The following is a 105,513-nucleotide window of genomic DNA, read 5'->3' as shown; positions in this document are numbered from 1 at the left end:
TTTTATTCCTTGACCTCATTCCTTTCTGGATTTCGGTTTCTATTCTTGTTTGCTTGGTTTGGGGGGATTGATGTTTTTGTTTGTTTGGTTGATTTTTTGCATTTGTTTGGGGTTTGGGAGGTTGTTTGGGGTTGTTTGTTTTTGTGGGGTTTTTGTGTTTTTGTTTGTTTGGGGGTTTTGGGGTTTTTTTTTGTGGTGGTGGTGGTGGTAAGGGGAGTGGGCTGGGGAGAGTAGCTTTGGCTACAAGAATACAGTTTCTTGCCAATGCTGAGCTATTTTGTATGTTGAGGGAGGAAAGATCAACAAATAGACCTTGTGTATTTATTTCCAAGAGAACTGAGAGGAAACAAGTAGTTCAAAACATATTCTTCCTGAATCTCTTTGCAAAGGGGGAGGTGATAAGGTCTGCCTTTAAAATATAATAACTGTTTTAAAAAATGGCAATTTAAGAACATAAAGTACTGAAACTGATATCTGATGCAGACAATATTTCATTAATATATTTTTACTGCTAGAAATACGCCAGAATGTTATATGATTCACAGCTACTGTATGAGCAGCTAGACTATATGAACTAGACTGCTAGATGAGAATGTAATGCAGTTCCTTCTTCCAGCATCTACAGTAAAAAGGGTCTTTCCATCTTGGATTTCAGATTTTTTATCTTCTTCCCATGCTTCTGCTAGAAATTAAGCCAAACAGCTGATATTTTCTTAGACTTTTGGTTATGAGAGAGCGCCAAGCTATATTTGACTCATCTGTTTGCTGAACTAATCAGTTACTAGCCAATACAAAACATTTTCAAAGTCTACCTTAAGAAAGAAGTGCTTTATTTCTGAGATTAATTTTTCAGCCTATGAAATCACATTCCAGTTAACCTACTTTCAAAGTAAATTGTTTTCAAAACATAAGGTGAAATTCTTTCAGGTCTTACAACTGCATCTGACCTGTTTCTACTAGGCTTTAGTGCTGTATTTTCATCTTTTGGTCATTCTCATATATTAAAAGCCCCTTCAAAGAGAAGAGAATTCAACTACAGTCTTTATTGTGTAGCTGAAATGGCAAGGGTTCAAGAAACAGAACAGTTACTAGGAGATCTGAGAAACTGTAATTCACCATAGCCCTAAAGCCTTTCTAGAGTCTGCCTCTGCCAACCCTAGCTGGTTCCAAATGAAAAACCTCAGAGCCACTGTTTTCTACTGTTTCCTGTTACCCCATGCTGGTTGATCTGGCCAAGAAAACTATTGTCCTTATTTTTTAATTGTCTTGGGCATTACTAGTGTGCATCACCTTGGTAAATGTGTGATTGGTGATTTGCCCTATTTAAGACCAAAGTAAGAGCAGAAGTAAAAATATTTTTGTTCTAATGCAAGTGGAAGCATAACATTCAAACCCAAGGAAACTGATAGTGACAATACCACTGCCTTAAGTGGTACTGTTGTACTTAACTGTTTTAAATGTAGCTGAAATTTACAGTTCAGCAGTAGAATGTAGAGGATTGTGAGACAGGTCTTCCATTAAGGACAACAGAGTTCATTACCACCACATTTTTAATAGAAATTACCTTGTTAATATCTTTATTTTCTTTGTGCTGAACAAGATAGTCTAAATGCGAGCAATAAGGTGGTTAGCACCTTCTTAATCACACAAAAGGAAGGTGCTATATCCCCCAGGGAGGCAGGGACTAAAAAACATTATAATTGTCACTAATATACTCAGGTTATAACTGACATTGCAATCTCTCTGTCTTAACCCCCACAAAAATACTTTAATCACAGTGCCTTCTCCTCTCAAAGACAGTTAAATAACTCATGTAGTAGATTTATGTAATAAAATATTAACCACTTATAAATTAACAATTCAGTGTACAGCTGATAACCTCTTTGTTTGCCAAAAGCATATCCCACTCTTATAAGGTGTATGATTTGAAGTAACAGTGCAATTACACTAGTATGTCTGGTCTCCTACCAGCATTAGATAAACAGTGGCTCTTCTGTTTTTTGGTGAAAATATCACAAAATTGCTCACAGATTAACTGGTTTGTGTAGGAGTAGGAGAATTGCTTGTCAGCAGCCTGCTTTATCCTTATTGCTAATAAATACGTGATTTTAATAATTTCAAATACTCCTTTAAAAGAGTAAACACCTCCATTTGTGTTTATTGAATGATTAATAGTCAGTGCTTTGACCTCACTGAACTGTTATTCCAACAGAGTTTGTTTAGATGTTTGTTTAAGATCAGACCTGATAAGAAATTTCAACAAAGGATAGAGAGAGTAGCATTTCAGGCAAAAAAAGATAGGGGTTATAGTGCATTTCTTGTTCTGACATGCTCTCTCTTGTGGAGCATTATACTTTTTGTGGATTTTAGTACATTTTCAGATTTTAGGGGAAGCATAAAAAAATAAAAGTTCTTCTGGGCTAAATTACTAGAAACGGAATGTCTATTATGTCTCTGATTTCATAACCAGAATCTATTGCTTACACAGGTAGTTCATAACTTTCAGCAATCCATGGTAAATTCCTGGCCCTGCGAAATTCAGTTTGAAAGTAATCTTCAAGTCATATTACTAGGTTTAGGGCATTGCCAAATGGAAGCTGAAAAATTCTGACAAAGATACAGAGATTAATCTTAGGTTTTAAATAAAAAGAGTTCATCATCATGATTTAAAACAGTGCTTTCAGAAATTGAACAGGACTAAAAGACAAAACAGAACATAATTATAACATCTGTTTGGCCATAAAAATACCATACCATGCCTTGCCATAAAAAGACTACAGGATTGAAGCCCTAGTGGTACACAATTAAGTGTAAAGCTAAATATACTGTCACTTAGGTTTGCAGAAAGTTTATAATAAGTATATGGTGTATTTCTAAATTGTATTTCAAAGCAATCGAAATCTTAAATGTGTTTTGAGTAATCAAGAGGAAAGCTGTGTAAAGTTGAACTAATTTTCCTGATCTTTGCCACCTATTAGAAATTACTTTAACAGACATAAGACAGTTATATGTAGCTTTTTAAATGTTTTTTTAAGGAAAATTGTGTCATGGCCTTGAACACATCAGCAGGTTCTAATTGCCATGAAAAGCCTGTTACCCTCTTTCTCTGTATGGCCCTTGTGTAAACTCTTCCCCTCACTGAGTGGTTGACTGCTTTTATTTAAGGCCGAATCACTTTTTCCTTGCTGCTCCTCGTATGGCATATGAGAATGCAACTCTTGCTGCTTGCTGACATGTGTTTTTGCCATTTATTACTCCAAATGTCTATAATTAGTCCCTCAAGAATGTATCTCAACTTTTAAATAAAAATAAATGTAATTTCCCAACATTTCACAGTCATGTTAACCCAAATAAATTGAATTAATTTTCTTAAGTATATATATTTAGCCATGTGCCTTGATGTGAAATTGACAAGATTTTTTTCTTTTATGTTGTTCACCTGTGTGTTCATATAGGCTCTGTTGAATTCTTTCACTGTTTGGATTAAATGCTCTTTGAGTTCCAAGACACAGAAGCTTTCTTTGAATCATAGGATCACAAGAAAGTTTATGTTGGAAAGAGCTGCTGGAGGTAATTTTGTCAAACCACCTGTTCAAAGAGGCTTACCTTCAGCATTAGGTAAGGTTGCACAGAGCCCTGTTCTACTGAATTTAGAAAAAATCAGAAGATAGATACTTTGTAATCACAAAACCTGCTCCAGTTCCTGTATCGTCTGTGTTTTTCTTTTTATTTACATGCAGTGAAAATTCATAACTTGTAACTTCTGCCTATTGTTCTTCTGATGTGCATCTCTAAGGAAAGTTTGGTTCCATCTTCTCTGCAATCCCCCTGCGGGTAGGTGAAGGATTTTCTTCTAATCTCCAGTCTAAACAAAAACTGCAGTCCTAGCTCTTCCTTCTCAGATGCTCCAGCCTCCTCAGTTTCTCATGCTTCTGCTCAGCCTTGTTCCAGCATATGTTGGAAAGCCCCAAACTTTACACTGTTACTTAATACTGCTGTGTCATGGATGGATTCATGCACTGCGCTTGTAACAGAGTTGTAGCAACGTATATCTTGGTCTAAACCAGTGATTTAACAAAGTTTCATAGTAAATGTGACAGTGGTTTAATCAGATTGGATGGCAAGGAGCTCTTAAGTGTTCAATGCATAAAGAACAGGGTCAGGCAGAGCTGTTGGAGACCTGGCTGTTGAAGTTCAGAAAGGACACTGTTGCTTTCTAAACTTCTTTCATGAGGGGAGCTCACATGCAGCTGCAACCAGACCAAGTCCCAGATTTAGTCAATGGGTCTTGTCTGAATGATGACATGGGCACAATCAATCCTTTTGTCTTGGTTTCAAAAACAGGTATCTGCTAGGGAGGGGTGCAGCCCATTGGAATGGGGAATTCCAATCCCCTCCCTCCAAGTTGTTATAATTTAGAAGATTAAAGAGGCCTTTTAGTCAGAGCTATGGGGAAAGGAATAACAGTTATTTACTAGTAAGTATAACAAGGCAAACAAACAACAACTACAGCATTAATAATAAACAGAACCAAGAGCCTTGAGAGGATTTGTTTCACAAAGCCCGGGACAGTCTGATCCCTTGGGACCCCGAGAGCACCAAGCTGGAACGGTGGAAATTCCTGGGCTGGTGGCTGGAACGGCAGGTTGTCCCTGGCAGGCAGGGGTGGAATGTCCCAGCAGGAAAGGGGAGTGTCCCGGCAAAGTGAGCAGTGCTGAAGGAGCTGCGATGGCTGGAAAGAGCTGGCCCAGCTCCAGCAGGGCAGGTGAAGGAGGTTCCAAATTCCTGGGCACAGGAGCAAATGATGGTAGAATTCCCAGGACCAGACTTTCTGTTGACAGTGGACTCCTCCTGCAGCAAGCAGCAGCTTGACTGTCCTCTCCTGTAGTGGTGTGGGATTTGTTTTGGTTTTATTGTATCTGCTGTTAATTTATTGAATAGTCCCTCCTATGTACCCCTGTTTGTTCGCCCCAATGGTCTTTCCCGGTTTTTCTCCCCTCCAACAGTTAATACATCAATCCCCCACTCCCCCCTCCTCCGGGCCCTGCCTGTCATCTCGGGGCCTTTCCCTGGAGCTAGAAAGTTCTTCCAAGGGCGCCAAGTGATAGGTCAGGTCCAGAGAGGGTCCCTCCCCATCAGTTATGTATGGTTTATGAAAATACCATTCACCAGGGTGACCCCTCCCTGCTCACCCCCTGCCTCTTCTCCTTGTTCCACCCCCACATAAAAGCTGCTGGCAAGCAGCCTGGGGGACTCTGCCTGGGGCAGTCACCTGGAGGTCAGGAGGTCCCATTGTGAAAAACGCCAATCACTTGTTTTTAAAATTTTGAAAGTTTAATAGTAAATAAGATGGTTATAAAAATAGAATTAGAGTAAAAAAAATGAAAAATTAGGGTTAGGACAATACGAGGCAATAAAAACAAAGTTACAGATGTCTGGGTGCCTCCCCAAGCAAAAAAGCTCCGAAGAAGGACCCCCTTTAACAAAGGATTATCTCTTAAAAGCAATAGCCTGTTGAATATTCATACATTTCATTGTAGAAATAGCTTCCTCCTGCTGCTGAGGACTCCAGGACGGTGTAGATGAATGTAGACGAGAGATCTCTGAAGTTAGGTTTTAGAAGATGAGGTTTATTGTAAGGGATGTGGGGGCCTTGCTCGGAGCTGCCAGGCTGCAGCTCGTGGCAAGGCCTAGGAAAGTGGGGGAAGGGAGAAGTAGGGAGAGGAAATTCCAAGAGAGGAAAGTCCTCAGGGAAGGGTGCAAGCAGAAAGAGAGCAAAGAGCAAAGAGACCGTCCAGCCCCCTTGGGACCCCTTATCAGGGGTCTTCAAGGTGGGCTGGAACAAGCCTTGGGCCAATGGGGTTACAGATACCTGATACTTCAGGGGAGGGGTACAGGTGTGGGATGAACCATACATTGAGGGGTGAGACAGAACATTCCATTTGACCTCTGGGTCTGGCTGCAGGTAACTTTCAGATGGTCACATAACTGTTTTCCCAGAGATCCAGTATCTAATACATCTCAAACATCAAAACTTACTTTCAATTCTATCTCACTTACAGGTTTCTCATTCTCAGAATCTAAGCAATCATATTTATAGGGCTTTCTGGCTTCATCCTCCCCAACATTTCATACATGATGCATAAATTCCATTCAAACAAAGAATTGTCTCTGGTTAGTGTCACTTTTTTCCCTTAATCTCTATGGCGTCTTCAGGGCTGAACAAGGCAGGAGGAGCTGGTCTCTTCTGATAAGGAAGTAGTAAAATTTTTTTTCTCTGAAAGATTTATGTTTTCCTGTGGTTGGTATATAAAAACTACATTTTAACTACAAAACTACATTTACCATACTATCAAAATATCGATACAACATTAACAATCAATACAACATAATACATATAGTAAATATCTTGCGTGAAGCCATATAATATGCATTTCTCACACCGTGCTGGGGCTCCAATAAAATCTTGTGACCTGCTCGGCAGCGTCTGCCTTTCTATCTCCGCCGTTGTTGCCTTGCACCACCTGTGCCTGCTGCCGAGGTCGTGTGGGAGCCAAGACCCCACAGGATCGGATTAGCTGGCGCTGCCAGCTGTCCGTACCTTTCCACACCGCCGTGCCTGAGCTAGCCCGGGTGAGCGTGAAGAAGACCACGCTTTAAGCACTGCGACACACTCCAATGCCGAGAGCAAGAAGAACGCTCAGCTCCACCAGCCCTGTCATTTTCTCTCCCTCAAACTTATGTGATCTTCCCCCTCCCTCGGCCATATCTTTTGTGGGGGTCAAGCACCCTCTAAGCATCAGTACTTAGCCTCTTAGCAGCTTATGGGGGGAAAATTGTATAGGGAAAAAACCAAAACAAACAAACCAAACCAAACAAACAAAAAACCCAAAAACAAACAAACAAAAAAAACCCACACACCACCACCACCACAACAAAAAACCCCCTACACCTAACCCTCAACACCTTTATATCACTTAGGTAGGATTTCAAAGTTAAGGATCCTATTGATCACTTACCAAGGATCTGTTACGACAAGGAATCTCTCAGTCTTGAGGAGTAACCCTGAGAGGTGTATCTGGCTGCAGCCTGTTGTCCCATGGGAGGGCTCAATGAGCCCTGGGATGTCCTTTGTTTGTGGAGGAGGGTTTACTTACACCAGCAGTATTTGGGGTTGGCACGTGCTCAACTAGCCCTTGCCTGCTGAGCAAAAATGATGGCCCTTGGCTGCCAAGCAAGAGTTATGGCCCTGGACTAATGTATCTATCAGTCAGATGCACCACAAACATCACTGGTGGCCATTGCTCGAGCAGAAACTGGGGGAAGTGGGGTCACAGTATCACTTGCAAACATAGCCTTGAAAATGCCAAATAGAGGGCAAAAGTTTTCTTTCCTTGACCTGCTAGTCTGCACCCTTTAGTCATTCCAGACACAGGAGATCTAGGCTCTGTGTAATATGGAAATTAATATCGAGGTCTGTAAAAAGTAATATTTTTTTTTGTTTTCAGCTAATGAGAACTTTTCATAGCTTGCTGGTGTAATGGAGTGTGGATAGCTATTTACAATAGACCACGAGATGGTGCTAGAGATGGACAAAGTCAAGGAGTTTTACAATGGCAGTCACTGTCTTGTTTCTGGGCACCAGTTAGCCCATGTAACTGGCCAGAAGCAATGAAGAGAGGGGCTGGTAGAGAATCTTCTCTGCAGTCTGTTTGTATAAACAGGGAATATGAGGAGTTGCATTTAAAGAACACAAGCTACAGTGTCTTTGGTTAGACAAATTATGGACAAGCAGAATCAAAACCAAACTCGCACTAAAATAATGTCTGTTTATATAATTCTTTAAAATTCATACCATGTATATGTAAAGGTAGCAACACTCAAAGCAAAGTACTCTTCTGTTTAAATCAGCTGGGAATTGCAAGACACACGTGTATTGTATTTACTGTGATAGCACCCTGACCACATGATCCTATCTAAGAAAAAAGAACACTTGACATCAGAATTTGAGTGCCAGGTGGGAATTTAACATGAGGGAAGAGGCATAAATGAGTCCTTCTACTGAGATGTTGTGTTACTGAAGATCCTCAATGGAAACTGCATAATTTGGATTGCTTACAAGTTTTAGCAGTATTGCAATTGCACCAACACGAGATTGTAATAATTTGTTAAGACTGTAGCAACATTCAGTGTCTACTGAATGTTGAACAAGAATTATGGCCCTTGGCTGCTAAGCAAGAGTTATGGCCCTGAACTATTGTATCTATCAGTCAGATGCACCACAAACATCACTGATGGCCATTGCTCGAGCAGAAATGGGAGAAGTGGGGTCCACTATCACGTGCAAACATAGCCTTGAAAATGCCGAAGAGAGGCAAGAAAAATTACAATTTCTAGTTCAAATTTCTAGTTCAAATTTCTAGTTCTTTTGGCTCCCTATAATGAAGGAAGTGCATGTAACACGGAGAAGGATCACCTACTTTACAATTACTGTGGTTCTTCTCACAGGTTTTATTGTAGAAAGTCACAAATATGGTCAAAATACTAGAAGTTATATATGAAGAATTCTTGCTTTACATTGGTGTAAGCAAACAAAATGCAATACTTTCTTTAAGGCACAGCTTTAGAACAGCAGAAATACAAGAGCAAAATGTCTATATTACTATTTTAATAATTAACATATCTGTTAAATGAAAGTTAAAGAATATTGTTGGTTTTGACACAAAATACTAGTATTTCATATTCAGGTGTTAGACACATTGGATTTTTTTATTGTGGAGTATTAGAAACTATATTTTTCTAAAATACTTACTGGCTTTCATTTTCTATTTTAAAATAATATTTCTATATGATTTCCACCTCACATAATAAAAACTTATCTGCCACTTCCAAGACACTAAGATGGGAATTAGAAAATGTCAGTTTGAAGGGATTTTATGATCAAAGTAAGAATCCAGCAAAGATTAGGATAGAGATTTTTTTCTACTTGCCTTACTATGTATATTTAGAGTTACTAAGTTGTCCGATTTTACTGTCTTTTATGAGAAAAGAATTCAAACAGCATTACTATCTTAGATATGAAATCTCATATTTTAAAAAAAATTACCATTGCTGTTTTCTGGAAGGGCTTATTTTCCCTTGAATTAAAAAAAAAAAAAAAAAAAAAAAAAAAAAAAAAAAAAAAAAAAGCAGATGGTAAAAGTACAAAGTTCTGCATATAACCATAATTCAAATTTTAGCTATAAAACATATTCAAATTTAACTGAAGTAAATGGTACTTTTGTGGTGATATCAGCAATGCTGATTTAATTAATACGCTTTGTAAAAGCTTTATGGTGCCTTGTCATCTTTTCATCAACATGCCAACTAGCTCATATTGTAATTTAATGAGGTGATTACACTACCAATAATAAATGTATGACTATGAAGTGTTAGTGTACCAGATAGTGAAACTAATGTACTTATTATGTGACTGAATCTATTTCTTGTGCAACATCTTAAGCAGTGCTGAAATAACTTGATTCTAGTAATAAATGCTGAAATTAATACTTAGAGTTGGGGGATTTTTTCTTCACACTAACTTTATTGAACTCTTGGCAGGTCCGGAAGTTGTAGGTATTATTTAAAAATACTTAAAAGCTCTCTTAATGAGCATTATAACCAGCATAAAGATTTTTGCTATTTGAAGAATACAAAATCAAGCTATGAAATCTTTTAAGGTCTCACAGAACTTTGAAGTTTCGTTTACAGAGGAAAATTGCCTTATTTCAATGTGCATTGGTGTGATCAACTGACTGACATTCGGATTCCCATTTCAGGTGTGCATTGTTTATTATATTTACACAGGACTATTCTTGCAAGTGTTGTGTTATCTTGTAGGCTCTTTTGTTGTAACTAGGCAGCAGTCTCTTGGCATAGGTGCATTATGTTTATCATTTATACATATACAGTCTCAAATTACTTGCACCGCAGAAAATTGCCACTAAATCAGAGTGGAATTGTATGTACAGCAATGAAGAATCCCATCTTTAACACCTAGTGATCCTGATAACGTTCGGATTGTTTTCTCATGTATTTCAAATATGTTATGCTTTGCAGGGTATGGTCAATGGACATTTAAGTGTCCACATCTTCCATTTGACACTGACTACCTTGCGCAAAGGCTGGGTACTCTTATTTCTTCTCCAGTGTAACCCACAAAAGCACCTAGTGTTTATTTTATTCAGTAATTTTGAACATTATTTTTCTGATGTTGTTCTTCACTCTGCTTTGGAATTGAACATGTGGTTGCATTTCCCTCTAAGACTCGGAAGTGGAAGCCAATATGTCAGAGCAATTTTCTGCTTTGTTTTCAGGCATCTGTTATCACCCATCAGGGAGTATATGTCTCCCTCCCTCTGCCTTCACATTGTGCACCTGATGCTCTGTGTGCATTTTCTTAGAGAGCTGCCATGCTGAAGAGATGATGAAATTGTATGGACTACATGGACTGACTTGGAGCTACAGGTGCAGAGACATATTCTAACTTCCAGCATCTTCCCTTATTCTCAGACAGATTCAAGACACCTTTTCTTCCTCTTTGTCCAAATCAATCAGTCAGGATATGCACATGTGCATTTAACAACTTTTAGAAGTTTTCTTGTCACATTCAGGTGAGCTTATAAGAGACAGTTTTTAAAAAATAATGTTTACCACATGGAGAACTAATGGCACATATTATGTTCATATTCATATATGTTCCTTATTGTTGGCATCTTTGAAATATCCCTTGTATATTTTCCCACACTAGAATAATTTGCTTCCTTAAAAACATAATTGTGTAGGTAGGACACAGAAACTCACATACTAACTGACTGAATTAGTATGTTTTTCAACTTGGCCTTCCTCTTGGCTATTGAATGTACAGAAATCAAGGACGTTGGTGACTTAGAAATTATGAAAATGTTAAAATTTAGCTCAAACAGAAATAAGTTGATCTCAAACTTCCTCATCTTCTTAGGAGCTGTATGGGCACTTAGGCCACTGAAAGGCAGGCAAGTTACTTTTCCTGTAAATATGACACCCTGAAGTAAAAATTTTTGTCCTCGTTGGGCTCTTTGTTTTCCAGCTTGCGAATATCAAGTGAGTCATCGTTCACACAGAGGTAATAACTTCTGTCTTCATAGCATTGGAACTGCACTGAATCTCCTTGGTAATGCATGATGAAAAAGTTATTATCTTCACTCAGCTATGGAAATACACAAAGTAAAAAACACATTATATTTCTAATGCCATTCTATAATGTTACATGTGACCAAAAAATCACTTATGTTGTTGGTTTGTTATATTTTATGCCTGTTATGCTTTTCTCCAGTGACTCATATTTAGGAATTTTAAAATAAACCTTAGGCAACAACTAATCATTTCAGGATAGATTCTGTGATAACTATGAATAAAATAATACCCATCTCCCTCAAAGGACTGAATAATCCCAGACGAATGCCATTATTTTCCTTCACATAAACACCAGCACAATTTCCCCAGTGTCATTATGATAACTTAGGTCTTTCATCTGGTTATTTTCTCACCTTACGCCCACCCTGTCAACTGCCACTAGCAATAAAATGTCCATCCACAGTTTTTCTTGCCTCTTTTGAAGTAAAATTAGAATATTACAGTAGAAATTACTCTTAAACAACTGTTCTATTGTTGGAATCCTAGAAACTTTCTGTTACCTATGGCTTTTCTGTATATCTCTAGTTTGCAATGCACTTTTTAAAAAAGATCAATCTCTGGAGCAATAGCTATTGTCTAAAGAGCTTCTCTCTCTCTCTCTCTCTCTCTCTCTCTGTGTGTGTGTGTGTGTGTGTGTGTGTGTGTGTGTGTGTGTGTGTGTGTGATTGGGCTCACTAGGCACCTCAGGGTGGGAATGGAGAAATAGTTTGAAAAAAAATCTCTTCCAGAGAGACAAAGAGTATGTGCTGAAATCTGCAGAAGCTGGTAAGCTCGGGGCACCAAAGGGCTGCTTGACCGCCCATGGCCTCCAGCACTCCTCCAGCACCTACCACAGATCGTGTAATCCACATCACATCCAAGAGGCCAGCAGCTGCTATAGCTGGACAAAGATTACAGGGCAGTGTGTGTGAACACAGCTGCTGAAACCAGGACCCCTGACTGTGCACAGCTGCTTGAAACCTGCTGGGGAATGGGTATGTGTGGGAGATTAGGGACAGGCGATCGGAAGATACCGCGTTGTACGGCTAGACAGAACCCCTCCCTCAACACTTAGTTGTTTAGTGTCCTTGATTAGCTAAGCAACACGTAGTTTGTAACGTAAGCAGACGGAAGTGATGTAGCAAACAGAAGTTTTATAAACTGATGTAACCAGTTATTAAACGCCATTTGCTGTCCACCACATTGGTGTCTGTGAGCTAATGGACCGAGCAGCCTGGCTGTGGCTGCCCTGTTGTTCCTGGAACCAGGTCGCTACGCCTCAGCGGAGGCAGCAAGTGGTGTCGAAACCCCAGGACATCGCCTGGGAGAACGGGAATCGCCTGGATGGGTGAACGACGGCCGAGTGGCCAGACCAGCTCGGCGAGGGGGATGCCCCAGGACCCGCAGGAGGAGGATGGAAGCTCTCGTGAAGGTCGTTTCTCAGATTTGTAAGCAATGGGGGATTGATTGTAAAGCAAAAGATTTTACCCTTTGCAGCTTGGGGTCATTGATCGACTGGTGGACATTCTCCACCCAGATATATGGGATCAATGTACGAAAGCTCTGGCCAAGGAGACAATGTCTTCTGGCTCAGGGAAAAATCTTAAATTATGGGCAAAAGTTGTGCAGGCTTTGCAAAAGGCTCTGCAAGAGCAGGAGACCTGGTCAGCTGCCCAAAATTGTTTAAAAGTTACCCTGCAATTGGGTGTTGGGGCTGCGACGCAAACTTTTACAGAGAATTGCCGGAGCATAAAAGAATGCGATCTGAAGGTCAGCGACAGTGTTCAAGCTGTAAATAAGGTTGGCTCTGCCGAGTGCACAGACTCGGAGGAGCAAAGGCTCTCTCCAAAGCCCTCAAGCCCAGGGTCACCTGCTGAGGGAAAAAGGCACAATCATTTTGGGATGGTTTAGCTGAAGAAGCTAGAAATGCTGAATTACTGTTAGAAAAAGCTGGAGAGGAACCCCCACTCTATGCAGCACAAGATTGTGCTGAATCCCTGGGGGAGAGCAGGAATGCCTTTGGACTGAACAAGGAATGTTTGTTAGATAACGGGAATGTAGCTGCAGAAAACAAAGAAGGTCTTTTAGACAGCGTGGCTGTTGCCAGTGAAAACAAAGAAAGTTTGTTTGATAACGTGGACATACGCGAGTGGGAGAAAGGGGGGGAACTCGAAGGGGGAATTAAAGCTAATCAGAATGTCTGCCAAAAAGCACATTTTTCTAAGGGAAGAAGCTCCCACAGCAGGAGGCGGGGGGAGCCCAGAGGGAAAGAGCAGCCCAGCCCTGAGAGAAAGGGGCAGGGGCCCAGAGGGAAGGGGCAGCCCGTCCCTGAGAGAAAGGGGCAGGGTCGGAGCCCAACCAAAAGGCTCCGGAGCCTGGAAGCAGCTTGTCAGTCGACTTCTGGCTCTGAACCGGACTCCAGCTCAGAGGACTGGGACAGCCGGTCGTCTGCAGCTGACTCTGGCTCTGGCTCCAACAAAGAAGTAACAGTATATAAAATCAGTAACAACAATGTTTCTACTTGGGTTGAGGGGAAGTCACAAAAAGAAGGAACTCCTGTCACAGACTGGAGGAAAATAAAAATGGCATGCGCCGATTGGGGTCCATCGGCCACTCTGGCATTCCCAGTCCGAGTAGGGGGGCAGGTGGAAACCAGAGAACGTACTCACCGGTAAATCCTAAGGATGTACAAGCAATTGTTAAAGCAATCACTGACAGAGGGATCAATTCAGCAATGGTTTCTACTCTCATTGATAGTGTTTTTGGAGGGGATGACATGCTCCCATTTGACATAAAGCAAACCTGCAGACTGATTTTTGATGGGGCGGGGATGATAGTTTTTAAACAAGAGTGGGAGGACAATTGTGCAAAGCAGCTAGCTCTGGTAACTGGTGCAGATCATGCGCTACACGGCTCCAGCCCGCAGCGGCTCATGGGCACAGATCCTACCATGATCACCCCCCATGCGCAAGCCGAGGGCCTACGGGCCCACGAGGTCATGATGTTATAATGCAGAACTTCCTTTTTATGAGGGCATTGCCCTTGGTGTTCCTTTTGAATATTCTGCAGCAGATAATCCCCACAACTGTAGGTGGGACACCCCCCCGAGGGAAATTACCCTGAGTCAAGTCACAGGCCGAGGCAAGTGCTTTGGCAGTGTAACCTTAGCAAGGCAAATGGGCAATATCTGTGCTGAGTTCATCCAACCTAGTCGAAAGAATGATAAGTGGGCAGTCCCGTTCGTACCAGGAATGTGGGTTTGTCAACAATCTGGAATAACCCCCTGTGTGTACCTTGGTAAATTCAATAACCTTGCTGAGTTTTGTATCCAAGTTCTAATTGTTCCTAGAGTCCTGTACCACCAAGAAGAAGAAATGTATCGCTTTTTAGAAGAAACCATCCAGCTCCACAAAAGAGAAGTAATGACAGGTATAACCATTGCAATGCTCCTTGGCCTAGGAGCTGCTGGTACAGCCACAGGTGTTTCAGCTCTCGTGACCCAACACCAAGGACTTTCTCAGCTGCAAATGACAATTGACGAAGACTTGTTAAGAGCTGAAAAATTCATCTCCTCTCTGGAAGAATCTATCTCCTTGCTTTCAGAAGATGTTCTGCAGAACAGGTGAGGACTGGACCTCTTGCTCATGCAGCAAGGAGGCCTGTGTGCCGCCTTGAGAGAAGAATGCTGTTTTTATGCAGACCATACGAGACTCCATGGCCGAACTGAGAGAAAGACTGGCCCAGAGAAAGAGAGAGAGAGAAGCCCAACAAGGATGGTTCGAGTCATGGTTCAATCAGTCCCCATGGCTAGCCACCCTTGTTTCCACCTTAATAGGCCCTCTCACCATGATACTCCTGACATTGATTTTTGGGCCTTGCATTTTAAACAAGTTAGTGTCATTTGTTAGTAGCCATTTAGAGAAATTCAACACCTTATTTGTCAAACGCCTGCAATTACCGCGAAGTGCACTTATTACTAACGTGTTATATCACTTTTTGTATCCTATTATAGTAACTTTAACAGCTTTTGCATTTTTTTATAACATTTATACTTTTATAGGTTTTTTACTTAATCATGGGCGGGGGGAAATATGGGAGATTAGGGACAGGCGGTCGGAAGATATCGCGTTGTACGGGTAAACAGAACCCCTCCCTCAACACTTAGTTGTTTAGTGTCCTTGATTAGCTAAGCAACACGTAGTTTGTAACGTAAGCAGACGGAAGTGACGTAGCGAACAGAAGTTTTATAACCCCATGTAACCAGTTAATAAACGCCATTTGCCGTCCACCACATTGGTGTCTGTGAGCTGATGGACCGAGCAGCCTGGGTGTGGCTGCCGTGCCGTTCCTGAACCAGGTCGCTACACCTCAGCAAAGGCAGCAGGTATGAGCCCCTGCTCCTGCCTGTGTGCACTGAGTGAAGGAGTAACTGAGAATACTGTGTGAATAGTTATCAGATGCTAATAGTAAGACATTAGTTAACAGAAGGTTGAGATTCATGTTTCCCCCAATTCGACCTTCTACCGGAGAGCAGGGAATTTATAGTATCTTTTGGGGAAGACTGAACATATCATAATCAAATTATTTAAACTTTCATTTTGAGTGACCTCAATGAACATTCTTATTCAGCCCATGAGACAGTTCTATAACTCTGACAAATCTGGTGTATTATCATTGCTTAAGGAGACATCTAAAAGGAAACCGAATGCTTGAGGAAAAGCAAGAGCACTTTTAAGGGAACCAGCTTGCTGGAGATTATAGTACTGGCAATAACCACCTTTTGACAGAAGAATCAATGTGTCCTTTTTGCCCATAGAAAAAAAAGAGATGGAAAGAAAATGTCTTGCAGTTATTGTAGAGTACCTCAAGGAAACTTGAGGATCCACCTTCTGTTATCAGCAAAGCTGTAACAGGAAGCTGCTAGAAGATTCCGTCCTGATCAAATCAATGTAACAAAAGTGTATCTGCAGCTTCAATCCAAAAAGTCTGTTTAAAAAAATACTAATAAGAAAGTTGAAGAAAATTTGTCTTTGGGAAACAAATACTTTCTAGGGATTCAGAACGGTAAAAAGTGAACATAAAAGGAATAAGAATGTTTGGTTAAAGAAAACCAGTAGAAGCAAGGAGAGAGATTCATATGCACAATCCAGAAATTCATGCTAGAGTGTGACAGCTGTAGACCAGCTATAGCTGTCACCCAGTGGGATCTTGTAAAACAAATATTACATGATTGCAAAAGCAGATTGAGATCCAGAAATTTAAAAATACCTGCTGCACCTGCATGAAATGATGGGAAAACTATAAGAGGAAAATTATTTGGAGAATGACATTATGTGACTGAGAGAAGGAAGAACTCCGAGTAGAAGCATAGTGAAACACCATTCAGACTGTGAGGTGCAGCAGGTCATTAAAGAACAAAACATTTTGCAAGAAATCATGGCAGAGGTTATTTTCTATTATGACCTGTAAAGAAGGATGATGAGAAAACCTGGAGAATGTGGTGGACTAGTGCCAGATAAAATTCCTCCCGAGGATAGTTTCTACAGTAGCAGTCAAGATAATTTGCAAGTTCTAAGAAAAAAGCTACTGATTTTTTACTGATAATTTGTTTTCCATTACGTTGAATGAAAAACTAATTTACAGCTTACATTTAACAATGGATGACAAAAATTACTCCTTTATTCATGTCCCACAGGTGGTTCACAATGCACTTGAAATAGAATATATACATTCATGTCAGAAAAATGCAACAAATATTGTCTTCATAGGCTAAAGAAAAACATGTCAGTGATGGGAACTATAGAAAGAGGTGTGAGAGAGTAGTATACAAGTTTTAAAATAAATACACTGAAAATTATATAAAGTCAGGTTAAATAAGGCACAATGAGAATTACTCCAGTCTAGGTTTAAGTGCTGCACTCTAACCTGGGAAGAAACTAGAAGATAAAAGGAATGGATTTGAAGGCCAACTGAAATAGAATGTCTTGTGTTGTTCTGATACATTACACAGAGGTGTATACGGCACACAGCAATCTACATTTTCCCTAAGATAAAGCAGGGAAATGAGCACGTGATCAAAGAGACATGATAAGAAGAAACCAGTAAAACTGAGCTGCCACCTCAATTGCATTAGAGAATAGACCTTGGAAGGCATTACAAATTTGTTATGTGGTTTGTGGCTAAAACAGGGTTGATGACACACCAGTGAAAATTTTGGCTGTTGCACGGTGCATGAACAACATATTGATCTTCTCTTTCTTCCCATTCAGCCTCAATACGTCAGCTGGGAAGGGCAAGAGTCTGGGAGGGAACACAGCTGGGACAGCTGTCTCAGAGTAGCCAAAGGGATACTCTATGCCATGTGATGTCATTTCTAGTCATAAAGTCTGGTCTAGAGGATGGAGGTGGTGGGGTTGAGGGGATGGGTGCTTACTTCCAAGAAGACTACTGCTCAGTGACTGGCTGAGCATTGATCTGCTTTTGGGAAGATATGAGTAAGTGCTTTTGCATCACATGTGGGTTTTTTCTGACCTTAGTTGTTTTACTTTTGAGGTTTTTTTCTTAACTCAAGAGTTTTCTTACTTTTGCTCTTGCTGTTTTGTAATAAAGTGTGATGTTGGCTGTCATGAATGTTAAGTGTATGTTATAGGGTTAAAAGTTCTCTTAAGATCTGGTGTTTTTTCAAATAAGTTTTGTAATGTTGAAAGCTGATCTCCAACCATTGGGAAAGTTGAGGCAAGAACAACTGCACAGATTCCGAGAGGCGGGATGAAGGAGGAGCTGGGTCAGAAGAGTAACATGTGCACAAGCGTGGAAGGGTTGGCTTATCAGACAGTCAGCTTATCAGGGGGTTGGCTTGTCAATAGCATATACAAGGATTTTTATGGGTGTGGGCAGTGTGCCTCTGGCTGCAGCTACACCCAGCACTGTCCCTTTTTCCTTATTCAGTCCCTTTTGCGGTTCAATAAACCTTTTGAAATTTTAAGAAGTGAGGTGTCGTCTCTCATATATTCCCTCCCCTGTCCACTGGCAGGGAGTGAGTCTGCATGAATATCTGGGGCAAGGGCTTGGATGCTGGCTGGAGCAACACACCTCAGTGTATTTTTTTACCACAGCTGGTCCTGTCCTGACAAGTGGTAGGACTGTACTTCCAGCCCTGGGTCAGCCGGTTCCAGGTGTATTGAACATCCCTCCACTGAAAGTAAGCTTTGGCCTGCACACTGCTTCCACAGTGATCAATAAAAAACGCTTTGGCAATATCAGCTATAGCTTTCACTCTGCCACCTTTGATTCCATTCATACCGAAGGTGTAGTATCTCTGATACAGCAGCCCTCAATGGTGCCATGACTTTGCTCAGACCAGAACAGTCTACTTTCACCCTCCTCCATCAGACTTCCACCCCGGCCATATGTGACTACTGAAGGGTGAGTGAGGCTTGCTGATCACTCCTTGGCTTTTCAATATGTGAATCAACTTTTGGAGGGGGGAAAAAAATCCAACAACAACAACAAAACAACCACCACCACCAACAACCCCCCCCCCAAAAAAACCCAAAACAAAAAACAACAACAAAAAACCACAAACAAACAAAAAAACCCCCAAATCTCAAGATGCATGCTAGGTTCCAAAAAGGACAGTGTTCCCACCAACCTGTTGCCAAGCATAGTAAACATGGTATTGTCACTACTTACAAGGTCAAAACTTCAGAACCAAGGTATCTTGGTGGGCCTTGCCAGATTTTACCTGTTTACAGTTTATTTTGGCCTACTTAATTGAGTAAAGAGTAAGTCTCTTAATAAAGTCTTTCATGATTGCATAGCCTCTGGTATAATCTCTCTCTTACTTATCTTCATCAAACTACTCAATAAAATAGAGAGGACTGTGGAATAAAAATTGTTACAGCCCTTAATAGAACTTTTACAGCTGTAGTCCTTCAGGTCCCAGTCCACCCAGGATGGGGTACTCAAGTCAAGACTTTGTGAAATGCTGTCCAGATACAATCACCTAATAACCTTGCATTATCCAGTGAGGAGCAATAACTTGAAGAGAAGCAGCCCGATCCAGCAATTGAAATGGTTGAATTCCTTCTTTTATTATTTTTTTAAGCAAGTGTGTCAATTTGTGAGGATTTGAAACAGGGGGAACATTGGGTGCTACTAGTACTTAAGAAAAGCTGAAAGGGTAAAGAATACATCTGCAAAAGTCTGAGGTTCGTAATGGTTCAAGAATAGTAAAATATTATAGTTGAACCAGAACAGAAGTTACACTAAAGTGTAACTTCAGTGTAGTCTATCCTAGAACCTTTAGCAAAAAGTGCCTAGTAAAACTCAAAGCCAACCACTAAAATTCTACAATCAAAACTTCCAAAAGTCTAAAGCCAACTACACTCCAACAACAACAACAACAGCAACAAATTAACAGCCTATAAAATAATCCAAGCTACCTCAAAAGTAATAAGCACTAAAACACAGCTCCTCCTAGCACCCCTACTACCAGTACTAAAATAAATGTTCAAAACAAACCTTCCCTCTACCCACCGTAGCACCAATACCACACAGAATAAGTAAATTACTCTCATCAGCCAATGCACCCATATTAAAAAACTAATTCACCCTAAGATTTTAAAAGTAATTACAAATTAACCTAAAAGTAAAAACTGTAGTCTCACTAATTAAAAAACCAAAACCAAGTAACTAAAGTGAGGAAAAAAGTAATCTAAATTGAGATGCCACAGGTATGTAGTGAAGAAGATGTCTACTTCTTTGATAACCATTATATAATCACTAATTCCTCTACTTCTGGAAGAGTAAAAAGGAGAAAGAGTAAAAACGTACACATAATTAATGCAAATGGTAAAAAGAGAGCTGCCTTATCTACTGGGAGAATTATGCGCAAAGAGTGGGGGAACTGGGAAAACATTTTCAATGGAGGATCTAGAGGGAAATATTGTTCTGTAGCTCTGAGATCATTCTGTTGTGGGGTTAACTGCATTTTCTTCTATGATATTGTTAATTATGAAAAGCATGCTCTATTATAGAGTTAAAATAATTACAGTTATAGGTAAATGCTCCTGAATGGACTGCTGGGGTTGGCTTCTCCACTGCTGCTCTGGCTGGGATGTTGTCACTGTGTGAACTGTGTGAGGCCATAGTTTTGTCTACAGTGTAGTTTTCCATTCCTACCAAAACAGCATTGCAATAAATATTGGTTGTCACTTGTTTTGCCTTTCTGACTTAATCCCCAATCAGAATCAGATGTTATTGTAAACTATTACTTGCTGTAACTTTAAAAAATTATTTTATGACAACATAATTAATATTTTAATTAAATTAAGGAAAAGATGTTTCAATTATGATTTTTGTGAATGTTTTGATAGCCTTGGTTACAGAAATGAATGCTTACAACACTATATGCAACTCTTCCTGGTATAACAATAGGGTACACGGATTCTCATGTTTTTGCTAATTCTACTGGCAGTCTTCAAACAGAAAAAAGGAAAATGCCTGTCCTTAAGATTTACTATTCAAAGCTAGCAGATTAAATATCACATTGCAGCCCTGCATAGCTTTGTCATTATCCATGAGAAGTATTTCTCCATCTCAGTGCATTACTCCCACGCTTTCTCATCCTAAGGACAATGCAGGCATTATTCATCACACTAGAAATTATTTACTGATCGGTACACTCATTTTAGAAGGGTTATTAAGAATCTCATGATTCAGACTTGCCTATGACTTTGCCTCTTTGCCCGACTGGATGTGGTTCAAGTGCAGGCTTCTGATTTCTCCTCACACAAATGAGTAACATTTTTTATTCTATTTCAGAGTATCAGCAAGAAACCATGATGAGCAGATCACTACCTCTCTTGTTAGGTAATGAATGGGTTCTCAGAAAGAATTTTTCATTTTAACTATGTTTAAAAACCCGAAGTGATATATAGTTCTCTACAGGCAATTGTAGGCATCATTCCAGATGTCCTCCAAAACTTGCAGGCATAAAGACACTGTCTTTGACCTGCTCCACAGAAAAGGCACACATTTTTATGTTTTAAAAAGAGTATGAAATAAAAAAAAGTGTATTAAATACAATTTGCAGGATTTAATATGACTGTGATAGTTTACAGCATACAAGCAGAGGACTAAAAGATAAGGTAAAAATTTCCTAAGCTTTGTTGCTTTCTCCTTCTGTGTGGAGCCAAGGAATAATAGTGGCAGAGGGTAACTTAGCAGAACTTAAACTGAAGGACCCACTTAGATTTTCCATGCCCAGGATGCAGGAGAATTGTTCATTAATTATTAGTACTGTAGCTCATACCTTTTGAAAACCATTTCAGATAGATTTCAATTTATCAGAATTGGTAATTCAGTGCTTTCTGATTTAGGAGAAAAGTTGGCATTTTAGAAATTTTAGGCTGGGAATTTCAGATTTTCAGGGTTTCACGGTCCCTCTTATGAAGTTCTGGAACTACATGGGTCCACCTAGCTCTACTTTTGCCTATTGAACGGGGAAAGATTGTCTTTTCAGTTGAATAATAAACACACAGGTCTACAATCCTAACAAAAAATATTAGTTACATTTCCTTAGTTTTGCATTTTCTCTAGGTTATAATGTCTATTTCCTAAAGTTTAGCTATCCAAAAGAACAACTAATTTCCTTCATGTCCCTACTATGTTTTATCATATCTATCTAGAGACGAGCCAACAAAACCAAGCTTTTGCCACAAAAACATGTTAAGAAACCACCCAGCTATCTGTATTTCTCTCCACAATATATCACTACTGATTTATAATCATCTGATGATAAGAAATACAGTCTGAAAATATGTCAGGGTTTTATTACTTCCCAGAAGTTTATGACTGATGGATTCATCAGCTCTTAAAACATTGTAACTTTTGTAATTTGATCCTTCTAGATCTCCTAATGTACTCATTCAGATTTTCTGCATCTCACCTAAGAATTTGTACCAGATAAAATCACCTCTTTATCCCCCTCCATTCTGTACAAGCATAATAATACAGGAAACATATCCACCTTTCATGTTTTAATTGAATGTCAAGTATTGGATGATTGGAGATTGAAGGATGTAGTCATAAATACAAGTCAAGGGAAAATTTCTTATTTTTCTTTTTCTGAGAAAAATACAAAAAAATCAGCTGAAAGAAAAGTAAGCAATTTGTCATTTAATGAATAACAGGATGAGTTTAACTGCCCTTCTTACACACCCGTATGTGCATACCCAGTCTCTCACACACAGGTTTTTATTTGTTTAATTATGATTGTATACCTGTTTAAAGTCAGGATCTTCATGGTTGCATGTTTTCATATCGCATCTTGCCACTGAAGGGTAATCTGGCTCTGAACAGGATGCTTTTAAGACCTGTGTTTACAACACACAGATTTGTAAATATTGAAATCTAAATTGGTAACTTTTTCTTCATAATTTGCTTTTTAAATGTATCAAATGTGGCATTAATTCTAAAGAAAATGCTTGGGATTTTTTAAGTTAATTAATTATTACATTCAAATAATCCAAAATTAATAAATTGATAAATTCTTGAAAAACTTTCAATAATATATTTCTCCTTTTTAATTTGAAATGCAAAATGAAATGGTTGAAAGTAAATACTCGAGACAGTCCTCCTAACTGTGTAATGCCCAGGTTCTATTTAGAAATGCAGCTTGGATTGAACCATATTGTACCAGGATACCAAAACTTCTTCCAAATAAGAAGCCTTGTCCTGTTCCATACCAGAATCCCGATTGAGATTTAGGAAATTATTTGTACTGTGCTGTGAAAAGAAGGGTCCGTGGTCTTTCCAAGGTTTTCACATATTTGGTAGACACCAAGTGTGTCTTACTTCATTTTCAGATAAGAACTGTTTTCAGTTCTGTCAAGAAACATAATCTGATGTGACTTGTAATTTTAAAATAGTTCATTGGAAAGTAAAATCCATTAAGGCTCAACACTCAGTTCTTCTCCTGGTTTAGTGGAACACCCTTCAAACAATTGATTTATGAAAAGGCAACCTCTGAACCAGAAAAATCTTTTTTAAATAGTTGCTGTTTCAGGGACAGAAAGGAAAATCCCTTTCTGTGTGTAATAGGGTATAAATATAATTTATGTACCTTACAACATGCATTTCCCTGAAAAAAATTCAGGAAATAGATTTTATGGAGAGTCATTTGTGAGTTAAAAACAAATGAAAAACATCCAAGACTTTTTGAGGAAGCATTTGGTGTTTTACACCACCATGCATGGCTGACATTTGATGAAGGATTATTCTTTATCTCAACAGACGTGTGTAAACAGATTTTCTGGGACTTTTGCTCTGTTTTAGACGGTAAATTGCAACATAGCATTCCTCCTTAGAAAGAGTTTAGCAACGGTTATAATCCCTCACTGGGGAAGACTAACCTTGCTTTCTCTTCCTATCAGAAACAAACCTTCACAAGACTGGAGAAAATGGGAACGCTTAGACACCAGATGGTAAATGTTTAAAACAGGATGTTCAGCTGTGCTTTCTTTTCATCACATTCCTTATCGTGTGGGTTCATTGGAAGAAAATAATTTCTATCTTAAACTCATCTCTTTCCAAGGCAAGATTCCTGCTTTTTTACTCCCCTCTTATTCTCTTGCATGTTTTCTGGCTAAGAAGCTCCCTCTTCCTACACAGAGACTGGACCCCAACATCCCTGACTGTCTTCTAGTGGCAGTAGTCAACTACCCAACCCAAAATTTTTTGTAATAACCTTCTCTGAGTATTTCCCAAGAAAGAATAAGGGGACATACTCAGAAACTATGAAGTGAGGAATGTGGTAAGTAAAGAGAATTTGAAAAGGTCTGTGGGGGAAATTGTCTTATAGTAAGAGAGAGCACCCACAAGTTATAAAGAAAATACACAGCTTCTTACCTTCAGAGAGAGATGTTTCTTACCCTTGCACAACAGGACAAATTCATTAAGCTTTGATCTCTGTGTGAGGATCACCAAATTTTTACAATCTGTTTTACACAGAGGAGAATATTGTAATAATATGAGTATCACTTTATAAAATGAAGAAGAGCTGAATATGCTCTACAAAGAGAAAAGTTTATTTATAGGCATAGGAATAGAAATAAATACAATCACTCTTGATGCCATTCTCTTGTCTAAAGTGTCTAAAATCTGTGACTTTGTGTGACTTTAAATTTGCCATATAGATAGTTTATTTCTCTACTTTTATGGCCAATGTATGAAATATCAGTTATACATTGCTACATGTCATAGGAACTACAAAGGCATATATAGTAGTAGATAACATACATGCGTAATAAACATGTTTATGATATACACCTGATTATGTATATGTCAATATGGAAAATGTAATACTTTTTCCCTTTTATTTTCTGCATGTTTCTAGATCAAAATCTTTCTCCTATCATAATTGTGGATACATTGGATTAATTCCATTTTTGAGTTAATTTTTTTTTTCAGTTGCAGGAAGTAAGACAATATCAATAATATGGGACATTCTTCAGCCTCATCAACTGACAACGTTGTTACTTTCTGGTACTTCAAGGCCTAGCAAAAAATGTAAATAAATTAAGGTACCCTTTGCCAACTGATACAGCACACAAGACCACTACCTAACAAGACCCATTACATTAATGACTACTCAGTGATGTTATGCTTATCTGACTGACTTGCAAACTTACTTCAAAAAATACCACTTGTGCTTTTAGAAGTACCTCAAATGTACCATTTAAGGCAAAAAATACAAAAGAAAGTGGCAGTTGATCTATATGTTTAACACTGCAGCAACTGAATATAAATTTAAATTACATTAGATTATTATGCATTAACACTTGCATTTAAGGAGTTTGGAGGGGTTTTTATGTATTACCAAAGGCATTTTTTAGCCTCTAAAGGATATTCCGAATTAGCAGAATGTATTGATCCCACTTGACTAATTTTGGCTGCTGGTGGCCCTGATTTTATTTACCTTAACTTTTCTTAACTGTAATGCTTTTGTATTATTCTTCTGAAGCAATTTTTCTGAGACAGCAATAGCATGAAAATAGCATAAAAATCCTTGTTAAAAATTGAGAAAAACTCTCTAGCCTAAACTGAGTATGCTTTATTCAGTTTACATGAGTATTTAGATAAATATAGTAGACAGTATGTCTACAATTCTGTCATTTTTATTACTTTTCATGACATCACCTTAGATTGCCTCAGCTGCCATTGTCCAATTTCACTTGTAGCATTTGAGAAATACATGAACAGGCAAGAGACAGTTTCTTATCCAAGTCAAGAGTGTACTCTCTTGAAGGTAAGAGTGACAACTAAAGAGGTATGCAGGAGTCCATCCAGTCGACCAGGGACATCCATCAACATTATTTACATCTTAACTGTCCTTGTCTTTCTCCATCTATAGTGTTGATTGTGACTTGCTTATACATTGTTTAGTCTGAGTAAGTCCAAAGGAGCCCAACTTTCTCTATCACCTCTAAAAGATGTGACAAGTGGTCTATCAGGCAGCCAGAGAAAGGCAAGGAAAGTAAGAAACCTTTCCGTGATTGTATATCAGTGATACTTCCACTCTCTGATGGCTTTTGAATTAATTACCTGATCTCTGGTCACTAAAACCTTACCAGAATCTAAGGGCAAATTTTTAAATCCTTGTAAAGAAAAAGCTTTGAAATTAAATAAATTAGTAACTTCTCGCTTGGGGTATCCCTAAAATGCAAAGCTTTGGGATTTGGGAAGATATCGGTATTTTTATGCTGTTCCCTAGAAATCCTTATTTGTCCCGTCTTCAAGGTGCAGTACTGGACCAAATGGATATTTGTTCTCATTGGTTGCAGGAGCCCTTGTTGACTGGAATTAGAGTGCTTTTTTTTTTTTTCCACTGTAATACTTGAACTAATATATTTTTGATTTCGCAATCATTTCTTAAGTGTATAATATGAAAGTTCCAGAAGTGTGCTTCCTCTTCCTTCATATTAATTTCTTTTTGTTTTTCCTCTCCTGCTAAAGCAGGTCTTTGCTAGTTAAGACTCATATGCCAGCGATGGAACACCCACACTTTTCTACAAAACATTGTATGTTCCAGTTTGGATACAGTATATTCCCTTACATACATTTGTGTTCCGTCCAAGCCACTACTCCTAATTTACAAATTTTGTAACTTTGAAGATTTCTTCTTAAGGAACACAGAAAGGCTCTTTTATTTTTAGCCTATCCAGTGACCTGAGCTATATGAAAAATCTGATACAATATATTACTTCTAATGTCAAGTCTATGTGTAAAACACTACTACCTTCTTTTTCTACTCTCAAATGTATCTTCAAAACCAGACCCTAATAAAGAGATGATACCTTTTTTTCCCCACAAAAGACATATCAGTACCTGCTGCTTCATTCCTTGTGAACACGCTTAACCACGCAATATCTAAAATAGAAAGTATTTAACAAATATGTGGAATTAGAGAGCAACATTACTCAGCTATAAAAATAATAAAACAATTTTAAAAATTGTTTTGATACATAATCTGAGAAGGAGTGTGTCATAGCAACAGACATCTGATTTCTTTTCTTGAGGGTCTCTGAATTCATTTAACCCTGGAAGGCTCTACAGTTAGGCTTGTGAACAGATACACTGAAGTCTGAACACTGAGCCTAAGAAGTGTATTGATTGCTTAATTATCTTTTGCAACAGAGAATGCACAGGAGAAGCAAGAGTTTGGTGACAAGCTGTAAAGCTTAGTATACTACTACAGAGGAGCCTGAAGTGCTTTGGCAGTGAAAACGAGTACCCTAGTATGATATGCATAGGATTGGAAGGCAACAGATAAAAATAGGAGGTGGTTTCTGGCTTTTCTAACATCAGCCTGAATCATACAGCTGATCAGCTGGGGAAAACATCACCCACTTCAGGTAAAAATGTCACAAACATCCTGGTTACAACTGGTTCTTAATATTATGTTGTCTTAACTGCATCATGAATATAAGTCTGTAATGCTTGTGTGTACAATAATACTACACAGCTGTTTTGGTTTGGTTTGGTTTGGTTTGGTTTTTTTTGGGGGGGGAGTTGTTTTTTGGTTTTTTGGCGGTGGGTTTTTGGTTGTTTGTGTGTGTGTGTGTGTGTGTGTGTGTTTTGTGTTTGGTTTGGTTTGGTTTTGGTGTTGTGGTTTTTTTTTTTTTTTTTTTTTTTTTTTGTGTGTGTGTGTGTGTGTGTGTGTGTGTGTGTGTGTGTGTGTGTGTGTGTGTGTGTGTCTGCTAAGAGTATCCCTATCTTCTACACCAGGCTTGCCAGACTATGTATCTATTCACAATCTATACAGGTTTTAGTTCTGTTCATAAATTAACAATAATAATTGTCGGAGTGACTTCGAAATTTGATGGAGTTATCAAGGAAAAGACACTGAAAAAGATATAAAACACACTTAAGTACGCTAGCAGTGTAGCTGTCGTTATTCTCAATTTAATAGAATAAAAGTTTTGGTAATTGAATAGCTAACTTAAAGATTTCAACTTTTTCCTCTATTTTGGTTAAAAATATATTTTATTGATTTTTTTTTCCTACCTTCACATCTCTGGAAATGGTACCATTCTAAAATAATCGCATCATTCTAGAAGAATTGCATTTGATATTATTTAACTCTTCTCTACCAAAATTATATCCTCTAACAAGTCTTTGCAGAAGGATAGCTGTGATAACTTCTCTGGTGTCAAAAGCAGAAGCCCCATTTGAGATAAAAGAGTTCAATGAGAAATAAAATAACCCCACAAATTCCAAATTATGCTCTATTCTCCATTTTGCATCTGTTCTTGCATTTTACATTTGTTCTTGAGCATTACCTTTCCTTTCTCTCTTTTTAGAGCTAAATGTCTCGACTTCCTGCTAAGTAGAATGAGTGTGAACAATATAATCTTATCATTAAAATATATGACATACCTACTGTAAATCAGGATAAAAGTTTTCTTGTATCATTATCAATATTCATACAGATCAAATATATTGTTCTGTCTACAGAGAACAGTATCATAAAATCATTTAGGTTGGAAAACACCCTTATGGTCCTTGAAGACAACCAGCATCTGACACTGCCAAGAACACCATTTCCTAATCACCACACCCAAACACCTACATCCCTGCAGGGGTGGAGTCACAAACACTTCCTGGGCAGCCTGTTCCAAAACTTGGCAGCATTTATAATAGAGATTTTTTTCCTAATATTTAAACTAAAGCTCCCCTGGCACAACCCAAGGCCCTTTCCCCTCATACTGTCTCTTGTTAGCTGACAGAATATACTGATCCCTCTCCTGGATCTACCCTCCGGTCAGGCAGCTGTAGAGAGTAATAAGCCTCTGAGCCTCTTCCTACAAGCTAAACACCCCCAGCTCCCTCAGCTGCTCCTCACAGGACTTGTGCTCCAGACCTTTCCCCAGCTCCATTGCTCTTCTCTGGACATGCTCCAGCACCTCAATGTCTTTCTTGTACTGAAGGGCCCAGGGACACATGACATATTTGAAAATGTCCTGAGTACTATACATACAGTTGGTGAGATTCTGTACATAAAGAACACTACCTTCATGGGATTGTGAATCCTTGGTAGATATTTCATGACGACCATCTTCATCTATATCAAAATGCACTGTTTTTGAATCTTCGGTTAGTATATAACATTTCACTGTTTCTCGCAGGCTAAACACTAAAAAAGAAATGAGTTAGAATTATTTTACTACAACAGAGAAATTACAGCCTTCCATTAGTAAAAGATCAAGTGCAATATTTACTCTATAATCTACGAATATTTGAACTATGAGCAGTATAGCAACCATATAGTAGAAGTTACCCTGTGGGCTTAGGCAGCTGTTTTGAGGGCTTGGTGTTGGTGTGAAGGAGGGAAATATTTCTTTGCTTAGAAGGTTACGTCAGTGAGCAGAAAAGATGTATGTCAGCCTTTCAGAGTGATAACGTGTGAAAACTTGAGTTTGACAAAATGGCTTCCAACCCAAGAGCCTGAGGAACAGTGCAAGAGGGATGGAGGACAACATGCAGATAGCTGTGTTGAGAAAGATTAAAGACTAACGGGATCAGGTTGAATTTGAATTTGGAAGAGTGGGTCCACATTTGCAATTGGCTGATGAATGAGTAGACTTAGAGTAGCCAATGAAGCTCTGTGGGATGCCTGAGCCAAAGCAGGTTGTTCACAGAAGTCTTTGAATGGAGAGACATGAAAAATAATGTTTATAGACTAGTTTCCTGTATTTCATAGTTAAGTACTTGCCTGTTCCCCAATTTTGTATTTTGAATATTGGATCTGGGTATAAACAGGACTTTTTGGTTAGAGTGCTTATGGCTACCTAAAATAGCAGCATTTAATTTGAGACCAGACATCTCATACTGAAAATAAAACAAAAACAACAGGACTTTAAAAGCTTCCAGGAGGGAAATTGTTCCCTTTAATTCCTGAGCACAACTGTGTTGTTCTGGATGTCAGAAAGATGTGTGTCCAGATACTTGGGTATCAGACTCCTCCAGAATAATACCATAAGGCACAATTTTGACTATGTTCAGATGAACATTGTTTTACTGGACGAGGTTTGGTACTTTCAAATGCAGTCAAGATATTTCTGAGATCACACAGACCTCCAGGGTATACTGCAAGATAAAAAATCCTGTCTTTGCCAGAATAACTAGGCAAGCAAAACAACAGAATGCATCAGCAGTGGCATAATGTTTTAGGAATGCTTGACTTCAGTGAAAAGTTTGTTACTTATTCTGTGATGACAGACCTCCTCTGAAACATCTGTATTTAGGCAAATACAGATTCTCTCTTTTGAAAGGATTGCATTGTTTCCAAGGAACATTCTTTCCACCCTGTTTATGCTGAGAAGCAACTGCACACACAATGAAAGAGAAGGATGATGCACATTCTGACAGACCAAGCCACACCCTTCAGAAGTGGCAGGTTCCCTGCTGGACCTTTGATTACATGCATAGCTCATTTATGGTTGGACAAAGGTTTTCTCTTCAAGAGCAGCTGGGAATCAGGCTTCCAGAAAAAAAGATGGGTTGTTCTAAAAAGCAACATGACAACAACTACAATAATCAATACAGCAAACCTTTAAAAACTTTTATATTGAAGTAGCTATAGTGTAATAATTCTACTTATAACTAGAATTACAAGAACTAGTAGTCAGTACCCAAACTAAAATAGTTGGCGGGTCTGCTTTTATCATTCACTTTTCCCCAGAGAGGTGCATTTGTACATTAGGAATTACTGATCTGAACATGGTGGTGTGAGAAATGTAATGTTAGTATCTTAAGGAGTAGTTCTGTTCTGGTAATTTTAAAGTTAGCTTTTGTGGTCTATTTTTCAGCAAATATTTTTAATTTTGACAGCATTATAGAAATATGCTTAATATTTCTAATATATGCTTAATTCTGTTGCATTTTGCCTTGGATTGGAATATTATTTTCAAGATTACCAGCATACCTGGCACTCAGGTTAGAGTTACCTGGCTTTCCAGGAGGTGTTCTTATATTTGTAAGCAGAAATTGCTTCTGCTTCTGCTTCTTCTTCTTCTTCTTCTTCACAGACTTCCTTCCACGGAGAGGCATGTGATTTGGCTTTTTGCTTCCTGAGCGAAGCAGCATTACAGAGGCTCTGAAGGAATATTGATGATGATGATATCAGTTGACCTCCTTTTCGGGTCCTAAAGCGGGAGTTAGAATTTGTCACAAGACTTTGTGTTTCCTTTGATAAACAAGTTTTCAAATATAATTTTTAGAAATGACAGTCGATGGAAGTAGATAAACTCAATAAATGTTTGACTGCAATGCATGACCGAAGCCTTTGTCTTGCAAAGCAAAACCCTTGTGTTTCCAGTGATGGTAAATTAGCTAACTATCTAAACTTCCAATAAGACACACACTAGCACAGATAACACACTTTGTGTTGAAGGAACAGATTTTGAAATATTTCCCCTTAGATAAGATATAAGCAGCATTTGTGGCTTCAGTTTGTTTGTCATAGGAAGCTAGCTACATTTTGCTAACTGAATTGGAAAATCACATTCTTTTTTTTTTTTTTTTTTTTTGAATACAGTCTAAGATAATTGTCAAAGTATTCATAAGTGATTGAAAATTATGCTAACTTCAAAACAGCATTATCTGACTCTCAGAGGTATATGCAGGTGTATTGCAATCTCAAACCAAGGTTCAGAGGACTGGAATTTGTAAATTTGAGGACTACATTATAATTGTTACGGAGTATCAGTTAGGTTAGGTACCTGAAGGAGAGGTTGTCTAAGAATGTTAACTACTTTGACGGTGAAACCACTCAGGCAGCTACTAAAGTATCCTGAAGTTGCAAATTAAACCACTGCATTCCAGAAAAGCTAAGGACCTTACTTTAGTTTAAAGAAAGGGAAACTGAATTTCGACATGCTCTCCTGAAGTCACCTGTTTATGACAAGCATTTATGGGAAGCGCAGACCAGAGAAAACAATGAGCTTCAATTCTGTCTGGTATCCTGGTGAATTAAACAAATGAAGATGGGTAAGATGTTAGCCCCACGCAGCCTTGCACAGAGTAACTAAATATCTGTCAGACCAGAGAGATCATGGCTCTAACACAAGTGTAATGGCTTGTTAATTCACCCAAGGAAGGGTAGGGCAGATTTGTATTCTGGTTTGGTTCACTTCCCTGATGCAAAACTTCATATTTAATTTTTACATTAAATGAAAGACTTCTGGTCCTGGCAATTCTCTTGTTACTAGACCAAAAGGGATAACTAAGGCTCTTAGTCACTCTCTTCAACTCTAGTTATAACAACATTCAGTTAGATCACACTTATATGAGATTGCTCTTCCTTGTAAATAGGGCTCATATCATGAGTGATAACTTGCAGTCAGAGGTAGGAAAAAAAGGCTGAGTTTTCCTCATCTTGCTGAAACTGCTCTATCACTGAGCATTCTAAACAAATGAAAATGTTCTTTGGGTTTTTCCACTAGGAACCTGGTCTCTTGAAACTTCCACCTGAATTGGGCTGTGTGGTGTGTGTGGACAGTAATACCACCTTATGGATCTTGAGAGATGTAAGTCTCTAGGTGTTCATTAACAAAGCATCATAGACCTTGCTAGGTCTTGTGATGCTCAAAATCAGACAATCACTTACTCAAATTTCCTACTGAAAACAAGTGTAATTCTAGTTTGGTAGATTGTTGGCTCTCCAGAAACCAATTAATTGTTCTCCAGAACAATTAAAGCTCCCTACAATAAATGAACCAAGCTTTCACACCTTGAATTGCCTCATATATTCCTTAAGACTAAGTGCCATATAAGTACTCCCACTTCAATAAACTTTTCTTGTCATTTCATGTTCTTGTATACATGTCACCTATGCCTTCATTTTTCATTCTTTGTCATAGTTTTTTATGCTGTGTATATCTCCCTATGTTGATTTCTTTATTTTAATGTCTTTCTTCAGTTCTTTTGTCTCTTCTGTAGGGTATACATTGAGGAGAGAAAAGAAATCTTCAATAAGAAGATTTGTATGTTGTTCTTGGCTACAGACCTGTCAACCACTGTTTTGGAAACTAGGATCTGATTTGTTTCATTTTGCACCTAAATTAAATATAAAGGACTTAAATATCTTTAAAATGCTGAAACTAGCAGCAGTCTACATACTCCTAACAAACTAATGAGTGTGTTTGTGGCCAATGACAACAGTATCACACTAAAAGCAGAGGAAATATGATTTTTTTTTTTTCCTACTACATAGATTATATGAATTCATTGATATTAAGACAACAAAGAAAATCTCTTATATAGTCTCTCTTGCTCCTATTGTGATCTTGTTTTTTCTTAGCCAACCTTCTTCTTTCATTTAACCCCAAGACACATGCAATCATAAAATTAAATTAAATCAAATTCAGTACATGAAAACAACATTTAGAATTTTGGAGGTTATTCATACAATGGTATGTTCCAAATATTATCTATCTCATACTGTGTTGGTAAATTCATAACAAAATATGTCTAAGATTCTTACAGGGTCAGAACAGTTTTAGTTGAGTGTACTAGGTCACAGCTGTCAGTCCTGCTAGCAAAGATAGTAATTCCTCCAAGTTTATTCTAATTTAACAGTGGATTAAAAAGAATTTCTGGCATCCCATAGCTAATAAAAAATGAGGTTATAATCTATTTCGAATCTATCATTTAACTAGACACAGGAATTAAAAAAAAAAAAAAATCACATAAACCAGATGAAGAAAGAGATTTCTTAAGAAAACATTAAAGTCAACTAAAAATAATAATAATAATAATAATCACTATTTCATAGAATCTCAACAAACAATCAGATAATATAATCTTAAATTATTTAACCCTGCTGTAATCCATTCTTACTTACCTTATTTTGTATGGTTTTGTCTCTTCTGGGATACTTCTACTGAACAGAATGCTAGGAGCAGCTCTGTTACAGCCAATTTATTGCCTGAACAGAGGGCAGGAAGCCAAACCTCTGAATAAAACAAAAGTCTGACGTGGACCTAATCTTCTAGATCTCTACATACTCTTTTTTATATCAACATTCCAATGGTTCTAACTACTCCTAGAATTACAAGAGGGTTGAAAATTGTAGGAACAAACTTCTAAATGTCTGTTTCTGTATGACGCCATAGAAGCATTTCTGCCTAGAACTGCATGCAAATTTATAGCCACTAATTTTGTGCATTCTGTTCCTGTATTTTATGTCACTAATATTGTTCTTGTTATCTGACATTCTTCCAGGGCTGAGTCACGTGCAGATACTGGGTTTATAGTAATATAAATATATTAAAAGTAGCAATGTAGCCTCTGTTTCAGGGAGCTAAAAACAAACTTACTGCTTAAACATTTATCCAGCTATCAAATGGGCTTTGCCTGCATTGCATCAATGGGAATACTTGGACTGCTTGTCACATGAGTGGGCTGGTAAAAGTGGATGTAATACATTTTATTGCCCATGAAGTCCTGGTAATATATAGATTTTCATTATAAAATTTAGCACTTTCTGTTGGCCTTATCTATCTACTTATTTACATTTCTAACCCTTCACTCACCTATTGGTGAGTCCTCCCGATTCATATTATCTAACTTTTTAAAAATTAATTAGCCTTGCATTTTTATAGGAGTGAATCACACTTTTATTTACGTCACTGAAATGATAAAAATCCTCTAAAAGCAATTACATAGATTTTTTTTTTTTTTTTTTTGGTCCAAAGTTTTAATAAAATCAAGGAGCTACTGCTTTTATCTAGAGTTTGTTCACTGTGTAAAGAAAGCTCTATATTTTACCTGTGTTTGGTTCAGGAATTATATATTTTTTTTAGTTTTCTAAGCTCTCACCAGACACTGGTAATATATCAGGTCAACAGAAATGTTGGAGTCCAGGGCATTCCTTTGTCTGCCCTGGAGGGTCAGAGACCTGGACATGGGGGTCTGGGACCCCAGCCCAGAGCTCAGAGAGACACTGCTTTTGATCTCAGTCCATGGGAAAAACTTCCTACACTGAGAGAAGATTTACAGGCCACAAGAGTGTGAAAAATAGTAGTTTAGCTTATCACAGGGTGAAAAACCAGTAATTTTAGGTTTCTAGCATTGAAGTGAATGGGGGCAAGATGGAGAATTTGGGGCGTCATCTCCTTCTTCTTCATCCTTCTTGCCTCACTCCATTTCAGCAGTGATGTTGGCACAAAGTAGTTAGTGAGGAATGGGTCAGAGTAAAGATGACCTGTTTAGTATTAGTAATAGACATTGGTAAGAAATAGTAAATAAAGAATACGTAGCATTTAGTATAAAAGATAAGGACAGCCCCAGTTCGGGGGGAGTCATCAGAATTCCAAGCCACGGCAAACATCTTGTTGGACACTGAGAAAATTGTAAGATAAATACAATAAACGAAGTATGCGACCTTGAAAAATCTAAACTTGAATACTCCATCTCTTCCTTCGGTTTGGCACAGCTCTGTGCAGAGGGCAAAGGACTCTAAAACCACCTGAATCTCAGGGAACAAACCCAACACAGAAAGACTTGATTGAAACATATATAGTGACAAAGCAATGTGATAGTTTGAAATCTCATGTCTTTGTCTATTACTCAAACAGTCTGCAAAATGTTGGGATGTTTCTAAATGACATGTTGTAAAATGCCTTTTGGTACCCTATTGTCCTAATTTTGTGTGAGATAGAGTTAATTTTCATGCTGTGGTTTATATTTAGGATGAGAATAATGTTGATAACACACTGATGGGTGAAGTGTTAAGTGTTAAAGACAATTTTCTGTTTCTCACATCACACCACCAGTGAGGAGGGTGGGGGACATGAGTAACTGGGAAGAGACACAGGAGACAGAGTTGACAGTGTCTGACTGAAGGGATATATGGTAAAAAGCTCAGTAATATCAGCTAGATCTGGCTGGGGGCTGCTGCTTGGAAACTGGCTGTGTATCAGCTAGCAGGTGCCTAGCAGCTGCATTGTGCATTACTTGATTTGTATATTCTAATTTTTAAATTATAGTTATTTTTCTTTCTCCTCTTATTTCTGGCTTATTAAGCTGTCTTTATCTCAACAGGTGAATTATATGGGGTTTTTTTCCCCAGTTCTCTTACCCATCCTGAGGTGGTGACAGAGAAGTGAGCAAGTGGTTTGTATGGTGTTTAGCTGCCTGTTGGATTAAACCACAACAGTCCCTTTTGGCACCCAACCCAAGGGGTGTGAAGGGTTAAGATAACCACTATTCTGTCATGTTAAAACAAATTTCTTATAAGCAATTAGTTGCATTGTTTTAATAGTTGCTGGCCACAATGTGGATTTATTTAATCTCAATTTGTTACGTGTTTTCAGTATTGCATTATGTAACACTTTACATGTGTGTGTTCCCCATTGTGTCATTTCTCAGCTCCGGGTTAAGGTTGTTGTGCTTTGTAACATGGGGTTTTGATATGATAAGATGCCTGTTGGCAGGACTGAGGCAGCGTGTGCACCCAGCATCACAGCTGCATCTGCATGGCAGGAGCTACCAGTTGGGAATTACAACTAACTACACCTCCAAGGGCCCGCCCATGGGAAAGACACCTCCTCCATCCTTCCCTTCTCCTCCAGGTGAGTTACAACAGCTCTTGGAAAGTAGCCTCAGGGTGTCCACACTAGCACCTTTGCACTGCTATGATGCATTAATGTGTCTTAGGTCTTAGGTAAAGTTACGCAAATGGGTAAGAACACCACCCAGAGGTCTGCCCTAAGGCTGGATAGTTACGAGTGGCAGGGAGTGTGGGGTAGGATGGGCAAGTGGCTGGGACAGTGGGCACCTTCCAGTGTTTTGGAACTTCACCTCTGAAAAAGTGCAGAATCCAGAAAAAATTATTAAAATATTTGGAAAATATGAGCTGTCACGAGATAATTCCAGAGAAACACAAATCACTGCAATGTGCTGGGGCTGGTCTGGGATGACTGAACTCTGTTCAACAGAGCTCAGTACCTGCTGCAGGGAGGGAGGATCTCTGGGACTGAGAGCAAAGTGACAGAGCCCATGGCTGAACCGGAGAACCAGCCTGTGCCAGTATTATCTGCCCTTGTAGGCAAGGAGAAACATGGGAAGCAGAAGTGGACACATCCCTTTAATAAGGGATGAAGGAGCTGCCTCTAAGAAGTACCCAGAAGCAGACTGCTCCAAAACAGGGCTATTACAAGAAGAGGATGAGGAAGTTAGGGAGCTCAGTGTGCTTATGACACATTGGGCCATTGAGGAAGAGATGCAACATACAAATGGGTTTGTGAATGAGAGATGAACTTATCATGGACATTATCCAATACCTTGCACAGTCTTTCCAGGCCTGAAGGTCTACTATGACAGAAGAAGCCTGAACCCATGGACTAATTTTACTCAGTGGACATTTTAGAGGGATGACCCATAGACTAAGGGAATGATATCTGTGTATATGTATCAAAAGACAGGGAAGGACACATTGGGAAGAGTGGAACCTGGGCATAACATAAATGATACAGAATAAAGGGTGGATATTGCTCTGGTTTTACTGGGGACAGAGTTAATTTTTGCCCTAGTTATAGTACTGAGTGACAGAATGAGGATAAGAATAATGTTGATAACACAGATGTTTTAGATTTTACTGAGTGGTGTTTACACTAACTCAAGGAATTTTCAGGTCCTCCCACTGCCACACCAGTGAGGAATCTGGGGCACAAGAAGTTGGAGGGGACACAGGGTGAGGCTGGTGGTGGAAAGTGAGCCCACAGCTGTTTAGCTACCTTCCAGATCAAACCACAACAAGGACAAGGGCAATGAAAAATGTATTATATGGGAAAAGCATTTTAATTTGTTTTGATACAGTTTTAATACAGTTCAGATGCTATACTGAGTCAGGATTTGATGCTGCTGCAGCAGCTGCATTTTTTAGTAAGGAGTAGATGGATACAGGTTGTAAAATGTAGACTGCATATCACATGAAACATGCTTGCAGGCTGCACATACACTGGGCCAGGAGGCAAAATTCTAGGTCTAATTGTCATCCCTGTAGCCATAGCACAGGACAGCCTCTTATTTTAAAGGAGCAACAATAGGGAGACATTGTAATGTGCTACATCAGCACTATCCTTGAGTAGCTAAATAACAACATACACCATCAGCAGCCACACCCACGCAAAAAAAGCTAATCGTAATTGATACACTGGGTGTAGAAATACTGAGGATGCAACTACATTGCAGCTGACCTTCCACCTTAACCTTTAGAGTTTATTTTCAACTTTATTGTTTTATTGGTTCCATCATCAATAACAGCACCAGCAGCAGAAAAAACTCCAAAGACAATTTTGTGCAGACCCTGACGAAAAGTATCAAGCTCCCATGTTAGAAGTGAACCAGAGGAGGATACTCATCTGGACAGCCCTGCACACTTCTCCTCTAGGTTGGTCACTGGGAAGCGTTTTCCATTCTCCGTCTCTTTCCAACACTGCCTGCCTCACCCCTACTTCCTAGCACCTACACTTCCCTTTCTCTTTCTCAATCTCACACTTTTTCTTTCTTTCTTTCTTTGCTTGTTTGCTTGCTTGCTTTTCTTCTCCAAGCTTCACCATTAGAGTTAATGTATTTCATTGATCATGGATCCCTCTTAATAGCTGTATCCCTACAGTTGCAACATTAGGTTCAGTCCGTCACAGGACAGGTTTTTGAAAATCTCTTTTAATACAAAATAATATGTCATATTAAATTATCTTGAAAGGTGACAACCTCTAGAAAACAGTGTCAGAGAGAAAAACATCAATGAAATTACTGAAAAAATATTTTGCATATAACTATTGGCATGGAAACGACAAAGAAAAACAGCTGCCTAGAGCTGGTGAACTGGTTTGGGCCTTTTTTTTTTTTTTTTTTTTTTTAAGATGTAAATATTTGCAGAAAAGAAAAGAAGGAAAAGTTTCCTGGTATGACATGCTACTGCATGAATCATTCTGAGCATACTGTAAATACTAGCCATTTTATCAGCCATTTAATTTGCCAGCAATTTACAGGAGCTCTAATTCAAAATCTCTCAAGCTGGAAAAAAACCTGGAACATAGCCAATGGATTGTACCACACAAAAAAGATCATATGCTCATAATTTGGATTCCAGTGTAGTCAGATTTACACTGGGAAAGGGTTGGTTACAAATAGTAATAGAGTGAAGAAAGCCTTTTCTAAACATTTTCAATGAAAGTGATTGAAAACATTAAAATAGATTGTGCAAGGTAGGGTTTTCAGATTTTGGAGAGCTCAGCTCAAAAAAAATTTGCTCTTGTTTAGAGTATGGGGTTTCTGTTCTAAAGTCCAGAATATATATTGACATTCGTATGAGAAGTTCTTGTTTTTTTCTTCACGTTGAGGTCTTTCTTCCCTAAAGGTATTAAAAAAGAAAACTGAATATATTTAGCAGTAATATATTTTCTAACTGACAGAAATTGACATGGTAATCTATCAATGTGCTTTTTTTTTTTTTTTTTCTGGGAAACTGTTGGGTTTTTTTAATATTCTAAGAACATTATAACATGAGCATTTAACTTCCAACTTAATCTTCCTTCACATCCTGTTAACATGGCAAGCCAAAGACATATATAGTACTAAACCAAACCCTACTGTAGCCTATCTTTCACTTCCAGTACTTCCAAACTGTCATTAAATAATTCTGTTCTATGTGCAGTGAAGACCTCTACTACTGAAAAGAGCAAGGACTTATTTTAACCTTCATGTGTTTCTGCTTACAACAGAAGATTTATGACATAGTAATGTCTCTACTGACCACTGCTGAAAAATCCACAATTTTCTGGAAGTTTGTTCTTAAAAGCATACACACTAAAGTGAAAAGTGGTGTGTATAAATGAAGACTATTTATGCTTCAATGCTAAATTACTATTTTTTAACATTTTTCTAAGTCTAGAGTTCTTACATCAAATGTTACTGTAAATGTTTTTTTACTCATTCAGGGTTATATTATTTTTGGTGTTTCTTGGAATAAGAGAAAGATGATGCCTCTTGAACTGGTGATGGCAAAAGATGTTCTCCCTTCACTTGCTCGGGGACACACAGGACCACAGTTCAGCAAAAGGACTCCACTGGACAGTAATATATAGAAGCCATACAAGGACTGGCTGAGGTTACTTGTTCTTTCTAGTCTGGAGAAGAGGAGACTGTGGAGACACCTCATTGCAGTTACAACTTCCTCACAAGGGGAAGATGAGGGACAGGCACTAGTCTCTTCACCGTGATAGGACCACTTACAGCACCAAAGGGAATAGCCTGAAGTTGTGTCAGAGGAGGTTTAGGCTGGATATCAGGAAAAGGTTCTTCACCCAAAGGGTGGTTGGGCATCGGATGAGGCTCCTCAGGGAAATGGTCACAGCACCAGCCTGACAGAGCTCATGAAGCATTTGGACAATGCTCTCAGGCACGTGATGTGACTCTTGGGATGTCCTGAGCAGAGCCAGGAGCTGGACTGAATAATCCTTGTGGGTCCCTTCCAACTCAGGATAGTTTATAATTCTAGCACCCTGGGGTGCTATAAGCCATGCACATTAGCTGCAAACAGAGAAAAATATAGAAGCTGTCAGGATATCTTCTTGGACTACAGTAGTTTGTCTTTATTGTATGCAAGCCTTTTGTGGAGCCTCCATCCTTGAAGACACTCAAAACCCAACTGAACAAGGTCCTGACCAAGCAGTTCTGTTTGCCCCTACTTCAAGCATGGAGGCATGGAGGCAACAGACACACAGAGATCTGTTCCAACCTCAACTATACTGTTGGATTCTGTGAAATCAATATTATGAAAATATGGGGTTTATATTGAGTAATTAATTACTCTGACTTTTCTGTATCTCCTATTTTGAAACAATTGTATTTTCTCTTTGAATGTAGAATAAAACCAGATATGTAGAAGAGATGTGGCTGAATGAGACTAAAGATGGTTACATTTTAACCAAATTTTGCTGATAGATTCCTGTAACTTTTGTCACAATACTTCAGAACAAGAGTGTTTGTACAGATAATAGTTTTAATTTATACTTTTCAAATATTGCCGAGTCTTTCCACTATTCCTCATTGATGGGCTGGTATAGTAGCATGTAAAAGTTGTCTTGAGGTGTGCTGTACGTTTAAGGTGTATCTACATGCAAGGTGACTATGTATTGCCATAGATTCTTTTCTTTCACACCATCCACCAGGAACAGTGACATAAAACACATACTGTAGATTTGTTGATATCATGAACATATTTGGAGGAGTTCTCTTTTCCCCTGTCAGAAGCAGACATTCATATCTGTGTGACTACAGTTTTCGCCCGTGTCCATTTGTCTTCTCAGATACTGTGTAATATAGTCTTTACAGGTAATGATTATAAATGAACTGAAAGGGCAGTGAATGGAACAAATGTTTTAGTCATCTAAATGTTGACTCTCTGTGCATTTTAATCTCTGCACCTAGTTGTTCTCAAAATCTCTTTGCTATGAAAACTATGTCCTTGTATTTTTTTCTCCACTCTCCAGCATTGGAAAGGGGAAATAATTGTCATTTCTATAATACCACTAAAAAAACAAAACAAACAAACAAAAAAAGAACAAAAAAAACCCACCAAAAAAACCCCAAAACAAAACAACAAAAAAAACCTCTTCAGGTCTGCAATTAGACACAATAAAGTATAATTGCAAAATCTTTCACATGACTAAATATTAGGTCTGTATGAAGCAATTTTGTTGCCTTTCCTGTGTTGCACAATTACAGAGAGCAGAGAAAAAATAAACAGTGTTGGAGATTACTTAGTTCCTGCTACCAATTTTTTAAGGGACTGAGGCATATGTATTTGTGTTCTCCGTCTGTCCTCTCCAGACATTTTTCAATCTTCTGGATAATTTTGACTAAGTTTGGCAAGGGTGTGGAAAGAGGAAGCCTAGTTGAAAAAACAACACATTTTTTCAAGTTCTGTGAACATCAGCAGCTGAAGAGCAGACAGACTGAAAAACATTGCTAAATGAAATTCTGCAGCCTGGTCTCATCAGTTATCCTTCCAGCTTGGCTAAGGACCTAGTTATTAGCCTGTATGTACTGTATGTCCAGCTGTCAGGTGTAAATGGCAACCAACAAGGGATCTGAACTCTGGAGTTTTTTACAGAAACAAAGAGATTAGATGGTTTACCCTACTTGATTATCTGGCACAATCATTCCCTCATGTCACATTCCTAGCTCTCAACCTGTGTCCTCTGCAGGTAGGGCTCTGCTGGTGGTCTGACATGGTTGGGCAGGAAATCATGTTGATTCCTGCTGTGCCACTTTCTGCAGGAGACAGCTGCATTAGGCATTAGTGGTCAAAGTCCCTGGGCATCCTATAGCATTCATCTCCATACAGTTCTCATGCAGTGGACTCCAAAGGCCATCTGGAATCAAGGAAAAACTATTTGAATGTGCTCAACTGCTTTATTCTTTCTCTAGTTCTAAAAAGACATGGTAACAAAATTTTGGATCATAAAATGTCATGTTAACTTTAAAAATTCATTAGAGTCTTTATTAGAGAATGAATTTTTGGTGCATTGCAACACATTGTAAATTTTAATTCTGCTTTAAGTTGCCGAAAATTACTTATTTTAAGGAGAACAGTACTTTCTCACTACTATATGCTGCAGAAGCTAACAGCTTCTGCAGAACAGATTACAGATTTGAGGACTCAAAAAAGGAGGAATGCCTTCAAAGTGTTGAACTCAAGGACAGTTTCTTTGTTTTCTTTCTGTTTGTATTCTAATTGGTAATGAGAACATCACCGGCAATAGAAAGTAGCACTGTATCCTTAAAAAGGAGAAAGATCCAAGTAAAGACGGTGGAACATGAGAGAGGATAAAGATCAGCAGAATAAGTCATCTGAAACATTTCAAAGATTGATTACTTTCTTCATACTCCAGACCCCCCATTTCTTTCCCAATAATTTTTGTACATCTCATAAAAGAAAATTTCAGGTGTCATATCTGCAAATGGAATGAACATTGATAGTGTTTTCTAGAGTTTAGTGTTCATTTTATTTATCATTACTCTCTGTAGGCAGAAGGAGCACATAAAAACTTGAGCATACTGGCTCTGGCGGCAATGGTAATCCAGTTACCTCATAGCAGAGTTCCAAGGATCCTTACTGTGGGCTGTATTCTATGTCAGCATGGAGGTCATCAGTAGCAGAAACCTGTACTTTGGACCCCTGGCTTTATTGTATGAAATAGAAGAAGCAGAATGAAGGAAAATGGAAGCCACTCATTCACTACTTATGACACTGCCAGGAGAAGAAGAAAATGATACGCTGAGTGAACATACGTACATATGTCATACATCTCAAAAAAAAAAAAAAAAAAAAAAAAAAAAATCAGATTTGTGAAGCGTAACCTAAATTTAAAGGTGGAAGGTACTTTTTAAACCCCCTTTACTATTCCTGAAGCAGAGAATGTGATTTCAAGGTACAGGAATCCAGGTCTTCACAGAAAGAAACTATCAATTTTATTTATCTTTCCAAATATTCTGCCCTGCTGCTACAGAAACCATCCTTCTTGTCTCATTCTACACCCTGTTGCAGGCAGCTCTGACCTGTTGGAAAACAAACATTCAGTGCCCTGATATGAATATTATAATTCTGCCAGCCTAAACGATTCTTTGAGGGTGGTAATGTCTTCTTTTACAAAAATGGTATAGTTCTCTAGCATAGAAGACAACTAGAAGGCCTTTAGATTTAAGAACTTTAGACTAAAATATTGTTTTTATATATATTTTGCACATTTTTTGAGAGTTATATATAAATCTCTAAAAATGCACATATAAACTCTTGTTAAGTGTAGAAAATGACCAACAGCAACACAGCAAACTGGCGTTTGCTTAGCTATTCATCATCTCTAATCTATATAATATTTGTAACTTCTTTGTAGTTTAATAACACTGATTTCAGATTGAAAGCAAATGTAAAGACAAAGTATCTGGTTAGGGTATATGATAAAAACTTATACCCAAATCAAGGTTTAGGAAGAGACTGATTATTCATTGTCATTGAGTGTCTGTAAAAATCGTGAGTGCTTTCATGGTCGGGCTGAAATACTCTCCTTATTTTAGATCCCAGAATGTGACCTCCATGACCTGCTAATGCTCCATCACCCAAAAATCACAGCAGAGGTGAAGGACACTGGCCACATCTGACAGTTGCCTCTTTTCCTTCCTATCTTGCATTTCTTCCGTCATGGTATATCTTTAGGCACTTGACATTTGCACTGTTCTGTACCCACCTAAGATACTGTGGATAATACTATAATGACAAAATTTCTTGGTCTTTTTGTGATAACATGAAGGCAGAGGCACTCACTTAGTGTAATATTCTTTGAGAAGATCATGCATATCCACACTTGCAACTATTTTTTATTTTTAAAAATATATAAATCTCTATCATGCCATTTAACAAAAAATGTATATCCAATTCAGATGTAGAGAGAGAAATGGTAAGAATATTTATCAACGCTATTTACTCTGAAAAAAAAATTATTTTCTGATATGCGAGTAATGCCTGCCATTAATACTGAATATATAAAACTAAACACTATTGTTACAAGTTTTGCAACATGTTTCCTTCTGCTCCAGCAGGTCTATCCTGGTTACATTGGGAGTAGATGGGAGTGTTACCTCTAATTTAAGGCAGGAATTGTACATTGCATTTATTCAACAGTGCACTCGTGTGGCAAGACTCAGGAAGTACATAGATAGTGTATCACAGAATTCCTTTAATACAATGTATTTTTCTCATTACATAAGAAAATACAAAAAAGTTCCTATAGCTCGATGCAATGATGTTTCCCAGTATGATCCTCTTTTGAAAATAGTTTTAATCTATTTTTATTGCACACCTAGAAAAAAATATCCTCTTTCAAATATTTTGGTGATACAAGTGAGAGCTGCCAATAAAGGATGTTATCTGGTTTTGTCACATCTGGGCCCTTCTTCACTGAAATTTAATTTCAGTGTAAACTTGATATCTTAATGTCTTTCATCACCATAAAATTTCAATTTTTGACAGGGGATCTGAATATAGCTGAGATGTTATCACACCAAAGTGTCTAAACACATTTTGTGGCTACTCAGTCAATGAACTGTATGCAGAATTATGACTAAAAGTTCTTATCTTCTCAAAGCAAATTCACATATATAGCAAGAAACAGAACTTTTATTAAGCTACCAGGTATGGTTGCAGAGAGCATAAATGAGCCAGGAAGTGAGTGTTGCGGGCCAGTCATCCAACAGGCACAAAACATCTAAAAGAGCTGCCAGTCTCATCTAGTTTTATTTAATTTTTTCCTAGAAATTCACACTGTTACTTGAATGGTTGTTTTCTTCAGTTATGTGACTTATTAAAGAAATATGGGTATCGATCTAGTATCGATACCCGACTGTGACGGACAAAACCTCTCTAACAGTTTAAAGTTAGAAAGTGTATGTTTATTATGGCCGGGCAGCACGCGGGATATTTCCCTAATTTGCACTGCGAAATTCACAGATAATTACAAAGCCTTTTATTTACAAAAGTGTTGAATACCCAAAATACAAATGCATATTCATACCCCTGTCACCTCCCATTCCTTGCTTCATATGCTAATTGGCAAAAAGGCTATTAAGCATGCGTACTTTGTTTCCTAAAATGAGTTGAGGGTCTATTCTGGGGAGGGGTCACCCAAAATGAGGAAGTAAGATGAGTCTTCCTTGTCCTGATCTTTCTACCTTTTCAGTGCATTTGTGACAAATGAATCCTTGGTAGAACTTACAGTTTCCTGTGTTCAATGGGTCCTTTAAGCAGGAAATCTGCAGATATCTTATGTCCTATTTACCACATTTTGGTTTTCGTTACAAGCACAGCTACATACACATAAAGCTGACAAGCAATGAGTTACTGAATCTGGGATATCTTACCTAAGATCTGGCTTCTGCTAACTGTGAACAAAGCTTACCTATCTACTTCAGCTATTTCAGCAACTTATTATCTTAACTTTCCTAAAAATCCCTAATTCTTCAAATTTGATGTCTCATATGTTTTCCCTACAGTTGATTTAATCTCCATGCATGCTGCTGGAATCCCTCCACCATTCCTGTTCCTCTGATGATGACCGTCCACCTTCAGCTGGAGTGGGACTTCGGCAAGATGAACACTATTCCTGATATCAGTTATTTAAGAAAACATAACACAGCTTTCCCTCTGTTTTGCAACAGGAGATACTGGTCCTTATGGTCCCAGTACAAGAAAGGCATTCAGATGCTGCAAAGTATCATTTAAAATGCAATTTCTTAGAGCTAACATCATAAGGGAAACTGTTATCCTACAGCATTTCAGATCCCACAAACCACAAGCAGTGCAGCACCAAATGGGTCTGTAACAAGGGTGCATCACGACATTGCGTGGTTCTGTGGAAGGACTATCCTATTGTGGTCATTCAAAAGAGAACAACTTTATGCATAATTTCTTCTGTCAGAGAGGATGTTTGCATAAGGACTTCTGGCTGCAGTTTGAGATAGAGGCAAGGTCACAGAGATGCCAGTACACAGTGGGAGCTGCCCACAGGTGCTCTAACAGTGCACTGCCTAAATTAATCCTGTGGCCATGTGATACGCACAGCACAACGCAGACCTGAAGGCCATCCTGTATGTAGCTATACTTGGGTTAACTATTGCATGGATCACTACAGTCTCAATGCACAATGATCCTTCCAAGCATATTCACCTTCCTGCAGTGTGGAGGCATTTATTCCCATTAAGATAATCCCATTGCGAGCAAGGTTATTGAGGGTTAAGTCTCCTGCAGAATTTCCCCCCCCCCCCCAAGTTGCTAGGAGACTAAATGCTGAGTACTTAACCTGGACAAAAAGAAGCTGATCACTTAGTTTGGGGGAGGGAAAAAAAGCTCCGGGAGAGAGAGCTGAGGGTGGGGGTCGGGCGTCTCTCGTTTTCCGGGGAGCGGAGATCAGGGGCTGCTGGCTGCTGGAGTCGACGGTTAACGAAGGAGTCTGGTCCTGGGAATTCTACCATCTGTTGGAGTATCCAGGAATTCGGAGTTTCTTCGCTGTCCTGCTGGATTTTGGGTCAGCCCAGGTCCAGCCGCTGCGGCTTCTCCGGCACTGCCACCTCTGCCTGCCGAGGACACCCCCTGCCTGCGGAGGACAGTCCACCGCGCCCGGCTTCCAGCCATCAGCGCCGGAGCTTCCACCGTGTGCCCTCGGGGTTCTTGGTTCTGTTCTACTATTGTTACAATTGCTGTTGTTTTTTGTGTCTGTCCTGTTATATTTACTAGTAAAAGACTGTTATTCCTTTCCCCCATAGCTCTGACTGAAAAGTTTTGGGTTTTTTTAATCTTCCAAAATATAATAACACGGAAGGAAGAATTCGAATTCCTCACTTCCTAGAGAGACCTGCCTCTCCATAGCAGACACCTGTCTTTTCAAACCAAGACAGAATTTGGTGCCCAGCATGGGGCATTGAGAGAAAAAGGAATAACAGTTCTTAAGTGCCTACATTGTTGTGTACTGGATATCATGTGGTCTGGGTGGCATGTGGTGGTGACCCTATTTCTCCCATTTGCAGGCCCTTATCTAAACGTGGGCCCTGTAACTAAGGTTATTGTGGTTGTCGTCCAGTTTGCTATATGGGTTAACCAAGTGAGGAAATCGTGGATTTTTAATTTCCTCTGGAAGGCAGGCACATGGATTCAGGGCTATCATACATTAACTGTGTGTTTCTGGGGTTACTTTAACAACGGTACCTACTGTGAAGAAATGACACCGGGGGAAATTTTTCACAACCCTTCACCCAGCTCTTTGGGCCTACTCCACCAGTCTTTGAAGGGTTCAGATCTCTGAATGTTAATGACATCATACAGTGGCTGGTGTTGCTGGTATGCCTGTTCTGTTTAGCATTTAGAGATAAGGGGAGACTGACCTGGATAACCACCCTGATACCTACCCTAGGGAATAAGGATACTGCCCCACAGCCTGACCCTGTCCCACAGCCTGACCCTGCCCCACAGCCTGACCCCGTCCCACAGCCTGCCTCAGGAATAAACCACCCAGATTGGGTGAAGGAGATAGGTGAGATGCTGAGGGAGTACCTTTCCCCTGTAGTAGTCTCATTAGCCCCAGCTGCTGGGAAACCCTCCCCCTGCCCTGACAAAGGAGAGTCTGATGGTGCAGCAGCAGAACCCACGGATGTTACAACAGTCCAGGTTCCAGCTGAACCACAGGGGCAGCCACAGACAGCAGCAGTTGCCCCTGTGGAAACAAAGAAGTATAAGGTGAAATCAGAGCACCCAGGCAACAAGGATGAGAAAGGAGGGCCTTCACAACCCGCAGCAGAGTCAGAGGTTGAGATCATCACTGAGTCCCTGGCATATGAAAGTCTCCGTAATCTGCAAAAAGATCTTGCACGACAGGGACGTGAGGCTTATACAACCTGGTTACTTCGGGTCTGGGACCTTATAGGTACAGGCATCCAACTAGATAAGAGTGAGGCAAGGAATTTGGGACCCTTGACCCAGGACTCAGGTGTGAATCAGGTACTCGTAAGGGAGCCAGGGCCCCTTTCCCTTTGGGAGCGGCTTTTAATGAGTGTACGGGAGAGGTTTGTCCACAGAGACAGAATGCAGGAGCACCAGCATAGAATGCGCTGGAAGACCCTTGAGGAAGGGATCCAACAGCTGAGAGAAGTGGCAGTATTGGAGGAACTCTTTGGGAGGGGTGGACAGCATGATAATCACAGAATCACAGAATCACAGAATAATGAGGTTGGAAGAGACCTCTAAGATCATCAAGTCCAACTTATGCCTTAACACCTCAACTAGACTATAGCACTAAGTGCCATGTCCAGTCTTTTCTTAAACACATCCAGAGATGGTGACTCGACCACCTCCCTGGGAAGACAATTCCAGTGCTTTATTATTCTTTCAGTGAAGTTTTTTTTCCTAATATCTAACCTGTACCTTCCCTGATGTAGCTTGAGACTGTGTTCCCTTGTTCTGTCAGTTGCTGCCCAGTGGAAGAGACCGACCCCCACCTGTCTACAACCTCCCTTCAGGAAGTTGTAGAGAGTAATAAGGTCACCTCTAAGCCTCCTCTTCTCCAGACTAAATAACCCCAGCTCCTTCAAACGTTCCTCATAGGGCTTGTGTTCCAAGCCCCTCACCAGCCTCGTTGCCCTCCTCTGGACACGCTCAAGCATCTCAATATCCTTCCTAAACTGAGGGGCCCAGAACTGGACACAGTACTCAAGGTGTGGTCTCACCAGTGCTGAGTACAGGGGAAGAATGACCTCCCTACTCCTGCTGGTCACACAATTCCTAATGCAGGCCAGGATGCCATTGGCCTTCTTGGCCACCAAGGCACATTGCTGGCTCATATCCAACCGGCTGTCGACCAGCACCACCAGGTCCCTTTCCACCTGAACACTGTCCAGCCACACTGTCCCCAGCCTGTAACGCTGTAGGGGATTTTTGTGGCCAAAATGTAGAACTCGACACTTAGACTTATTAAACTTCATGCTGTTGGACTCCGCCCATTCAGCCAACCAATCTAGGTCTCTCTGCAGAGCCCTCCTCCCTTCCATTGGGTCAACACAAGCTCCCAGCTTAGTGTCGTCTGCAAATTTACTAATGAAGGACTCAATGCCCTCATCCATGTCGTCTATAAAAATATTAAATAGAACTGGTCCCAATACAGACCCCTGAGGGACACCACTGGTGACTGGTCGCCAGCTGGATGCTGCACCATTCACCATCACTCTCTGGGCCCGGCCATCCAGCCAGTTCCTAACCCAGCGAAGAGTGCTCCTGTCCAAGCCACGGGCTGCCAGCTTATCTAGGACCCCGACAAAGTCAGGTGCACAGGGCAAATGCTGTGGAATCTGCCAACTCTAGGACCATCTCAATACGCCACATTCATTGCAAAAATTCATCCTGATAACAACCAAGAGACAGTGGGTTCTGTAGCCAACAAGCTTAGAAATTATGAGAGTATCATCAGTGGCCCAATGCAGGCTCAGGTCTCTGCAGTGGCTAAGGAACTCAGGGAGAAGATGGAGGAGGTGACAGAGGAAATAAGTATAGTGAGACCCGCTGCATACCTCAAGGGGACCTTGTTTTTCAGTGAACACTGTGACTGTGTCTGTATTTATATTCACATGCATATATATGTATATCATTTAAAGGTTTAAATTCAATATAATATGTTGGTGTGGGAAAAATTCGGGGTGGATAATGTTGAGGGTTAAGTCTCCTGTAGAATTTCCCCCCCCCCCCCCAAGTTGCCAGGAGACTAAATGCTGAGTACTTAACCTGGACAAAAAGAAGCTGATCACTTAGTTTGGGGGAGGGAAAAAAAGCTCCGGGAGAGAGAGCTGAGGGTGGGGGTCGGGCGTCTCTCGTTTTCCGGGGAGCGGAGATCAGGGGCTGCTGGCTGCTGGAGTCGACGGTTAACGAATGAGTCTGGTCCTGGGAATTCTACCATCTGTTGGAGTATCCAGGAATTCGGAGTTTCTTCGCTGTCCTGCTGGATTTTGGGTGAGCCCGGGTCTCGCCGCTGCGGCGTCTCCGGCACTGCCACCTCTGCCTGCCGAGGACACCCCCTGCCTGCGGAGGACAGTCCACCGCGCCCGGCTTCCAGCCATCAGCGCCGGAGCTTCCACCGTGTGCCCTCGGGGTTCTTGGTTCTGTTCTACTATTGTTATAATTGCTGTTGTTTTTTGTGTCTGTCCTGTTATATTTACTAGTAAAAGACTGTTATTCCTTTTCCCCATAGCTCTGACTGAAAAGTTTTGTTTTTTTTAATCTTCCAAATTATAATAACACGGAAGGAAGGATTCGAATTCCTCACGTCCTAGAGAGGCCTGCCTCTCCATAGCAGACACCTGTGTTTTCAAACCAAGACAAAGGTCTCTGGAGTGACCTCTGAAGAACAAGAATGCCCCTACAGAAGTACAGGTTGGGGTTTTTTTCCCGCTCCCTTACATTCATTCTCTCTACCCCACACCCTCTGAGCAGGGTCCCCTCAGCTTTTCATATAGTTAGGAATGTTAGGAGGACAAAACCAACACCACACACAGAGGTGTATCTCCAGGTGCTTTGCAGTGCTGTGGAGGCAATTACAACTGTCTGGTGCCCGGGTAATGTCCCTTAGGATACCGTACAGGAGTGAGCAAGACCGAAGGGAACGTGAGGACAAACGTGAAAGGACAACAAGGGCACCCCAGGCCAGGACAGCGTCGTTAGTAGCAGCCTTCCTTAACAAGGCATCAACTCCTAAGGCAAGCCGGGCAGAACCGAGTGTAGAACTGAGTGCTTTTGTGAGCTGCTGCGTCGCTTCGGCGGCTGAACACTTGTGGCGGCACACCTCCGGCATGAGACGGCAGACCCGTTCCGTGGCCGAAATCTCTCAGGCGCAGCAGCATAGCATCAGAACTCTGCGGGGCGGCTGTGCGCTGCCGTGGCCGCCCGCGCCGCGCGAGGGCAGCAAGAGCGGCCGGGCCCGCCCGTGAGGGGCTCGCTGCCCCGCCCACCAGCGACCGCCGCTGAGTCGCCCTTGCCTTCTCCAACTGGGCGCCCTCTGATGACATCACATGCAACCGGCGGCCGACGCCGCAGTGGGCGCACGGCCGCTTGCCGGGCGCGCGCATGCGCGCTGGGGTGAGCGGCTCAGAGGTCGGGGAGCCGCGCCCCCTCCCTCCCGCCCGCTCGCGCTGCCGCTCGTCGGGAGCGCGCGCGCGGCGCGGAGGGAGGTGCCGGCCGGCCCGGCGGGAAGGGCGCACGCAGGGGGCGGGATGCGCCGGTGCCGGCGGCGGCGTGAGGGGGAGAAGGGGGCGGGCCCTGAGGGCGAGGGCGCGGTCCCCGGGCGGGCGGGGCCGCGCGCCAGCCCAGTCGATGCCTCACCCCGGGCAGCCGCGTCCCGCCCCCCGGCCCGGCGGGGCGCTGAGCGGTGTTTGTGTGTGCAGGTGAGCTCGGTGCGGATGCGGCGGCCGGGCGAGGCGCAGCGCCGCAGTCCCCGGCAGATGCCGGAGAATGGGCCCGGCGCGAGAGACATGGAGTCCGTCGAAGACCTGTCGGCGGATCGGCCTTCGGCCCTTCGGAGTGGGATGGAGGAGCCTGAGAAGGAGGTAGATGATGAGGGAGGGAAGGCTGCCTGGCAGCAGAGCCTGAATCCCGAGCTGCAGCAGGCGTACCGCATCCTGCGCGAATTCCTGCTGGAGAAGTACCGGCCTCTGACGGCGCCGTTCCTGAAGCCCCTCGCGGATCAGGCATCTTTCGGGGAAGAAGGCGCCGGCTCCCTCTCTGGCCGTAAGAGCAGCCAGTCCTTGCAGCAATTGCCAGCTGGAATATGGCTGTTGAAAATGGAAGAGAAATTTTCAAGTGGGCAGTACACGGGGATAGCAGATTTCGTGTGTGACTTCCGGCTCATGCTGGAGACTTGCTATCGGCTGCACGGTGTGGATCACTGGCTCTCCAAACAGGCCCAGAAGCTGGAGATGATGCTGGAACAGAAGTTGGCGCTGCTATCCCGGTAGGTGTACAACACGATAGGGGCCGTGCCGCGTGTTCTTTACATAAAGTAGAACGGGAGGGTGTGTTTCTTTACGTAAAAATTCCTCAAACAAGCATCAAACAAAACCCCACTACCGAAATAACATTGGAACTTTCAATACTTTCATGAAGATTAACGTTTCCTACTGGGAACTATTCATATCTTAATTCAAAACGCTTTGGAAATTCCAAAACTCATAATGCCAAATAGAGCACAGCGTTTCCTGGCTAAGATTTTCCTTCTGAAAGAAGCCTTTTGAGAACATGAAGGGACACTTGTTTACACAAGATGTCAAATGCTTCTTTCTTTATTTTATTCTGTTTATTTTATTCTGTTTTAAACTGCCTAAGTTATATATTAATACTTGGCTCTTAGAAATTGTTATTTTTACAATCTGTGAAATTTTTACCGCCCTTAAAATACATAGGAATAAAATATTAAGCCAAGGTTACCTGCTTTGAAATAGTTTATTTTTTGATAACCATAAAATGAGAGGCAATGCTTGCCGTACTATAGTCTTTAATGGTAAAATGGAAATTGCGGTAAGTTGAAATGTTCCTTGGCAGGAACTTTCCTATCAGCCAAAGCAGCTGAAACATAGAAGGCTCTCGAGCTATATAGTAGAAAACCCAGATTAAATCACAACTGAAGTACAGGCTTTCTCATGGGTTTGTCATAGGCATAGTTCAGTCATTATGAGAAAATCATGGTGGCTTCTTACAGTGAAAAGCCCGCCGGTCTTCTGAATGATATAGTATTCTGCATGTAAAAACCAAGAGGTGTTTTTGGTGAAGGATGAAAGCGAAAAAGGAACAGTGTTGGAAAATACATAAAGTTATATGCATCCATCAGTTCTAAGTTTGCTAGTGACACACAGCATGAACTGCAAGCTGGTAAGAACGTTGCTCATGTACGAAAAACGTTTCAGGAGAGTGGTGAAGAAGTCACCTGAAAGCAGAATGAATGTATTCAGTGCTGCTGTAGCAACAGTGTATTTGAAACTTTTCTGTGTAACAGCAGTTTTGGGACAATCGGGTAGTAGAAGGAGAGGAGCTGAACGTCGTGGGGCATGAATGTTCGTAGTTTGCTTAAGTAACACTTGATTAAAAAAACAGAACAAAAACCAACACCCCAAAACAAAAACAAACAAACAAACAAAAACCAACAACAACACAAAATCCCTGGCTTAATAGTTACTGCTGGCAGATGAATAAGCAAATGCAACTTGGAAGATTTTGTGTTTTCAAATAACAATATAGGTATTTACTAAAAAATAATTTCAGTTGCTCTTGTCATTCCATGCACAGTCTTTTTCAGATAAACATTAGGAAATATGAACTGTCTAAAGATAATTCTGCCTTAGTATATAGTCAATTTGTCTTGTATTAACTCTTCAGAGATTTGTAAAGATTTTTTCATTATGTCTGTGTGCACTAACTTAGTAGAAGTTTCTAGGAACTTAGTATAGTATAAAGGATTATGGAGCTTAGAAGTCTCAAAGTTCTTTTACAATTTTTAATTACACAAATTTGTTTGAAGTGTTTAACATAATGTAATTTATAAAATGAAACTGAAGAGCTACTTCTTGGAACAATTGTTCTTACGTCATTACAGAACAGTGTTTAGGTCAATGATCCCCTTCAAGGGAATCAATCAGTGCTGGTTGTATAATTCCTGGATACTACAAGACAAAGAAAATTACCTTAGAATGGAGGTTCCTTTTGAATGGAGGTTGGATTTTTCTCCTCTGTTCCTCGAATGTTTCACAGGTTGTGAAAAACTCATAGCATTTTTACTGGAGTGTTTTGAAACAATGCAAGAAGAAATGTAACTTTGCAAATAAATTTCTAGGGTTTTGTCTTTCAGTTTTTGTAGTTTTAAATAGGATGAAACCAGTGTTTAACACATGCTTCCCCAGCCTAAACCAACTAATGCACCTTCGCCCCACCACCCAGCCCCCTATTTTTAGTTATCTGCTAAAAAGGATACTTTCTTGTCTTAGGTCTTGTGGAAGTTTTTTCTTTCCAAATGCCTAAGATTATGGATTATATCTTAATGGATTAAGATAAAGAATTCCGTCTCCAAATAATATTTGGTAACATGTAGTAAAGATACATTTTTTAACTGGTGTGAAAACATAGGTCATATTAGTGTGTTGGGTTTAAGTTTAAAATTTCATAAAGGAACTTTCAAAGTGAAAAGAAATGGCAGGTGAAAAAGATAACTGTTTTGGGTTTTTTTGGGTTTTTTCCTGAGTGAACATGCTCATTCCATACTTGGTAGGCTAGGCATTGAGGTGCCACTGGTATGGAAGTTTGTAGTTGTGAATTGGCTTGCTTTTTTCTTTTAGGCATTTAAGAGAGAAAACATCATTAGCTGTAACATCTAGAGGATGTTATGGGCAGGAGGATGAGAAAACAACAGCATGCATTTCTACAAGACGTCGTTCCATGCCTCGCAATTTAGTAGGTTTGTCAACAGGCATGTTTGAGTCCGTGATGGTTCAGGTTCTAAGACAAGAGGAGCAACTGAGAGCAAAAGAAGAAAAGAGGTAATAAGAAAAACTTTTTGTTTGTTTGTTTGTTTTAGTTTTAAATAGTTGTCTCTTCCTAGTTTTCTAAAGAGACTAGTTTCTCATGCCTTTTTAAAGTAAGTAAATGTTAATGGTGCTCTTGGTTTTAGGGTACATCCATAAAGCAAAGAATTAGTACCAGTTTCTTGAAAAATTGCTGAGGTCATTTAAGTTTTGAATTAAATTACAGCTGCTTTTATTTTAGTGTAGGAAAACTTCTAATATTAACTAAAAGCATCCACAGTAATTTCCTGCTAGTGCATTATGGTTTATCATATGTATCCTTGGACAGTTTTTCATGCAATAATTAGATTAAAAACTACTGAAATGCTTAACTATAGTCTAATTCCGTGTTCTTGTCACTCTTCTCTCACTAATAGGCAAAATCAAATTATCTCTGCCAGTGTCTCTGCTGTTACCTCACTGATGTGGCATTTCAGCTTGTCAGTTAGGTAACAGTTTTAGATTGTACATGTAAATAATTCCAAGATTTTGTGGTCTTCTTAAATTTAAGAGCTATATAATTCCAGGCAGTGTTTAATGTTAATATGTTTCACTTTGAGGAAAATGAAGCTTTTAAGTTTGTTTACTTTAACAAATTTAAACAGTAATTTGAGTGACTGTATCTAAATATGGGGCACAATGGTAAGACAGTATTTGGTTCAGGAAGCAATATTTTTCTAGCTTTTTTCAAAGTTCCCAGCTTTGTAGACTTTTTCCCATACGTAGCCAACTCACTTTTAATTTTGCAGGTAATCTTAATTTTCAGCAGATTTGAAGCTATATGGCTGACTTAACTGTTAGACAGTACTTTGTTCTGTAGAACATCTTCTTTCTTCTAATCCACTAACCTTCTAATCACATTTAGCCAAAAAAAAAAAAACAAAAAAAGATCATTAGGGTTATTGTTTCTTTGGTAAATTTCTCTTGATTTTTGCTCAGCTCTGTGATCTAGAACTCAGAACTTGAAAACAACATTATGAAGGACATTTTCGTTGGATTTTCATTAATTGGTAGAGTCTGTAGAACAGTTTACCAAACAATATAAAAATTACGCTTTCATACGCTTGTTTTAAGTGCATTGTTGCCAAGCTGTAGTAGTTAACTGTTAAATCCATGTATCTGGATATACTCAAAAGTCTCAGATCCTGGGCAGAAGATGGTTGATTCTACAGAATGTTCCATGATGACAGAAAAAGGCCATGACTAACTTGCCTCTTTACACCCTACATTTCTGAACTGCACCCTTATTAAGAAGCAGTAAAAGTCTGTTAGTAGATAGCTGGTTTAATATTTCTTTGACTCTATTGACCTCTCCAAGTAATGATGGTTCAGATAAATTCTCTTAGTTTTACTTCATAATCGCACCATGTTTTCAAAGTAATTTGGACCAATTGTTTCCCAGGTCACCAAAATTTTTCAAAAAGTACCTTTTCTTAGCACTTTTATGAAAAGGTCTTGGAAATTGGAACGTGTATGAAGTTAGTTGCACATTTCCAGTGAAGATCACACTTTACAGTATATGTAAATTTTTGAAGTGTTGCACATATAAATGCACATACTTTCACCATTATTTTTATTTGAAAATGTATTGCAACTTTCTAAACTTACTTTGGCTTATTGCTAAAGTATATATTATGTTATTAAGAAGAGAAAACGGTTATTCTGCTTTTTTGTTTTGTTTTGTTTTGTTTAGAAATCTAATTCACTGAGGCTGGCACAGAAGAGGTACTTTGTAAACAATGTGGAAGCTTGCAGCTTAGGGTATTTTAGTTGGAGAGCACAGCGCTGGCAAATCAGTTGTGTTTGGATAGGCAGCATCTGCTCTTCACCCAACTTTAAGATGAGTTATCAGGAACATAAAAAAAGGGCTTAGCTTCTGGCCATCTTGTGGGTGACACAGTGTGCTTGTAGTTGTAATTTATGCATGTAGCCATAAATTACCTTAGTTTAGAATGTCTGAGGGTTGCATGCTTTCAGTCCTAGAAAACTAATGCTGCAAATGCAAGGGCCTTTTTATAAAACTTAGCCGCATATCTAAAGACATTGCTGGTTGAAGTCCAAGTTCCTATACAATTATTTGCTGTAGATATTTAGATACTGTCATAATACACATCTTATGTCATAATACATCTTATGATGTGAAGTAAATAAAAATAAAATTAAATTTAAAATAGTCAAACATAAATAATCATGTCTATTGTATAGAAATAAAAATTAAGTACAAATTAAATCAGTAAATTGAAGCCTTAAAATACTTTTTGATTAATTCTTTCCCACAAAATCCTTGAAATGGATTTTGCAAACTTTTTTTCAACTGCATAGAAGAACATTCTGAAGTGGGATTTTTATCTTCTCTTCTGTAATTAACTTAAGGGAATCCTACTCCAAATCTCTTAGTTACTTTTGTTATATATGTAGCCTTTGTTGAGAGTTCTCTTTTTCTTGTAATTTATCCATTTCTTGCATGATCAGTTTCACTTCCCTTTCTGTAATGTTTTATAACTTTCCTCGAGTGACACATTCATAATGGCAGACTCAATGTCTAAAAACTTGACAAGGTATCGTTGCAAAGCTGATTTCACTATTTTGCAATTAACAGTTTTTGTACAGCAGCAAAAGCATTTCCCCCCACCAAACTGCATATATGACAACATCTGATTTACTTTTGTCAGTCTTGTTTGTAAGCATTCCTTTTGTTCAATTGTTGTAATTATCAGAATATCTTCTATCTGCCCATCTTCTTCAAATTATTAATTACATTTCTGTGAGTTTCTACTCAGCTGCTTGATTACATGCTAAGTAAGTAACAAATCAACTAATTTACATATTAGCTAACAATAAATAGTTGTGGAATTATTTTATAGTTGGAAATTATTGACTAATTAGTTAGATACTGAAATATAAAAGTAGATTCCTGTTGAAATTTTTAAAACCACCAGCGAATGGCAGATAGTTAACTTCTTGGTTTCAGTGGAAATTACGTGTCTGTATGGCTTTGATTTCTTGAAAATTGTGTAGGCAGTTCTGTGTCTTTCATCTCTGTAGACATGATTTTGGGATAAGTTTCAGACATGTTCTCTAAAGCATTTAAAGAATTGAATTCTGGCTGCAAGTTAGTAATTTAATTAAGGAAATTGTGGAATAAGATATGCTTATATAGTCAACTTTGATTTTTATGAAGGTGTTAGCATGGAATTAACTGGATCCAGTGGAAAAATACAGAGTATGTAATAATATTATCTAAGATATTTGAGATACAGAAATAAGGTTATATGGGCATCTCCAAATTTAGTATCTTCTGACTACTAAATCTTGGGTTAATTTAGAATAACATGTAATTTTGCTAATCTGTATGTAACTTTCTATTTTATATTTTAAAAGAAAGTTTGTAGAAACAAGTTATTGTGCATTAAAACAGTTCTCTGTGTCTTGTCATTAAGAGTTCCAGTGTCTGACCTTTTACCTTTGAATCAATACCTAAGGTTAGATGTGATAATTGGGAGAACAAAATAAAATCTAGTCTTGGTCTCCTCTTCCCACCAAGAAATCTCCTGTTGCAAACAAGAAGGAATTTGCTGGTGATATTTGTCTGCTGCCTTAAATAACAGAGGAGATTATAAGAAGAGTAGTGAGTTATGTCTGGACTCTGTCTTGGGTGTTATCTCTACTTGGGTGTCATGTTTGCTGAGTTTTAAGGTCAGATGCCACTCAAGAGCTGCAAAACAACTGTTGCAGACGTCTTCTAGAAATATGACCATTGTTAGTCTAGAAAAATCAGCTTCACCTTCCAATAGTTTTGTTACTACGGTAAGTCCAATACAAACTTATGTATGCAAACATATTCCTTGTAAATGTAAATAAAAGTATGAAAAACAGGGTTTTTTTACAGTTGCTGTCATCATGAAACCCAAATATGTATGTCCAGAGAATTCCTCAGTGTAAGGATATTTGTGTCACTAAAATATCAAATGTCTCTCTTTTACCTCCCTCTCCAGTTTCTCTCTTCCTTCACCCGAGCTCCCTTACCCTGTGTCCTGTTCTCTCTTTGCATCCCTTTATCCTCTCAAATATAACCATCCCAAGAAAAAGCTATGCCCTCCAAAGGATGCTAGCAGGAAGACCTCACTAATGAATATGTGAAAGTGTGCTGTTATTTACTTTTTTTTTTAATGTCTGCTGAGAATGGAATGACAAAAGATATTGCAATAAAACAACAGCTTAAAGACAAGGCAAACTTTTTATGTGTGAAACAACTTACAATTTTCTTTTGAAAAGAAACTTATAAAACATTTTTAAAAATGATATAATAATTGTGATTTTATCTAGGCAGAGATGAATCTAGGGTATTGTATTTATTTTGCTAATTCTACCTTGATTTGAATTATTACTTGGTAAAAAGTTGAAACTACTTGCAAAGACAATATTCTTGGATCACCTACAGCTTCTTTTTTTTTTTTTATTGAAGGATACTGAAATGCTGTGGTTTCTACATATGTTCAATCTCACCATGTACTCACTTTTTAGTCTGGTTGCCATATGTTGATAGAATTCACACCTTTTGGAAGCAGGAGGTTATTATATGAAGTATGTTTTACATTTAGGAGGAATGAGGGACTGGAATCGAAGAGTGCTATGAAATTTATGTTTCAGACCACTTTTGCTTAATGTAATTTTTTCTTCTGCCTCACTTGGACATTAGTTATTTTTATTTCTTATTTTCAGTTATTTTTATTTATTATATCACTGCAATATTAGCACATTAAAATAGAACATAAATCAGAATAAAAATAATGCCCACTTTACATGTGCAAAGTAGTATTGTCGAATTTAATGGTTTATTCACAAGAATGGCTAATAGAAGTTTATGCTGAAAAATGGGATTTTGTCTTTATATTCCATCCTTTATATTCTTAAGTTAATGCTGCATCAGGAGACTGAAGTTAAGAATTTACTGACCTGTTTGCTTTTACCTTTTATGTTTTACATGAGTCTATCCTTCTGCACTTACTAGATATATAAATAACGAGCATGCGTGTATGTGGTATTAAAAATTGCTGTTCAAATTATGGCAACAAGTCACTGAACATTTAATTTTATTATAAGAGATAAAGTATTCAGTAGAGTCTTGCTGTATTTTATATTATTTTGCCTACGTGGCGTGTTCCTCCTGTGCTGATACTAAAATGTGGACAAAGCTACGTTCGTTGCATTTTTAATGTTTTTAAGATAGTCAATATAGTTAATGCTTGAAATACAAAATAGTTAATGCTTGAAATACATCCCCTTCAAGCTAAAAGCCACTATCAGCTTCATGTTGTCAAAAGAAACATTTTAATTTATCATTGCTCTTTTGCTGAATTTGGAAGACATTGATGCTTTGAATGGATATATGGCATTTATTTGCCACTTGTTTATGAAAAAATAAAATTGGAGGCTCACCATTTGGAAATAAGGATGTGTAAATTCCAATAGCAGGTCACATTTGTATTAGAGGCAGGTGATAGTTTTCACCAGTGATAGAAGCTTCAGAGAAAAATATAAAAGAAGCTTAGGATGAGCTCTAAAGAACTTTTCTGTAAGTACTGCAGAATCCTAATCCTGCCTTTTGGAATCTGGTTGTGCCTTCAGGCAAAACTGTTAGTCTACTAGTGCAGCAGTGTTAAAGAAAGTTTCCTTCTGTTGGTAACTTTTGATATTTGTGTGATTCATGCAGATGTCCAGTTTTCTGCTTTGGAAATAAATTGACATATCTTGTATCTTAGATGGTAAGCTATGTGTCATTAATTATCTGAAATAGAAGCATTTCTTTTTCTAACACATACTGCCCTTAAATTTCATGATGAATTTACAAATAAAAGCAAATAGAAGTTCCCAGTCTATCATATGAAGTTTACATACTGCTGTCATGTTTCCTCTTGCTAGTGTTTTGTGTGGACTCACAGATTACTCAGAAGTTTTTACAGGTCTCTGGTTACTGATAGCCTCTTTCTCTGAATGCGTGTTATTTCTGCTCTATCCTGTTTTTTAGATAGGGGGACCAGAACTGAATACATTTTTTCAGGTGAGGGCAGACCAATTAATGTAAAAACATTTTGGTTTTGGTATTATTTTCCTTCACATTCTTTGTGTGTCCTGATACTTGTTTCTTTTTTGACCACCATTGCAAACGGACTAGTAACACACCTTTGGGTGGGAGGCAAAGTGGCTGTAAATGAAGCACTTAGCAATTAGACGGGTATACTTGTGTGCTGATGAAGCTGACTTGTGTACAAGGCAGGTGACATGAGCCAACTGCGGAACCAGTTGAAAACAAGATTTACCTGGAATTTCATTCAGATATTTTTATATATAGTTTTCTGGCAATACTTAATTCTGATTAAAAGGGATTGAGGAAGGAAATATTTTTTTTAATACCTGAAAACATAATACCTAAACAACTCAAACTATTGATATATGCCAGGCTTTTTTCTTATCTTTTCCCCTTTTTTAGACTAGTGGTGATAAAAAAAAATCTACAATGATTAACCATCTCGGTTGATGCATTCTGCACTGCAAAGTAAGACAAACTGAAGTAAAACTTCAGTTATGCTATGCTCTTTATAATTTCAAGATAAGTATGTTTGACATACTGTAGTTCTGATTTTTTTCCTCTCTCATTTCTTTTTCTTCACCCACTATCTGAATTTTCATGAAATTTCTTTTAATAGGCAGAGAGATCAAGAAAGAAAAGAAGCAGAAGAAGCTAGTCAGAAAGAAATAGAAGAATGGGAAAAATCACTTTTAGCTCAAGCAGCACCTACAAGGATGGAGACAATGTGGGAGATTCCTGCTATTGGTCATTTTCTTTGTTTAGCACAACAGATTTTAAATTTACCTGAAATAGTATTCTATGAATTGGAACGTTGTCTTCTGATGCCTCAGTGTAATGTTTTTTTATCTAAAATAATGACGTCTTTGTTAAGTCCTCCTCATCGCAGACCTACATTACATCGCAGGCCTACATTTTCCTACAGGACTTGGGAAGCAGCACTCAGAAAGAAAGTGCAACACTGGTATACTGTTGTGGGACAGACTGACAATCCTAATGGTGCTGCAGAAAAACTTGGATTGTGTCCCCAGTTTTTCAAAGTGCTTGGAGAAATTAACCCCTTGGAGGAAAAACCATTTCATGAGCTACCGTTCTACCAAAAAGTATGGCTGCTAAAAGGTCTCTGTGACTTTGTATATGAAACACAAAAGGATGTTCAGGATGCAGTGCTAGGTCAGCCTATCCATGAATGCAGAGAAGTAATTCTTGGTTATGACTGCTTGGAAAATGCATATGTTCACTTTCCACAGTTCTGTGGTGCAGATGTTCGAATTTACAAACAAAAACCTTTTCAGGCTCCCGAATTCCCATCTCTTCCCATCAAAGTTAAAAAAGTGCCACGTATTAAATCAGAAAGAGTGAAACATGAATATGGAAGCAAAAGTAATGGGGAGGTCGGTTCTGCTGGGAGAGAACTGCTGTGTCATTCCAAGACAGAAGGAGAGAAAAATATGGACATTGTTATCTGTCCAGAGAAAAGATCACATTTAGGTAGCTTTAGAGTCACTCCAGAGGATATGAAGATTGACTGTGAAATAAAAGCCTCAAGAGTTTGTGACATCAAAAAACCTGGTTGTTATAAAGAGAACTTCAGAAATTTGATTACTTCAGGAGAGATTGTTGATATGGTTGGTCACCCTAGTTCACAAGAAATAACAGACGTGGAGAATGGACAAGATTGCACTGAAATGGTCAGAGTAAGATCTGAGCTGAGTCCATTCAAGGAGAACACACTGAAAGCTTGCCAAATGCATGTCAATGGCACTTATAATGAAAACCAAGGCAGAAATTACCATGAGTCTGCTAAAGAAACAGTGCTTGAGACCTTATTGCAAAATAATAAGAAACTAAATAAGATGCTGGCAAAAAGGAAGAAAAAGAAAAAAAAGAAGTTGAAGGATATTCTAAATGAAAATCTACAGAAAAGACTTGATGACTTGCAAAGAAAGCGTGAGATTCATCTTCTTCCATTCAAATCATATAAATCTGAGATCCAGAACAAGTTGTTTATAATTAAAAAGAAAGCAAAACATAAGAAGCACAAGTCTGGTAAGCTGACATTTTTTACTTACAGTAAAATTTAGGAGGATGCAGACTTTTTTTGGAAATTATTTTCTTAGTTCATAAGTCTGTATTTTATTTTGTGAAAAAGGAAAGCCTCATTGCATTAAACAATTTGTATATTAATTTTGGAATCAAAGTTACCTACCTGATAACACAAGCATATAAAACATCAGCTGATTAGACTGTGATTAATTTGCAGAAGGTGTTTGTAGAGAATGTGATTAATTAGAAGAGTTAATTTGTTGCAAAAAATCTTCAGGAGAATGAATGTGACTGACTGGTTAGCATCAGAGAGTGTCACTTGAGGGTGTTTTTTGATATATTATATTATAGCAAATAACATTGTGGAAATGTTTCTCTCTTTTCTGGTAATATTACCTTGTCCCAGTTATGGAGAAACATAGAGTAATAATATGTGATGATGAATCTAAAGTCATTCATAGTGAAACTGTGTAGTCTTAGGTCACCAAACAGTGGGCCTGAGTCCAACATAAGGATGAATTGGCATCAGAATTTATGCTGATGACATTTTTATTGTAGAATGGGGCAGCATCTAGTTAAGTGTTTCAGGTAAGTGATACACAACCCAGATTTCAGTTAACTCACTGGAGAATTTCAAAGGTATTTGCAAACAGTAAAGTTACAAAAACCTTAAGTCAGTTCAAAGTGTTCAGGTAGCTGTAGTATTTTTGATGTAATATGAAGCAATGCGAAAGCTTAATCCTTTTGAGTCCTGGGCTAAGCTATCTGTGCTAGATTTTAGCAGACGTCTTCGAACATTTTATTTTTCAAAGTGACAAGCTGCTTTTCAGAACAGTGTAGACTGACAGATAAAATTGGATTTCATCTGAAAAGCAGATAAAATATCTTCTGGAGGTTAAGAAGCCAGCCAAGGTCTGATGGCAGTGCATGTAGCTAGAAGTCAAAATTTAAAGCTAGGAGAACTAGTAATATTTAGACCCTAAATATTTGAACCTGTCTGACTACTTAAATCACAAATTCCTCCTTCCAAGATATTTCACTGCCCACATCTAAACAGAAGTTTTAAGAGTTGCAGTTCATATATGTAGTATTCAGGGAAATGAATGTATTTTACATTTGCCTTTGTGACTGTTAGCTCTCCAAATACATCACTGTTTTCAGTCTTCTTAAAACCAAGCAAACTGAATAACAACCCAAACAAGTCTAGTTTGGGGAACTGTTGTCCTTTATCTCCTGATATGTTGAGGCATTTCCCGTCTTATTTTGACTACTTCATTTGACCTCCGTGGCGAAAATTTTGCAAAAACTTTACAGCATTGCAAGAAAGTGCTTTTCTTCCTATGGTTGTTAAATGTCCATTGGTCCTGTAGCTGCTAGACTGAAATGGATAGGATTGGATTAGATTTGTGCTAATACTTGTTGTTTTCTAATGTTTCCTAGTGTTTAAGGCTAAGTAGTATTTCTTAAAGATTGTCTGAAATTTAATCTTCTGTTTAAAGATTCCCTTACCATGTGCAGCAGAAAATGTGATTCAGTAAAACTCGTTTTGAGTCCACAAAGACACCTGATTTAAATCTGATCCTAGCCATAATAGCTCTTTACAATGTTCTTTAACAGTACAGTAAGTAAAGAGAACATCAGGAATGTAAAAGTGAGTACCTTTGATTTCTTTTCAACAAAATTATTTTTTTCCTGCTATTATTTCTCTTAGGCAGCTAAATGTAACTGAGTCACAGTTTATGTTTCTATTGAGATGATTTGCATGTTCCTGACTTGCTGTGGCAGTGGTACCCATAGTGAATATAGACTGGTTGTGCAGTTCACAGAAGTCCACTGAAAACTTCACAGATGTATTGTGAGCAGAACTTACTGTAGAATACAGCTGTGTTTTGACCTTTACCATAGTGACAGAGTTTTCTTAAAATTTATAAAAAGGTGTGATCACTTTACTGAGTCTATGTCTTTGAAACAAGGTAATGGTTGTTATTGTGGCAGTGTTATGTGTTAGTATGATTGACAGAGTAGTACTGAATGTAATGGAAAGACAGAGTCAGAGTTCTTCTGTAAACAACTGCATGCTATGCACTGATTTTTTAAATGTTATTTTCTTACTGGAGTTAGGTAAGTTTCAGTGCAAGGCACAGTGCAAGAGCATGCGAATCCTACAATTGCATGTTTGAAACAGGGATTGGATGAAATTCAGAACATCTGAAGTAGGGTTGAGAAAATAGAAGGGACCAGAGGCTGCTTGAAATAATGGTGATGTGCCTGAACCAGAGGTTGAAGTAAGTGTGAATAGAATCCCTTTTTATTCCAATTAGTATAGAAAAAACCAACACAGCACACAACTTTGGACTTGGATGTTAATTCTGTACCATATACTCATGCTCTGGAAAATTCATGGTAGTCTATCTGCTTGAAGTCCATTTTACTATATATTTTATTTCTTTAGAGTACCCTTGCATTTTGTGTATGAAGTCAAGCATTGCTTGAGTGTGGGAAAATGAATTTAACAGCCTGGCAGCAATTATGAAAGGCATGGTTTACTGTCCTTGGGAGTTTAATCTTTAGAAGACTTCTGGAGACTTTTCTCTTCAGTAAAAACTTTTTCATGTTGTCTAGCCTGTAGATAAAGCCTGTTGATCATATTCAAAAGAGTATGTAAGGTATTCCAGCAAGTAGCAATGTACTCCATGCATTTGGTGCCAGTGTCTTCGGAAACATGTAGCACTGAGATTTTAGAGGGTTTCAGACGTTACTCTGTAAATCAGCAGTGTAAGTGCACTTGTTCAGACTGACTAAGCTCATTTGACTGTATAAAAATATATGCTGTGTCAATATGGAAGCCTCAAAACTCTATAATAATGCTTCATTTTCCAGATTGTGTCATATTTTCTAAAAGAAGAGCTGTTAGGAGCAATATAAAAGAGTAGGAGCCTAAAAGGAAATAGGATTTGTACAGTAGTTGCCAAATCTTTGAAAGACATGAAGTGTGTCTTCCAAATTTGTTAACAAAAATATACAGGGCCTGTTATTTAATTTGAGAACACTGCAGTTGCTGCTAGAATGTAGTGAAAAAACAGAAGTTCTTGCAGTTGAACAGGGCTAACTTAAGCATATTCTACCATGACAAATACTGCTGAGTTAGTGTTTGATATTAAAAGCATCTGTTGCCCTGTCTGGGGTAACGAGACTCTGCTCCATACCCAAAAATAAAGTTTCAATCTTATAAAAAATAATTATTAAAATAAGTTTTTATTCAAAAATTTTCTGTTTTGTCACTTTATAATTTGAAGCATGGATTGATATTGCTTTTGTTCTTCAAGGAGAAGCCACAAGAACTCAAATACCAGAGTTCATAATAAAAAGTTTTACTAGATCTGTAAAAATATTTCTGTTTTCAAATCATGTTGAACCCCATGTAGAAAAGCTTATAAATAGGTTGTATTGTTCTTGCCGAAGTAATTTAAAAGTGTCAAGAACATTTCTCATCTCATTTTTATGCCAAAAATAGTACTAGAAGACATTTGAATTATCTCTTTGTTTCCCCTTTTTCACCCTTGATGACAAGACCAGCTTGAGATGGCTTATGTTTTAGTTGCATCTAATCAGCCTAATGTGGTTTTTTTGGATGCTTGTAATTGGTTCAGGTCTTAGTTATGTTACTTTGTTAATTGCTTGCATATCTATTCAAGTGACAGTGTCAAGTGGACTTTGTTTCAGCTTGAAAGGAAAACCTAGGTCAGTCATATTTGTCCTGGACCTACTGAACTTAAGTTTAATGTCTAAGAATTTTCACAGAGCTGGCTAAGGGGTTCTTGATTAAGAAAGTGTTAACTTCCAGTTAGCTGCTAATGGGGGTGAGATGCCTCATAGTCTCTTCCACTCTGAACTGAAACCAGAGATGTGGAGCCTTTTGGAAAAAGCTGTGTGGGGACATAATTACTGATTATGCCACAGTAAATGGTTAGTGAATGTAAAGATACACTGGAATATCTTTAAATGTGGGCAGGAAGCAGGCTGTGTTGAATTGAGTAGGTGAATTAAGCAGATTATATATGTGAGATTCTTAATTATAAATATTTTTCTAGTAAGGATTCAATAAGGTTCTGCTAAGGTTTTCTATTCATGGAAGGAGTGATAACATACTGGAATAGTCTGCCCGGTGGAGCCACCTTCCCTAGACATGTTTAAAGAAAGACTGGATGTGGCACTTGATGTTATGATCTAGTTGAGGTGTTAGGGCATGGGTTGGACTCGATGATCTTGAAAGTCTCTTCCAACCTACACATTCTGTGATTCTGAGGACACAGGAGTGGTACAAAGGGATGGGGAAAGGGCAGTGCCCTATAGGGGACACAGGGGCAGGCCACCAGGGAAACCACAAGCAATGGGGAAACAAGGAAAGGAAAAACCACAAGAATTAGGGACTTATGCGGAAAGCAAAACTGGGATAGATCAGATAGTATTGCAAGGCATTATGGAGGAAGTATTTTCTTTCAGCCTAGGTGGAGACTCTCTGGTATATTCTTCCAGGGCAAGGCTCTGGAACCTTTGAACCCCTCAGGATTCGCCTGAGGGGTTCAAAGGTTTCCCCAAAGTGGAGATTCAGATCTAGATTCTTCAAGCCTTGTGCCTTGAAGAATTTTTGCCAATATTTTCATTAATATAAAGTTCTCATCTTCCTGTGCTTGTATTATTACTAAGTGTCTGCAATCATGCTGATTCTACAAGGAATCCACAAATTCCACAAATTCCACATTGGATGATTATTTTCTTCAAGCTCTCTTTTTGTTTAAGGTTTTTAATTATTGTTTGGGACCCCTGAATGGGAACAAGTAATAATGTTAGAGTGATGGTTTGGCTTGAGTGAACAAATTAAATGTGATCTTGTTTAAATTTACTATATGACTGTAGAAATAACCATATAAGAAACTTTGCTATCTTGCTTGATGTGACATAACTATTTGATTTGACAAATGTATATGACTTCTGAACTCTTTTACTGTTTGAAGTAAAGCACTTGCCTTATCTTTACAGAGATTTTTTTTTTGTAGGAAAATAGGAAATAGGAAGCTTTTGTATATAGGAAGCTTTTTCTTATGTTTTGTCCTTCCAGTCCACACAAAAGACTGCAGTACACAGATACTTAATTCAATGTTTGCTTCTGTTGAGTCTAGTTCTGATTCATCATGTTTACATGACTTACTGAAAACCATCTGTTAGTTGCAGTTTAACTTACAAGTCTGTATGTAATTTGGTTTTATTACTAAAGTGCAATGAACAGCATTATGAAACTTTTTTCTTTTAATCTTACAAGGAAAAAAATCGCTATCTAAAAAAGCCATCATGAAGAAGAGGAAAGGTTTCAGAAGGTCTACCATACCAGAATTTCAGGTAAATTATTTTTATTTTTGTTTTAAGCACTTGAAATCTGAATGTCTATGAAATAAGTTTCTTTATCTAATCCTTTAGTTTCTGATGGAGACGTTGGAAATATTTACTGAAACTTCTACTTTTAAAGGCTTAAACTGATATTTTTGAAAGTACATTTCACCTTCTCTTGGTAGAAAATATTTTACTGGTTTTAGGATGTGCAGCTTGAACACCATTTTCAGTATTGTTTATGATCCTAGATATATCTGTTATAGTATAAAACCAGTAAAAAATAGGACTTGTTAAAGACATTTTTAAGGTAGATGTAATTGCCTGGGTTGAAATTAACTTGTTTTTGTATGAGGTGTGACAGTGTGGTTCTTGAATTGAAATCTGGCATGGTTAACTGAAGGACTTGAAAAAACTTATAGGCATCTGTCCTTACCCTGCTTGCAATGGTTATTCCTTATCAGCATATGATTTCTAGGCCTCTAGGACCTCGTAGGCTCTAGAAAGCAATGTGAGTACTAGTTATGCCAACATGGCTTTATGGTGCTGAAATGGAAGTGTTACAGTACTTCAGTTCTAAGTTGCTCTCTGTGTATGCAAGGCTGCTTGGATTGAAGTTCTCCTCTGGCTATTTTTTTTTTTCCCCCTTCAGAAAGCAATCTGTGCAGGTTTGGCTAGCAGGCTCGCATTGAATCATGACTGTTTTTTAATACCCTCACCCTGAATCATTTGATCATCATCATGTGTTTCAGATGGAGCTAGTAGAATTTCTTGTGTTAAAATTGGGTGGTAACAGTCAATGTTGAGAGATGACTGATATTTAAGTTTACACTGACTTTGTCTATGTTGCAATGATGGTGACTAAAATGTTTCCTAATGGCTCAAAAAGTAGGTACATATCTAATTTTTTTTTACAACCACATTATCTGCATGCCATGGATATATACAGTTAGTTTAGAAATAATTTCTTACATAATTAAACAATGCATTTAAGTAGTATATCTAAAACTTAGCTCAACCTTTTAGCTTTAGTAGATAAAACATATGTATATCTATCTACGTGTATATTTATTGTCTTTAAAACCTTATATTAAAATGTAACAAAATACTTCTGGCTCAAGTCAAAGCTAGGACTAATATCTGTCTCAGGTGAGGCTCTGACTGATTAGTATTGAGCAGGTTAATCATATTGGGGTGCTTTTTAACAACCTCTTTCAGAAGGTATGTCTGTTAGAAGAATTTGCCAGTATTATACCTTTTATATTGGAATAATACTAAGACTTTTGGAGTCTAGTAATGTGTGCTTCAATATACTCTTTTCCACATATAGAAATGGCCAAACTTTATGAAATAGTATAACTGGTTGAAGGTACAAATACAGTTTTTAACTATTTTGTAAAACAGCTTAGAGCTTGCAGGCCCTTTGAGATACACAGGGAGAGCAAATCCACAAGAATTTTGCTATTCATGTCTACACATCCGTTCTTTTGGAGTGAAAGTTAATTTATTAAGAGGTATACTATGTTTCATGTGCCTGCAGCCTACAAATGTAAAAAGCACTTCAGTTTATAAAATTACATTCTGTATTTAGGTATAGATCTTCTGAAAATCATGACTTGGCTTTAAAGCTGAGTAAATTTGTATTAATAAGTCTTTCAGTATGTGCAGTGACACACACACTCAAAAATATTAATGCAAATTCAGTAGGTGATAGTGTTACTTAATCTAACATTTAGAATGCCATTTTTATAATATATAGCTCGGGGGTGCATTAAAAAAAACCCTAAAGCCCTGCAAACAACAAAATAAACTGAAATTAAAAGCAGATGCAAATTAAATTATTTTTACCAAATAAAATTGCACAAAAAAACAATTCCTGGTTTTAATATTTTGAAAATTTTTGGAGAAGTGGGTTTACAGCTTCATAGATCATGATTTAGTTGTCTCTTGCTTGTTTTTCTGGGTTCCAAGCTTCTTACTACTGTTGCTCATTAACAGTAGTAATTTTAGAGAATTTTAGAGAAATTAACCGTAATTATAGTGCTGTACAGAAGGGACACTAACCTGTTTTGGGAGTTTTTTCCCAGTTACAAAGTACATTTAGATTTGGTAACCAGTGCTTCACTCAGTCTTTTCTCCTTTCACCTCATGTACATTCACACATAGCTGTATAGACCTAAAGGTTTGATAATAAAGGAGAAAATTCTCCTTTCTCTGTTTCAGTGTGTCTTTAACAATTTCTGGTTTATCAGCTATGGTCTATATTAAATGCAGATCTCAAATGGGGGCTATCTGGACATATTCCATATGTAGATGTCAGTGACAAAAGAGCAGTTTCATAGGAAATACAATTATAAATAACAGTCATTACACAAGTAACTTAAAGCGTGGCACCCTTTTGAAGTGAGTAAAAATTCTGCAAAACGTTTGTCTGAAGTTAAGGGGGCAAGGAAAGAGCATCAGTGATCTGGGGGAACACACTAGGTTTGTGTTTATCAGTAGATCCGTAGATTAGATATGATTCTATGATGTTAAAGAATTCATTTATAAGTTGATTACAGGGTCTTTGAGAGAATACTGAGATCTGAGATTGCATCATAACATGAAAGTTGAACACTGAATTTGAAATTTTACTGAATATTTGAAGCTTCCACTGTATACAGTTGAAAAACAGGATGCTTATTGTCTATGAAAACTAAGTTCCTCCTAGTAAGTACGGTGCCAGATGTGTGTCTTTGTTGCAGTTAGCATGTACACAACTAATGAGATAACACTAATGCAAAGGTTTGCAGCCTAGATCTTTAAGCCATGTAGTGTTCTAGAAAACAGGGACTAATCTCACTCTCTCTGATAATTCAAAATGGAAATTTTTTTTCACTTCAGATTATTTTCCTTATGATAGGTAATTAGAAGGCATGTTCTTCAGGAGCCATATGTGAAACTACCAAAATCTGACAAGATTATTAGATTGTAACATTAATACGTTTTAGGGTTTTTTCTGCCTTCATGCTAACTTACCCATTGGAACATACAAAACAGGTTAGAAGGCATAGTGGTTTGCAGAAAATTGAGTCACTAAGTTCCACCAATTACCAACCATGAGCAAAGAACACTGAAATATAAATAATATTCTCACTGGGAGAAATATCATCTAGAATCGATATCAAAATATGTGAAGTACACTACACTTCATTATTTTCATCACTGTTGTTTTCACCCTGCCTTTAAAATGCTAGCTTTATTCTCTAAGATAGGAAATGTTAACTATATGAGAGAAGTTTTAGAATTAGCTTTTTCCCAGTCAGTGTGCATCTTTATTTCCTTATCTTAAATCATACCGTGAATGAAAAAAATCAATGTTTTTTTCTTGAACCCTTGTTATAGTGCTTTTCAGTACAGTATTAGAGTATTTAAAATACTAAACTAATTTTGACCGTAAATCCTCCAAGCTCAGCTGCCATTACCTTCCTTGTTTTACCAGTAGGTAGTTGACGCACAGTTATGACCCTCAAATGTACATCTCATCTGATTGTGACTTAGAGATTTGATTACTCTTGCCTGTCACCCCCAGCCCAAGGCAATTAAATTTTATTTATTGGCATTGTTTTTCCCATTGATGTAGTTTGGATTGGCCTCACAGGAGAAAATAGCAACAATAGAATTTAGAACTGTATTGTCAGGTGTATAGTCAAAAAACAGCTTATAATTGTGTAGGAATAACCTTTATCCATTTTTTTTTACTTTTATTTACTTTTGTCACGGACTTTGTGATGTACTTTTTTGCTTAATAATACAGTGTCATAAATTTCTTCACAGGCCAGACACAGCCAATATTTGGCTTCGGTTTATATTTTAGGTATTTTGGCCTCCTTTAGAGTGCAGGACATGCATTTTGCGCCTAATAGAGTTACCCATAGTAATTGTGTTTTCTGGGTTAAGAGAGATAGTTTTCATTAAGTAAATCTTGTATACCCTGTCTGTGGCAAGACACTGCTTATTTCCGTACTAATTTGCTATTCTAAACTTGGTAAGTGTGAAAAATGTGAAATTTGATTTGAGTCATTCCATTTCCTCAATGCTTAAATGTACACAATGTTATGAAAATAATGGCATGTGTGCACTAGAGGTTTCTGAAATTTATTTTGCTGAAAGTGTTAATTCAGTGTTTTAATAGTGACTAGCAAAGATGCTTTTTACAATATGAATTTGCTGAAAATCTAAAACTGCACATGAATTTGAAGTAAAAGTATATTGTTATAAATTACTGATCTGGGAAAAATATTTAACAGTTGTTTAATAAAAACATTTTAGTGAGGGTGAGTTTTGTATGGTTTTTTAAATTTGATTTTCTGAAATTAGTGCAACATGTTTTCAGTAAAAACGAAAACATGTCCATCTAAGGGTATTCAAAAGAAGCAAGTTGTAATATAAGATGATCGAAAAGAATCTAACATCTTAATAATTTCTAGTTTAAGTTTGGTTTTTTAACTTGCCCTTGATGATGATAAGACAAAATATACAAATCACCTTTGTCTGACAATTTTTTTTGAGAAAATACCATCCATTTTCTGAAAGGAAGAAATGTAAAAAGCTGAATTCTAAAGACAAGAATTAGTGGAATATAATACTTTTTCAAAACATACATTAAGTAGGTATATTTAGTAGGTGACTAGTTGCCTTAGAGTCATTAATGTTGGAAGAGACCTTGAAGATCATCCACCCAGCACTGCCACTATCACCCCAAAACCCCTAAACCACATCACCAGATTCACCAGATCCAGATGCCTCTTGAACACATCCAGGGATGGAATGCTCTGTGTAAGCATATAAAGTTATGTTCAGGAAAAGTTGTACCAAGTGTACATTATAAACACAACTTACTACAAATCTAGTATACTTATTTTGCCTGGAAGTTGTTTGGTACTCAGAGCTGTTCTAAAGTCATCCCTGTAATTGAGACAAATTTGGTAGTTGTCATTCACAGAAGTTTTAAGAAAATTCCTACATTTTGAAATGGACGGTTACAGGTAGAGATACGATTTTTCTGAAGAATATTTTCTACTTAAATTGTGTTCCTCTCAACAAGTCCTGGTTTTTTTGTGTTTTTTTGTTTGTTTGTTTGTTTTTAATGTTTAAAAATACTGTAAGAAAATAAAAATCAAATTGTGGCACTAAGTAATAATGTTCTTTTAAATTTTATTTAATTTCACTGTACATTTTCCAAGTCCCATGTCACCAAGTGTTTGTGTTAATTTTTTTTTTTTTTTAGCTTATTTGTACTAATCTTGATGAACTCAGGGAATTAATCACAAAGATTGAGAATGAACTCAAAGATCTGGAGGACATTAAAAAGAAGTCGGTACGTGACATTAAAAGCTTTCTCTTGTATGCTTATGAAACAGTGTCAGTTACATGCTGAGGCCTGTAAACTCAAGTTTTTTTATGCTGCTCAGTAACTGCATGAAACCTCCTAAAGCTGATACCCAGGGACTCTAATCTTAATCTTTTCTGTGTTTTGCTCTATTCTCGACGTTTTTATGGTAAGTGAATTCAGTACCTGTGTTAGCACTTCTCCATGCCAAAACAGAATATAGACAGTGATAATACCTTAGAATGAGTAGTTCATGTCTATTAAACATGTGAGTGTTTTGTCTCGAGGACAAGTTCTTACCAGCAAATAATTATAGGATAGAATTCTCCTATCTTCCCATTCAACCCAGTGAGCTAAAATTCTTAATTCCTCTTATTTGATGTGTTATTAAAATTTACTTTGTTTAATATTTATTGAAGGAGTTTGTATCAGTAAGCATGCTACCTGGTTTTTGATATCAGATTGATATACAAATTTTACTAATATACACTGGATCACTGAGTCTGTGCAACTGAAAACCTCACAGGAGTAACAGACAAGAGAATCCAGCATGTCTGGCCTTTTGTAGGAGGAAGTGATTAATATTAAGATGGTTGATGGGTTTAAATACCTGAATAGTACTCATTTAAAAGCCCTCTACAGTGAATTCTTACTGCTTTTTTCATTGTAGTTCTGTTTATGAACCTTTGGTAGGCACTTCTATGGTGGCATTTCTGTGAAAAAGTAGAAGTGTTGGTTTTTCTATGTTAGAAATCAAGCTGCTTTTAATTCAAGTGAAAGTTTATAGTCTCATGAAGAATCAATATATTCTTAAGTTACTTAAATAAGGGAGAGAGCTGTGGCAGAAGAGAGGCAAAATAAATTAGGAATCTGAAAGACAAGTATCAGTGCAGATAATTAGCATAATAATTGTTAATTTAAGCAAAGGAATAATATCTGCCTAATCTTGAAATTATGTTGTAGTTGCTAAATTGCAAACTGGTTTTACCATAAGAGTGCCAAAAGGTTATCAGAAAGGCTATGTCAGCAATAGGATAAAAAGCCAAAAATTAGAGTATGCTACTGTAGCTTATCGATAATCTTAGTATAGGTGGGTCTTTCAGTCTGCTAGTAAAACTGAAGGAACAGGACTTCTTCAAGGGTAGACAAATGCTAAATATGTCATAATTGCACTTTAAACTGAAATCTGATAATGTCATTATGTAAGTTGGATGACTTCAGCAGGAATACTATGTTTAGTTCTAATTGCGCCATCTTAAAAAAACCATGTATTTAAGTACAGGGGAATTAAGAGGCATTCAGAAGTTGTGAGGTAAGGACAATCTTTTGTTGTGCTTTTATAGATGTTTCAAGTAATGGTTCTGTGTCTCTAAACACTTGTGGTGTTAGAAATTTTATGTAAAGGAAAAGGGTTAGGATTAATTGCTGAAGAAGCAGTTATGAAGAAACAGTAAAGTGAGATACTGATTTTGAAAAAAATATTTATCAGGGAAATGTCATAGTTACCATACAAACACACAAATAGAAAGGTGTTAAATTAGGTGAATAATCATAAATTTGAACTTGTGAAAATGAGGTTTTGCTTTCTTAGGAAAGTGTTTAGGATTTAATTTTTGATGTCTAACACCATCAGTTATGTTTGATATCTGAAAAACTGGGGAAAATGCAGACTTTCATTCTTCAGCTCTAACCAAATGACAGTGGCAGTTTCAGAAGCATCCAGAATTGAATCTGAAGTTTTTCTGAAGTGTATCTGTTAAGTAAAATAATTTTCTAATTTAATAATGGAAATTCTACCTAATGTTAAAGTTTATTTTAATAGGATGGCACTTACATGCTGTTCATGGACTTTCTTGTTTTGATTGAAAGATGGTGATGTTCTTACTACTTCATGGTAATTTAATATTGATTTTTATTTGCAATAATGACTTGAGTGAAGCCATACAAATCTTTCTTCTTCACAACTAACTTCCTTGGTAATTTCAATTGTAGTAGTTGCTAGCACATGCTACTGAGAAAAGCCTTCAAGGCAACCTTTACTTTTATGTTAAATACTAACACATTTTAGAAGTACATCTTATTTAACTTTAAATTAAGACTTTTAAGTATAAATTTCTCTTAACTGTAACCTCCCTTTTGTTCCTTGAAGACCATTCTACAGTACATAAAAGGAATTTTTTCTCCAGAACTTGGACGTAATGGAGACTATAATGAAAGAGCTGAGCTACAGAGCCTTTTTAGTTTGAATAAACTTACACTGTTTTCCCTCATTTTTTGTAGGTAGTTGGACTGGTTGTGTATGATATTTTTCACAACATCAACTTGAGACAACAAATGACATGACAGATTTCTGTTTGGCAAGTTAAAAGAAAATTAGAATAGGGTTATGTAAAGGAAAGTAATGGATAATTATAAGTTTGGGCATTTCTATAAGTTTCTTTTACAACAATGAAATAATAAACCGGTTGGGAAGTATTTTCACTGATTGATTAAAACAGTTTGGTTCTCTACTCTTATACACCTGTATTGTCTTTTGAATTAGCTATGAGTAGTATTTTTCCATTTAAAAAAGCCTAGCACTTTTTCTTGATTACAGTTGAGTATGTTATACCCATGATGAGATTTGCTTTGTGCTAGTTTGCTGTGACTGTTTAGAGTGGAAAATTAAATTTCACCTCAGTTCTTTAATTTTGAAGAGTTCAACTCTGTACTTGAACTCTAGACGCAGTTTTAAAGCAATGCTGTGATTTCAAATATGCTTTCAACTGACATAAGCCAAAACTGCTGCCAAATAAATAGTTCCTACTCCCTGTGTCTCTGGAAGCTTCTGTTTTCTGTGCCATCCCATAGAGAGGCTAGCAAAATTCTTTGTTCTGTTGCATGGTGAGAGTTGGACTGTGATAAACCTAACTACTTATTTCTGCTGGTGTATTGTCTGTAAGCCAGACCAGTTTTCTAATGCAGTTTATCATGGAGTTGCACAAATATCTGTGCTTGTATTCTGCTACAGGTTGAGTGGTCATTGTCAGAACAGAAATGGCCATCTACAAAGTGGGAAAAAGGAAGTGGGACTGATTTTGACAGGAAAAGCACCTTTGTATAGTAGGTGAAGTTGTATGTGATATTACCATCGAGGTGCTCTAAAAAGTCTATTCCTTCAGCTACTGAACAATTCCTCTCCTTAACACATATTGCACATTGAGAGGGAGAGGAGAAATTAGTCAGTTTTTCTATTGTTTAAGTGCCTGATTGGAAATAAGAATGTGAAAGGTGCAGAAAGGGGACTTAAAGTTTAATGTTTTGTGCACTGTCTAGTGAAAGGCTGATACCATAAGGAATGTCTAATGTAGAATTTCTTCTAGCTCTTGTACATTGCTTAGGGCATGTGAAGCTGCATCCTTTAGTTTCAAAATCTGGAGTGAAGGTTGAATTGATAGAAAAAACCCAGAATTTACAGCAATGAAAATTAGATACTAGTAGAAATTAGGTCTCTTCCGATGCTAATACTTAACATATATAAGGTGCGGGAGAAATTGCAAGCAGTCAGTAAACAATTATGAACCTGAAGTAAAAGAACATACTGGCTAAAATTCTATTGCTATTTTATTGCATTTTAAACTCTTGTTTGTTTTTTGAAAATGCAGACTGTATATAGTATGCATGGCCATTCCGTTGAATTGTGAGCTCCTAGAAATTTTCTGTAACTAGCAAATTGACGGATATGCAAAGTAACTTAATTCCATACTTGCAGTGGTATTGCTGAAAAAATAATTTTGACAAACACACATGATAGGGAAGCATTTTGCTAGTATATTTAGGATCACATAAAGATTTCTATCTAATATATGAAATTTCTTTTATGAGACGAGGCAGTAAAGTAATGCATTCTGTTAGATCAATACACTGGATAACAACTAACAGTCTCTGGCATTTTGGATCCCACTTTTCCCAAGGTCTTCTCTGTCTGGTCAGATCACTGGGACTTGGAATGTTAATGGAAATACTCTTACTGCTTTTCAGATAATCCACCCCTCATGTGATGTGATGCATTTGTATGTGTGTGTGTGAAACTGTTAATTAAGCTGCTTAGTTGATGAGTTGTATGTACTTAACTGTTGCATATCAAAGCATATCAAAGGGTTTTTTTTTTTAAACCCTTCTTGACATTGTGTAGTATCAAAGTGACAGGACTGCAGGTACTTGCATATAGTAATGAACTTAGGGCTTTTTTGCAGGTGCGAGCTGAATTTCCAGTAACATGAACGGGGTTTTTAACATGAATGTGGGAAGATTTATTGTTACTGAAGTACAAGACTATTTATCCATACCTGATGGATAAATACATAGCTGTCTAGGGGGCAAGAAGGGAGGCTAGAGCCCAGGATTCCCATAGTTAAGCTGAGAAGGTTAAAACTAATAATGCGCAGTACCTTCTACCTTCCTGAGAAGGAGACTTCATCATCCCTAGAGAGACAGAAAAGTCAGACAAAGATTAAGGGAAGGACTAGTCAAAGGACACCAACCAAGGTAATAGCTAATTATGGTTTGGAAAAAAGGCTTTACTGTTTGCAGAGGTATGTAACACCCTGATGTTCTTGACTTAATAGCCAAAAAAGTAAAATCCTCGTTTTTAAAGGTTTTGTGTTCTGCAGTTGTTCCTGGAGCTTATAATGAGATGGTCCCAGGAGGTTGAATGCCTTTGTCTGTCTTTGAAAATGGATATTTGTTTTAGGCAGGTGAGTCAAAACGCCTGAAAGCAAACTGAAGTTTTCTGCAGCATTAAGTCACCTGAAAAAGTAGGTATTGCAGAGTACACCTGAAAATTTAAAGTGAAAAACTCACTGGTTTAGGTTAGAAATAGAACTTCAGACAGAAATTAATTTGTGGGGCCATTCAAAGGAATATATTGGTCCAGGGTGGAACATACTTCCCTTGTGTGGTTTTTTATGCTATTCCAAATAAGCTGCTAAATTTGTTCTTGAGATGTAAGTATCTAAACTAGGACATTACTTTCTGAGGTTTTTCACTAATTTGCTACATTTTATTTTTAAAACAGTTAATACATGAAAAAATAATGCAAAATGGTTAATTTTATAAGCTTATAAAATATTCCTTCTCTGCTCAGTGAAGAAATAGGACATATTACCATGTTTGAAAATGTTTGGCAGGGAAACTGTGTTTAGACAAGAATCTACAGGAACTTCCAAAGAACTTCCCTTCAGCACAAACTCACGTAACCATCAAAAATAGTTTAGTGTTCTTACTAATATTTTAGTCATTCAGACCTTAACTTTGCAAACAATGAAGTGGAAAAACCTACTGCGTCTTCTCATTTGTGGCCCATGGAGACATTTTTATTATTTGGTTAAATCTTACTTGGTTTTTATTCAGAGGTTGACTTCCTCTCCCCATTCCTGCCTTCTCTCATCCTGATCACTTCCTCCCTCCCCAGTGAAATATGTGCCATGCTTGAGACTTTTGCATGTAGAGGGTTTTCAGTTATACCTGTTTTCATCAGCATTACTGTATTTACATAAATGTACACACACAGAGAAAATGCTATAATCTGAGAAATCTGTGTATGCACACCCATTTGTAGGTTTAAACTGCAGGTAAAATGAGCTACAATAAAAGAGATACCAATAAATACTAGGGTTTGAGGGTATTAATAGACACACTTCAAGTCGTGCAGCTGAAACATTTAATTTTAATTTAAGCCTAGTTTCTTTGTATATAGTATATAGATATATACTATATAGATATAGTATATAGATAGTATATATCTTTGTATATAGATAATATATATCTTCATCTGTATGGTCTCTAACCTACTCTCTTTTTACATCCTTATCCTGGACACTTGATTTGTACTTTAGTCACTTCCAAATCCTGTTATTGCTTCTCTATGTCTTGCCTGCGTATCTTGAAAACACTAATATGAGCCCAAAATACTGTATTTTGAGACAGAAATATACAGTTTTACATCCATGCAGCTTCCTGTACTTCTGAGGACAGATTGAAGATGTGGAGCATTTGTAATATTTAGTTGTATAATATGAATGAATAAGGCCAATTCTAGACTATGATTTTTGAAATCTTATCCACAATATTTGTCTTCTCTGATATTTTTAACTTTGCCTTATCTCACTGGCAGTCAATATTTTTGCCATAGTCTTTCATTTTTCTTAGCTCCTCCAGTTTTCTGTCTTTGTCTACTTTTTTTCCACAACAATTTTCTCTCGATCTTTCCAGCCTTTCCATGTGTGACTGACTAAACTTCCAATAAATGTATTTTATTGGAGAAGCTTTCTTTAAACCACTTTTGCCACACACAAATCTACAGTTCCAAATGTGAAAATGTGGGTTCTGCAACAGAGATGAATATGCACCCGTACATTTTTGTCACAGAAATACTATGTATTCAGAACACTGCACAATGCCTTGGATTTTGGTCAGTTAGTATGTTGTTTTGAAGAAATAATTCAAAGCATCAGCTGCTTTTAAGATGTTCATCTGAAGAATACAGAAACTCTTGTATATCCAGAGTTAAGAAGATAAAGATACTCAGATATATGAGAGGGAGTTAAGTAAGATCTTAACAACTTAAAAGACTTCAGAATGTTGTAAATAGTTTAAGATACTACATACATCCAATTTCTTTGTAAGTTGCACAAGTGTAAGTTAGTTAATCACTTTCAAGTTCTAATGGAGGAGTAAAATGTGACAATTCAGTGCTGATAATTTCACTGTTCTGCGTTCAACAGGAAATTTATGCTGATAATAAACCTTCTCTTGTATTTTTGTGGTTCATATATTTTTATGTATATTTATGTATTTTTAAAAAATGTGATATATTGATCAACACAGTGATGATTGTGTAGTAATTTTGCCTAAAGAAAATTAGAACATGTGGCTAAACATCTGAATGAAAACCATTTCATAGTAATGAATTAAATCAGGAGACAAAGACAGTCTTGGTAGCAAGAAATTCATTGCACTTTGTTTTGGTGTTGTTTTGTTTGTTTTACTTTATTTGCTTGTAGTAGAAAGAAGAGAGTATGAGATCATTTTAGGGTATAACTTGGTGTGATCAGATGTCTAGGTCAGGGAACTGCATGCTGGAGTCAGGACTTTTAATTATTTACTGGTAAGTGCTCAAAGATAAAATTGATTAAGAAATGTAATAAGTGAGTTTGTTTTATCATTTACTAGAAGTAATTCCTCCTGACTCTGCTTAATCCCAATCTTCAAAGAGTATCAGAAATTGGTTAGCTCTTGATACATATTTATAATTTCAGAATTATGTTGCTGGAAGTAAAATACAAGATACTGACTTTCAGGAACTTTCTCTGTAGAAGACAAGTCTAAGCATTTTCAGAATTAAAACACTTTCAATAATAGATGAGTTTGCATAGTATGAATATGATCTTGTGATGCATTCTTATTAAATCAAAATTGGAAGTAAGTGTCTGAAATTGTAGTATTTGGCCCATAAATTAGTTGTTTAAAACATTCAACATTAATCCATATATGATTTGAAAAAGTTATTGATCTCTTTTCTTCAGGTATCTGTTGTCCAAAGCAGCTGGAGATCACCAACTCCCTCTCTGTGTGACATCACTAGAACACGCTAGACTGGTGATGTCACACATACCAAAGAACCCCGCAGCAGAATGGAGTAGGCCTATTAAGGGTAAGTTTTGTCCCTCCACCACCACCCCTTTTCAACAATATTGCATGGTTTTATAAGATTACTAACTTTCTTTACTTTATGTCCCTGGGATATTAAGTAAAGATTACAGACAATCTTATAAAACTGCATAATATTGTGGTGTTGTGTGTGTGTATTTATTTAAAAGCAAAACAAAAACTCCTATAAAAAGTTCAGTCCTTACCCTGTGTATCAATATCCTGGCTCCAGTCTGCTTTGGGGTTCCATGATAAGTATGCCAGAATAATGTATGTTGGAGCATCGATCACAGAGAGTGGAGTCAGCATTTCCTGGCTGCTCTGGATGTCAGAAACCTTATTTTAAAAGGTAAGTTTTCAGTTGAATGTGTTGAATGTCTCTCTGTATTTATATGGAAACATTCAGCCCATTTCTAAAATGTGTTTTTATTGTGTTTGCATTTTTGAAATTTACTTGTAACTTGACATAGCCCAAAGTCACATTATACTTCTCTGTCTAGTCCTTTTTTTTTGGAGAAAACCCCTGTATAGGATCCCTCTAAGGAAGCAAACCCACGTGGCCCCTCCCTCCAACCGGTCCGGAAAAAAAAACCAAAACCCTCTTTGGAGAAAAGTGGAAAAAACTATTTTACTAAACAAATGAAGTGCATACAAGTATAAAGAATGAATAGTATGAAACAATAAAACCTCTCCTTCTGAAGTGAGATGGCAAACTGAGAAAGTCCTTGCCGTGGGTGTAGCTCGGCTCTCTCTCAGTCTCTCCTCAGTCCCAGTCCCTCCGGCGCTGCTGGAAAATGCCGAGGTCCAGGCCCCGGTGGGCCGCAGGTGCAGCCCCCAGTGCTCCCCTGGGTTTTCAGTCCAGAGCAGGTTTAAACAGTTCCAAGAAAAAGGAAAAAAAAACAGTCCAGGGAAATTCTCTGCCCTAGCTAGCTGAAACTAACTAAAAGCAAAGCAAAAAAAAATCTCTGTCCTGCAGTCTCTCCAAGCCTCCACCAAACACCCCGTCCGCAGAAGAATGTGGAGGAGTCAGGCAGTTTTCTCAAAACAAACTCTGCGCTTCTCCTTGCTCTTAGAACCAGTCTTAAAGGCACAGGACTCAATATACAGCACAAACAGAACAGACGATTGGGGATACAGGCATCATAAAGTTACCCTAGGACACTCTGTTATTTTCCTGTGTTAATACCTTCTATTGTGTTTCCGGAAAAAAAAATAGTGTCTTGTTTGTCACTACTTGGAACAAAGTTGTAACTAAACTCTGTTTAATACCATTCTCAGTGATCTGGACAAGGGGATCAAGGGCACCTTCAGTCAGTTCACAGACAGCACCAAGCTGGGTGGGAATGTTGATCTGCTGGAGGGCAGGAAGGCTCTGCAGGGGGATCTGGACAGGCTGCATCATGGGCTGGGGCCATGGTGTGAGGTTGAACAAAGCCCAGTGCTGGGTCCTGCCCTTGGGCCACAACAACCCCAGGCAGCTCCACAGGCTGGCGCAGAGTGGCTGCAAAGCTGCCCACAGGAAAAGGACCTGGGGGTGCTGTGACAGTGACTGAACATGAGCCAGGGTGTGCCCAGGTGGCCAAGAAGGCCAATGGCATCCTGGCCTGTACCAGCAACAGTGTGGCCAGCAGGACCAGGGCAGGGACTGTCCACTGAACTCGGCACTGGGAAGGCCACACCTCAAATCCTGTGTTCTGTTCTGGGCCCTTTACTCCAGGAAGGAGATTTTGGTGCTGGAGGGAGACCAGAGAAGGGCAGTGGAGCTGGTGAAGTGTATGAAACATAAATCTTGTACAAAGCAGCTGAGGGACCTGCGGGTGTTGAGCCTGAAGGAGGCTCAGGGGAGACCATGGCTGCCTGAAAGGAGTGTGTAGCCAGGTAGGCCTCTTTTCTCTGGGAACAAGTGCTGTATGTTTCTGATTAACTGTGGACGTCCAGCCTGAACCTCCTAAGCTTCAGTTTGTAGTTGATCTTTTACATTACATCATTTGGTATTTCTGAGAATTTATGACACAGACATTTGTGAACACAAGTTTATTATCTATAGAAATTAGTAGGCAGCTATGTAGTAGGGAGTTAAGTCATAGTTAAATCACTTACTGATTTACTTTTCCCTCCCCTGAATAAAAGACGAACACAAGACTGAGTTAGAGGATCAAGTCGCATATGAGAAGAAATGCTAATTTTTGTAGTTATGGGTTATGTGAATTTTTAATGTCTCTTTTCACTGTTTAATATTTAAGGAATGATCACATCTAGTATTTATGTGTTTTACAGAAAACTAACCGAATCACAATAATTCAAAAGATAAGGGGTTTTTTTATTATTCCAGTCTTTTTTGGCCTGTACTTGTTCTGTCCTGACTACTTCTGAGGAAAAAAGATTTTTCTCATGGCTAAAATTTGTTCATGCTTCCATTAACAGGTCTCTTGTCAATTCCAAAACCCTGCTAAGAACAATAAGTAATTGGGATAAAGGGAAATAATTAACCCATGTTTTTAAAGATTATGTTGCTATAAATTTTTTATTAAAATACCTTGGAAATATGTTTCCTCTTTGCCTGTTTCTCCACCCTGTTGAAGTCCTTCTGAAAGGTTGCTTAGCTCTCTGGGGTATTGGCCACTCCCTCCAGCTTTGTGTCATTGCTGAACTCACTGACGAGGCATCTGCCCCTTCATCCATGTCACTGATGAGCAAGTTAAACAATATTGGACCAATAACTGAACCCTTGGGGACACCACTAGAGACAGGCCTCCAACTAGACCTAGCTGTGGAATTAGGGGGCAGGAATTGGCTAGCTTTTTATGTTTGTTTTTGCAAGCAGAGAGAAAAAGAACACATTTGTTTTTCTGTGAAGTAGTAATGAGGTCAGTGAAGTCTTGAAGTCTGTCTTGACTAAGCATTGTGTATGTGCTGGCTTCAAACAGTTGCTGCTTCAAATTTTTTCAGTGGTCAGCTGATACTTATTTTTCTCATAAATACTCTTTTTTTCTACTTAAGCCAAGATCTTAGCCTTATTGGAAGACAAATTAGGCTCAGAAATAAATAATTTCTTGGGGATTTTACTTTATATATTTAACATTTTCTTTGCTATATCTACTGCCTGTACAGCATTTCTATTTTACAATAGTAGTAGCATTGTTTATTTTTGTTATTTGATTTTTGTTTTGAGGCAATGCACTAATGCTCTATAATATATAAATACATTATTTTAAAACTGTCTGCCAAATGTTTTGTTTATCTTACAAGAAAAATCTGCATGTAATATTCTTTTGTATGTTAGCAATTAATTCTATTGATTTCTGATATTTAAAGATGATGCCAAATGCCCTGGTAGGCTAGAGTATGCACAAGGTCTGGTTTCTGTTGTAGTGATTAGTGACAGGTTTTATGCATGGGACAGGCCACAAGTGAAGGAAGTTATAATACAGTTTACTGGCTTGTCTGTGTGTTCAACACTGATCATTATGTGGTAATGTGGCATAATGATTCTACTTAAAATCTTTGCTTTTGTAATTTTAATTGAGAATGAAGGTAACTACTTCTTTTGTTATGTAACATGTAAATGATTATCCATAAAAAAAATAGATGCTCGGTCTTCAAACAAGTATTCAACCTGAGCAATCTTGCTGTTCATTGGAGACATCTGCTGAAATGTGTAGAGAGAAGTTGTCCAAAGTCCTTAGGAAGATCCTTTTTGTAGACTGCTGAAATGTAGCTGTGACAAGCTTTATCCAGATTTTCCTGTCTTACCTTTGTTGGTGTGCTAGACCACAGGATGCTATGAAAGTATGTGCACTATCCAAAGCAAAATATGTAAATGAAATAAGTAAGTTCCCACATCTTGCTTCTTTTTCTTGCAGAACCATAATCTCTTTACTGTTTTACATCTTCTCTGACCAGTCAAGAGCTAAAATCTTCATTTACATAAAAGTCACAGAGTTAGTAGACTGGCAGAAGTACTATACCACATCTCTTTTATAACAGTTACATATATATGCATTGTTCAGTCTTTTATGCAATGAACTACAGAATAAAGTTTTGGGAAGAAATATATACAAGGCTATCTGTGAGTGTTAAAGGGGTGTGTTCTGCAGCACCATGGCCAGCATGGTTTTCATTCCCCAATGTCTTCTCTCCTTATTCATACATTCTAGGTTTATGAAAACATGAATATAAGATTCCATTATTCAGTGTTGAAAATAAAACTTTTTGATTATATGTTTGAATTAAAAGCTTAAAGATTTTATGTTGTAAAATTGGTCTTTGCTGCATAGTCTGTTGCTTCATAAAATATGAATTTGCTAAACTTCTCTTTAAAAAACCCCTTTTTTCTAGAACTTTAAATACAATGTTATGGAAAAACAGTGGTATTTTTATCCTTGAACATTGTAATAATGTTGCTTTTGCAAATAATAATGTTATAATTTATACCACTTTTCTTAAATGAGATTATGGTAAGATTTTCTGAGAAACTTTTATCTCAAAAAAGTATACATTCATGGTTGATTTCCCTGACCTGAGTGGATTACCACCTATGTTAGTTACTTATTCAAGTAATTTTAAACTCATGGTGTATTTGTAGAATCTTCTTTCAGTTTTAATTTTGACCTGTAAAAAGTGAGTGTCCCTGCACTATTACTTTTCCAACTAGGACATTATCTGATACTCTGTAGTATTAAAATAAAAGTAATAATGTCCTACATAGGTTAAGTGTAGATATAACTCTGAAAGTTTCTAATGTTTTCTTCTAGTTGTTTCCCTCATATGCTATATCAGTGTACCAGGATTATTGTAGTACTATTACAATCTAATAAGATTTAGCTCTAATGCAATGATTAATATATGGAATTTATGTTTTCAGGGAAGATGGTACCGCCGGAAGCAAGCAGTAAAGGAATTGCATGGTACGTTGTTACGACTGCTGAATGAACTGTTACCATGGGAACCAAAGCTAATTAAAGCATTTCAAAGAAACAGGTAATTACCTGCTCTTTTTTTTTTTTTTCAACAGTGGTGCATGGGATGAAAAACAGAACAAAATTCACCCTTTAAAAACTGTTCAATACGTTTGCTTCTTAAATAAATAGAATTGAAATAGTTTGAGGAGAGAAGTGAGGCACTGGCAATACTTTAGTTGGAAGAAGTATCTTATATTCCAGGGTTACTGCCTCCAAAAAAATTTGAGCTTAACCCACTAGTGTTTTTTTCTTCTAAAAGACTCTAGAAGCTTAAGCATGCTGATCAAAAGTATATCACAATACAGCTAGGATTTGTATTACTGCTTATTTGGTTAAGAAATGCTGATAACCTTTCTCTAGAGAACTATACCAGGGCTTCTAAGAATTTATATATTTAATATATAAAGCTACCTTTATAAATTAAATTAACTATTAATTTAAAATTAATAACTATTAATTAACTATTAATAAATTAATTTATTAAATTAACTATTAGTTAATAGTTTAACTAAATTATTATCTTTTTATAAATTAACTATTAATAAATTCTCCACAGAGAAATTCTTGAAGCATTGTTTTGAGGTCTTCGTAACCCAGTAAATAAGAAATGCATCTGTAAAGAAGTATGTCAGAGGAATACAAGTGAAGTAGTGACATGTTTAAATCTATTAAAGTGCAAGTATTAGAAACAGTGGAGGTGCTACTCTGATTATAAATCCTGGGGAGATTAGATACTGTGTTGAAGTTCAGACATTCTTGCCTCTTAACTGTACAGCTGTTGCTATAATTGTATCTTAGTTTTGCCATGTAGACGATTAAAAAGCAAGGAATGATTAGAGGATCAAACACTGTGACAAAGGATAGGAAAAGAGGCTACTTCTTAAATGTTGAGTATGAGGGAAGCAAGTTACACTATTATGTGGGGCAGAGCTAATGCTGAAAAGTGTAAGAGGTGTGATGTTTAAAAAAACCAAAACAACATAACACCAAAGACATTAAACTGGTTCCTCAGTAGCTCATTTTGTGAATATCATCCATGAATTAAAATTCTTATTTGGAAATTTGGGACATTGTTGAATATTTTGCTTTTAATAATGGACCCAAGTACAAGTTTTGACATTTTTCTATTCCTTTCTATTCTCATTCCTGTTTGTTTTCCTTAGCTGGTAATTTCTTCCTGTCTTTCTCAATTCAGAATCCTTCTGGAAACATGGGAGATAGTATTACTGTCAGGAAGAATTGCATTTTCTAGAATGTAAAATTTACAATTTTGTCCCTTTTGTAAATTCTATTGAGGAAGGGTTTGGTGCTCAGTATTCTTGTCTGTCAAATCACGGAATCATAGAATGGTTTGGCTTAGAAGGGACCTTAAAGATCATCCAGTACAAATTGCCTTGCCATGGGCAGGGACACCATTTGTAGACCAGGTTCCTCAAAACGCCATCCAGTCTGACCTTCCAGGGATGGGGCTTCGACAGCTACTCTGGACAACCAGTTCCAGTGCCTCACCACTGTTGCACTTCAGAATTTCTTCCCAATTTCTAATCCAAACCTAGTCTCTTTCAATTTGAAGTCATTGCCCCTTGTCTTCTCACTACAAGTTCTTGTACAACTGTCTCTCCCCAGCTTTTTTGAAGGCTCCCTTCAGGTACTGGAAGGCTACAGTTAGGTCTCACTGAAGCTGCCTGTTGACCAATCCCTCTCAGTCTTTCTGCACAGGAGAGGTGTTCCATCCCTCTGATCATGCTGGTGGCCTCCTCTGGACTGGCTCCAACAGTTTCATGTCCTTCCTGTGCTGGGGACCCCAGAGCTGGATGCATCACTGCAGGTGGGGTCTCACCAGAGCAGAGCAGAGGGGCAGAATCCCCTCCCTGGCCCTGCTGTCCATGCTTCTTTGGATGCAGCCCAGGACACGTTTGGCTTTCTGGGCTGTGAGGGCTCATGGCTGCGTCATGTCCAGCCTCTCCTCCACCAGCACCCCCAAGTCCTTATCAGCAGGGCTGCTCTGATCTATTCTGATCTCAGCCTGTGCTGAGACTGGGGGTTGCCCCAACCCAGGTGCAGCACCTTGCACTTGGCCTTGTTAAAACACATTAGGTTTTCCCATGGACCCATTTCTCAAGCTTGCCCAGATCCCTCTGGTTGGCGTCCCATCTTCTAGGTGTGTCAGCTGCACCACTCAGCTTGGTGTCACCTGCAAACTTGTTGAGAGTGCCCTCAATCCCTCTGTCAATGTCTTTAATGATGATATTAAATAATTCTGGTCTGAGTATGGACCCCTGAGGGATGCCTCTGGCCCCTGATGTCCATCAGGATTTTGTGACATTAACCGCTACCCTCTGGATGCCACCATCTAACCAATTTCTTATCTATCTAACAGTCTGCTTATCGAATTATAATCTCTCCAGTTGAAGAGACAAGGATGTGGGGGGACCGTGTCAAAGACTGTACAGAAGTCCTGATGACAACTGTAGCTGTTCCCTTGTCCACTGACATAGTCACTCCATCCTAGGAGGGCACTGAATTCAGGCAGGACTTGCCCTTGGTACTACTGTGCTGGCTGTCCCAAATCACGTCCCTGTGCCTTAGCACAGCTTCTAAGAGGTTCTGTTCTGTGATCTTCCCAGGCACAGAGGTGAGGCTGACAGTAGTTCCCAGGGTCTTCCTTTTAACCTTTTTTTATGATGGGTACAGTGTTTTGCTCTTTTTTTTTGCCTCCTGGGACTTCACCTGACTGCCAAGATTTTTTCAAATATCATGGAGAGTGGCTTGGCAAATACATCAGCCAATTCCCTCTCTTCTGTTCATTTGTGTTCTTCAAGTGATCATGAACCTGATCTTTGCTTAGAATGGGAGAGACTTTACTCTCCCAATCCCCATCCTGCTGTCCATCCACTCAAGAGGTTTGGGGAGAAATGTTGCCCTTGAAGACTGAGGTAAAAAGCTATTGGGTACCTCAGCCTCCTCCTTATTCATTTTTACCAGTTTTCCACCCTTATTTATCAGGGTGGATCACCTTCTTTGGCCTTCTTTTTCTGCTTAATCTGCCCATAGATGCCCTTCCTGTTATTCTTTGTGTCCTTTGCCAAATTCAATTCCAGTTTTGCCTTGGATTTCCTCACCCTGACCCTGCACAACCAAACTTGATCTCTTCAAGATCTCTTAAAGCTCTTCCTGGGCCACCCATCCTAGCTTCAGCTGCCTGTCCATTTGCTTCTTTCCCTTCAGTCTGACCAACAGTTCCCTACTCAGTCCTGTTGTTCCCTTGCCTTCCTTGCCCAGTTTCTTGTTCCTGGAGACTGCCAGTTCTTGCACTCTGAGGAGGACTTCCTTAAAGATCTGCTATCTCTGTTCCACTTCCTTGTCCCTGAGGGAAGTCTCCCAGTGGATCTCACTGACTATCTTCTTGAAGAGCTGGAAGTCTGCTTTCCTAAAGTTCAGGGGCATAACTTTGGTTCCTAGCCTATCCCTCAGGACTGCAAACTCCACCAATGCGTGATCACTGCAGCCCAGACTCCCTCCAATCTTGACATTCAAGATCAGCTCACTTATGCTGGTGCCCATCAGATCCAGGATTGTATCCCCTCTGAAGGTTTGCTGTCTGTTCCTTTGCTCCAGAAGGTATCCCTCAAGCTTTCCAAGAGTCTCCTGGCTTGTCTGCATCTTGCTATGCTGCTTTCCCAGAAGACCTTGGGATGGCTGAAGTGCCCCAGCAGGACAGGAGCCTGCAAACATGATGCTGCCTGTAGCTGGAGCAAGAAGGCTTCATCAATAGGGTCCCTTTGATCATGGGTCTGTACTTAAAACCATCCACAAGGTTCCCTTTGTTGCCTCAGTCCCTGATTCTTACCCACAGGCTTTTGACTTGCTCATGGCTGTTTTTCAGAGGCAGCTCTTCACACTTAGTCTACCTCCTGATGTGGAGGGTGACCCCTCTGCCTCTCTCTTTCCTTACCTGTCTCTTCTGAAGAGCCTGTAGCCATTGATACTCACACTCCAATCACATCCCACCAAGTATCAGATGTGCCAAAATCATAACTTTCTAGCAGCACGGTGGCTTCCAGCTTCTGTTTGTTGCTAGTGCTGCATCAATGTGGTTACAGAACACAGAACTGTCATGCAAAGTGTGTTAAATGCTGTATATGGGCTGTGACTGATAGGAGGAGGTTTTAGTCTGGAACAGGGTTGTTGAGATCTTGTACGTGTGTGTGCTGGTAGCTAGAGAAGCATGCACTTGGAGCGCAAGATAACTTTTGAAATTAACTGAATTCAACTCATGTTTTTAGTATGTATGTTAGGCTGTAACCCTAGTTTATGCGACAAGGAAAGCTTGAGTATTTCCATGACATAACTGGACATACACATAGCATACCAGGGACCAGGTCCATCTGAAGAATGACATTTACAAATCATGTGGAGGAGAGAAAGATGGATGGGGGATTCTATGTCACTGCCTTGGTGTGATTAATTATGCAGCTACTAGGCACCAGTGACAGTGGTGAAGAAAGGTGTCATGAAACAGGGAAAAAGCAATTGAGCAAAATTTGCTTAGAGTGCTGTAAACTTCAGTTCCCCCATAAGTCTCACTGCAGTTGCTCTGTCTATTGGGTGTCTCAGCAAGGTACTAACATCTACTCATTGAATAACAGTGTTTAACTGCTAAGCTTAGGCTAGGCAGCACTTCTTCCTCCAGTTGCCACAGTATGGAATAAGAGTCCGGAGCTTTGCTTCCTTCCTTTGTTATTGTCTTTACTAGAAGTAGACTTTCTGATTAAAATCCTTTTCTTTCTCTTCTGAAAGGTCCTCTGGTCTTTTCAAGATTATGATAAAGTATAATATTGAATCATATTTTAATAGCAGTAAGGTTTAAAATGGAAAGATACTTGTGCTCGCTTATTACAGTTGTTCACTGGCCTCACAGGAGAAGTTCCTCAAAAGAAAAAAGGGAATTATATCCAGAAGCTTTAGTACAGTAGTAGTTCCCTGGTGTGCTCCTATAGTTTTTCCACACCTAGACTTCAAGCTCTAAATCCTGATGACGGAGTTGAAGTATTGTCCACACTACATCTTCAAACAGGCTTCAATATCTGCTCTCAGTGGGAGTGTCAAAGCCAGGAGTAAACTACTAGATCGCACTGACCCTTAGGAGCCCCACCTGGCCATCCATCTATGCCACCTGTCCCTGGGCCCAGCATCCCCATTTCAGGTCATTCTGCCTTCAATCTCTGCTGCAGGTGCCAGTTTCCTGCTCAACTACAGCAGTTACTGTGCCAGGCCATGGATCTGGACTGACTGATCTGGACTGACCCTCAGACTGACATTCTGCCTGCATCCTCACTGTGGAGCTGCCCAGAAATCACTTAACTGGTTAGCCATCATTGCACATGGTCCTGATCTTAAACTTGGAATTGACTTCCCAGTTTGATCTCAGACCTCCCTCAGCACAAGGACCTTGCTTGTTGATGGGGGCTCTTGGTTGCAGCTGGTTACCATCATTAGTCCTGCCCTTCTGCCTCATCCAGGGCGGGTGGAATAGCTTTTGCTGACTGGTGAGGCTCATGCCCTACCAGCTGTGACATCATTCTTGGCTCCTCCCTCTCCATGTCATTGAGAGCAGCTGGCCATTGCTGCACTCAATGAAAACAACTGTTCACTAATGCAAAACAATGAGTAAAATCAAGATCTTATTGTTACTGTTGTAAGGGTTAGGTCCAGAATAGTCTAGATTCTATTCTGTTAACAAGGTGTTAATCGTTATAATCTATTTATTCATTTGCTAAATAATCCTTCTGGGCATTGTGTTGATTACCATCAGCTGAGTCCTGAAGTTTGATGTATTTGTATACTAAAATAGCCACTACATCCCATCTAAACAATTGTTTAGAAGAAGGGACAATGAAAACATGTACAGGTTAGCAGTATCAAGGTAAGTGGATGTGTTTCTGAATGGTGTTCAAATGAGTGAAGTACATGTGTATTTCTGTCATATGCACATTCTTTATTGGAATGTGAACCTGTGGAAATGATAGCAGTGGCTGTTCTAATGGGCCAGAGATAAGGAAGTGTTACAGTCTCATCTGAGTCAAAGGCATGATGTGTTTAAGAAAAATGAAATTTACTCAGTTCTCTTCTTAGGGTTGCCTTCAAAGTAAGGAGTAGACTTTTTACAGTTAATACTCATGTCCATACAGGTATATTTGACAGGTGAGGAAAGATGAAGGAGCAGAAGGAATATGGATGCAGGAAAATGGTGATGGTCATTTGACTCAGTCTTTTTGCTATTGTTAGAGGACTTAATGAAATAAAATTCAGTTTTGGTAAAGTAAGGGACATTTTGATTGCTGTCATTTCACATTTTCTGTCTTAGAGATTTGCAGACAGGGCTACACTGTAATTATTTGAAGGGCACAGGCAATTAAGTGTACACAAACTTTTAGTTTGGCAGCAAAACAAATAAAATTAATGTTTAAAAGTGTGGGTTTTTTAGTAAAGTTAGTTCTGTTATTTTTAAGGTCTAGATTGAAGAAGGACTATGATGACTTTAAAAGACATCCAGACCATGATAAATTTACCAGAGAATTGTGGAGTAATGATGAAAGTGAAGTTGATTCTGGCAAAGAATCTTTTGCAGTAGTATGCAGTAAATCATCAGAGTCTGCAGAACATATAGAAGTTCTCAAAAAAGATCACTCAGACAATGGTAAGCATTTACTGGAATTCAGTCACTTGAATTTGATTCAGGAGCTGAATCTAGTTGATTTGTGTGAGCTCTATGTGAGCTTGTGTCCTACTTGTTACTTTAACTCTACCAGTGTTGATAATATGAAAATAGCTTGTGGTGCCTGTCAGATGTAGACTTGAAGAGGGCAGACATGACCAAGGTGAAAATTCTGCTTTATTGAAGTATTTGTATTTTTTGTGCTTAACTATTTCTGTGATAACATAATAGATCTGTGTGGAATTTACTTTCATAGTGGGTTGACCTTAACTGGCTGCCAGATGCCCCCCCCAACCACTGTCAGCCCCTGTTCCTTAAGAGGCTAGGGAGAGAAATAATATGGAAAAGCTTAATGGTCAAGATATAGACAAAAGAGATCACTCACCAGTTACTGTCACAGCAAAAACAAACTCACTTGAGGGGAATTAATTTAAATTGTTGTCAATTAAAAATGGAGTAGTATGGTGAGAAACAGATACAAAACCTAAACTCCTCCCTTTCTCATATTCACCTTCTTCCAAGGCTCATCATAATTCCAAATTCTTCCACCTCCTCCCTTGTCAAATGGCACAGGAAAGACTGAATCTGGGTATGTTACAAACTGAATCAGTTTGTAACAGTTAGTCCCTTCTGCTCCTTCCTTATCCCTGCTCCAGTGTGGGGTCCCCATGGAATATAGTGCTTCACAAACTTCACCATTGTGGGTCCTCTCCATAGGCTAGAGTTTTTCAGCATAAGACTGTACTAGTGTGGGTCTCCCACATGCCACAGTTCCTGTCAGGAATCTGCTCCAGGATGAGCTCTTCATGGGCTGCAACTTCCTTCAAGATATTCTATTCACCTGCTGTAGAATGGGATCCTCAAGCATCTGCCATGTACATACCTGTTCCAGCATGGTCCTCCATGGGAGCAGGTAAACCTGCTTGACCAGGGCTCTTACTGGGTTGGAGGGGAATCTATTCCAGTCCCTGGAGCACCTCTTACCCCTCCTTCTTTGCTGACCTTGTTGTTTACAGGATTGTATCTCTACATTTTTTCCTCAGTCCACTCTGTCATATGCTTCTGCAAAGTATTATCCATGAGACGTCACCAGTTTGGCTGACAGGCTCAGCCATGTCCTGCAGTGGGTTTGTTCTGGCACCAGCTGTGTCTGGCACAAAACAGTTCCTGGTCTCTCTCCTCAGAGAGGACCCTGTGCAGCCCCATGCAATGAAAACCTCAATGAATGGCCCTTCAGTCCATTTGGCCCTCCTGCATGCATCCTCAGTCCTCTTACCACTTCATGCATCCCCTGCTCACTGGCTAGTCCAGCTTGATGCTTGGTATGAGACAGCATTCACATCTTTTGTCGCACAGGCATCCCCCACTCACAAGTCCACCTGTTAGGCCAGCCCAGACCTCTGGGCCCTCCTGCTCACCAGCTAGTCTATCTTGAAGTTTATCAATGAATACACACACACTGGATTTGGGGAGGATAGAGACACTCACCCCCAGCAGCTGGCACCAAGCCCACCTCTTGCAGCTGTCCTTGCAGCTCCCCTTACCTGTACACAGTGATTCATGGGGTTGTATAGCTGTACCAATTCCCTCACCCCTCCTGGCTCTGTCTCCAGGATCTCCCCTGGTTTATAATTGTATTAGGTTCAAAAAGTTGATCTTTCTTCAAGAGGCCTCTGCAGTTTACTGATAGCCCTGAAATCAATTGGTGTGATTTGTGAAGTTATTTCTTGACATTGTCTCCATTTTTGTTTGGTTAGATCTTTGTCTCTGTATTTTTTTTTCCTGGCTTTTCCCTTTTTCCCCTCAAGATAACCTTGCTGGAATATACATTTTCATGCTCTTACATACTGTTATTAATTAATCTGATTGACCAGGTTTGGTTTTCCTCACTGTCTCCCATTGCTGGTCAAGTTTCAGTCCCTGTATGTTCTTGTTTATTGCTTCTTCCTTTCCTTATTACCCCTTTTGTATTGCAAAGGTTTTTGACCAGATGCCCTTAAAAAATGGGACAGTTTCTTCCACAAATCTTTACTCTTGCAAACTAATGTAATGCCTTTAGTGTGACACTGTAAACTGTTTTGTAGGGGTGTCAGTTGCAAACACGTAAAACACAATTTTTGTTTTAATATCCTTGCAGATGATATGAAACTATTAGAGATGAGTTTACCTACAAGAAAAAACAGAATTCTGAAAAAAGAATCAGCTTCTAAAGAGGTACAGAAGACACTGCCCAAGTGCATTAAACGACAGTTCAAGCAAAATAGTTGTGTGGATCAAAGCGCTAATGAGGTTTCACCCAGGAAAAAAGCTAAACTGAGCACTAATGAGACTCTGGTCCAGACTTCAGAAAATAACCTTCAGTTGGATAGTTGCTTGACTGAGCTGAAACAATTTAAAGCGTCAACTCTAGAGCTGCTTTCCTTGACAGATCCCACAACATCAGTATCAAAATTTCTGAAAGGGACCAAACCCATCCAGGCCTTGCTTGCCAAGAATACTGGGGACAAAGTGACCTTAACAAATCAACTGTTGACTCGTGCAGGCATGAACTTGTCTACTTCTGAAAAGTTAGTTTTACCAGCTTTGGAATCATCACTGATCAAACCAGCATTGCCCTGCCAGGCCAGTTCAAAGACTCCTTTACAAATGGTATACAGAATGCCAAATGGCCACTGTGTACCGTTAGATGTTCCCAATAGCTCAGTGAAAATTCAAATGCAGGCTATGATTGACCCTAAAAATGGAGAAAAAGTCATGCAACAAGTTCTTATTTTACCTAAGAATTTTCTTCTTCAGCAGAAGGAAGAAAAAAATGTGCCCAAGGATATTCAGTCACTACAACAAAAAGCATTTGAGATGCACTGTACATCTTTACCAAAAATGTCAAATGTCAGTGTTTCTTTAACACCTGTTCCTTTAACACCTGTTCTGGTAACAGGCCCTGCAAATGCTACTCAGTCACCCATTACAGTTTTTTGCAAGAATTCTAGCCACTCATCACAAGTGACTAGTCCTATGAACACTACACAACCATTGTCTAATGTAACTTCAGCAGATAACTTATCACCAATAATTAAGGTAAGCCAAAGTGAAAATGACAACATCAAGACTACAGTTTCGACTGCTACCTTGCCCGTGTCTTTGGCTTCACCTACTCTTTCCACAGCTAGCCAATCCTTGACACCAGCAACAGGATTAAGTGCATCTACAAACACTGATTCTGCCTCTCATAGTCTTCCATCACAGCAGCAAACTGACTCCCTTGAAACTAAGCAAGAGCTAAAGACAATGTGTGTAAGAGAATCACAATCTATTCTGGTTACAACACGAGGTGGAAACACTGGAATTGTCAAAGTGCAAACAAACCCAGACCAGATTTCACCCAGTAGTTTGTGTCCTAGTTCAGTTTTCACTTACACATCTCAACTTCAGGCCTTTCTTGTGCCAAAAACCACAGCAGTACCATGCTCTAGTCTTCCATCTGTAGCAACAGCCACATCTTGTCTCCCACATACTGGGCACTCACCTCCTTCTGGGTTTGCCCCCTCAACAGCTTGTTCTGTTAACATTCCAACTTTCCCTGCTGATTTTACCCAGGCGATGGAGAAAAAAACCGAATTCACACTACAGCAGCCAGCTGTTCGGGACTCTTCATGTCAAGTAAGAGAGAACTCCTGCCATGTGTCTTCTTTATCTTCCATTCCATTATCTGGTAATTTGATGTCTGCAACTCCAAAGAGCCCTGTTAGTGTGACTAGCATTGGACAAAATAATATTATCAAAAGTCAAAATTCTTCTGTGCAGCATCATGGAGATACTAAAGTGAAAACAAAATCTGTTACACAATCTGAGTCAAATTCTGCAACAAATGGAGAGCTAATCAATGGTACTCCAGTCCAGAAATTTACATTAATCACAAATCCGCCAATTTTATCTTCCACTGGGGCATCAGGGGTCAGTATTATACCCTGTCCAGCACCCACTGCTGTTAATGCTCAGAAGCTGGTTTTCATTAACACACAAATTGCCAATGGTCCATCAACCACCAATGTAGTTGCAGAGTCATTGAAACAGAACCTTCCTTCTTCCCTAACCAAAACCTTTGCTAATGCCACAGAACAACCACAGTTGGTTTTGATCCCATCTACAGTAGGAGCACCAGTAAGAATAAACTCATCACCAACTATTGCTCAAGTAAAAGATGTTAAAGTTGGACTAAATATAGGTCAGACCATTGTAAATACTAAAGGCAGTGCACAGGAGGCCCTACCAGTTAATATATTGCACTCTGGCATTTCTAAAGGAGAAGACAAAAAGAGGATGGCCTTGGCCCCATCCTTGACAAGTAGTACTGTGATTCCTGTTCCAAGTTTTGCCGTGTCAGCTAATGAATCTGTATGTGTTGCAACAAAAGCTGAAAATGCCTTTACAGTAACAACAGCAAATGCCCAAGCAGAATCTGTTTCAGTAACATCAAGTGGAACTTCCTCTGGGACACAGCCTACTGTCTTGATAGGTGGCAATGATCCCTCAAGAATAAGGCCAATTCTGTGTAATCGACTTTGTACATCAAATACAGGAAATACTGTGGGTATGTCAACTGTGAAAACAGGACATCTTGCTTCATCTGTGCTGATTTCAACACAGCCAAGAGTATCTCCACAAAACTTAGCATCTGCTCTGCAATTTCCAATCATTAGCTTGCCTGGACCTGCAGCCACCCCCCACAAGGTGTTACATACAGTTCCTCAGTTGGCAGCAGCTCTGTCTCCTCTTCCAGTACCAAAAAGACAGTTGCCCACACTGGTTCAGTTTCAGTCATCAGGAATATCAGCTGCTGTGTCAAGTCATCCAGATATTCACAAACCTCAGAATGTGTTGCCCTCTCCATCACCAAATGCAGGTGAAGTAATTAGTTTTCCCAATCCTTCTGCCCTACAATGCCAGCAGGCACCTCCCAGAACAGAGAAACAAAGTCATGATTATGCTTGTGCTTCTACCATTCAGATGGCTGAAGCTTCACCCTCTGTAACAAGCAAAACAGGAATTCCATTGAATGAATCTTCCACTCAACAGAAAATCGTCATTAACACTTGTATGCCTTTAGCACCTGGAACTCAGATAATGATTAATGGTACTCGTTTTGTTGTTCCACTACAAGGCCTTGGAGCTGGCAGCCATGTTCTTCTTCTCTCCTGTAATACAAAACAGGCTCCTTTAACAATTAAACATGGTCAAGAGCCTCAAGGTATACCAACTGTAAATCCAATAACCTCAAAAATCATCCTAGCACCAAGTCATTCATTAAGTTGGCAAATACCAAAACATCCTTTGAAAAGTTCTACAAAAATTGTGGACTCTTTTGGGGCTGCAGGTGCTTTACCCAGCGTACATGCAACACCCCAGATATTTAGTACTCCAGGCAGCTCATGTACTTCACTGTCTGCAGTAACTCTGTCTGTATCTTCAGTGACAAAGTCTCCCATTAATGTAGCTACATCTTCTATTTCTGCTGCTCATCCTTCAAATGCTCATTTATCAAGCAACACATCAGTGTTTCACCTAGACAGTTCTATCAAAAAACTATTGGTCAGTCCAGAGGGAGCCATACTGAATGCTCTAAATACTTCGGCGCCGAAAGTTCCTTTCCTGTCTTCATCACTGCTTCCTGTTGTGGTTTCCACAAGCAGAAATTCTACCACGGTCTTCCCTGCATCTCAGTCATCTTGCCTTGACAAACCCGACAAAGCTGGATCTTGAATTTACTGCAAATGAGCCACTTTGAAATTCTGGGGCATTCTTCAAACTTAACTGTTGAATAATTTCTTACAATGTTTTAAACAATTGATTTACTCAATATTAACAAGGTTACAGTTCTTACCTGTTTACCTGTGGGGATTTGGAGAAAAAAAAATTTTAGTTTGATAGAAGTTTTCAGAGAGTTCTCTAGTAAAAGGCTCAGAAATGACCAGTGAATTCATTAAACTGAATTCAAGTTTGGGGAAATCCTGCCTTTTGCACATGTTACATCTTACACTGTAGACTGTTTGCCAGTGTGTTTATGATAGTATATATCTCCTTTTTATTTGTCAAATTTATTTTTGGCTTATTTCTTTAAAAAAAAATTATGCATTGTAAAAATGCAATCTATAGTATAGAATTGTACATATTTCTGAACTCCTAAAAACCTGTACTAAACAATATGTACAAAGAATTATGCTGTCTTATTTATGTTTTGTTTACATAATGTATAATTTTTTAAGTATTTTAGTAACTTTAGACCAGTGTACTGTTTAGCAACAATGCAGAAGAAACTGCATGTAATAAATCAAGTTGCTGTACTGCTTTGTGTTGGCAGTTGTTAAAAATATGTGTAACTGTTACACCATGGGAAAAAACATACATACGTACCTGCATACATGCATATATACATATATATAGATATATAACTATCTATATATGTATATATCATTTGGTGTATGGTAGAATGAAATTATTTAATCTCTTCTGTTTTTCTCTGATTTTACATTCCATGTGATTTGACAGGATTTGGAAGAAAGGCCTCCTTATTGTTCCTCATGCTATAGGGCAGGATAACCCATACTTCATCCATTCTTAATGGTTTGGTTATGTTGCCTAAATAACTTCAGTGAAATGGCAAGACTACAAATGGTTTTCTAGACACCAGTGTAAGTCACACTGATTGCTGTTAAGGACTGCCATATGCTTTGTCTTAAAGCTCAAAGATCTGTTGAACGATTCATCCTTCTGTGTTTTACAGCCTTGTATGTGTTTTCACATATCTGGTAACTGTAACAAGGTCACTCTATAATCTTCTGTCTAGCCATAACAACTACCCATTTTTTTCACTGGTCATGCTTTCTAGATGTGTATCTTTTTCTTTAGCTTATAAGTGGTCTGTCTGGAATGAGATTGTTAAAACATCATACAAGATTAAAAGAAGCTTTATTAGTACTTTGAATGGGGATAATTCACATATTGCATAAAAATTCCCTTTTTATACAGTGTATTCAGTATTTATTGGCTTAGTTTCAGCACTTGATCTGATAAAACCTTTGGGTTATTTTCTGCAGATCTACTGAGTTCTCAACTGCCTGCTGCAATGCTCATGGCGATGAGTTTTTGATATCTTTTGTGATTTTGCATATAGAGAAAGAGTGCCCATCTTATCTTATGGAAGATGATGATTTTAAAATTGTTGTCTTCATACATGTTGGATTTTTTGTGGAGTTGGTTTGGGTTTTTTTAGGAACTAGAAGGGAAGAAAATTTCAGAAGAGCTTATGAATGATAGTTGCCTTTTAAATAGCTATGACTTCAAAGGGGATAAAAGCTTACATACCTGTATTTAGCAGTGTTCGTAAACTGAGCTTCATAAAAATGAAGCTTCAACCTTTGCTCTTCATCCTGTTGAATTTTCTACTTCCCTTCCCCTTTTGCTGTATACAATTTTGCAGGTCAAATGTTGCATTGAAGAACAGGATCACACCTTACTGCCTCTGTCAGTTGCCCTTTAAATTGTTCTGAAAAGTAACCTGATAGCTATTTAGGAGAAGTTCTGGGAAGGTGGGGGGAAGAAAGGCTTTTGTGCCTTCCATAGGGACCTTTCCTTTTGCACTAATTAAAAGAATTGCATTGGGAAATTGCATCTCTCTGGATCAGAAATTTCTGTCTTATCTCGGGGCTGGGAAAGATGGAAGCTTTCAGTTTTGAAATGAAAGAAAGTTTGTTTAAATTTAGAAAAAGCTACCTATTACGATTTTCCTGCGTCTCATGAAAGGTGTTTTGTAACTTATTTTGAAGACACCTGGTAGTAAGGGTGTCTGCTGGCCCTTGCAGAGTTTACAGTACTAAGAATTTTTAAGTCTGACTGCATTTTACAGTTGAATGCTGCAGGTGACTTTTCCAACACAGAGAGATGTCAGTGAATGGCAGTTTCTTCATGGACATTTTATATACCCCAAACCCATATATACCAGCAACTCATTTTATATCCATTTCAGTGATTGAACCTTGGGACTCACTTGGATTTTTCTTTTTTCCTGCAATGATTGTTTTTTCCTTTTTTTCTAATTTATATTTACTGTAGAGTGAGTTGCCTACATTGCTTGAAAAGCTCAAGACTAGGTGGTTCTAGTACTGAAGTTCTTGGAGAAAAAAGTCTTGCATTTTTCCCTATGCTAATGTAATAGAAAGATTTATGCTATCATTGATTCTAATAAAGAGAAAAGTTAGACAAGCTGAACTTAGGAACTCAACACTCAAGTAACTTGCTTGAATGATTTCCAAGTTTTCCAAGAAATTTTTTGAATTAATATGGCAATATTTTATTTTTGTAAATGTTTTATAATTTGGCAGACATAAACTTTACAACATGAAAAGTTTGATTCAGTTTGATTGATTGCAGTTTTAATGGATTTTAATTCTCAGACATATGTTCACATTCCAAATCCTTATGGAGAAAAACTTGAGACTACTATATAATGGGCTCGCAACATTCATTATGTAAAACCAAATTTTAGTAATTTTTGTGAATAAAATTCCTATTCCCAATACTCTTCTCCAAGAGTATGAATGTCAGCCAGAGATAAGGCTTTTTTTTTCAAGTGAATGTAAATACTTATTGACAATTTGCTATGTACCTTTTGCTGTTCACCAAATGTATAATGCTATCAGCACAAAAAGAACTGTAAAATAGTAAATTATATTCACAAATACAATGAAAAAGCAGAACTGCCTGCATCTCGACTTGAAGTTAAAAAGGCATTTAGTGAAGCATATAAACACAGATAAATAAATCAGCCTTTTAAGAAAACATGTTCAAATTTTCAGGGCTTGTAAAATGCCGTGCTTTTGGATGCCCTCTGATATTGTATACAAGTACCCATACACTATATTACATGCAAAATTTTAGGTTTACTAATGACTTTGAATATTCTGAATTACATCCTTTTATTTAGCTGAATGGACATGTTCTTCACAATAGTTTTGCTTTGCTATGAATAGAAAATGACATTAATATTGCTTCAGTGTTCAAACCCCCATGTGTGTGCTGCCATTTTCTCATAGGGATTCTGCCACACTAGAAGGAATTAAATTTGACAAGTCTTAGGGGTCCTAGAAGTATGTAATTAAACAAAGTGTTTCTGTCAAGTCATTCAAACCTGTGCTGATTTCACTGTGTGACATAACAAAGGGTTTAATAAGAAAAGGGAAGCAAGAGTTCTCCTGGTAAGTGAGTGAAAAGAAACTAATTTTTCTCATGGGAGTAGGTCATAAAATTACTAAAAGTTAGCATTTGTAAGGCATCCATAGCTGTCACAGTGTGTGTATTTCATGGTTGGTTTTGCTTATACTTTGTGGTAATGCAGAACTTTAGTAGCCCAAATTAATTTTAAGTTAATAATTTTTATTGAAGTATAAATATTTGTTATGTTTAAGGACATTCCTTTAAATAGAATGACGTGCTCACAAAAACTTAAACTCATGTAAGCTGCACCTCAAATGAATTTGCTGACTCAAAATAATAAGAAAAATAAGATAAATAATGCTGCATCAGACTTAAGGTCCATCTATCCTATTATGATGGCCATTGATCCCAGCATCACCTAGTCTCTTGAAGCACTCAACAGTAGCATTCCAAAAGAGCACAATAACAGCCCTGAATACTCTTAATATCCACTGATCTGTGATCCAGAGTCTTCCTCACACAGCTGTGATTTTTTTTTTGATAGCTTTCAGAGTATTTCTCTTCATGAAATATACCAATCCTTTCAAGAAATCTCAGAAGTAAACATATTATTACCATTCACAGAATCCAGTGGTAAAGAGTTTGTAAATAGATCTCCTTTATGGTTTCCAAACCTGGCACCTGCTAGTTTCATTTGATGCAAATAATATTTATATTGTAAGATACAATAAGCCTTTGCTCTTTGCTCATTTTCCATGTGGCCTATGTAGATCTTTGCCATGTTTGTTGTCTCTTTTCTAGAATAAAGATAAATCATGAATTCAATTATTTCTTTCATGGAAGTAATCAGTTGCTGTCATTGCTGTGTATACCTTTTCAATTTTACTATATTCTTGAGATGTGGTATCAGAAGAGTGCCTAAGAGTGCCTAAGAGTTCTAAAGGCCCTATGAGCTATTCAGCAGTGTGTTGATGATTTTTCTTTAATAATAATTATTTCAATGTTTGTGGGCTGGTTTCTGACTATTGCTTAGCCTCGTACTAAGTTTTTCTTAGAAGTATCTATTGTAAACCAAGTTCACATCAGTGTCAGCTCAATTCACCCAATATATCTACACCACTTGCAGAATACTGTAGCTGTAAAGACATGATCTTCAAAACAGGTTTTTGAAACCACTGCAAGTCTGGCACTCTCTGTTCCTCTTTTTGCTTAATTTATGTTTCTTGAAGATGTAAAAGGACAAACTGCTGTAATGATTTTCAACATGATGCTTTTTAAATCTCATTGGTTTTGTGCATAGGATACAGGATAATGTCTGTATACAGTAATTTTATACAGATTGGCATCCAGATAAGTAATTTTTAGTTGTGGAATAAGCCACTTTGTAAACGTGACACAGAGCAATGTTGTTTTTAAACTTTTTCTTGAAACTACAGTGGCATAAAAGCAAACTTTAAAATTTTTATAAATCTTGGTGTATTATCTTATTTTCTCAAAATGTGGGATTGTCTAGTCAGTAATATACCTGAATGTCTTGAGTAAACTTGGTAACCAGGATAGTTCATTGTTTCATTTGTGACTGGGCTGGAAGTTCTTCAGAAAGCTGGTGTTCTTACAGTAATGTTTTATTACAATCTCAGCTGAACTAAACACATAAAATGAAAATGGTATGTAATGCAAAGAAAATGTAACTAATTGCTTATAGTATTTCTTGAAATTATTTGTTCCACAGAAAGTCTATTAAAATGTGCATAAATATGATTTCCCACCTTTTGCAGATGAAGACAATGAAGTTCTGAGTTCTCATAGCAACATGGAGGAACTGGGAATAGAATTCTTGGTCCCCTGACTCCTTCCAGCAGGCCATCCATAACTAAAGGTTAGACACTTAGACTACTGCTTTATCTTCCCCTCTTCTCACATTTTACAATGAAGAAAGTATTTGAAAAATTATTTTCAAGAATGTGAGGAGCATTGACAAATAGCATTTATAAAAATTAAATAGCAAAGGGAAGCAAGATAGTAAAGAAACAACTGTTGTTTTTGTGATTGTCTTTAGGCTTTAAAACTTTGCTTGTCCATGCCAATGCCATAAAAAGAAGACAATATATGTATTTAATTAGTTGTTCATATTGCTTCCATCTCAAGTATAAATACACAAGAATGAATAAACAAATGAAAAATCAGACTATTTTGGCTGACAGTAGGCCACTGCCCTCTGGTACCAGCATATAGATGGAGATCTGTCCTCGTAACATGCTGTTATTTATAGAATCATTGCTCATTCTTTTTTTTTTTTTTCTAATCACATGCAGAAATGAAACTGAATAACAGAGAGGAATTAGTGACTGGGTATTACTGTGTAGCCACAGGGTGTCTTCCTTATAATAAAGGAAGAGTAGTATCGTGGTGGATTCCATTTACACAACGGAATAAATTCCATTTATACAATGGAATAAAAAGTAGGTATTTTTAGTATTATTATCAATTCTAGGCTCCTGGGAAGGAGGAATTGCTTGTATCTGTTTTTAAAAAATATTAACAATTCATATTAGCAACATACCAATACTAAAATTACAGTTAGTGTAATCAAGTAATTAGTTTGAGGGTTGTCTGGACAGTATTCTACAGTTCAACTACATGTTATGCCTTCAAAATATTGTTCTTGCTAGTAGAGAGCTTTTTTGCAATGTAATCATAGATGAAATAAAAACGGGAGAGGACTGTCTAAAGTATTTGCCTCCTCCATGGCCTAAGAAATGGATGGAAAATGAATACATTTTTTTAAAAAGAGAACCCATGTCTGAAAGTGAATTTCTTACTTAGGCATATGAAATGCAAGTGATGTAGCTGGTCTAATAGACCTGTCCCTGTATTAGCTGCACCTTGGACTCAGTGTTTCACTGACTGTAGTGGCCAGTGGAGAATGCTTACTGAAAAGAATTAAGAAATAGATCAAGTATGACTAAATTTTCCCAGTATGTATACACAGCCTCCAGGAGAATTGTGTGAGCTCAGTCTGAGCTTGTCTGTGATGTGAAAGGGCAGATTTTGCAGCTAAAGAATCAGGTAGCAGAAAAACGTGAGCAGTAATTCAGAGAAGCAAAGCAGAAAAAACAGTGATATAAATGCAAAAAACTACTTT

The 105,513-nt window shown here is 38.3% G+C and overlaps 2 protein-coding genes across 4 annotated transcripts; one reads left to right on the top strand and one right to left on the bottom strand.

Moving 5' to 3' along the window:
- Positions 1–9,181: 9,181 nt before the first annotated feature.
- LOC120765996 (uncharacterized) lies at positions 9,182–33,639 on the bottom strand. Its single transcript, XM_040091317.2, has 7 exons — positions 33,602–33,639; positions 30,705–30,902; positions 28,769–28,891; positions 26,584–26,625; positions 24,106–24,194; positions 22,479–22,571; positions 9,182–11,227 (listed from the first exon to the last, which is right to left on the bottom strand). The coding sequence occupies exons 2-7, from the start codon at positions 30,841–30,843 to the stop codon at positions 11,039–11,041; spliced, it is 675 nt and encodes a 224-aa protein (XP_039947251.1). The 5' UTR covers positions 30,844–30,902; positions 33,602–33,639; the 3' UTR covers positions 9,182–11,038.
- Positions 33,640–51,441: 17,802 nt separating this feature from the next.
- On the top strand, positions 51,442–101,689 carry KIAA2026 (KIAA2026 ortholog). 3 transcript variants are annotated; one of them, XM_040089365.2, is made up of 9 exons: positions 51,442–51,448; positions 51,739–52,304; positions 54,676–54,876; positions 61,608–63,037; positions 68,355–68,431; positions 73,689–73,778; positions 86,344–86,459; positions 92,953–93,140; positions 95,296–101,689. In XM_040089365.2, exons 2-9 carry the CDS (start codon positions 51,754–51,756, stop codon positions 98,916–98,918), a joined length of 6,276 nt encoding a protein of 2,091 aa, XP_039945299.1. In that variant the 5' UTR covers positions 51,442–51,448; positions 51,739–51,753; the 3' UTR covers positions 98,919–101,689. The 3 variants fall into 3 exon arrangements, with proteins under 3 accessions (XP_039945299.1, XP_039945298.1, XP_039945300.1); XM_040089364.2 differs by lacking the exon at positions 51,442–51,448 and having other exon boundaries at positions 51,731–52,304; XM_040089366.2 differs by lacking the exons at positions 51,442–51,448; positions 54,676–54,876 and having other exon boundaries at positions 51,731–52,304.
- Positions 101,690–105,513: the final 3,824 nt, after the last annotated feature.

This window comes from Hirundo rustica, chromosome Z, assembly GCF_015227805.2.
Source record: "Hirundo rustica isolate bHirRus1 chromosome Z, bHirRus1.pri.v3, whole genome shotgun sequence".
Classification (NCBI taxonomy): Eukaryota; Metazoa; Chordata; class Aves; order Passeriformes; family Hirundinidae; genus Hirundo; species Hirundo rustica.
This window is presented reverse-complemented; position numbering and strand designations above follow the sequence as displayed.

What these genes read in the sequence shown, in the direction of transcription:
- LOC120765996 (XM_040091317.2), bottom strand. Translation starts at nt 30,843, where the DNA reads ATGCTGCTTCGCTCAGGAAGCAAAAAGCCAAATCACATGCCTCTCCGT. An exon ending in AACACCTCCTGGAAAGCCAG is followed by an intron (nt 28,892 to 30,704) that starts GTAACTCTAACC and finishes TTTCTTTTTTAG; the next exon opens with TGTTTAGCCTGCGAGAAACA. An exon ending in AGAAACATCTCTCTCTGAAG is followed by an intron (nt 22,572 to 24,105) that starts GTAAGAAGCTGT and finishes TTGTAAACACAG; the next exon opens with GTCTTAAAAGCATCCTGTTC.
- KIAA2026 (XM_040089365.2), top strand. Translation starts at nt 51,754, where the DNA reads ATGCGGCGGCCGGGCGAGGCGCAGCGCCGCAGTCCCCGGCAGATGCCG. An exon ending in AAGTTGGCGCTGCTATCCCG is followed by an intron (nt 52,305 to 54,675) that starts GTAGGTGTACAA and finishes TTTTTCTTTTAG; the next exon opens with GCATTTAAGAGAGAAAACAT. An exon ending in AGAGCAAAAGAAGAAAAGAG is followed by an intron (nt 54,877 to 61,607) that starts GTAATAAGAAAA and finishes TTCTTTTAATAG; the next exon opens with GCAGAGAGATCAAGAAAGAA.